Raw genomic sequence first — 121,896 nt, forward strand, 5'->3', positions numbered from 1 at the left:
TTCTGATTCATTTACTCTTAACTCATCAAAGTGGTGCTTTGCAACTGATGTTTGAGGTCCAGAATGCCGGGTGGGGTTTGAGGTCACCACGGAGAATCCCCCCTGCCTGCCCATCTGCCCCTCCAAAGCACTGCTCATAATCAAGAGGTTATATGTTATTTACCTGACGTGGTTTCAAATCATCAGAAACACGTACTTGCCCAAACGTCAAAGGCTTCAGCCCTCTGGAGAAACAATTTTGAGGTGTGATAGAGTGTGAGGCCCCGGGGGGCAGGGTGCGGGGGGCTGTGTGTGCTCAGCGGGGCCCGGCTGCTGGGGAGGCAAGGCCACACACCCTGTGCTGTCCCCTAACTCGGGGCCTGTGTGTGCGATGGCTGTCCCAAGGCACCGGGAACGGGGCTCTGCACCCCCTTTCATCTGGCACTCACACACACGACGCCACAACACTCCCATGCCCGTAGCACGCCCAGACATAAATGGGCTGCAAGACAAAGCTTTTCCCTCATGCATGCAGTCGCTTTATGATTGCTTCAAAACCAGCTCTTAACTCAATAAAGCCCTGCTCTATCAGAAAAACAACATGCTCCGTTGCTCATGCTCTTCCAAATTCTACCAACAGAAAAGTTTCTACCATCTTCTCAAGGCAAGGCTTTGTGCTTCTCTCAGTCTTTGAAAGACAATCCCAGGGACGCCTGGATGGGTCAGTGGTTGAGCATCTGCCTTCAGCTCAGGGCGTGATCCCCGGGTCCTGGGATCGAGTCCTGCATCGGGCTCCCTGCAGGGAGCCTGCTTCTCCCTCTGCCTGTGGCTCTGCCTCTCTTTCTCTGTGTCTCATGAATAAATAAATAAAATCTTTGAGAAAAAAAAAAAAAGGACGACCACAGAATGTTTTTCCTCCCACAGAACATCTTAAATTTTAGAGCTTAAATATCTCTCATAATAAGAAAATTCAGTCTATTATTTAAAAAAAAATGTTGCAGAATCTCAGTACTGGCAGGGGTCTTTAACTCATGTACCTCTAGGAGCACCTGGGTGGCTCAGTCAGCTAAGTGATAGGTAGTGACATGTGCTCATGGCCTCAGTTTGCTTTTCCATTCACCGGCCACTCAAAAACCCTTCTAGACCACCTACGTTGTGCTGGGCATCTGCTAGGCCCCGAGGCTTTCTCTGCAAGAAAGCATGCAGAGCTGCCCACGCATGCCCTGCTCCTGAAGGCTGAGCCCTCAGCCTCCTTGTCCGACGCGTCCTTGCGAACCAGCTTCATGTGTATGCTCAGCGGGACAAGTTAAGGGCTGTCTGCTTAGGCACAAACGCTTCGTGTTTTCTCCTAAAAATGGGCTCGGAAGGGGCACCTGGGTCTCCCAAGAGACACTTCAGGTGGTTGAGCATCTGACTCCTGATTCCAGCTCAGGTCATGATCTCAGGGTTGTGAGATCGAGGCTGGTATCAGGTTCCATGCTAGTGTGGAGCCTGCTTAAGATTCCCGCTCCCTCGGTCCCTCCTGCATGCGTGGGCTCTCGCTCTCTCAAAAAAAAAAAAAAAAAAAAATTCTCCCAAACTTCTTTTCCAACGTCAAACACTGACGGCATGAACATTTACATAAACCCTAGTAATCCAGATATCACAGTGCATCATCACATCTCAACCCCCTGCATGCTGAAGATTTTACTGGTGTTTTTTTTTTTTTAACTCTTAGCGTGGCTGTGGAATTCCTAGAAGGGTGAAGGCGGTAACCCATTACCAGTAACTTCGCCCTTGAGATATATTCACTTTTGTCCATTACTAGAAACAGAAAGCTGCTTTTTGAACTGACTTTTGCTAGCTTTTTCACTTCCCTTAACAACTGCATTTTACTATCATACGGTAAAGGAAACGTTTTCAGGCCACCGATTCATGTGGCAGTGAGGTCATCTGAATTTTTAGGACTTTGAACAGGAATCATATTATGAGAAGAATGAGCCTAGCCCAAACCAGACAAGCTGAGAGCTTATCTTACAAGGACATAGGCTCGCCAGTGGGTGGAGGAGATGACCATTGCTGCCTTTTTCCCCTTCTCCCCTGGAGTTGAACAGATGCGGTTAGTCACTGTGCAAGGGAGCGTGTGGAAATGCGAGTATTCATGTCTACGTGTGGTTGCCAGATCTAACCCAGCCAGGCAGTAATTTCTCTAGGAGCCCGGTGTAGGCACTAAATTTTGCACTCACCCACCAAATGGGTACACATGCCCTTTAATCTGTCTTCCTGCAGGAGGGCTCCCCTGGCACCATCCAGCCTGAACTTGGGGCCAACCTGTCCCCAGAGCCCCTTCCCGTGACTTACAGCCTGCAGCATGGGGGCTGAATAGAAAACAGCCTTCAGAAACCCAACTGGAAGGGCTGACCGGAATTCAACCTAATGCTGAGAATGGCAGGAAAGCTTCTATTATTCTACTTCATTCTATCTGCTGAGAGGCAGCGCGGCGCCTGGAGTCTGATTGAGCTTAACTCACTTCCCTGGATTTCCGAGTCTCGGCCACAGTGCCCACTAGAGCCGAATATCTCACTCCTGAGGTTCACTGCACTTCCTGATATAGGATGCACTTGCCTGTCTCCTGGTGACCTTAAACACTAATAAAGGAGTCATAATAGGACCTAGACAAGACTTGCAGGCCAACCGGAATGCAGATGATTGACGGGAGTGCTTTCAGTTATCTACTGTTTGTCCTGGCACGCTGGCGTGCTTCTTTTCATTCTGGTGGTGGGAGTGGGAGGCTTAACAATACGGCACAGCATGCTCCGCACACTGGTGAGGCTGAATGCTGAGGTGTGGCAAAAGAAACTGGAAGCCCATGGGCACCAGCTACGATGTTTGTGCTCTTTCCCCCAGTTGGCAGGAAGGAGAGCTCTGGCGCCTTGGAAGCCGTCCCCAAGCCTGACTTGTCTCCAGGTCTGGGTATGGGGTTAGAGGAGCGCATTCTCTCACTGACCCTTTGCACTGCTGGCTGCTTTGGTCATCTCTGCTTGCCTTCTCTCAAATGCTATCGAAGTGATGAGCATGTCTGCAGAAAGATCTCAATTCACCGTCCCATCCTTTCTTCTTTGGTCACTTCCTATTTCTTCTACAATGAGATAAATGTGTGATCTGATACATCATGTGGATCTGGGATGAAGATATCTACTTGAAGCACAAATCAGGACTGGGGAGATCGTTGGAGTCATCTCTCATATGTGCTGGTGGTCATAGTTCCATGTGTTTCAGCTTGGATTCTTCTTTTTTGAGAAAGGCTTTTTATACTTCCACCATTCCTCTTTCTGTCTACATCATACATTTACATTTAGGGGATGAACTCATGTCAAGGTGTAGAGACACAGGCTGCCCACTCTTTTGTTTTTGGAAAGTGTCCACGAGTAGTCTACAGGCAAAGAGTTCTTGTGAAACCTGCCCTGGAGGTTTCAGTCTGTGATCCTTGAGGATCGATGGCCTGAGTTGATCTATCACAGCCATGATCAAGAATTGTAGCCGATGGGAGCAAAAGCCAGTGGAGTCAGAGTCCTCCATCCAGGGTCAGACGACAATGACATGGTTATTCTCTGTGATAGCAGCCTCCAGCAGCGGGGGAGGGCGGCTCCTGGGTTAGCCTATCGTGAGTCTGTAACTTGCTGAGCCTTCCCGGAACATATTTATTTATAAGTTCATTCTAAGTTACTACACCTTGGAGTAACAAGCATTCAAGTTTAATATGTATTATGTGTAAGTTTGTCTTTTATTCATTTTATCATTACCTTTTTCCATTTTGCGGTGTATATGTGGATTTGGCAATCTGATGAGTAAGTTATTCTAAAAGTTCCCTTCAAGATTTTATATTTTTCCAAAGTATTTTCCTTAATACTGACATATCTATACGTATGTTGAAGAACTCCACAGATTAAAACAAGATAATCTCACTGATTGAGATTATCTCAATCAGTACCACTGAGATTTAACTAATCATATTTAACTAAAGCTTTTGAGTTCCCACTATATGCTGGGAACTGTGTTAGATTCTTTATCATCATCATCATTATCATCATCATCCCTGACATTTGTTATGTGCTTACCGCATGCTAGGCTTTGTTGAAATACTTGACATAAATTATTTCATTTAATTTTTACCATAATCCTATGAAAAGTTTTCTCTCCCTTACCAGGAATAATTTTATGGATTTATATTGTGATCCTTACCTACAGAGGATGATTCCAAGGTTCAGAAAATTTTAAGCACCTTACTTAAGGCCAAGGACCAAAAACCAAGGTTCACATAAACATGTGGAAGACCCATATCCATATATAGCATCCCATTTAGCTATATTGCATAAATCCATAGAAAACTAGTTTGGTCCTATCAGATGCTTGCCTCTTCTAGCCAGTCCATAGGGCTGGGTTGTTTCTAATATGTCTTTATGTTTATTTTTTTAAACTGCATCTCTGCATTCTTCTACTGGTCTGTTGTAGATGGATACTGACACATAGGAAAGTTAACCTGATCCAGCATGTGAATACAACATAAATGTAGAAAAGCAGATCCAACCATCAAATTTACAACATGGAGTAAACATACTCTCTCATCAACAAGAAAGTTGCCAATTCCGTGTCTACACAAATAAAAAATATAAAACCATGGTTGGTACTGCTGGAATTTACTTTAATGCATTTGCTGTGTTTGTTATTCTCACTTTGGTTATGGAAATGTTATAACACATTAGTGATCTTCCATTGAAAGGAAATTCTCCATAAAATACTCTGGAGCTAGAAACTGAAGTGAATTCTTTAAAATTATTTAAATATGTGCATGTTCAAAGGGCCTTTTCTTAAATTCATGCCCATTTCTTTAATCCTTTCTTCCAAAGACTTACTTTCCATCTTTTTAATCACCTTTGAAGACCCTCCAAGTTCTCTGTTTCTCTCAAGTGGTGAAGCTCAGAAATGGGCACAACTTCCCATCACAGAGTAAGACATGGTGGCTAAGGATTCTACATCATTCTCTTGTATTCTGAATTCCCCATATTTTGCTCAGCAAACAAAGCACCATACTCGAACATGATGCTTCTTTACCACAAAAAAATAATTTCCAGACTTTTTTTTTTAACACATAGTTTAAAATTTACAAGTGCATGGTCTGGTTTTCCTTTTGAATTAGACCATTTTTGCCTTTCGTCCTTAATCTCAAACCAAGGTTGGTTTTGTTTTTGCCTACGGGTCAGTTCAGAGGCATCTACATATTTTATGCTTGCTCTGTTCCCTTAGTCCAGACTTTCACTTTAAACATGATCCCAGAATCATAACCTGTAGAATAAATATTTCCCCAGGAGAACAACATGACCTAGTAATAATGATTATCGTAGCCCAGTCCCCAAATGTAGCTGGTGCGGATTTTCTTCATGTGGAAGTAACATTGTGCCAAACGCTATGCCACTTGTCTTTAAATCAACAAGCTTCTGGCAAATTTGGTGTCATTTGCAGATGAGAAAGCTGGGCTTGATGATTGCTTCAATCACACAACGAGCCCTGCCCCAATTCTGCTCTTTCTAGAGGGAGGGAGGCAGAGACTATAAACACACACAATTCCCACAGCTTCTCAATGCAAAGAAGACAGAGGGAGGGGCTCTTGGCTCCGTGCAGGGTTGCTCACTATTGCAGTATCAGTGACACTCACCTTTGAATCTTCAAGAGCTTGTCGTCTTCAGACCCAGAGTTTAGTCTTGTCTATCTTTAAAAAAAAATATATGCATCAGGTAGAAAGCCCTTAAGGTCTCTTGTACTTCAGAGATTATCTCAATCAGTACCACTCAGACTGTGGTGTGAGGAGCCCTTGGGGTTCCTCAACCACGCCTGAGGACAGGGGCAAGGAAAAAAGTCAAGGATAGGCTGAGACGGGAGACGGTGGGGATGGTCATGAACTCAACTAGAGCAGCCCCACTTCTGATCTGTTTACACATTGGACTTCTGAGTAAATTTTCATTTCAAGAAAGATCCATGTGCTACCAGGAATATGAAAAATATTGCTAATAATAAAAAAGATGTGAAATCCAATGGTCAAACACCTAAATTTTATAAACAGGGAAACAGGTTCAGAGAGGAAAATATGATTTGCTCAAAAGTAATATAGCAAGGGCGGGGGGAAGGCTGCATTAATGATTTGTAAGGCTTAAAAGGCTATGTTCAAATTAATCCACATTTATTAAAGGCCAACAAAGGCACTATGCCAGGCCTCCAGGGAATAAATAACAAACAAACATATAACCCGAGGTAGAAACCTCACATAAAATGCTAAAACAAAAAACACTGAAGATCATCCAAGCTAACCTACTTGTTTTAGAGTTTAGCAGTCTTCTTAAAGCCACATTTCAACTAAATGGCAGAGTCAGGACACGAATCTGACTCCTCTTACCTCAGTTACAATACATTGTCCTCTATACCACTATGCCCTGAATTTGGTTCATGAACACCTAATCTCTCGGGAGAGATTCTTGAAAAATCCAACTCAACGTTTGCATTTTAAAGATTCTGAGAAGTGAAGCAGAGAGCGTACACTTCCTTTCTGCTCATGTTTCATCGGCGAGAAAAAAGTAAAAAAAAAAAAAAAAGAGTGCTTGGATGACAGTTCCAAGAATTATTACCAAAGAATACTATTCACGTCATACATGTTTACAACCCAAAGAACACAACTGGAGAAATTCTGCACAATACCTCTCCTTCCCTAGACTTTACTAGATTTGAAACTGAACTGTGGTAGATCTTTCTTAAAAACCCACATTTCCATGGTTTACATAAAATGGAGCTTGAGAAAAATGTGATCTCAGCGACATAGTAGATCAGATGTAGTCTTTATATATACGTACTGTGTATGCATATTACAGAAGATTGTGTTTGCATGTCCGAGTGTGAATTAAGCGTACTATACAGTGTTGGGAGTGTATTGTTTGAGCTGTACTATCAATCCACATTGGTTCATATCCATCGTGAGAAAGTCAACGTGTATTTATTTTCTTCCTAAGTATAACATATGCATGTGATTCACTGGAAATGTTGAATTAATTTTAGTAACACAGGATTTGTAAGTACATTCTCACTCTACTTCCAGAGATAAAATGACTTTTTTGTGAAACGAGACTCAGTTTGTTTGTCTTATAGAACACATATATCTTGGTGCATTTTGTTTCGATCAGAATGATAAAAGTAAAAGGGAATAAATAGCAAAATTTCCCCCCGAATAACCATATAAGGTGCACCAAACCAGAACCATACTGTAAATCTTGGGAAAGAACCTGTTCTTGTAAGATTTACAGACCAATTTTTCAAGATCAAAAGTGTTTATATAGGCTCACAAAATCTTGGATCTTTTCCCAGACTAAAGCTCTAACACTTCGGAGGTTGGCCCATCACTCATATTTACAATATTTTTGACATTTCATGGGATGGACTCACGGGTCTTTGTGATAGGCAGGCATCTTCATATAAGAATGCCAGAACAATTTGCCCGGTGTGAAAGGCAGGCAGATGGCACAGGTATTTTGCATCAGGAAGGAAATGATTTGTGGGTGCCATGAGCTTGTTACACTTTGTCAGCTTGGTTAGTGGAGAAACGTCTTTGGGGACCCATTAGTACCTTGAGGGCCACGCTGCTCACCTGACAAACACTCCTTTCAAAGTGATTTGAGGCCTGTGTTTAGGTGATATTCTTTCCTGTAGTATAACATTTCCTTACAGAAAACTTTTAGAAACAGGCTTTCCAGTATGCTGATTCTCTTCATCCTTTATAATAAGACCTGCAGGGTGCCTAACCCTTGGTCGGCCTTTATAATAAGAATTTTCAACAAACGCATGTGTTTACCAAGTTGCAACATGTAAGATAAAGTAAATCCTGAGCTCTCTAGTAACATACCTCTAATGATCCATTTACCCGCTGTGATTTATTTTTGTTTTCCAAAGTCTGGCCACGGTGCTTCTAAAGGTTGCATAATTATTGTACTTTCGCTGCCAACAGCAATGATAGGATAAAGCCATAGATGCTCTTTTACCCACCAAATCAGGATTCTCTTCCAAAATCATTATTGTTACTTGTTCCCCTTTAAGAGATCCATTTCCCTGGATTATGAGGGATCCTATCTGCCATATTTATGCTTAAGGTTCTCCAATCTCGGAAGTTTTCATGTGTGGTCAGGTGTAGGAAACTCTGACAACGCTATTGCTGGAGTAGAGGTGGGGATGCTCATATTGACCAAAAAAAGGGGATTGATAAGCATGTGTTTCCACCCACCCTTTACATATAACAGGTAACAGAAACAAGAAGGGTCTCTTCATTCAATGGAGGCTCAGCACCTGCCCCCCAACTTCCTCCAACCCTAGCATCACTGTCCTTCTTCCTGAGGCATGTGTCTTTCCCCTCTGTCATCCTCAGCAGTGTCCAAGGCTTTACCCCTTTCTTTTCCTATCCTGGCCCCGCCTAATGCATTATAGGAGCTTGGTCTTTCACTTCCCAGAGTTCTGCAGCAGCGTTAGAAAGAGGCCAGTGTAGTAGGAAAATAGAAGTGAGTACCCCCCCTAGCCATAACCCCGCTGGGGTTCTCGGCCCCCAGTTGGTCGCCATGACCGTTAATGTGGTAGATGATTTACAACTTGCGGTCCTGTGACATGGGCTGGGGCTACTTGCAAGGCAGCTCCCAGGCAACCTGGGGACGGCTCTCAGCAGTGACACATTGAAGGTGGTAACCCAGAGCTACATGTCTGGGAGTCCAGCCCTAGCAGAATATGTTCTGTGAGGCAAGGCTGCCGGCCGAAGGGAATAATTACAAGGGGCTGCCCAACGGCCATGACAAGAGAAACTTAACCCAAGTGTTTTCAGGTAACTGCCTGCCCTGGGCCTGGCTGCCTTCCATGGGCCCCGCAGCACAGGGCACTGTGTGAAGGGGATGTTTTACAGCAAGTTACAGCAATGCAGCTGTTTGCACTAGAACTTAACCCAGGTATGCCAGACAGCTGTGCCAAAGCATGCTTTCCTGTTTCATTAATTCAACAACAACACCTATTAAAAAAAAAAAACAAGAAACATTTGGCCGTGACTGTTGGTTTCAGTTGCTTGTCAAGAACTGGTTATTTAACACAATTTAATAAAATGTTTCTGAGTACCAACTATGTGTCTGACACCTGGAAATAAAGAAAGTGCAGGCCATGACTCAAAGACTGGGACATCACCCCAACCCTTAGGCAACATCTTACCTAGGATGGACACACACACACACACACACACACACACACACACCAAGGTTATAATTCAATGAGGGGTACAAAATTAGAAGTAAATATGAACTAAACGGTGATACAGAAGACAGAATGGTTATTTCTGACTAGGGTAGTCAGGAATGGCTTCTCAAAGGCCATGCTTTCTGAATTGGACTTTGTAGGATAAATAGAAATTCTCCAGGCAGAAAAGATGGGGAAAAGGCCTAACCAAGGAAACATCATCCACTGAAGTATGAAAATGTGATGGGAGAGGAATGAATGGATTAGATTTATTGAGGGTAGATCTTGAGCAGATGAGTTTGGGTAAGCAGCTCCTGCTGAGAGAACTCCCGGGTGCCCAGCTCAGGATGGCACCCCAAGCAGCATTCCTGGGGAGCCATTAACCATATCATACAGGGAGTGGCACAATCAGGTTTTCTGAGATGGCAATCTGGCAGCCCCTTCAAGGAAGAGACTCAAGGAAGCTGAGAGACTATTGCAATGGTCCAGGCGAGGGGAAGTGAGGGCCTGGCCTGAGGATGCCGAAGAAGGAACCATTCTGCTGGCTGCACTCATAGACATTGTGATGGCTCACCCATTCCTTCTGCAGCCAGACTTCGAGGTGTTGGTATCCGTGATTTGTAGGTGAGTAAAGAGAACCACCATGTACTTAGAGAGGAGTGCTAACGGGAGAATACAAAATGATACAATTATGGGACATCAAAACTGGAAAAAAATCCTGAGGTCTATTCCAACTCCCTCATTTTACCTATAAGTTAGTTGGCTATTTAATAGCAAATTTGAGGCTGGCGGCCAGGTCCCCAGCCAGTGAGACACCGGCTTGTTCTGTAGGGTATTGTTACCGGTTGAATTTTATCCACAAAAATGACATGTTTATGTCTTAACTCCTAGTCCCCACAATTGTGACCTTATTTAGGAATAGAGTCCTTGTAGATATAATCGAGATGAGGTCATCAGAGTAGGCCCTCATCCAATGGGACGGGGGGGGGAGGGGCTTAGAAGAAGTAGGAGGTAGACATGTGAAGACACGGAGACATAGAGCGATTGCCACGCGAATACGGAAACTGAGATTGAAGTTACTGGACCGCAAGCCAAGAAAGGTCAGAGACCGTGGCTCCCCCCAAAAGTTAGGAACGAGCCAGGAAGATTCTACCCAGAATCTCACAGGGAGCATGACCCTGCCAGCACCTTGATTTCAGACCTTGGCCTTAACAACTATGAGAGGATAAATTTTGGTTGCGTTAAGCCGCCTGTTTGTAGCACTTTGCATGGTAGCCCTAGGAAACTAGAGCAGTTGCTGTTAAAGTTTAAATGTTTTGTGTATGCATATCTGTGTGTGTGTGTATGGCGAGGTCCCCTCTGAAATAGCTTCAAAGAAATTGCCCAATACAGAGCTACACTTAAAAAAGTAAGAAAACTCTTCCAAGCATTACACACTCCAAATCAATTTGCTTCAACGGTAAATCTCACTTTCACACAATGGGACGATTTTAGCCCCCCAAATTCAAGGACATCTCATAAAGCATTTTCATCCACTATCTCATTCCATCTTCACGTTAAGTTCTGAGAGGTAGGAACGCGAGAAAGTGATCGATTGTCCCAAAGTTACCAAGTGATGGAGCCAAAGTCAAATTACAAGACTTCCCAGTCCAAATCCTCTGCTCTTGCTTGTCTTGCTCTTGCTCCTGCTCTCTCCCTCTGGTGAGAACCGTTCAGGAGAAGCGGGGGCTACGGATAAGGAGGGTCTCTGCACCGAGATCGCTTGCACATGTACTTAAGAAGAGTCAACTTGAGATACTAGCGCAAGTGCCAGCAAGCAGTCGTTTCCAGGAAAGACCTGCTAGTGATATAAAGTGAAAATGCAAATAGTCTAACTCATCCCAATGAACATTTATATTCAGTGTTTGGGTGTAGAAAAAAAGCCTCTAAGATGACATGGTCTTGCCTCTCCTCCCTAGCTGTATCCTGAGTATCTGGGAAATAAGCTTTCCTTATAAAAACAGCGTGTATAGCCTTGAACACCAGAACCAATTCAGCTTCTTAAGCGACAAGGACAAACTGGGTCTACTCTTGTCTCCAGCATCATTCTATAATTTTCTATCTCAGTTCTCACTGTCAGATTTTTTTTTATGGTTGGTAAGAAAAAAAATCATATCTTGGACAAGGGACCCAATTCAAATTTTGATTTAGAGTTTTTGTTCACTTACTTGTTTGTTTTTGAGACACCGGATATCTTGTGTAGGCATCTGCAGGAACACACAAAATCGACCAACAATTAAACTTCTGGAAAATGGGTGTGACGTGTGGACCCCAAAACACCATTTATCAGAAACTGGTGAACAGCATTAGGTTAATTACGGCCATCATGCCTCTGGCCTTGTGTGGACGAGAGGGGGAGAAGGAAGAGGAAGGAAGCTCTTCGCTTGTATAGGTCAATAAAAGACAATGGTTTTCTAATAGCAATCCTGTGGCTCTTTATTAAATGAGCAGGACAGTGACATCTGTCTCAGCCGGGGGGGAACCGCCGGGCAGCACCTGTTGCAGTGCTGGTCTAGGAGCTCACAACGCTGAGGGTCATTCTCTCCTTGTGTTGCGTCCTGAAAGTACTTACAAGTCAAGGATAGTGACTCAAAAGTAAACCTCAGGCTTTCAATTCTCTGGCGGGGCAGAAGGCAAGTTCATGACCAATCCCCTACCCAGTCCAGAAGCGTCTGTACTGTTTGGTGTCAGGACAGAGACCAGAAACATAGCCGATGATGTGGGTGTCCGCATCTGCGCTGGGGCTGGGGCCCTGGCTGTGTGCAAGGGCTCGGTGTGCACTCTATGCCTGCAGTCACAGCTTCGAAAGGACTACCCCGTGCGCACACAGCCTCACGTAGCCCCTTCATCCACTCGCACTCTTAATAAAAGTCAGCCCGGTTTTGTTACAATATTGTCCAGGGGAACATTCGGATTCTTCAGTTATGCTGCAATGTCATGTATCCTTCATTATTTTAAAGAACAAAAGTCACAGGCTGCCTTTTTCTTTCTTTCTTTCTTTCTTTCTTTCTTTCTTTCTTTCTTTCTTTCCTTTCTTTCTTCTTTCTTCTTTTCTTTCTTTTTGCCTTCATTACAGAATTTTCATTTTAGTATTTATTATAATAGGATCTGGATTTGCCTTATAACATTTCAAGTAAAAATTGCCATTCCCCACCCCACATCCCGACATACATGCAAATGCTTATAAAGATTGTATTCAAAAGTTCTAAGGAAGGTATGAGAAGAGCTTCCTGTGGACAACTGAGACTCCACGACTAAGCCCAACAGGTTTGATGCAGATAGAGTTTTGTGGCCTCAAGAGTTAAAACCCCAGGACCCCCGCCTCCACCTCTTTCCATCTGTCCCCACTTTACAGATGAGAAACTCAGGGCCCCTAACCGACCTCAGGGCTGGGAAGAGCCGTCCTGGAACACGTGCCCACAGCTGACCCAGCAGCACCACACACAGCTTTGACTCTTCGCCCTGTTAGTTACTCTGCCCAGATTTCCAGGAGAAGGCCAAGCCTGCCTGCCGCCCCACTGCCCGGGAGCTGGGAGTGACCTCCCAGAAGCACAAAGCCACTTGGCAGGGCAGTTGCTGTGAGGTCTGGGACTCCCCCAGCACTGAAGCGGTTAACTTGTAGGAAGACCCGGAGAAAGAAAAACAGACTAAGAACTGCCTTGTGGGGAGGAGGGCTAGAAAACGAGGCTGTTGCTGTTGTTTTCATTGTGTGCACTCTAATCAGGGAGGGTAAGAACAATGATGCATGTAATGCTGATTTTGGAACGTGTCCATGCAGCTTTTCCCAGGCTAGACAGCCTTGGGAACCAGTGATAGAGTGGCACACCAGGGGCACAGCCTCAATCACCAAGCCCAGGGCAGGGCAGCCTTTTCTGTGGATAAAATATGTGAGGGATGACAAGAATCTTCCCAGCATGGGAAGTGGCAGTAACAAAAAAAAAAAAAAAAACACCCCACACACAACAGGGGAAACCTGTGAGGGTTTTGCATCTGGAAGCTCAACCAGGACCCAGGACCCGGGGACGTGATAATCGAGAGATGGGAGACTTCTCCTTCTACCCACCCCATTCCATTTTTCTTTTTTGTTTGTTTGTTTCCTTTTTTGCATTCAACTTGCCCTCCCTTTCTTCCCCACTCCCCTCCCCCAAACTCCCTCCACCACACTTTGAAGCCTAGATGAAAGCCCTGTGTTGTGGCTGCTGGCACCAAGGAGCGCAGGGGGAAGGCTGAAGTGTGCTTTAGTTTAAGATGCTGTACTTTTCTCCCAAGGAAAAGGGGGAAAATCAGCTTGAAACAATACGTTGCATTTCGCTGGAGAGCATACTTTATGTATCTAGGACTCAAACATGGTCCTAATTTTTTCAAAGCTTTTGTCTTCAAGGATAAGGGAATAGCTAAAATGTGGCATCCTCCCTCAAAGTGAATGCATATAACTGCAAGGGCTTTGGAGTGGTATTGTTTAATAAAATAAAACAAGAAAGAGGCAAAAATCAGGCACATGAGCTTTTTGGTATTGACACAACTGTAGATCGTAACTTTCTCGACTGTTGACAAAAACAGCTCCTTTATTTTGAAATAGCACATTCAAGCTATGCTGCGCTAAATAATTTTGAAGGCATGACTCCCATATATTTATTTAGTCATTAGCTTACCAGATTTAGCAAATAAAGATTCAGGACACCCAGTTAAATCTGAATTTCAGCTAAACAATGATACATTTTTTAGTATAAATATATGCCGTGCAGTGTTTGGGATTAAATTTATGCTAAGAATTTACTTGCTATTTATCTGAAATTCAAATTTAACTAGGTGTTCTATATTATATCTGACAACTGTCCTAGTCATGATCGTTCTTAGCTCAGCCTCTTAAAATTATGTTAGAATGTTTTTTAAGGGCCCTGTTACAACATGAATTTGAATTCACCAATTTGAACATAGGAATATTCAAAATATTGTTGACAAAGACTCCCTACAGTACAACCTTCCCATGGCCCTACCCTAATACCCCCTAAATACACCCACATATACACAGAACTCCTCGTTCCCCCACTCTCGCCACCCCTCCTACACACATACCCTATTGAGGTTTTAAAAAGATTTTTATGTATGTATTTTTCCATCAAAGGAAGGATTGGCTAATATGTTACTTAGATCAGTATTTATAATCAACACACTCCTAGCATGGAAAGTGCATATAGCTCCCACTTGGCCATTACTTAAAACTGCAGCTGCTTTGTCAAATAGCAATAGCTCATGAGATCTAAATGAGGCATAATTATTTTTGGTTAAAAATGTTTCCTCAATTTATCTACTTAATGCCCTGAAAGGTGGTTTTATTATTTTATGTTTACTTAGGGGAAAAAAAAAAAAAAAACATGTGCTTATAGACATAAAATCAACCCAAAGGAACTACTTGGAAAGCTCCACTGACCTGGTCCTATACGCTATGTCTACAGACACCTTGTGTCCACTTTTGCTCATGTGATCTCGTGTTCACTTGAACTTGGACAAAGTTGAAGGTCTGGTATTTTTGCCTCTCACAGCTGCTATCTCTCGACATGACCTGGGAGGTTGGTGAGCTTCCAGTACATTGGAACTGAAGAGGGGGATAAAGTAAGATTGAGGATGTGTAGAGGACAATGCTGGAAGAGAAGATTTATAAAGGTCTGAGGTCTCCATGTATGTGAAATTTAAATTGTGCATTTAGGGTTGCCTGGGTGGCTCAGTCAGTTGAGCAGCTGACTCTAGATTTCAGTTCAGGTGGTAATCTCAGGTTCTGGAATCGAGCCCTCTACTGGGCTCCATGATCAGTGGGGAGTCTACTCTGAGTCTCCACTGAGAGAGGATTCTCTCCCTCTCTCTCTCTTTCCTTCTCTCCCCCTCCCACCTGCTTGCACACATCGTACTCTCTCTCTCTCTCTCTAATAAATGGTTAAAAATAAATAAATTGTAAATTAAAAACTATTGCTTTTGGGGCACCTGGGTGGCTCAGTGTTTGAGCATGATCCTGGGATCCTGGGATTGAGTCTCACAAAGGGATGCCCCGCGGGGATCCTGCCTCTCCCTCTACCTATGTCTCGGCCTCTGTGTGTGTGTGTGTGTGTCTCTCATGAATAAATAAATAAAAATATTTAAAAAATAATAAAAGTAAATAAAACTATTGCTTTTATTTTTTTTAATTTTTATTTATTTATGATAGTCACACAGAGAGAGAGAGAGAGAGGCAGAGACATAGGCAGAGGGAGAAGCAGGCTCCATGCACTGGGAGCCCAACATGGGATTCGATCCCGGGTCTCCAGGATCACACCCTGGGCCAAAGGTAGGTGCCAAACCGCTGCACCACCCAGGGATCCCAAAACTATTGCTTTTAAACAAATACTGAAATTTGCATTTAAAACTATAGCTGGAATATTGTAGAGTTTCACCTAGAGATTCACATCTCTTTTGATAGCCATTTTCTTCCCTACCAAAACTATTTTTTGATTAGGTCAAAGGATTACTTTGTTAGAAAAGTATTTCCTTTTACTCATTTTTTTTCAGTGTAAACTCACTCTGCTTCCTAAAACACTGGCACCAGAAAATGAATTATTAGAAAATTTCCTGAATACCATTCTACTTTTCAAGAAAACAAAATTTCAATTTGAGGAGATACTTAAACCTATATAACTTTTACACAAACCTCAATAGTGCTCATGATGTGTCATCATCCAATTTTCCAAACATAGTCAAGGTGATCTCTTTGGATCTGAAAATTTCTTTATAAGAAGAAGAATGGGGGAAAAAACACAGCTATCTCCTTATCCCACTATTCATCACCCATCTGTGCTCATTCCCATCTCCACCCCTCCACTTATACAGAATGGTGAGTTTACCAAATAAATCCATGTAAATGTTTAGATGGTGAAGTAGCATGGTGACTGAAGAGTCTGGAGAACTTGGTCTAATTTCAACTCTTGATACTGATAACTCTATAAACTTGGGCAAGTCCATTCTCCATTCCCAGGCAACAGACTGAGAAATAACAGGACACCAAATTTCTTTGAAGAATAAGAATGTAAAAGCAGATGTTCAAAAATGTCCTTTTAAAAAAAAAAAAAGATTTATTTTTTAGAGAGAGAGACAGAGAGGGCACAGGGAGAGGGAGGGGCAGAGGAGAAGGGGAGAGAGAGAGAAGGGGAGAGAGAATCTCAATTAGACTCCCTTCAGAGTACAGGGCTTCACTCCAAGACCCTGAGATCATGACCTGAGCTGAAACCAAGAGTCAGATACTTAGCCGACCGAGCCACCCAGATGTCCCTCAAAAATATCTTCTTATTCTGAAATTCTGATTTTATATCAATTTCCATTAATAGGGCCTGCTTTCTCTGCTGTGTATCAGAAGTCAATGAGTGTGCCCATTAGTTTCACTTAATTGAAGATATTTTAATGGACTTAGTTGAACTTTTTTATGATAATAGCTTATTTTTGGAAAACTTACACCCCAACAGAAGACACCTTTGAACAGAATTACAAAGAAGCTCATGTAAAGAGTGAAACTGTCAGCTATTATGCCTACAAATCCTCTACTTGGGGAAATTAGAATTTGTAAATATTATATTTTGGCCACTGAATTTTCAAATAAGGCTAATGCAGGGATATAAATGAGTATTTATTTGTTCAGATGGTGTGCCCATTTGTGGGCTTCACATATTCAAGTATTATAGCTGCACTGGAGTGTAGACAAATATCCAGACAAACCAATTTTTTAAAAAATTTTTTTACAAACCAACTTTTTAAGAGAGCAAATGACACTCTCATTGCCTTCGGAAGACTAATCAAATATAAAAGGACTTGGATCAATTATAGGATTGATATGGCATATGGCAAAGGCTGTTCTTTTAAGAGAAAAAATGCAAAATATGGAGACTGGGAACCAGGAACCAATCAAGGGAGTATCTGAAAAATGAAACAAACATCCAGTTTGCTGATCAGAACCAGGACCCAAGGATTATTGTGAAGAAATCATTGAAATCATCAGTCCAGTCTAGGGAGAGTAAAATTGACAACCTGGATAAAGGGCCGGAGGAAGAAACTACAAAACAAAAGTAGGGGGACTAACCTGAGGGCATTGTTAGAGCCCTGATATCCTGTCTTCAGGGCTGCAAGCCTCCAGATCAGCTCATTTCTCCCTACAGATCTGTGGCAAATGGAATCAACCAGGTTCCTGCCCGCTCTTCCCAAATCTAGGCTTCAGCAATCTAGAGGCAGAACCACATCCACGTATGGAACCTACTGCTTCCTCTGCTCCTGTAGAGCTGCTCCTTTCCTGACGTATCATTTCAAAGGCCCTTTATAATAAGATCACTTAAAGTATCACATACCAAGTTATGGTGCGTGACTTCACTGACGCCATAACTTCAATGGGATTAAAGATTTTACTGATCTATGTATTTTGCCTAAGTATATGTTTGGGGGAAAAAAACAAGTTTTTATATAGTACATATGTTTCATTTTATGCTTGTTTTATTATTTTGTTCATTATTTTAAGAACTAACCATGTCCTTGGGCACCTGGCTGGCTCAGTTGGTGGAGCATGTGATTTTTCATCTTGGGGTTGTGAGTCCAAGCCCTGCACTGAGTGTGGAGATTAATTATGAATAACTTTTTTTTTTTTAAGAATCATGTCCTCTAAAATATAAATAGAAACCAAGAGCCTATTTATAACAGGCTCTCTCTCCAACATGAAATTTCTTACACTGAAAGCTAAAACTACTTCTCAAACATCCTTCTTTAATTGAGCTGGATTATTATTTAAGTTAGCTTTCTGTTGCCAATCATCTCTCAATATACAGAAAATGTAGTCAACATTTCACCTAAGATGGATATAAAAAGTCTATATATGAAGCCCACTTCTGTGTTGATTTCCATGTTAGAAACTTAGAACTCTGTTTTAAAGAGTGTGAACAGGGGATCCCTACAGCTTGCCCAGCCCCCACCTTTGTTAGGTAGGAGAACAGCAGAAGTAAGTTGGCCCCCCAGGAGTTTATAATAGGGTGCTTCACAGACCCTCTCCTAAAAAGGTTATTGAATACCCTCGACTACCTGACTTCAACTCAGATGAAAAAAATTCCCTTTTTCAGAGAAACTGAGAAACTGAAAGTCACTGTCCTCACTCTGACTGTAACATGGACATGCTAGATGCTTTATCTCACCCTTCTACTTTCTGGCAAGAATTGGAAAGACTTGGAGATTCTTGGGGCACACAAGCCACCAGCACAGTCCTCTTCCCCCTGTGAGGCTAACAGGTGTTGTGTCTAGACTATAATCCCAAGACACCAAGTATTTGTTCATTCATTTAACGATTATTTAACAACTACTACATGAATACATGTTGTGTGCCAGAAACCATGCCAGACGGATCCAATGGTGAGCAAAGCAAGCATGGCCCATGCCTTCAAGGAGTTTGCAATCTAGTGAGAGAGCTGGCCATTAGTCAACTGATCGTTGAAATAAATGGACAATTTAAAACTGGTAAGTGTTGTGAAGAGATGTTATAGAATGCCGTATAAGGATTTCCAAATACATGTCTCTGTCATATAGTACATAGCACAGTTTTGCAGGGGGGCATAACTTGAAAGCTGAATGCACATCATTTAGTTGAGTAAAGCTTTCCCAATACTATGCCCTTCTTGAATTTGGTAAAGATTATGTACTCACTATTTATAAACTTCTATCGCAATCCAGTAATACAATATTAATTTCTTTCATTTCTAGGTGTAAGAAGAATTACATACTATATACAGAAATTTTGTATGGTATTGATTTCTATCTAATCTGACCTTGCCATCTCCCACAAACAACGATGCCCACATTCTAATAGCTTTGTCTGCTCCAACTTCTGAAATACACTTCATTGAAAGGCTACCTTCAGCTTTAGGAACGTAGCTTTGCCTTCTTTATTTGATCTGAATGGGATGACTAATATAAATTTTCTAAATGGCCACTTTCCAATGCCTGTACATGAAATAATACACGCTTGTGAAATTTGGAAACTACTATTTTTTCAATCTATTTAAAAATTAAGTGAAAAGGGAAGAAAAAAGCTCACTCACTACAGAAGGTAAAAAATCCACAGTAACAATCTTTGGAAATCCATGTATGTAAATAAACAAAATGTTTCTCTCTTTACTGCAAAAAAAAAATAGGTGATAATAGATATCAAAATATTTGGTTCTTCAAGAGATTATAGATGCTTAAAGTTCCCAGTCTCCATTTCATATCTTTTTAAAGCTGTAAATGAATTCAAGTTACACCATTTCCCATGTGTATCATTTATTTTTTCCAAATTCTAGCACAAAGCTTTCACAACAACAACAACAACAACAACAACAACAACAACAAAAAATCATTGCTGCTGCCGGTAATAACAATAATAAACTCTGTCACTTACTGGCTGCATGACCTTGGGCAGATAACCAGTATTTCCCTCATCTGTAAAATGAGTAAATTAAGACCTCTCTTACAAAATTATGTCAAGATTAAAAACATACAAAAAGTGTCTGGAACTTACAAACGCTCTATGAATTGCCAGGGGATGATGGTGATTCTTAGAAGATTCTGATAGTTTAATTTAGTAACCAAACAACAGAAAAAAACATAGAATCCCATACGTAAATCGTATTGTGAAAACAAGAAAGCTTCAACAAAATAATCCCTTTTCATAAAGTGTGGAGAGCCTTCAATTGTGGAGTTAGCTAAGCAAAAAAAAAAAAAAGAAAAAGAAAAAAAAATTCCTCCATGAAGCTACCCTGTTCAGGTAGAATGAAAGGGCTGGGCTCTAGGAATGAGACAAGAGGAAATAGATTTAAAATTGCAACCAGAAAGATCTCTGGATGTGAGACTTCAGAGTCAGAGGATAGAACTGAGGCATCTCCTTGGGTGGTTCAGTAAGTGGAAGTTCTGGGTTTGGTTAGCTGACAGCCCACCAGAAGAGAGAAGAAGAACGAAGGAATCCATCAGGGTCCCACCGACCGGCTGAAAATCATCCATTAAGCCTAAAAATGAAATTTAGCTCAAATGTAAAGGACTAGTATTGTATGCCACTATGCTGCTTGGGGTATCATTCGCCCCGATAGAATAATATTTTCTCATAGCTTAGGGAGTGTCTGCTACCAACTTGCATATGAGTCAACCAGAGAAGAGGGCAGAGCTACTATGACAGGTTTAATATATTATTGTTACTCACTTTTCAAATGACATTTATCCCAAAGGACATCGTGCTTTGTAAGATAATTCGGTTTGGGTTGCCAATTGGTCTGAACTCCTTAAAGTTATTTTCAGAAACCGTGGTTCTGCCCTTTGGCAATATAACTGACTAACACATTCTACATTTGGTAAACAGACACAAGTTCCTTTAAAATTGTTTATTTATTCTTAAAATTATCTACAAAGACAGTCCACTGGAAATATTAAACTGGTACTCCAAGCAGATTACTAATAATTTAGAAGCAAATGCTTCCTGGTTTAACCAGTTGGGGGAAACTACCAAAATTTCATCCTCCAAAAAAACTTTAAAAAAAGTACTTCTGTTGAAAATTGTTTAACATATGCTATGCATACAGAACTCTTTAAATAGGATTAGGTCTTAACGTTAAAAGTATTCGATTCTGTGTAGCATGGTATCCAAATGTGTGACAGAGACATGTGGACTGGTCCTCACCATCATGAAATGCTTAAGAAGTATCCATCAAGCACTTGCTTGAATCTCAACTGGATGCTGTGTATTTACATATTATAATGTGTCCTGTGTTCTCAAGGAATTGCAAGTTCACAAGGAGGCATTATCAAAATTCGAAAGCATATATATATCATGTATGCCTGTAATGAACGTATGTGTGTGCCTCAAAAGTCAATACGAAGAAAACAAACAACCTAATTTTTTAAATGGGCAAAAGATTGGAATAGACATTTCACCAAAGATGTATGAGTAGCAAATAAGCAGAAGGGAAGATGCTTAACATTACTAGTCATTAGGGAAATGCAAATTAAAAACATTACCGAGGTACCACTAGGCGCCTTTTAGAAGAGCTAAAATTAAGGACACCTGGGTGGCTCAATTGGTTAAGCTTCCAACTCTTGGTTTCAGCTCGTGATCTCAGAGTCATAAGATCAAGCTCCATCTCAGGCTCCGAGATGGGCATGGAGCCTGCTTAAGATTCTTTCTCCCTCTCCCTCAGGTCCTCCCCTCATCACATGAGTGCTCTCCCTCAAAAAAAAAAAAAAATAAATAAATAAATAAATAAATAAAGTAAAAATAAAGGAACTGAGATTAGAAAAGCTGATTATACCAAGTATTAGTGAGAACGTAGAGGAACTGGAACTCGCATACAGCCGTGTTGGTGAGAATGTGAAATGTTATAATCACTTTGGAAAACAAGGGCTCTTAATAAATCCATGAGAATAAGTCTGGGAGGAATCTTGAAGGCATACAGCCACACGGTGATACAGCCCTCACCGCAAACTTCTGGGGAGAACCATTCACATTCTAGTCTGTGTTCATGGGTTGCCGCCAGAAATGCAAAAGCATAATCTGGGTGGTCTTACATGGCAAATCTTACTAAGGAAGTTGGTTTTGAGATGAAGAAAAGGATGTGGCTGGGGGTGGGGGCAGGGGCTGGTGAGAATAATATATCTGAAAACTGAGTAAGAAAGGCCATTCTTGAGGGCAAGAAATCAGTTTTGCCTACTGACTGGTGTATAAAAGCCTAGAAATGAAAAGGGGGACATGTGTGATTCACTAGGCAGGTCCCAGTGACATTTACCTAAACTAGTGATAAGGAATGGAAAAACTCAGTCAACAACACAAACCAACAGTGGGTTTTTATATAAAGAAAAATGAGGTCAAGTAAGTCAGATTGCTATAATGGGCAGTTTTTCTATTAAGGAACATTGACCGTAAGAAGGAACTGAGAGCCACAGAAAAGCAAATGGCACGAATTTGGTAGGGACAGGGAGAGGGTGAGTGCACATGGAGAGAGGGCCTGTTGCAGGTTTCTTAAAAAGTCAGGTGGCGAGGGGGACTAGGAGAAACCAAGACGGTGGAGCATCCGTCTGCTGTACGCTCACTTACTGTAAGGCGAAAGCTCACAATTAATAGGGGGTAGTAATAGCTGCTCCTTATCGATACTTCATTAAATGCAAGGCTCCCTGCTCAGTGTTAAATAGGCTTCACACATGATTTCATTTAATCTTCACAGCAATCAAATGATATAAATATTGCCCCCATTTTGTAGACGAGGACATTGGCGACTAGAGACATGAAGACCTTGCCTGTTGACACACAGCACGGAAGAGGAAGAGGTGGGGCTTTAGCTCAGGTCTTTCTTAATCTGTCATTTACCCAAAACTGGACCAAGAAGATAAAGCTCCATTCTACAAAAACAGGAAATAATATGACGACCAAATTCCTGCTAGCAAATAATGTCACCAGTTAACAGCAAACAAGGATGAGAGGGGAACAGAGAGAAGAGTAAAACATGCTCCAGGGGCAAGGGGGTTGCCCCTCTCAGTGGTTTTTTTATTCCTGGCTTGGGGGGGGGGGTCACTCCAAAGTATTAAAAGTAGCTCTGTAATTTTTTAACAAGTGGGGAACCTCTGGTTAACAGTCTCCACTGCACAACCCTGTGCTACCTCGCGGTTCTCCAGGGTCATTCCAAGGCAGCGGGGTCAGCTACCTCCCGTTTAACCCGCCCTCCAATGGATTTGCAGACCTTTCTAAATCAGAAAGCAGCTTCTTCTCTTTTCAAACTTCAAATTGCACTTTGAAATGAAGTTTGATTCTCCCAGAAATCCCGGAAATTGTGCATGGATGAGAAGGAATGACAAGAATTCAAAATTTTACACAACATTCTTACTTGCACTCTCAACTCAGATCTCACGTTAGAATCACCTGAGACAGCAGCGCCAGCGCCACGCCCTAGAGCAGTGAAATCAGAATCTGTGCGACGGCCCCGGCTTCCCCATATTTTAAAAAACACCTCCTTCCTCGGGTGTTTCTAATGTGCAGCCAGGTTTGAGCACAGAGTTTGGAGCAGACTCACATTTATCGAAATTGTAAATTTTTTTTTTTTACAGACGTTGCTTCTCACTTGCACTCTGAATCATCCCACCAAACAAAGGGATGTTCATTAAAATCTGTGTGCTGGCCTCATCTTTGTATTTGAAAACCTGGAAATACCTCGTTCTTCTGTGTCTAAATGTCTCGCTCAAGAGGAGACAAACTTCTCCCAGCTGTTGCATACAGCTTACCTAAAGGAATGGGAACTGGATCCCATTTCAAGTTCCCCGCCTTGGGTATAGGTAACAGAGACCCAGATAAGTATTGGGAGTGGGTAAGCTTTGCCAAAAGCAGGCCAAGGGACAATTTCTTAGCTGTTTTGGTTTTTACATTAGGATCTTTTATAAAAAGCTCAGAAAGGAAACAAAGACGTATAATATCTACACCCTACGTAAGGTCCAGAGTTTTTCAAGCTTCCAGAGGCAAGTCAAATCACTGGGAGGTCCTTCCACTTACAGTTGATCAGAAAGGAAAAAAAAAAAAAGAAAAAAAAATATATCAGGAAATACTTGACATCATTCAATTGTAGAAATGATTGAGGTCTTGCTTCCTCCACCTCTCACACCCCCAGGCACCCACATTGTGCTTACTCCACAGCAAGTGTCTGGGTGCAATGGGATGGGGTAACAATCAGAACATTAATTCAAACCCAGGCCCATGCACCAGTAACTATGCAGCCAGGTGCAAGTCGTTGTCCACAGTGATCTGTAGAATGGGGGAGAAAGAATACAAATGCTACCTACCTCCGGACCCCACGCCAAAGGGAGAAATAGCACATATGAAAGCATTTTATGTGGAAGCCCTATATATATAAATTGTTTTCATTATTTTTTTCATTTGCATTACATGAATTTTAGCACCCTGCCTATAGTCAGAAATGAGGCTAAACCTCTAGCTAACCTCAGACTAATTGGAACCAACCTCCAACAGCTTCCCATTGACTCGCTTCCATGGAGTGAGATGGAGTGAGATGAGATGGAGTGAGATGGAGATGGAGAGATGGAGTCCTCAGATTTGCCTCGTCACCCACCCCCCCAGGCTGGGGGAACGGTGGAAATAAAGCATAGGCCATCTTGTCTTCCACCTGGCACATTGGATTGATTCAACATTTGCAATTATTAGAAAGCATTATATCCTGGATGACAGGGGGTTCCCGACTCATTTATCAAAATCACAATATGTTCTTGCTGCTTCTTCCTTGCCTCCTGCAGGTAGACAGACACTGAGAGACTCTGGTACCCTCGGCGGTCTTTATGGATCTCTTTATTATTATTGCCATTGCTCAGGCCTGAAAGAGCAGCTTCCTACCTACTAAACGAAAATGGGAGAATTGAGACGATATAAGAGAGAAAGCACCCCTTTTGAATTAACCAGATCACGAGTTAAATGATTCTGACAAAAGCGGACTCTCCTCTGTCCTGTTCAGTCTGGTAGCCACTACCCACAAGTGGCTATGGAGCATTTGAAAAAGCGCCTAGTACAAATTGTGATGTGCTGTGTGCCAGGCTTTGAAGAGCTAGTTTCAAAAACAAAGAGTACAAAATAAATCAATAATTTTATACCTGTTAAAATGGTAATATTTTGGATTATTGGGTTAAACGAAACATATTATTAAATTAATTTCACCCTTTTCTTTTTTATTATTTTTTTTAACATGCCCACTGGAAATTTTTAAATTGCATATGTGGCTTGCATTACATTTCATCGTATGGAGCTGATTGAGATCTTCATTTTATCCTCAGGAACACCATTCATCTAGTTGCCTCTACCATGCCCACCTGGACAGATCTTGCAGTCTTAGGGACACACCATAAACAAATACAACTAAGTAGGGAAATGTGCATTATACTGTTATTGGTAGTGTGTGTTTATGTGTGTGTGTGTGTCTACAAGTAGAACCAAGAGGAGACTGCCTCAACTATCCTTGGTAGCTTGAAATAAGAGCTCCTCGATTCCTAGAGCGGTAATACCGACTCATGATCAGCAGCAGTAGCATCTGAGAGCATGTTAGCAACTCCAAGTCTCCAGCTCCACCCAGAGACCCTACTGAATCAGAAATGGTGGAAGGTGGAGACTGAAATCTGTGCTTTGACAAGCCCTCTAGGTGATTCCAATGCATCCTCAAGTTTAAGAACCATTGTCCTATACAAATTAAGGCCTGAGACAGAGGTTTCTCAGTTCTAACATGCTCTTACCAAAGCACACCAGTCTCTTCTGCTACTTAGAGCTTTTGTCAGCAGAGCACAGTATGGAGACACCAAAACATGACTTGACATGGGATCATTAACTTTCAACAGTTTAACAAATGATAGTCATATTTCTACCGAGTAAGAGGTCATTTTGATCATTTATTGGCTTTCAAAATTTTCAGTGACAGCTTTGAGTTAAAACACAGAAAGAATTGTATTAAACGTTGTAGTAGATTCTGTTGCTGACCCTCCCAAACCGCCCTCAGTGGCCAGGGCACCCATTCCCTCAGCTGCTGCCAGTGGTGAGGGAAAGGCTGACCCCTGTCCCTTCTCCAGACATTTGCCTGGGGCTGACTGGTGCCACTTCACCAGGAAACATTGGGAATTCACATCACTGCTATCACCCCCATCACCGCCATCACTACCGTCACCACAGTCACCACAGTCACCACTGTCACTACCGTCCCTGCCATCACTGCCATCACCACCTTCACCTTAGTCACCACTATCACCATCATCACTGCCATCACCGCCTTCACCACAGTCACCACCTTCACCACCCTTACCACAAACCACAGTCACCACTGTCACTACCATGACTGCCATCACTGCAGGATCCTCTCCCACAAATAGGCACAAAAACACATATACACAAAATTCTGCATGAATTTTCAAAAAATGTTGTTTGCTTTTCAAAGTAAATTCTAAATTTCAAGTAAAGAATTTCTAGATTTTAGTCATAAGACCCCATCATTGCAAGGACTGAAAATTGCTTGTATTTAGTGCTGCTAAAATAGTGCTAAAAATATTTTAAATTCCTATTCCACCCTCTATATTTGACATATGGACATTTGACCCAAAGGTGGGCTTCTCAGAACGAGAAGGCGCCATGGGCCTTCCCTGTCCTGAGAGTCTGCTCATGCAGACTCACTGAAGCTGTGAGCTAGCCACCAGGAGGCCAAGGCTGCTGGTGCACAGCCATCTCAGCCACCCAGGTCCCACACAAGGCTGACTCTAAAGCATAGAGGCCCAGAAGAGCACCATTTGGAATGAATACCACCTCCTCCCTGTCATGCCTCGTTACTACTCCAAACACAACACCTTCTAGAAGTCTCTTCTCTTCAAAGTCTCATTTCCATACTGTCCTCTGCTTCCCCTTCCCCTCCCCTATCTTCTCTCTGATCTCCAAACCTTTCCACTCTTCCCTCTGGATCCTCCACCCCAAGATAAACAAACCTCTCTATACCCTTTACCTCTTTACTGAATGCTCATTACCTTTACTCTTCTGCCTTACTAAACTGGGCTTTTCCTCCAGACACAGCTAGAACAGTCTCTCATGTTCCATGGACCAGGAGGAGGGGGTCAGTAGGAGACCTAGATTATTTTGTTTGCACAGAGAAGCATGATCCTCATTTTTTGGAATATTTCTCCTCAAGCAGATCCCAACCTTATTGTTCAAAAAGAGTATTTATCTTCATCATGTGTTTTAGGAATTTTCATTATGTACCCACTTATTGAGTAGAAGGCTTTATTTAAAAATTTTTAATCGGTAATATATATAGAACAGGTAAATTTAAAAAAAAAAAAGAACAGGTAAATTTTTAAAAATATATTTATTACTTAAGTAAACTCTACACCCACATGACACTCAAACTCATGACCCTAAGATCAAGAGTTGTGTGCTCTTCTGACAATGCCAGCCAGGTGCCCCCATAAAACAGGTAACTTTAATGCAGATGTACTAAGGCAAGTTTCCTAAAAGTAGATCCTAAGCCAGGGACTCTGTTATCCCTGACTTATTGAGGGGACATCCTCAGGAAACTCTTATAAGGGAGGGAATGAAGCAGACCTGGGAAGGAGGGTGAGCTGAAAAAGGATGTGGTCCTTGCCTGATTGTGGGCAGATGAGCTCTACCCAAGAGAGTTAAACCTCCCAAGAGAGTACTCCCACCTTGAGGTGGAGTGGACTGGGCACCTTTCAGAGTGCTGAATATACAGCAATAAGCCAAACAGACAAAAATCCTGACTCCTATGCGGCTGCCATTCTCTCTGAAGAGGCAAAAAAAACCCCAAATACATAAGACGTCAGGAGGTAACAAATGTTATGAAGAAACAGGCAGGAGAAGCTACAGAGTAGATGGACAGGGGGCATTGTTTTGGATGGAGTGGTCAGGGAGGACCTCTCAGGAGCTGATCTGTAAACTGAGACCTGAATCAAGTGGAGAACTGAATCATACAGGCATCTGGAAGGAAAGAATTGCTGTTGAATTGCAGAGGCAGAGATGCTGCTCCAGAGTCACATTTGATGTGATCAAGGGAGGACAGGGGGACTTGTGTGGCAGGAATGGGGACATAGTTGAAGATCTGGCAAGGAGGGGTACCTGGGTGGCTCAGTGGTTGCGCACTTGCTGTTGGCTCAGGTCGTGGTCCTGGGGTCCTGGGATCGAGTCCCACATTGGGCTCCCCATAGGGAGCCTGCTTCTCCCTCTGCTTGTGCCTCTGCCTCTCTGTGTCTCTCATGAATAAATAAAATCTTAAAAAAAAAAAATCTGGCAAGGAATCTGATGAGTAAGGCTACAGGTCATCGTAAGAACTTGAGCTTTATTCTGAAAACAGTACTTCAGGTCCCACCCCCTTAGGCACAGTGATTGGTCTAGGACTGGACTCTTGATACTAACTGGACCAATGATAGCCTCCCACATCATTGGCCACTGCATCAGAGCCAGCAATGGGCACCCAACTGGGCTGTGCCAGAGTTCCCTTCTGAAAATTTGGGACATCTTGGACTCCAGTCACCTGGGGCAGCTCCAACCACCCATCCTGTCTCCTCAGTTTGACTACATTTACCAATAAATTTCCCTTAGTCTGAACTAATTGGATTTGGATTTCCATCACGTTAAAGTCAGTATTCTCATAACTCCAAGTACCTCTCCAACTTTAATCCTTGTTTTCACTGGGAGGAAAATACCACCTGTTTTACACCATCCATTTGTAGTATGAACCACTTTTTCTTGTTACTGTCATCTAGAAACTTCCCAGTCATGGAAAACTGCCATGTAGTTCAAAGTGGTCCTTCTTACCCCAACTCCAACATCATCTTGAATGTGTCTTTGTGAAGATTCCCTGGCCCTCACCTCACACTTCCTTGGCTTCCTCCATTCACAATACTTCCATCTCTACCTTATTAGAACAGTTTGCATGGCCATACTCTGTTATATGTTATCCCCCAGAAGTGTTCCACTTCAGAAATTTTAAATAAACTCCAGGATCTCAAGCTTCATCTCACCTTTCCAAACAGAATATAAGTCTGGATCTGCTGCTGCCACACAGAACCACCTGCTTTAAGATAAGGCAACTCAGAAGGGGGCAGAGCCTAAAAATTCCCAAGGACACTATTTGATGTCTAACCACATAAACCAATAAAAAAAATTTTCTCAAGCCATGCTTGGCTTTTTGCCACTTGCCAATAGAGTCACTGCCAGTGATTAATTCAAGACCTTTTACTGGTGCTGGGCCAGTTGCCTCTTTCTTTCCTGAGCAAATATTACATACAAGTTTTATCACATATCAATATATATTTACTACTTACTCATATCCTTAAGATTTTTCATATCTCAAGCATGCTCATATTTCTAATTAGTGACCAATCACATTGTGTGCAACTTGAGACAATGAAAGCATATAACCTCATACATGTAGATGCATCTATTGTAAAAATGCTACTTCCTTCCTCTCTCTGCTCTCATTCCCTCTGGTCTAGGAGAAGGAGCCACTCTCCTGCATGCAAAAACTCCACCCAGACCTGACCCAATCCTCTACTCTGTCCTCCTAACCAAAATGCAAGTACAACCGCACCACTCTCTGCCAGAAATGTGTCAATGTTCTATGGATCTCACTGAAACTAAATAAATATTTATGCCCACATGAAGTTTTATCAACTAGTAAAGACACTAGTCATTCTTAAACCAAATGGAATTCTTTCTTTTCTTTCTTCCTTTTGGCCGGTTTGAATTGCTCACCTTTACTCTCCATTACAATGGTATCAAAGGCCATGTCCAGCTTTTGTACATCAAAGGCTGACAATGTTTCAGTTCCTTTTGAGTGTCAGTTATTTGTCCCTCTCTCCATGAAGTTTAATGAGCAACATCAATTTAGAAATGAAGGAATGGGTTGGCACTGTAACGGAACTCATGAATATAAGGTACGAGATTTATGTCAATATGAAATATCCGGGAATGAGAGGATCTAGTACCCGGTATGCTTGATCCTAGCCAAACACAGATTTTTCATGAAAACCCCAGAAACACTTGAAAAGTTTCCATAAAATGGATTGAAAAGGCTCTGAAGACTTCAAAGGGCTGCTTAAAGTGTTTTGATGAGTTACGTGTAAATGAACATGCAGATTAAATTTCCATCTTAAATCCACATGCTCTTAAAACATTGAGAAGAAAGTACTTGGCCAAACAAACATGCTCTGAGTTTTTCCGAACTCAAAGCTAGTTTGCAATATTCAACAAACCTAAATGTGGCAGGCCTCACCATCCCTTCATCAATCTCCCTACTAATTCAAAGCGTTGTCACTAACCACCAAGTGTCGGTAAGAAAAGGAAAGTTACTCAGGATATGAAAGTAAATGGAAGCTGTTTTTCTGCTCATCTAAAGGAAATGATGATTGTCTGAGAGCTATGGAAGTTAGTTTCTTTTTCTGGATTTTATTTAATCAATCATTGATTTAATCAAAAAGTATATTTTTGAGTCCCTACTACATGCCAAGCACCATTAGGGAATCAAAGAGTTGTACAGATCTTTCTTTGACTTTCCTAGATAGAAAAAAATATTTATTTTGGAAGCCTAAATCAGCATCACTACCTGGAAGACAGCAAACAAGTGGACACAAGCCATGGGGAAAATGGAGGCAGAGAAAACATTTACATACACATATAGTCTCTTGCCAACAGAGCAAGAAATTGATATACTGTGTTTATGTACTCATGAGGTATGGCTAAAAACCACATCCTCAACCTAGTTTCTTCCTCAGCACCTGCTAATCCTGCATGCCCTGGTTCTTAGTATCCCAGTTGCCCGGCTAGAGCATCCCAGCTTATCACTAGACTTATGGCAAGTTCAGGTTGTTAAACACTGTTGTCTGCCCCCAGTGAAGAACCACCTGGCTCAGAAATCCACCTTGTCAGTATACAGCCCAGTGATAAAACTAAGAGAAGCTTAACTTGGGTTTTTCTAGCTTAAAATAAGTTACCAGCTTCCCCTTATTGACCATGCTGATCCAGATTCCCTGTTGTCCAAACTCTACGTCCCAGGATCAATTCTGTCCAATTCATGCATGGCTGCTGCTAGTTAATATTTTAAACATTTCTGAGTCCTTCCACATTTTCCTTATGAGAAATAAAGTGTGTGGTCACCTCACTGTTCCCCAACATAGACCCATAAAAGAGAGGAGGATAGTTGAGAGACTATCCTTAAAGTCTTCAAAAGAGAAAGATTACAGGGTATAGAGCCTTTTGATTATAGGCATTATGAGAGCAAGGACCTCGCCCTCTATTTCTTTTCATGCTTCCCTATATTGCCTAATACCAAAACACACACACACACACACACACACACACACACACCAAAAAACAAAAAAACAAAAAAACAAACCATCCATTAACTAACAAAACATGGCCTCATTAAAATCAAGGCTAATCAAGGAAAGAGCTGGGTAGTGGAGCAGATTGGGGCATGGAGTCCCAGAAGGAGGACTCCTTGGTGATAAAATACAACCTTTTCATCTTCTGTTCATTTGTACTTTGTTAGTCATTCTGTGGAGGTAAGAAAGGAGAATGTTCCCCACTGGAGTGATGATACACATTTAACTCCAAATCTCTAACATTCCCTGGACAAACTGAAAACAAGCACAACAAGAGAATTAATGCAGAGGAAAAGACTATGATGTAGAAGCAACAGAGGGTTTTGGTGTAGGCTGTTGTTATCAGTTCTTTCCTCAACCACTGGTCACATGGTGATCGAGTTACCCTAAGAGATCATGGGAATGACTTGCTATGCTGGCAGCAGCCTCATGCTAGAGAGACTCTTCCCTAGATCAAGGGTTGCAAAACTGAACAGAAGAAATATGCACCAAAAAATCTCTTCCAGAATGTGGGGGCTTTATGATTTTCATTTTGAGTGATATTGCATCTTTACCACAAATTCCACGGTCATATGCTGAATTCTCAATTTTTGACCTGCTGCTGAGCTTCACAGAACAAAGACTCACCAAATAAGATTTTCCTGGTGTGTAAATTACATCTTGGGGGCCATTCAGGCACCTCTGGAAGCAACATTGACCTTTTTAGACCACCAGGACAACTATAACTGAATTACTGCTCCCGTGGAATATGTAGACTCTTCTCTTGATCTGAAGGAGCTAATTCAGTTTCTGAAGAAGCCAAATCTAGTGTTTTCTGAATATGCTAGAAGACTGGATTCAACAGCATGTGTCAGAGTGTGATGCCTGAGATTACATCGTTCATGTCAGATCATGACTGGACTGTTGGGTGGCCTGAGAATGTGATAAAGACCTGGGCCAGAGTCCATGACTTCTTTGGTAGATATATTCTTGAAAGGTCAGTCCGAACTCTCCTCTCAGATCCAATCACTTTTCTGTTAAAAGCAGTGGTTCTGAGTGGGACAAGAAGGGCATGAACAAGCAAGCAAGTGCATAAGAGCTTCAACTCTTGTGAAGTAAGGCTCCTCTCTGTGATAAAGCACCATGAGACTGTTGGCTTATGAATTGAGGGGTAGGCACTGTTTCCTGTCCTGCCTTCACTCTGCCTTGATCACAGAAATGTTGTGTGGTTAATTTGCTGGTGGACAGATTGTTAAATACGACATACGTTCTCAGCTAGATCCCGAACACAAGAAGAAAAAATGATTCATACAAATATATATTGAATTGTTTATTAAGTAACTAAAGTTTCTAGAGAAAAATTTTAATTTCATGAATACTTTTAAATCAGTGAATACCTTCAACCATCGTAACAATAAAAAAAGAATGTAAGAAACAAGAGGATTCTCTAAATGACACAATTACATTTTTGGATAAGAGATATGTTGTAAGTGCTTAATATATTCCAGAAATCATTTTAAGTCCTTCATGCTTTCAGAATCGTATCTGCTCCTCACATGGAAATGCATATTCTCAGAATAATAAAACTCGAAGGTATCCAGAGAATGTTTAACCCAATCTCTTCATTTTTAGCAGTTGGTTTCATACTATGCTATATTTGAAGGTATTTTTACTTGAAAAAAAAAGAGGAGACATTAATAACTCCACAACTTAAGCACTGCCCTGAAAAATTATATAAAGTAGGATATTAAAGCACACTTCCCCTACTCCACCACCCAGAAGCCGTTCAGGGCCTCCCCCTTATGACTGTTTCCTATGATTATCAAGGTATCTCTTCGTTCAGAGAGAAAGGGGAGACATGTTTTGTTTTGTGTTGTTTCTTATCATGTTCCACATTTTGACTTAAAAAGTGCTTTTTCAATTTGTAATAAATCATTGACATTATTTGAGACAAGCAAACAGACTTTTCATTGTTTTTAATGATTGCATGTTACAGACCATAATTTAGTCAATTGTTTCTGTATTGATGGACAGTTAAATAAATCTCTTCTACTTTTTTCTATCAGAATCTAAACTAAAATGAAGAATCTTACAAATATATATTTTTTATTTCATTTTATTTTTCTAAGCTCTGGGTTAGATGTTGAAAGGGGAGATGCTGAATCAGAGACCTCCCATTTTGCTTGCAAAAGAACTGAGGCCCCCAGCACAAGTCCACAGAGATTAGCTTGACATAAGCTGGGGGCCCCAGAAATTGAGACAGATCGGTGAACAGAAGAAATGTCAAGTGAAGAATTAGAAATCAGGGACTCACGTTTCACTCTGAGAGTAAGGCGCTTGCTTGGAGTGATGTGTGTTTCTACCAAAAAGCTTCGCCAGGAAAGAGGGACTTTGAAGATAGGGGAGTCAAGGGGGACTGCAATTCGGACCTGGAACAGGAAGAAGAAGAGAGCACTACAAGAGGTCAAGGCAGAAGGGGCCTCGCCCCACCACAGGGGATAAAGGTCACAGACAAGAACACGTTCTGAGGTGTTTCAAGATATTGCCCATTTTTTGCCCCTCTCCTTTGTCCCCAGACTTCCGATGAAGGCTGCTCCACACCAAAGCCTTGTAGCAGCAATACCTTGGGGAACAAAGCAGGAAAAGGATTGTCCCAAGTTCCAGGAGTGGCAAACACAGCAGAGGCCGGGCCTTCATTGGGGAGACGGAGGCAAGAGCAGGGAAGCAAGCTGTGCCTGGTCTGACCCGGAGCAGAAGCAACGGAGCTGTCTTAACCAAATGTACAGAGGAAGGTGGCCTGCCAAAGGGAGGCAGGGTCCAGACCCTTCTGTCTTACTGAAAACAGAGTTGTCCGTTCAGCAGACACATGCACCACAAATGCGTAGAGCCCTGTAATCTCAAATCTTTTTTTCTTTTTCAGTCAATGTACCAAGACACATTCATCTCAAAATCCAATAGCAGCTTCAGGAGGATTTTTAGTCACTCGTTCTTTGCCATATAGATCTTAAACTTTAATTGCCAAATCTCTGTGCTAGCGCCAACAATTTGCCTGCAGTACTCTCCACATCTGCAGTGCTACTCCGTGGCCCGCCCCTCACCCATGCTCAGCCCCCCTGGGCCATGCAGCCTGCCTCCCACTGGCCACGAGCCACAGCTCTCTTGCTGCTGTTGCTGGCTGTGCCAGTTGGCCAAATGCTCCTAGCAGCAGCACATACCCATTTGGCATGAGGGAAAGAAGGCAAGGACTTATTTTTCTGTCTACTGTCTCTATCCCTGTCTGATGTTGCTTGCCAGCTGTAAGTCACAAAACAAAACACATTTAGAGCCTCCAATAGCTCTCTAGACACATATTACTCAGGCAAATATTGCCCGTCAGACTTTGATATAGAGAAAGGACAGGAAGAAACTGGTGAATTCTCCAGGGAAGACCATGTTGAAACTAAGATTCTTGCAGTTAATCCTTCCATATGTTCTTGCTCACAACTGTTGCAATCAGTAATTACACCATCCCTTTGGGTTCAGCCAAAAAAAAAAAAAAAAAAAAATGCAGGGAGTATTGATTCCAAAGCCTCACCCCCACCTCCCGCCCCACTACCACCACCAAAAAAAAAGTTTGATTTTCTGATACTATGACTGTCTTTATTAGAGCTGGATATTAGGAAGAACAGCTCAGTCTCTTGCTCGTCCTTTCTACATGAAGAGTTGGATTTCGGGTGCGGTACTGTGCACCTCCTCTTTGAGGATCATTAAACATAGTGGAGCAGGATATCTGGACTGCACACTACAAGTTGTGGGTTACTGGGCAATGACTTGCAGCCAGGAAAATAACATTGTTGTGAAATGAGAGGGCTCTGAGGAGGCAATATGGCACAATGGAACGTGGATGGATTCTCTTCTCTTAAGCATCAGGGTCTTTATTACATGCGAGGAATCACACCTCCTAATGTAATCCTCCTAGAGGATTAAATAGGCAATGTATGCAACATGAGTAGTAAAATACCTGACCCATGAAGGTTGCTCGGGATTGTGGTTGTTCATGGCTTTGGCCCGTGAGACTCTGAGATGTGTGACAGCTTACCACATTCTCATCATTCTCTCTTACCAGGACCCATTATACTATGACTATTTGATAAATGTTTATGAAATTACCGACATGGGCTGTGGTTTCAAGTAAGAAATAAATCATAGAAGGAAAGGGATGTGTCTGACACTTATTGTGTATCTTCTATGCACCAGCACAGTGCTGGGGGCTTTCTGTATTGTCTTCATTTGGGTTCCTTGGAAACAGAGTTTGAGATGGAGAGTTGCATGCAGAAGATTTACTGGGGAGTGTTTTCGGCAGATAGACCTACGGGGAAGAGAGAAGCTGACCCACAATGAAGTAATAGCTGAGACTTGAGCTTAACGTCTGGGAAACTTTGGAGCTAAAATGCCTTCAGAGTCATCCCAAATGGAGGCAAGGGGCTAGATTTCGATGTCCACTTAAGCCAGTCATTGACCAGAGATCACCCTCTGTGAGGGAATATAACCTTGGGTGAAGCAGTTCCATGCTGCCAGGGCAACTACTTGGGAGTTGGAGAGTAAGGGATTTCAAAGTTCACAACTGCATTTACGCAGATATACTCAGCCCACATCTCAGGATCCCATTCCTCTCCTAGTTAGGCCCTGACATTGGCTTAGGAGCACTGCCAGGATGTGGTGCTTCTCCAAAGCACCATGGCTCCTACGATTAAGCTCTGAATTTGGTCCTCCTCTCTGTCTGCCCTTCAACTGCAAGAGATTAATTTCCCTAAATGCTGCCAAAGAGGCCCTCTAATTTTCACATTCTGCCTTGAATTGGTAATTAATCACCCTAAGCCTGTCATTATCCCTCTTTGATGAATCAATGGTGCTCAGCAGCAGTCATCTAATTCCAAAGTCCCTAGACTTCCAGCATAATTCACTATACCAGCCAGTATATCTCCTCCCAACACATCTCAATTCAGTTTACCATTAACGAAAGTTTTAATAGTTATACCAGTACAACATTGTAGGGAATATATACATATATATATTCCACCTACAAATAGTAATGGGACCCTCTTGCCATTCAGCCAATAAGCAATTCTTCTCTTAGAGTCTATTTCTTATAACCATTCCTGGTACCAACCGTCTTCAACTGAATTCCCTGGAAACACACTCTGAAAATGAAATGTTGCAAGCAGAAGATTTTTTGAGGAACGTTCTTTAAATAGACACCTATCAGGGAGTGAAAAGGGAAGGACTGGACAGAGAAAAGTCTGTCAATGTGAGGTTACATGGGCTTCAGCAGATTCTAGTGTGAGCACTAAATCTGGGCTTTCAGAGTTGTCCCAAAATGAAGCAACGGGGGCAGGCCTACAGGTACCTAGAGAAGTCAACCACTGGTTGCAAGTTGTGCTTTGAAAGGAGAGGTAACCTTGGGTGAGATGATTCTCTACTGCTGAGAACAAATCCCAGGGAGGAGGGCAGCTTGGAGCCATTAGTAGTTATTATTACGATGAGCTGGGGTTCAGTGCATCAGCCTTGAAGAGGGGATCTTGACAGACTATTCAGTACACATATTTTATCTATACTACAACCATGTGCAATCCAGGGTTTCAATTCTGATTGCTTTCCCTGACTCCAGAAGGACAGTCTTTTTTCCATGAGTTACAAAGAAATTAAGCCTTTGCCCGTGTCAGATGAGCTAGTGAGTGACAGAGATAGCATCAGGCAGGCAAGTCAGGTGGTCATTATGAATATCAAGGAAATGGTGGAGTCACAGTCTTCAGTTGAAGGGTCTGAGCCAAGTACAAGAAGTCTCTAGAAGAGCTTCAGCATTTGGAGTCCAAAAGTCTTAATGAAACTCATTGTCAGAGCCTCAATGGAAGGCCTCTTACACTATTTCTCAGACACCTGCAAGAGGGCTTCCACTGGCTCTAAAGGGTCTCTGTCTAGAACTGTCCATTGCCCAACTTTTGACAATATTAGGTTGCCTCATAGCCTGCAGGGGACCAAGTGAGAGTGTCAGATATCTAGGAATCTCCATTCTCAGATCCCATCTTGTCTTCTCCTCATTTTCCCAGCCTTGGGCAGACATCACAGTCACTCTCAAAGTCAGTGACATCATCACAGCTCTTACTCTAGGAAATTATGTTTGCATAATCTCTTTCTCCTTCACTATTGTCTACTGAGATATCCTTAGGAGAAGATCCCAACAACATTGTCACAACTACTACCAGCTACTCCTTCAAAGCATGTGAAAATGCAAATTAGTCCCAGAGTTTGCCAGAGATCAAGTTAGTGGCCAAGCTACACTTCCAAATCATCGTGGTCAGTTTACTGAGTTGGTGCTAATGAAACTCAGAACCACTGATTTTGTTGCACTATGGGCCAGTTAGCCTTCTTCTCACTCACTGTAGGACACACTTCCAAATCCAGGCAGCTCGGTCCCAGATGCAGACTGGGTCATGGGGGAATAGACCAGGCATGCCAATGGACCACAAGGGAAGATCACAGCCCAAAACTCACTCTCCGGATAGCAGGTCAACAATATTAAACTCCATCAGGAAATAAAATCACTGGGAGTGACTAAGAACACTTAATAGTTATTTTTGAAATTAATGGACGAACTTCTTAAATGGCCTAATTGTTCTGTGCATTTCACATGTCTGTCTGTGGCTTGTCTGTTTCCGTGCTGAATCAGATATTGATGCTGAGCAGAGTTTTCCCTCCACCTCATCTCATCCACTGGCAAAAACATATCATGTCTCAGCACACCAGGGGATACCCGGTGACCTGCTGGGGAGCGTGAGCTGGAGCGGTTCCTATGACAGCATGTGCCACTTTGCCTTAATAAAAATCACCAAACTGAAAACAGATGACAGCCACAGATGCTGAGAAACTGAAACATATAAACAGTCTCTTTTACTTGGTATAGTTTTTTTCTCATTCAGTTGCCTTTTTTTTTTTTTTTTTTTGACCAATTGGTGTGTGTGTGCTGCCCGTGTGTTAATGAAGACTGTGGGAGGCTCTTGGCCCAGTGCTGTGCACAAGGCTGTAGCCTGAAGAAAAAGCTCCCTGGGACACTGACCAGACTTGATTAAATGGCAGGGTGGTCTGCTCTAGAAGAATCCACTTCACACAGGGGGTCTCCTTTGATTATTTCCACTTTTGTCATCAGAAAGAAACATGGGAATCCGGCCTATTTTCCTGAATCTTCCTGTGTTGTGTCTTATACTCTCTTTTCCTTTTAGGTCACCCTATCAGTCAACAATATTTATTAAAACCTTGTTGTAGACAGGACATCAGCATTAGATTCCACAAAATACAAAGAAGTAAGCAAAACAATACCAACCTTTAAGGAGCTTATATACTAGTACAGGAGAAACCACACACAAGCATGAAGCAACTTGACATTTTGTGAAAGCAGCAGCATACCCCAGTGTAAAATGTCACTATAAATTGGAAAGCAATAAAACACAGGCAAAAACAAGTTAAGCAACATTTATGTAAACAGTCCTCCTAGAAGAGTTAAGTTTTGAAGAAAACATTGCTAACGCCTCTAGGTACTATAACCCAATTTGCAAATAATTCAAATTATAAAGTTGCTTTGATTCTACCCTCAAGTTTCCTTTTGGATTATTTTTCAAACTTGTTTTCCTACCACCACCACCAGGCCATAAAGTATTTTGATCCGGTAACTATTTTAACGGCACTTCCTGTGTATAGCCATTTCTTCCACTACGTCTTTTTAATGTACAATTGTCAGATTTTCTTTGTAAAATGCAATGACTAAATAATTAGCCTGCTTAAAAACCAATAGTGGCTCCACATTGCTTCTCAAAAGAGAGTAGACGGACCACACTTACAGAATCCAGGTATAATCTGCATTTAAGTCAGCATCTAACAGCTAAGCAGTATTGGATGCTACTATTACATTATTGTCATTATTATTTAGGTAAATGTTTATTAAATGGTATGTACTTCTTTTCATAGAGTTAGTGTCATCTTTTACAGAGAACTGAGTTCGAATTAAGATAATCCCCTCAAACCATGGATCCAAATGAAGTAGAAGTAAACAAAATTTAGAATCATTAGCCTAATGTCCGGAGTGAGAAAAAAAGTAAGGTATACTGTTCAAATCCAGATGTACCACCCTTTACCCAGATTCCCACCACCTGGATAGTACACTGATGAGGCAACAACCGGGAAAGATCTTAGGCTACAAATAACTGATACCTAAATTAACATTATATTTCATAACTTCTCCAGCAGAGCAAGTGACATCATCTTCTTTTCACCATGGAAATTTTTTCTCACTTGAGTTTTTCAGGGATAGAAGTGAATCCTACCAAAAATTTCTATGATCACATGAACTAACCAAATCAGAAAAGTGGATAAGGTAAGATTAGAGTCAGAAATTTGTTTGGAAAGTATAATTCACAGAAAACTAAAATAACGAAAACAATACAGTATGGGTTAATAAGTAGACAATCAGATTAACGAAGCAAAATAAATGAAGTTAAAAATTAGATTTAAATTAACCGTGAGAATTTAGTATGTATGACGTGTAAACTAAGGATGAAAAGACTGTGCTGAGATGACTAGGGTGCCACCTTGGAGAAAAGAAATTAGCTACTTTCTTATTGCACCTCTAATTCCAAAACAAAATTCAGATAAATACAAGATTTAAATGTATTTTTCATTTTTTTAAAGATTTTATTTATTTATTCATGAGAGACACACACAGAGAGAGGCAGAGACACAGGCAGAGGGAGAAGCAGGCTTCATGCAGGAAGCCCAATGTGGGACTCGATCCCAGGACCCCGGGATCACATCCTGAACCAAAGGCAGACACTCACCTGCTGAGCCACCCAGGCATACCTAAATGTATTTTTTATTTATTTATTTTTATTCTTTAAAATATTTTATTTATTTATTCATGGCAGACACAGAGAGAGAAAGAGGCAGAGACACAGGCAGAGGGAGAAGCAGGCACCACGCAGGGAGCTCAACGTGGGACTCGATCCCGGGTCTCCAGGATCACACCCTGGGCCAAAGGTGGCACTAAACCACTGGGCCACTGGGGCTGCCCAAATGTATTTTTTAAATGAAGCAACACAAGTCCAAAAAGAGATGTGCAAAAAAATATTTTATAAAATAGAATGGAAGAGTAGTTGTCTTGGAAAACTGTTGTTAGTTCCTCCAAAAGTTAAGTGTAGATACCATATGCCCTTAGGAATATTTCCAAAAAATTTGAAAAAATGTATTCACACAAAAACATTTATGTGCGTGAATGTTTATAGCAGATATCATACATGATGGGTAAAAAGTGGAAAATACCCCAGTGTCTATCAACTGACAAGTATATAAACAAAATGTGGTCTATCCATACAGTGGAATTTTATTTGGTCATAAAAAGTAATGAAGCACTGATACATACTGCACCGTGGATAAACCTTGAAAACAGTATGTTAAGTGAAAGGAGCCAGACACAAAAGGCATGTATTGTATGATGCTGTTTACCTGAAATGTCCAGAATAGGCAAATCCATGGAGACAAAGAATAGATCAGCAGTTGCCAGGGGTTGGGAGGAGGAATGAGTGATGATTGTTAATAGGTAGGGGTTTCTTTTTTGGATGATGTAGGTGGTCTCAGATTAGATAGCAGTGATGGTTGCATAACCTTGTGAATTCAGTAAAAGCCACTGAACCGTACATTCTTCAAAATAAAATAAAATAAAATAAAATAAAATAAAATAGATAGATAAAAGAGAAGATCTCAAGGGAAATCAAAAACATACGTTCAACTGGTAAAAATAAAGATGTAACATATCCAAATGTGAGGGTCACAGCGAAAACAGTGCTGAGAAGGCATTGATAGCTCTAAATGGTGACATTAGAGAAGAGAAAAAGTCTTTAGTCAATAATCTAAGCTCCTACATAAAGAATCTAGACAAGGAGGACAATATAAATCCAAAGCAGGCAGAAGGAATGAACTAATAAAGGTAAGAGCATAAATCAAAGAAATTAAAAATAGAAAAAAAAAAGAGAAAAGCAGCTAAACAGAAAGCTAGTTCTTAGAAAAGAACAACAAAAGTAACAAAGCATTAGCAAGGCTGACCACGAAAAAGAGAGAAGGCACAAATTACCAATGTGAGGAATGAAACAGAAAATATCACTACAGACCCTGCAGACATTAAAAAGATAAGAGGATACGATGAACAACTCTACATACAAAGCTGAAGACTTAGATGGAATGAGCTAATTCCCTGAAAAACAAACTTCTTCAATTCACCCAATATCAAATAGGTAATTTGAATAGCTTTATAACTATTAAGAAATTCATTTTGTAATTTTAAAACCCTTAAAAAAAAAAGAAATCTCCAGGCTTAGATGGTTTCACTACATTTCTACCAAAAGTTTAAAGAAAAATCAACACCAATTCTACACAATCTCTTAGAGAGAATAGAAGACAAGAAAAATATTTTCCAATTTGTTTATAAAGCTAGTATTCCCCTGATACCAAAACCAGACAAAGACAGGATAAAAAAAGAACTATGGATCACTATCTCTCAAAAAATATAGACACAAAATCCTTAATATATTATAGAGTAGAATTTAACAATATCTAAAAATAATTGTACACTATGAGCAAATGGATTTATTCCAGAGATGTAAGCAAGGCTTTCTCAAGATTTGAAAATCAATGTGATCCTCTATAGGAAAAAAAATCACAGGATCATATTTATTGGTGGCAAAAGAGCAGTTGACAAAATTTAACACCTACTCATGGCGAAAATTCTTAGAAAACTAGGAATAGACCTTCCTAAACATAATAAAGAACATCTACACAACCTACCACTAATATTGTACTAAGGGGGGAAATACTGAATCTTTTTCCACTTAAACAAAACAAGGATATCCACTCTTACTCAACAAGGTCTTAGAAGTTCTAATGACTAAATAAGCCAAGAAAAGTAAATGAAAGGCATACAGATTGGAAAGGAAGAAATGAAACTGTCCCTACTTGCAGAGGACATGATTTTCTGTAAACAAAGACACAAAAAATAAAAAACCAATCCTAAAACTAATAAGGATATAACATAAACATATAGAAATTAATTGTATTGCATGTACTAGCAATGAACACATGGACGATGAAGTTAAAAACTTAACACTACTTATAATCACTCACTAAAATGAGATATTTAAGAATAAACCCAAATTCAACAAAATATGTACAGAACTTATATGTTCTGTAAGAGTTTATATGTTTCTGTAAGAAAGCCGGGGGTGGAAGGAGACAAAAGATCCAAATAAAAAGAAAGACATGCGTTCATGGATTAGAAAACTCAACGTAGTAATGGTGTCAGTTCTCCCAAAATTAATCCGAAGGTTTACCAATTTCTATCAGAAGCCAGACAAGCATTTTTTGTAAATATAAACAAGATTGTTCTAAATTGTAAATGGGAAGGCAAAGGAACTAGAATAACTAAAAACACCTTTTTAAAGGAAGAATGGGGAATCAGTCTACCTAATTTGAAGATGGTTATTTAGCTAATCAAGACAGTGTGATCTTGGTGGAGTGAAAGACACATAGATCAATGGAACGGAATAGACGATCTGGAAATAGCTTGCACAAATATATCCAACTAATTTCTTATAACGGTTCAAAAGCAATTCAACAGAGGAAGGATTGGGGTGTTTTTTTGTGTTTTTGATTTCAACAAATGGTGGTGGAGTGATTGGACATCCACAGGCAAAAACATGAACCTCACCCCACATCTCACACCTCATGCAGAAATGTACAAAAAATGGATCACAGACTTAAATTTAAAACATAAAACATTTTTGAAAAACACAGGAGAAAATCTTTGGTACCTTGAAAGGTTATCTAAAGAGTTCTTAAATTTGACACAAAAAGCAAGGTTCTTAAAAGTAAAAATTAATAAATCAAACTTCATCAAAATTTAACACTTTTTCTCCATGAAATACTCTGTTAAGAGGACAAAAATAGTTACAGGCTAGGTGAAAAAGATTTGCAACCTGCATATCAAAGGACTGGCATATAAAAGTAAAGAGCTCTCACAAATCAACATGACAAGCACCCTATAGGCAGAGTAACAAACAAATGAAAACCTGGGGGAAATTTTGACAAGGCGTATAAATGACAAACTGCCTACTTAATTATTAAATTTCCTTTAGTTCCTTGCTAAAAGAATCCCAATTGTGTTTGGGGTAGCCATGTGTTTCCCCAGGCTTCTGTGCATCTAGGAATGAACGTGAGACAGTCTGGCCAATAAACCAAAGTCTCTTGGAAGCCTTCCTCTTGTAAAAAGACAGTCTAACCAAGAAAAGTTCCTTCTACTCTCTACCTCCCGGGAACTTGTTCTCAATGCCTAGAGGAGTATAGCCATATGCTGTGATGTGAGGACAAAGATCACCTGCTGAAATATAACAATGATGTCACCGGTTGAGTTGATTTTCCTAGGTCTGTAGAAGAGAAAGAGACTAAGATGCTATTTTCATAATCCGGTTGGGTTATCTGGGCACTAGGAAGCTTAGGAAAATTATCCATTAAAATGTGATGAAATGCAGGTACCCCCACCTGCACCCCCATCCCCACCCCAGGTGGCTCAGTCGGTTGAGCAATCAACTCTTGATTACAGCTTGGATCATGATCTTGGGGTCCGAGGACTGGGGTCCGAGGATTGGGGTCCGAGGATTGAGCTCCATGCTCAGCAGGGAGTCTGCTGGGATTCTCTCTCTCTCCATCACCTGCTGCCCCTCCCTCTGCTCTCTCTCTTTTTCTCTCTAATATAAATAAAATATTTTTAAAATACGTGGTGAAATGCAACAACCAGGCAGAAAAGCCATTCTAACTGTACAGTGGACAGAAGGAGGATAGGCTCTGCTCAAAAGCAGAACAGAGCCATCCGAGAGCAAAGTACACGTTGATCTAGAAAATTGACACCTCAACTCTGACTCTTCCCTGCAAGCCTCATCAAGTCATCTGATTCACAAATACTTGACTTCGTTTCTTTCTTGACTAATAAAATTGATGTATTTCTACACTCCGTTACGAGTAATTTAGCCTGATCACAGTCACTTAGAAAGTCTGCAGTTCTGTCAAAAGAAACATTTTTATCTGCATTATTTTCTGTTGTATTCAAATGTTTATCTTGACTTTGGAATCATAGCAAATCTCTTTCACACATCAGCTGAATTCCAAAGAGTAACTTCTGGAGAAAGATACTAAGTATGTTTTTTTATTTTTTACTTCATTGTAATTAATGTCATAACATTAAATCCCTCCTTTAATTTATTTAATAATAATAATTTAATTATATGATTTTACAAGTATGTTATTATTATTGTAAAATGAAACCAAAGCTGTTTATATGGTCATATATATCCTATATTGATAGTATCAATGGGTTTCTAGTATCTTTGGGACCTGAGGTAATATGTAGAGAAATATAATTTACACTGAAAAATTCATTTTATAGTCAACTCTTCAGAAGGCCAAAAGATACAAAGAGAGATACACCTTGTAAATGAAAATAAATCTGCACCATTACTGTGAACTATCAATTATTTTAATAATCTACGTAAATGGAAAATTCTATACGTCACCTCAAAAAACTAGATACAGAGGTGCCCAACTGGCTCTGACAGTAGAGCATTGGACTCTTGATTTCAGGGTTGTGAGTTTGAGCTCCACATTGGGTGTAGAGATTACTTAAATAAATAAATAAAATCTTTATTTTTTTTTTAAATCTTTAAAAAATAACTAGATATGAACCTAGTAGTCAGTCCATAATCCCTTAGCTGAAATCCACATCACCAGATACATTTCAAGCTTCTCAATTTTGGGATTTTACAAAGGTAATACTGCACACCAGCTACATGTTACATACCAAGACAGCAGTATCTGGCACCATTCGTTTAATCAAACACATTAATATTTCTACAGCAAAAAACACAAATATTCACACAAAGGGAAGTAAACAAAACTATAAATAGATGTACATCAGTCCAAGTGAGGTTTTCTACCAAGTTGGTTGAGGTCAGCTCAAGTTTTGCCATTCAATAAGGTTTAAAAAAATAACTTTCCAAGGTTTTCATATTTCAGAGTTGTATCTAAGAGATTACAGATCTAGTATATTGTCATTAAAGACAATTTCGTCTTGAGACGCCAAATAATTAATTTACTAAGCAAGTGTGTATTGTAGCATCTTTGCGATTCGAAGGAGTTCTTTTTTGTTGGCTTGATTTGGGGGTTCTTCAACAAGAGATTACTATATACTTCATTTTAAACAGTAAATGTGTTAGGCCAATTAAATCATACTTTCTGTGTGCTTATCAGGCTGGCTACGTAAAGTAACATTATCAAAAAATTACTTGTTCCAGAATTGATTTGTTTTGTTAAGAAGGGATGTTCACAGATCAGATTCTTGAATTGGGTCTATCTGTTTGGTAAAAATCAGCAATAAGCAGACCAAAGTTTGCATCTGTGGCACTAACAAGGAACTATAATGTAGGCATGGTTTATAAACTCTCTGTTTTGAGGGGGAAGAGCAATCACACAGACACACAGACACATACACACCCACACGCACACCTCCAGTCTCAAGTTCTGAGAGTAACTACTGTAACTATAGGTACCTCTCATGAGAGCTTCTGACTCTTCTGACGTAATTGAGTTTTTTAATTCCCCTTTTTTCTCTAGGGTTGTGATAACATGCACCTCATTTTATTTGTGTTAACATTGTATTAATAGCTTATAATCATTGTAGATATGTATTATAAATATTTCACATTCTGGCATTTAAAACACAATGTTTTTTCAGATAGAATGACTCAGGGCTGAAATGCCAGCGTGAGCTAAAAATATGAATCCAAAGACTTTCTCATCTTTTAGAGTAAAGGTTGTTAAACAATTTAGGGGACTGGCCTTTTTTTCACCATGAAATTCTCAGAAATTATTCTTTATGTTTTTGAAAAATTATCCCATATATAAATATATCAAATTTCTAACAATGTCATTACTACTTAAAAATCTGAAATTTTTAATGGAATTATAGAAAACACAAGTCAGAGCTAGAAGGGGCTCTGGAGATCAAGGCCCCATGGTAAAGGAGAGAACTGCAGCCAGTGAGAGTGGTGAACTTTCTTGAGGCCCCTTGGTCAGTCCAAGACCAAGCTGAGATCACCAATACCAGGACTAGTGCTCTTCAACCCACCAATCTCATCCTCTATTGCCTTAGGTGTGTTTATCTTGTATCTCCATCAGAACCACAAGCAACCTGATCAGAGGAACCATGCATTATTTTTCTCTTTCATTTCTCCTATGAAAGGGACAGCAATCATCATTCCCCCTCAAAACCTGAAATTATCACTAATTAATCTTTCACTATGATTTTAACTTACAACACCCAAGACTCTGCTGTAATTTTTCCAGACATTTGGATGTATTTTCAAAGAATTCCAACCCTAAGACTGCCAGCTGCATGTCCCTATGCACAATGACATTAAAATAAGAACTCAATACACAACAACAAGTGGCGGGGCTTATGTCAAATAGAAATTATTGTTTTTTTTTTTTTCTCACAATATATGTTCCTGAAGGTGAGAAGATCAGACAATTAGACCACTTTGGGGAAGCCCTCTCCATGAAGCCTCAAATGTGGGTTGACATGTGCTTAAGAAGCTTTGCTGTGGCAAAAGGGGGTGGAGCATAGAGAGGCTCCTTTGCCTCTACCCAGTAAAAATTGCACAGTTAACTTCAACTTAAGTGAAGAAAGTGGCTTGTTTTCAGAGCTGTTATCACAACATTGCATTCTACAGGAGACGAAGCACTAGAATGATTCAAGCTTTCCAACTCAATCATCTACAAAATAAGGAAAATCCCTGTAACTGACTTAAGAGGATCATGATGTCATCATTAAGAATTCACTGGGCCTTGAAGTGCCAGAAACTTAACACATTCTGCATCCTTCTCCCATACTCCATTCTCAAATTAAGCTTAATGTTGAACACCAGAATATACTACTGTATGCCAGTCAACAGGGAAGCAAATCTTTAACAATGACCACATGAGGGGAGAATGGGGGATACCTTCCAGATTGAAACATTTGTCCTAAAAATATCTCACCATTTTAGGTGAAGAGTTTTTTGGTTACTTTTGAATTTTTTTTTATTTTGATACAATTTTAAATGTAAAGAAAAGCTATAAGAATAAGTAGGACAAGGAACACTCACATATCCTTTACCCAGATACACTAAATGCTTAAATTGTTTCTATTTTTTTTCCATTTGTTGTCTCTCTCCCTCTCCTGTCTCTTTCTCTTTCTTTTTCTCAACCATTTGAGAATAAGTTGAAGACATCATGTCTTTTTACTCCTAAACTCTTCAGTGTGTATTTCCCAAGAGCAAGGACATGCTCTTATATAACTCTAGTACCCTTAATAAAATCAGGAAATGTAATATGGATACCATGTATTAACTAACTGTAATTACATTTTTATTTATTTTTTTAAAGATTTTATTTATTTATGAGAGACACACACACAGAGAGAAAGAGGAAGGCAGAGACACAGGCAGAGGGAGAAGCAGGCTCCATGCAGGGAGCCTGATGTGGGACTTGATCCTGGGACTCCAGGATCATGCCCTGGGCCGAAAGGGGCAGGCGCTAAACCACTGAACCACCCAGGGATCCCTGTAATTACATTTTTAAAAATAAAATATAAATCTATCTTTTCTTGAAATCTGCTAATTTTTAAAATACTGAGGTTTTGAATGTAATCTTTCAGCTCATTGGTCCTTAACATAAGGCAGTCATTTTTCTAAACAGCAGGCCTAACAAGTTGTAATTTAAATAGGACCTAGAAGTTAGCACATGTGCAGACTCATACATAACTGTACACTCAGAATGCGACCACTACAGATAATTATTAACAGACCCCATAATCATGGGAAAAGTTGTATAATAGTGTATGGATCATGGGACCCCCGGGTGGCTCAGTGGTTGAGCGTCTGCCTTCCGCTCAAGGCATGATCCCAGGGTCCTGGGATTGAGTCCTGCATCAGGCTCCCTCCAGGGAACCTGCTTCTCCCTCTGCCTGTGTCTCTGCCTCTCTCTATGTGTCTTTCATGAATAAATATATGAAATCTTTTAAGAAAAATAGTGTATGGGTCAAATCTTGTTAGCTCCCTGAAGATCTCTTAGCATAATGACATACTTGACTTTCCTGTCACATTTTTAAGAGTGCACAAAATTGAATAAAAAGGGTAGAAGCTAAGTAATAATGGGGGAAGATATTAAAAAAATGATTTATACCAGGGAGAGCTGAATACCAACTAAGAGGAAAAACTTCAATCTAGAAACTCAAATTCCAGCTTCCACTGGCTTCAGATTTTGGTTCACCCACTGCTATGTTTATTCATTATAATTACGCAGTTATCTGAGGTGACCTGTATATCAAATATTTTATCCACCAAATTATTACTTAAAATACATCTAGAATTAGGCATAAACATAAACCTAGCAGCAATATTTTAATTTATATTCTGCTTTATTTCAAAAAGAATTTGTGAATACTTAAATAAATAAAATACAACAAGAAAAGATAATCTTTAAAATTATTGGATTAGTCAGACAAGAATGAGAAATAAAAGGTATCCAAATTGGCAAGGAAGATGTAAAACATTCACTATTTGCAGATGACATGATACTATATATAGAAAATCCTAAAAGCTCCACCAAAAACTACTGGAACTGATAAATGAATGAATTCAGTAAGATCACAGGATACAAAATCAACTTGGAGAAATCTGTTGCATTTTTATACACTAGTAATGAGGCAGCAAGAAGAGAAATTAAGAAAACAGTCCCGTTTATAATTACACCAAAAATAATAAAATACCTAGGAATAAATTTAACCAAGGGGGTGAAAGGCCTATTACTCTGAAAACTATAAAACATTAATGAAACAAATTCAAGACAACACAAACAAATGGAAATGGCAAATTCTTATGCTCATGGAGCAGAAGAATAAATATTGTTAAAATGTTAAAATATTCATTTCACCCAAAGTAATCTACAGATTTAATGCAATGCCTATTAAATACCAACAGCATTTTTCATAGAAATAGAACAAAAAATAATCTTCAAATTTTTATAGAACCACAAAATACCCCAAGTATCCAAAACAATCTTTAAAAAGAAGAGTAAAACTAGAAGTATCACAATTCCAGATTTCAAAGCTGGTTTATATTACAAAGCTATAGTAATCTAAACAGTGTGGTACTAGCACAAAACTAGATCAGTGAAACAGAATAAAGAGCCCAGAATAAAACCCATGATTATATGGTCAATAAAGCTTCAACAAAGAAGGCAAGAATATATGATGGGAAAAAAATAATCTCTTCAAAAAATTGTGTGGGGAAAAATTGGACAGCAATATGCAAAAGAGTAAAACTGGGCCACTTTCTTACACCATACACAAAAATAAACTTAAAATTGATTAATGACCTCAATATGAGACCTGAAGTTGTACAAACCCTAAAAGAGAGCAAAGGCAGTAATTTCTCTGACGTTGTTGGCCATAGCAACAATTTTCTAATATGTCTGTTGAGGCAAGAAAAACAAAATAAAAGAATAATCTATTGGTACTACATTAAAATAAAAAATCTACACAGCAAAGAAGACAATGAAACTAAAAGGCAACGTACTGAGTGGAAGAAGATATTTGCAAATGACATATCTAATAAAGGTCAGTATCCAAAATATATGAAGAATGTACACAACTCAATACCAAAAACCCCAAATAATCCAATTAAACAATTGGAGAAGGACAAACATTATATGGTCTCATTCATTTGGGGAATATAAAAAATAGTGAAAGGGAATAAAGGGGAAAGGAGAAAAAAAGAGTGTGAAATATCAGAAAGCGAGACAGAACATGAGAGACTCCTAATTCTGGGAAACGAACAAGAGGTGGTGGAAAGGGAGGTGGCAGGGGGTGAGGGTGACTGGGTGATGGGCACTGAGGGGGGCACTTGATGGGATGAGCACTGGGTGTTATGCTATATGTTGGCAAATTGAACTCCAATGAAAAAAGAAAATAAATAAAATAAATAAATAAAAATAATAATCCAATTAAAAAGTGGGGAGAAGATATGAACAGACATTTTTCCAAAGAAGATATCCAGATGGCCAAGAGATACATGAAAAGATACTTACCCATCATCAGGGAAATACACATCACAACCACAATGATTATGACCTCACACCTGTCAGAATGGCTAAAATCAAAAACACAAGAAACAACAAATGTTGGCAAGAATGTGGAGAAAAAAGAACCCTCATGCTCAGTTGGTGGGAATGCAAACTGGTGCAACCACTATGGAAAATAGTATGGGAAAAAAAAGGAAAATAGTATGGACATTCCTCAAAAAATTAAAAATAGAATTACCACATAATCCAGTCTTTCCACTGTTTACCCAAAGAATATGAAAACACTAATTCAAAAAGATATATGCACTCTATGTTTATTGCACCATTATTTATAGTAGCCAAATTATGGAAGCAGCCCAAGTGTCCATTGACAGATGGATACAGAAGATGTCATATATGTGCAAATATATATACATGTGTGTGCGTGTGTGTGTGTAATGGACTATAACTCAGCCATAAAACAGAATGAAAGTTGCTATTTGGTACAACATGGATGGATCTAGAGAGCATAATGTTAAGTGAAATACGTCAGTCAGAGATAGACAAATACCATAGGACTTCATTCATATGTGGAATTTAAGAAAAAAAAAAAAACAAAGAAAAAAAAGACAAACCAAAATACAGACTCTTAACTATAGAAAACATACTGATGGTCAGCAGAGAAAGATAAGTGGGGGTTGAGTGAAATAGGTGAAGGGGATCAGGGATACGCTTATGTTGATTAGGACTGAGTAATGCACAGCATTGTTGGACCAAACATTGCACACCTAAAACTAATATAACATTGTGTGTTAACTATACTGGAATTAAAAAAAAAAATTTAAAGAAAGAAAGGGAGGATATGAAGGCCAAAAAAATTATTGGATTAGAAAAAATGTGACAAGTTAAGATAATATTTCAAAGTAAAGTGAGGATGCCACTGAAAGCTCCCTTCTCGTGTAGTAGGTACTCAATAATTACTGATTGACAATAAAAGCAAAAATGTATTGAGCGCTATTCATGTACTAGATCTTGTCTCTAAGGCAAAAATGCATTACTTCATTTAATCCTTCCTCTCACCTCTGAAATGAGTTCTGTTATCCCCATTATGCAGTTGCTTAAACTGAGTTTCAAAAAAGCTATTTCGCTGATAATGGCAAAGCTAGGCTGCAAACCCACATAGGCTCCTGGAATTTTAACCATCGCACCACACAGTCTCCAAAATTAACTTTCCAGAATTCCTGCTCATGAATCACTTGGTAGAGGACACAGAGAGGAATCCATCTCCGCATCACCTCGGCTCTGTCAATTGAATGAAAGGATAAATGAACGTGGTAGGCCATACAGTTTGTCCTAAGATTTCTAACACCCAAAACACACCAAAAAAAGGAAACAAATTTAATTCTATGTTCTGAAAGACACTGTGACCTTCAGAAAAAAAAAAAATTCTTCAGAGAAATATAAATAGATACATGGTTTGCAGGTGCACACAGGACCAGAACACAAAATGAAAAGCTTAACAATGGAAACACCAAGTGCATATAGAATTATAACTAATCATATATTTTTCTTTAATTGTGGAGAATATTAAACAAATATTAAAATAAAACAAAATAATGAACCCATCACCCCACTCAACCATTATCAAATCATGGCAAATCTTGTTTCCTTCTTCTTTTTTTAATTTTTTTAGGTAAAAAGTAGGTATTTATTTAGAAGAAAGAAATTACATCAAATTTCAGATTTTTAAAAACTGACAAAACTAAACAAATAGTATTGTGCTTCAATTAACAGCCAGACACAGCTATGTAACAATTTTTACTAACCTATTTTTTCCTTTACTTTTTCTTTTTCAAAAGTCTATTTATTTATTTCTATCCAATTGATATAAATTGATATAGTGTATTAATTCCAGAAGTAGAGGTCAGTGACTCATCAGTGTTATATAACACCCAGTGCTCATTACATCACATACACTCCTTAATGCCCGTCACCCAGTTACCCGACGTCCCCCCACCGCCATCCCCTCCAGCAACCTTCATTTTGTTTCCTATGATTAAGAGTCTCTTGAGGTTTGTCTCCCTCTATGATTTCGTTTTGTTTTATTTTTCCCTCCTTCCCCTATGATCCTCTGTTTTGTTTCTTAAATTCCACATATGAGTGAGATCATATGATAATTGTCTTTCTCTGATCGACTTATTTTGCTTAGCATAATATGCTCTAGTTCCATCCACATCATTGCAAATGGCAAGATTTAATTTTGATGACTGAATAGTATATATATATGATATATATCATATCATATCATCATATCATATCATCATATCATATATATATCACATATTTTTTTATCCATCCATCTGTCAATGGACATCTGACTCCTTTCACAGTTTGGGTATTGTGGACATTGCTGCTATAAACACTGGGGTTCAGGTGCTCCCTCAGATTACTACATCTGTATCTTTGGGGTAAATCCCCAGTAGTACAATTGCTGGGTCATAGGGTAGCCCTATTTTCAACTTTCTGAGGAACCTCCACAGTGTTTTCCAGAGTGGCTGCGCCAGCTTGCATTCCCACCGGCAGTGTAAGAGGGCTCCCCTTTCTCCACATCCTCTCCAACATCTGCCATTTCCTGACTTGTTAATTTTTGCTATTCTGACAGGTGTGAGGTGGTTTCTCATTATGATTTTGATTTGTATTTCCCTGATGCCAAGTGATGTGGAGCATTTTCTCATGTGTCTGTTGGCCATTCATATGTCTTCTTTGGAGAAATGTCTGTTCATGTCTTCTGCCCATTTCTTGATTGGATTGTGTGTTCTTTGGGTATTGAGTTTGATAAGTTCTTTATAGATTTTGGATACTAGCCCTTTACCCAATAAGATATTTGCAAATATTTTCTCCCATTCTGCTGACTGACTTTGGTTTTGTCGACTATTTTCTTCACTGTGCAAAAGCTTTTTTCTTGATGAAGTTCATTTTTGTCTATGGCAAATCTTGTTTCTTCTGGACCCACCACATCCTCTCAATTCCACCTGCACTATAAGATTTGAAGCCAATCCTAGACACAACATTTCATTCATTAGTATTTCACTATATATCTCTTAAGATAAGCTCTGTATTTTTTTAACACAATCACGGTAAAATGACCACATCCAAAAACTTAATAATAGGGGTGCCTGGGTGGCTCAGCTGGTTAAGTGTCAGCATTCGGCCCAGGTCATGATCTCAGGGTACTGGGATCGAGCCCCATGTCAGGTTGCCTGCTCAGCAAGGAGTCTGTTTCTCCATCTCCCTCTGCCTCTATGCCTGCTTATGCTCTGTCTCTCAAATAAATAAATAAATAAATAAATAAATAAATAAATAAATAAAATCTTTTTTTAAATAAAATTTAAAAATAGAAAATAATAATAATTCTTTAATACCTGCTCAATGTTTAAATTCTCAATCATCTCTTCAATCTCATAATTTTCAAAAATTGTTTGTTTGAATCAGAATCCAGATAAGGTCCATACATTGCAATTTATAACCACTTTTTTATTTTATTTTTTTATTTTTTTAAAATATTTTATTTATTTATTCATGAGAGACACACAGACAGAGAGGCAGAGACATAGGCAGAGAGGGAAGCAGGCTCACCACGAGGAGTCCGATGAGGAGCTCAGTCCCAGGACCCCAAGATCACGACCCAATTCGAAGGCAGAGGCCCAACCACTGAGCCACCCAGGCGTCCCTATAACCACTTCTTTTTAACACAGAGAATGATTTGATTTCACTGCAATATATAATGGAAGCTGTGTTAGTCCAGGAGTAAGAAGTCATGTGGTAAAAGAGATGTGGGTCAGGTCCATTTTCATCTGCTTAACCTTGAACAAGTCACGTTCCCTCTGTCTATAAAAATGAAGGAGGTGGCAAGATGATTCTCAGACAATTTTCAGAGTCTCCGTCAATGAGATAATGACTGGTCAAAGTATTCTATTATGGATGAGGGGCTTCACGATCAAAAAGCTAAATGGATCACAGATTTAAATTTACAATAGAAAAATCAATTATTGGATGTAAGTCATCAGGTCATTCATAAATAACATCTCAAGAATCTTTAAGCAATATCCTTCACACTACTTGGAGCCCTGCAGTTTGCTTCTCTTGAGTGACTACTCTCACCCATTAGTTCAACAGGCTCAATTCTGTACCACTCAATTCTAATCAGAACCAAATTTTAAAAGCCTATGATGGTTATTATTCAATATATAAATAATGTTTGGTTTCAGCTTAAAATCATGTTTTTTTTCTCTGAAGCTAAACCATTCATCTGGTAAAGGTGGACTGGAGAGGAAAGGGTGAGAGGAATACTCACTGAATTGTTATTATTATCATTTATTATTATTTAGAAGGTTGTCTTGTCTTGTTTAATCCCCAGGAAGTTTAGCTAAAACATGGCAGGAGTTGGAACCCAACATCACTGCTCCAAAACCTGTGCTCTATTCTTGTTTAGAAAATAGGAATATTAGTCTCAACTTCAGAACAATGTGATGAGGATTAAATGGGAAAAAAAAAAAAAGAGAAACTTTTTTAAGTGCCTTCAAAATCATCAAGTGCTATGTTCACAAAGGGCAGAGTACAGTGGTCTCCTAAGGAATATTTTATTTGTAACTTTTAAAATGTGCAGACCCAACATTAGCATAGAGGACAGGCCTGGTTGCTTCTGTAGGCTCTCAACTAGCATCCCCCAAAATACATGAAGACATTCTTAAATTCCAATTCCATCTCCCACACACCTCTCCATCCACATGCAACTATCCTGAGCCATATTTGTCTTCTCTGGACTTTCCTCAGGACTGTCCATGCTGTATAGGGAAAGAGGAGCCACATCGACTGTTCCACACAGCCAGCTAAGCGTATAGCAGGACACAGTCGGGAAGTGCTTTCCAAGACATTCGATTGCATTAAAATCATCACCCTTCTATTTCCCTATAAATTGAATTTCCTACACAAACGGCAAGCAAGCTGCCATAAAATCTCAATCTCCCATCTGGCAAACTCAGCATTATGCATGGATTTCTATACCATAAGTGAAGGGTATTGTCAGATTTGAACCTTCCCCAGAGAAACTGGGACACCGAGCACAATTGGAGGCAGGAGCAGCACATGCCGACCTGGGGTGTTCATTCTAAATGGATGACACATGAACTTCAAAGAGCATTTTACAATGCACTGCATAAAGGAATTCAAGTCAGGGGTGGCTGGAATTGAAAGACAAAACAAACATTTCCATTTGCTAGGTAGGGAGTGAACCAATTGCAGGGAGCCCCCCTTGTTAAATTCAGGGCCTGGAGTAAAAAGTGTAGTGAACATGCAGAGCTCATTACTGTGCTTCCTAGTAAACTGGACAAAAAGCATATTTCTGAAATGATGTTTATGACCATATCGTGTATTCTCTTAAGAGGCTGAACAGCTGCTGTCTAACCACTGTCCTAATGGAAAGCAAATTTAGGACTTTGGAAGCTTTTGGTCCTGTAGAGGATTGGGGGTCTGGCAGGGAGAGAGGGTTTCCTTCCTCTGTCTCTCTCTTCCACTCTCTCTTGTCTGTCTTGATTCCTCTGTTCTTTCTTTCTTCCTTCCTTCCTTCCTTCCTTCCTTCCTCCCTTCCTTCCTTCCTTCCTCCCTCCCTTCTTCTTTCTTTTCTTTTCTTTTCTTTTTTCTTTTCTTTTTTCTCTTTCTTTCTTTTTCTTTCTTTCTTTCTTTCTTTCTTTCTTTCTTTCTTTCTTTCTTTCTTTCTTTCTTTCTTTTCCTTCCTTCCTTCCTTCCTTCCTTCCTTCCTTCCTTCCTTCCTTTCTTCCTTCCTTCCTTCTGTTCCTTTGCAAAGATTTTTATAGTGGATTGTTGACTGGATTATTTAACCAAATTGGTGTATAAGCCTCCATTACACCAAATATAAAAGAAACAAGAGTCTATGGATAGATGCAGAATTTTACTTTGCTCAAATAACTAAATCACTAATTGCTGCATTGCACTGTCCTCAAGAAGAACGGTGTTACCATCCTAAGAGAAAGGAAAGGGAATTCAATTTACTTTTATAAAACTTCCTAAAACTCACTGAACATTGAGTTTTCAGGCCCACGAGGGATCATCAATAAGTAAAGCATTAAAACTCATTTTTTCATTTCATTTAATACAGAGAGATATTTTGGCACTGCAGTCTGTCAAATTTTCAATATTAACCAAAAAACAACCTGCTCAGAGTATGCAACAAAGATTCAGCAAAAATAACCAATAATAGACACACATGAAGTCCAAAATGTCACAACACACAGCAGAACCCTGGTCAGGCGACAGGTGTGGTAGCCTAATGACACTGGGCTGCCTTAGGGAAGTGGCATAAACCCTTTGACAAAATGACAGGCAAAGAGTAAAGAGTGCTCAGTTCCTCTTCCAGTGACATGGTGCCACAGGGTCAACATCAGGAGAGGTGGCAACCCAGGAAACAATTCTGTGTTTATTGAAAACACAGAATTTCAACTCTATCTACATACAGCTGGAAAAATATTAAAATTCTTTTAAAAATTTTTTAAAAGAAATACTAATGTACCAACACATAGAAAACAGCAAGGCTCGAGTTTCGGTCTTTACTCCCAGGATTAAACTTGCAGTTCTTAAGTACTGAACCTATAAACTTTAAAGATGATGAAAAGGCAAAGAAACAGAGACAGGAATATATGAACCTAGTATTCCCAAAAGAAGGCTCTCAGGGAAAATCAGCATTTTAACCCAGAATAATCCTTCACATTACTACAGATGAGTATGATGGCTACCATCAAAGTGAGAGTGTGTTTGGGACTAATTGGTGTCATACACTTTCAGGGAAACTGATTGAGCCTCCCCACACCATGGAACTTTTAGATTCATCCCATTTCCTGATTTCTGATGATTGGTTCTCATCAACCAACTGTAAAGATTTGGATCATCCCAATTACATTTTGCAGTTACAAGGGACTGAGCACATCTGCAGCACAGCAGTGAGCATTGTAGACCTCAAAGGAAAGCCATCCACATGAGATCCATGATGTGTATTTCCAATGTCAAATGCAATTAATTTTTAAATGGATACTTGGATTTTAGGAGCAGTCACCCAGAGCTTTCCCTGGTGATTGCCTGAGTGATGATTTCAGCTCTGCTCATCAAGGGCAGCTGTCCCTTCCATCCATCACTCCCAGAACAACCTGACGCTCATCCCAATCTGCTCAGCCCATATGGACAAGGGTATCAAATCTATGTTTGTTCATGATCATCTCCCAAAATACGTCACTGAGTGGGAAAAACAGTGTTTGTGAGAAACAGTCTCCTTACTTTACACCACGTTTAACATTTTCTTAATTGGTCTTTGAAATGTGCAAACTTTGAGTAGAATAGATATCAGAGCACAGGGTTATCCTTCTCTATCTCCTCTGTTCGTTTGCGTAACACTAGCGGCATTTCATTAAGTAGAAGTCTCATTTAGGTTGATGCAAAATAATCCATTTTCTGCTATCATTATTTCATCATGCTGAAACTCAGAAATGGCTTAGTTCCATTTCTCTGCCCCCACAGAGGTTATCATTTCATTCACATGTGAGCTGTTTTAGATCGCAGATATTACAGGGAAGTGGTTTTCCCTAGAAGTCGTTATGAATGGTTTATTGTCCTTTTGGGACCATGTAGTCAAGATCAGAGCAGGAGTCTAAGCAGGATCGAGATACATTCGAGTATGTGTGGCCAAGTGGTGGGAAAGGACTCTCTGAAACCATTTGCCCCTGGCCTGAGGGGCCTCCTGGGGAGCAACCAGAGGCAGGCACCCTGGCTGGGGGGGGGATGGTTCTGACACATCTGTTACTCTCTTACAGTTTCCCTGCCAACCCAATACCCACCCTCCCCAACCCTGAAAGCAAGAGGGTTATAAGTAGAAAGGAGGAGAGTTCTTTCTCTAAAAACTCTGTGAAACCTTGGATGACAGAAAGGGTAGCTTTAAGACTCCTCAAACCACATATAACACAGCAGTCTTCCCCAGCCCCAGAAGTCACTTCTCAGCTGGGCACTTTAGGGATTCAGAGCCCAGGATGACACTAAGCAGAGCAGGGGTGGGACCTGGAAAAAGCTGGGACAGAGATTACGGTAAATTCATGTGCAACACCCCCAGGATGCCACCAAGCATTAGAGGGAGAAGGAGGAGTTGTGCATCAGCAAGGGAAGAACACAGCCAGCAAAACTCCGAGCTGTGATGTTACGACAACCCATCCATAACCACAGGCGAGGAAGCTGGAAAAGACGAGCTTACACTGGTTGATACCCTGCCTCTCTGGACAATCAGAAGTTCTGACTGGGGAAATGAGTAACAGAAAAAAATATATATATGCTAATTTGGAAGGTTAAATTCCAATTTGGAATTGGAAGTCAGCCAATTTGGAAGGTTACAATTCAGGTTTAAGAATCAAAACAACCACAGGAAACTAATGATGACCCTACCACATTTATCCAGAACTCAGTGCCGCCAAATGGTGAGTGGTGGGTGGATCGGCTACAGGTTTTCAAGGTGCTTGGTAGAAAAGGTTAGATAGACAAATATAAATATGAATGAATGGATCATGTAGCAAACTTATGCTCCAGGTGAGCTTATGATTAGATTCTGGTTCTTAGAGGTGTTCGATGTTCATCTTTTAATTTATCTGTTGGCTCTCAACACCCCCCCCCCAAAAAAAAAACTCCAATTGTACTGGGCAGGCCTACAGTGTCCCTGTGAGTAGCTTCTAGGACTCTCCTACCCCAAGCTATGAGGGAGAAAGTGCAGGTCCAGATAGGAAGCAATTCTATTTGAAACCCCTAGCCTAAAATTAAGCACTTTAGGTATGTGGCTGGTGCTGAATTTCAGATATAAATTTAAAATAGGAAAAAAATCATAAAAACAACACCCAGAAGGAAATGGTATGGAGTTTACAACTCAATCACCAAAAGAAAAGAGAACTAATCTGGATTACATAGCCCTCTTCAAGCATTGTGTACAAATGACAATATTAGGATAAGAGGGAGAGTAGCTCATGATATTTAATTTCATTGCTTTTAGCATGTGAATTTAATTCGGCGCTAACACGTACTGAGTGCTCCGTAAAATCCCCACATTAGTCTGTGGCTGCTCAAGATTGTTGAGAGATTTATGCTGGAGAAGAAAAAGGGATTTTTATGCAGTGAAAATCGTTGTGAGGGAACAAAATAGTTATGAGTTATCTTCTGGTGATATTAAAGATAAATATCTACCTGTCTACGGAATGAATCTATTTGGAAATAGGGGAAATCTACCAAATAACCTCTCGACTAACCTGTTACGTTCTACGAATTTTTAAGTTTCTGAATAAATTATAATTATGGTAACCTAAAACTTCAGATTTGCCTAACACACCTGGTGTTCTATGGTAACTTCTAACCCTTCATCAATGGAAGGAAAGCGGATTCTGGAATGGAGAAGCAATCTTGTTACAGGCAAGAATAGAAGCAGCACACTAGCCATGAAGGCGGAGGGCCCGGATTAGCACCCTGACTGTGCCATCTACCAACCAGGGGACTGTAGGCAAATTATTATTATATATTATTATATATATATATTATATATCCATTATATGCTTGTATATAAGGTTTAATATGTTAAATGTCACATAATAGATATGTATAGTCATGTTCTATATAATTTAAAACTCTCCAAGTCTCATTTCTTTCACATGTAAAACACATATTGATAACCATCTCTCAAGAGATTATTCTAAAAATTAAATAGGTCCTAGGACATTAGCTTCCAGCACCTAGATCTATGTCTGGCACATATTATGCGTTTAATAAATGTTCATTATTGAATAAATGATCCAATATATACATTGCCATAATCCCTAAGCAAAAGAAAGTGGAAATTGTCGTAACCTCCTGTGTCAACTGCACTTCTGTAAACATGACGCTTTACCCAAGGATCTTGCAAGAATGTGTAATGGGCGAGCTTCGTGCTGTAGCTAGAGTCATAATCCTTGTTATTCCTACCATAGGGATCATTCGGGGAGTCTGACTTTGGGCCAGGCACTGTGCTAAGTGCTTCCCATGCTTGCCTCATTTCATCCTCACGATCACACTGGGACACAAGCAGAACTCTTCCTCTCATTTTACAGATGGGAGACAAGAGCTAAAGGAGCCTAAGGATCTTTTGCAAAGTCTCACAGCTAATTAGTGGCAGAGCTCAGAAGGAGAATGCAGACGTCTATGTCCGGAGCTCATGCTCATTGGAAAGAGCAAGAGTTTGAAGCAAAGAAGACTAGGTTTTGATGACCAGCGCTCCCTCTTCTGAATGTGGAAATACTGATATCAACTTCACTTCTCTCAGCCTAAATAGTCATATCCAAGAAAAATAAATCTTACATCACCAGTTATGGTGATGACCGAATAAATTACTGTGATTTACTTCCCTATGAACTTTGTGAATGTAGCACCATGTCCTACATAATACTTAAATCCCAAGTACTGCACGTATAGCAGATTCTTAGGAAATTCTGTTAGGTAAACAGGATTTAACAGGAATTTATTTTTTATTTTTTTTTAACAGGAATTTAGTAAGAAATTCTGTTAGATGAATAGAATTTCTGTTTGATAAATTGGTATCCTTGCTTTGTAACTATAAATCACTTTACAAATTCCAATTATCATCATTATCAGCAACTTTACCATGTATTGACCAAGACCCTCCAGACTGTAGAATCTGAGTGATTCTCAGACTCTTCCAATGAACCTCTTCTCCTCTTCAATACAAAGGTGACTTTGAACACCGCTGCCGGTAAAATCCTGATCTAGGCCTTAAAACAGGAGACAAGTAGCTGGTCACCCTAATTACCAACAGATGATTTCAGAAATGAACCTTTTTTCTTCAAGGAAGCAGTTGAAAAATCATTATAAAAACATTCAAAATGTGGTCAACAGCAGGGACCCAGCGTGAGGCTTGAAGCAAACAGTGGAATCTTTAGAAGCCTACTTTGTGTTCCCAAGGTCAGGGGAGCAGACACAAAGCATATTGCAGCATTTAGCCACCCCAGGAGCCAGAAGCACTCCTTCAGCTATTGGGCTTGGCAGGAAAAGGGATTATAATTAAAAAAAAAAAAAAGAAAGAAAGAAAGAAAGAAAGAAACAAGGAAAGTGATATTGCCCGTAATATAAATATCACCCCCACTATAGGCTATATCAGATACAACATCTCACCTACATAAAATAACCTATTTGCAAAACATAATTTGTCAAATATCCCCTATTCTGAGATAAGCACATGAAACTAGGGCTAAATGTAGCCCGAGGCAGGGTGCCCCAAGAGGTGTGGGTCACCTACCTTGATGCTGCAGTAAGTGCGTCGCTGGGCTTCAGTTTCTTAGAGCATGTAGCAGATATTCCAAGGGTTTGCTTGGCAAAATCTAGAAAAGACCCAGCACCTCCCCACTCTGTTTATGTGAATAAATATGCCAAACAAGACAAAGACTGAAAAACACATCGGAAGGAGTTTACATGAGAAGTAATTTGGCATATGGTTTCACTTATAAATCCATCAGTATCAGTCAATTCTTTCACTTAAAAATATCTTCCATGATAGGATTCTGAACACAAAATAGGATAGACTAGAGGGAAAAAGATTTATCTGGGTGAGAAGTTTCTTCTGACCTGGATGACGTGCTACTTTGAAAACAAAAATAAAAGGACACTGCATTTCTAAATTCTTTCATGGAAATAACTACGGCATACGTCAGTGCGTGTGTGTGTGCATGCACGTGTGCAAGCATAGGCAGCACGTATATGGGTAAGGAGAATATCAGCCTAGGAATTAGGTCCCTGAAGCTCTGTTCCTGGCTCTACGTCAGTCCCTTTCAACTTCTTCATTCAAGATCACTGTCACACCATTCAAATTGGACATGAATCATGTTCCAAGCATTCCCACGTAGGCTACCTCACTTAATCCCCTCATTATTACCCCCATTTTGTAGATGAAAAACAAAAAGCAAAACCTGATCCACAAGAAGCCTAGTGCTAGATGCAGAGAAGAGCATAGGATGTGAAGTGAGAAGACAGCGCCCATCACCATCCCACCCTACACAGCTGTTTGGTCTCTAGTTTAACTTCTTCTATGAAAAATGCATCCTGGCACACTATAAATACTCTGTGAATAAGGGCTCTGCTTCCTTCTGTCCTCTGCTCAAGGGCATGAAACTCTTGAGTGTCAAGGCTAAAATTCAAATTCAGATCTGTTGATTTAAATGTCAACAAATAATCTTTCTTCTGTGGAGGGGGTGACAAGGTTTGCCCTAGACAGGAAAGTGACTCAGAGTTAGCCAAGAACAGAGAATGGGGAGGGCTCAGAGGCAGGGAACCAGCAAAGAATTGTGAGGCAATCCCTGGGCTGTCCTGTCCACCTCCAGTGAGTCATGGTTTAACAGCCTATGAGACACTGTTTGCAAATTACATCATTTTTAACATCTCCTTTTTTGCTGAATATGAAATTATATCTGATTTGAATATGGAGCAGCAGGATTTTGCAAAGACTCAGACTAAGGAGAACTGTTGCTCTAAAACATATTCAAAACACAAATTATGCGTATTATTTGACAGAGACCTTAACTCCCCATTCCATCTCTGGAAATGGTAAAATAAACTCAATCCCTGCAAATAACAGAAAAAAAGTATCAGCCATATAAGGTACACCACATTTAGGCAGCCACTGTTAACGTTTTGGTGTATTTATGCAGCCATGTGGAAAACAGTAGAAGAGTCCTCAAAAAGTTAAAAATAGAACTACCCTATGATCCAGGAATCACACTACTGGGTATTTACCCAAAGAATACAAAAACAAAAACTTAAAGGATACATGCCCCCCTATGTTTACGGCAGCATTATTTATAATAGCTGAGTTATAGAAGCAGCCCACATGTCCATGGATTGATGAGTGGATAAAGAATATTCGATATATTCCATTTTATACATAATGGAATATTACTCGTCCATAAAAAAGAAAGAAACCTTGCCATTTGCAATGACATGGATGGAACTAGAGAGTATAAGTCTAAGCAAAATATATCAGTCAGGGAAAGACAAATATCATGTGATTTCACCTATATGTGGAATTTAAATCACAAAACAAACAAGCAAAGGAAAAAAGAGAAAGGGGCAAAGCAAGAAACAGATTCATAATTATAGAGAACAAACTAGTTACCAGAGGGGACGGGGTGGGGGAAGGGTTAAAGAGGTGATGGGATGGGGAAGGGGGGCTCCTGGGTGGTTCAGTTCCTTAAGCATTGGACTCTTGGTTTCAGCTCAGGTCATGATCTCAGGGGTGGTCATGATCTCCACACTAGGCATGGAGCTTGCTTCCAAATCTCTCCCCACCCTTGCACATGCTGTCTTTCTCAAAAAAAAAAAAAAAAAAGAAAAAGAAAAAAATATATATATATAATCTAAAAATAAAAGTTGATGGGAATTAAGGGATGTACTTGTCATGATGAGCACCAACTGATGTATGGAATTGTTGAATCACTGCATCGTACACCTGAAACTAATATGACACTGTATGTTAACTAACTGGAATTAAAATCAAAACCAAAGAAAATCATTTTGATGCATTTACTCTTTTTTGATGCATTCATATATTTCATACTTGCATAGAGCAAGTAGCATATATATAAATATGAAACTGGGATCCCACTATAGAGCCTTGTACTCTTCTAAACGAACTTAAATTGCTTCTTAATGAAATTTTCCAGATTTCGATCCCCTATTGTTGGATGTGTTGGTTATTTCCAATTTCTTTATCATTATAATCAATGTTGCGATGAGCACCTTTACACATAAATTTGTCAAAGCCTTTCTCAACTTTCAAGAAGATGTTGTAGGTACATTTAGGGCATGTTATGAGTGTCTACTGTGTGCCAAATAGCAAAATCTTACAAGATAATCGGTGACTAATAGTCCTTTTTACAGATGTGAAAACTGAGGATTAAGGAATTTGCCCAAGTTCACACAGAAATAATAGAGCCAGGAGTCGCCAGGCCTGCCATGACTAACATTCTCTCTCCTCAAAAGGAGATTTTTCTCCACATCAGATGTGGTGTGGAGGACCTGTCCAGTTAGAGAGTCCACCTGGGATGACCTGGGAAGACTCGGGAATGTGGAGTTGTCCTTGGTTGCTCTGAGCTCAGGGCTCATCAGCATGCAGCAGCCTCGCCTGTCAGATGCACCAAATAGACCCGAGTCCCCCTGCTGACAGGAAGGACGTTTACTTCGAGATTCCTGACAACACACAACCTAATAAAGCCACACTGCAGGTGATGCTGCAGGCTCTTCCCCTAACAGTGACCTTTCATCTTGTGGCTTAAGAACACGTATCTTTCTTCACTAAATTTATTTTCCTCCCGTTTGTGCACACTCTTGAATTTGCCAGATATGCCGCGGAGTTGACCAGCAACAGTTAAGCCCAGTGGGGAAACACACAAGAGCTCAATAATTAGTTTTTTTTGGGGGGGGGGGGGCACGTAAGAGTTTCCAAATTTACAAATTTACAAAAATGTCTAAAGAAACAAAATTTTTAACACCCCACTTTCTTATGAAAATTAGACTTCCGTGTTCACGTAACGAGGAAGGGTGCAGACAAAAATGGTAGAGCGGATCCCAGAAAGTGACCTTGCAGTCTCCAGAACTGAGGACAGGATGCGTAAACGGGAGTGAACAACATGGAAGTGGTTTTAATAGGGGTGGTCGTGAAAGGGGGAAGCGGCCTGCAGCCACCGGGGCGGAGGCTTGGTAGGATGGCAGGGCCTGGCGGTAACGGGATACACTGAAGAAGGAAAACTCAAGATGAGTATCAGAGAAGACTTCCTGGCGGTGAGCTCTGCTGGATGAGAGAATGCCCTCCCCAGAGAAGGGCGGGAAGCTCCCTCACTGGGGACCCTGGAAAGCAGACAGAGCAAAACAGCAATGGCCATGCTGATGGAAGAAAGTCTGCAGACTTCCAGAGGATGGACCGGATAACCTGCAAGGCCTTTTCTATCTGGAGTTACTTTGATTACAGTAATATAATCCTTCAGGGATGTAGGAGAGGTGGTAGGGGGTGGGGTGCTTTCAATTTTTGAGTGAACTTAATTCCGATGGAAGGTGCTAGACTGACATCCTGAGACAAAAGCTCTCTATTCCTCCATACAACATTGACAGAGATATGTTTCCCCACCGGGCTTTACCAAATGTGTCCCCAGTCCAGGCATTAAAGGAGAAGGAAAGCTGTGTCCTTTTACCCCTTGACTCCTGGCTTCTCCTCATAGCTTCACAACCACAAAGGGGTTATTAGTTTTAGACATTGGCCCTTAGACCGAACACCCTGCCTCTTCCGTCCCCCCTCTCACAACTGAAATGCTACATTTTGAAGGCACCACGTAGAATTTCCTAATGTATCCATCTGGGAAGCATTAAAATCAGCAAACCACTTTCAACGGATGGTGTGTGGCAGTGGCCTTAGTCCCCCTTTGTCGCTCTCCTTCATGGACGGATGTAAGGAGGACGGATGGGTAGACAGACGGACTGTGGTATAACTCCTACACGCCCTCTCTGTCTCAGTCTTGAACAGGAAGGAGTTTTCAACCTAGCATTCTATGCCCTCTCCATTCTTCTTTGTCTTCCATCTCCTTCCACACCTTTCCTTCCAAAGAATAGTTTTTGTCCTTCCCTTAAATTTGTTTGGAGCATACCGGAATGAAAGGGGTCAGTTAGGAAAAGCTGGAGTATAGACCTTTGCCCAGTTAATTCAGATCTCTCGTACTGTCTCGTGCAGCTCTCCTGAATTCCTGGTTTCTTATATTCTTTACCTGAATTTTTGCAGAAGTAACTGCAACGTGCTGGCAAAGTTCTGAGCGTAATCCAAACAGTGACATTCATCTGACACCCAGCTCTTTGATTTTTCTCTGCAAAGAATGTGTAACTTTGGGTGTTTTGCCTTCTGTATCTCTCTCTTGCCTGAGCCAGACATCACTGGCTTATCCATGTAGTTACCCAGCTCCGTATTATACGAAGCCTTGGTGTCCCTATGTCCCAATGTAGATATTTTACCTGCTTTTCTAGAAGGGTATGAGAGCAGAATGCCTGCTGCCTTTTCCACTATGTTGAGCTGTGCAGACCTGACCAGCCATGCCTCCCATCCAGGGGGATGCAAAATCTTCGACTCAAGCAAGTGTAAGAGGTGTGATTGAGCCTACCCTGGGTCTCCTTCTGATCTCAAGGACACTAAGCATAAAGGGGAAATCCAGTTTGGACGGCTCCCCCTACCCCCGCCATTTTGCATGGTGATTGTTAACAAAATCCCCTGCATGTTCTGACAATAAGCATATTCAATTACTAATTTCCTATAGAAAGTTTCTCTTACACTTCAATGAACTTGGCTGAAAACAAGGCCTGACATGTGGCCCCACAAGGGTTCATATGGCGCCTTAGCTGGTGCTTGCCCACAGAGGTTGGAACTTGTTTTTCCCCCTCTATGTTTAAGTAATCAAACGAACATCTACTCAATGAGACAGAGAGAGGCTGAATTTGTCAGGAAGTAGTTGTTACCTTTGATTTCCTGCTCCTTCATTGCAGACAAAAGCCTGCTATATAGTTACCTCCAATTGGCGTATGGTGTACATTGCAGACCACAATGTAGGTGAGTAATGAATCCTATGAGAATCTGAGTGACCTGACCCAAGACCCCACTCACAAGTGGGCAGACAACCTGGAGCCTGTAAACACATTGTTTTTAAGTTAGCAAAAGGCAATTTTAAAAAAATAAAATCACAGAAAAAAAGAGAACACAATTCCTCCAACGAGAGGAATGATTATTTTCATGGCTAATAAGAGGAGAGCGATTCAACGCATACCATGCCCAAGGGCAAGGCATGGTCGGATATAAGAAATGCAGTAAAATAATTACCTCCTTGTATCCACCTACTGCCACAAGGTCTCCTGCTTCAGAACTTGTGTATCTCCACACCTAAACCAGCTAGCAAGAGATAGTTTCCTTGAAAAAGTACCTGACGTAAACCTGTAATATAGTAGAGCCGTGATAACCTCTCCATAACCCCTGGAATAAATGTATCGCTCTATCTGCAGACACTCAGCACATTGACTCCCTTGTACTTCCAGCACCGCAGCTGAGTTATCACTAGGTGGGTCCTTCAAACCTTAAACAGGAGTGCAGTCTGCCAAGAGTGCCTCTCCTGAACCCCAGGACCACAGCCCTCCCAGGATGAAGCTGAGCTAGCCCAGTCGGTGCGCTGTCGGCAAGCGAGCTCTCACACATGGAGCAGGGGGCCTGAGGCCTTGCACGTCTCTGTCTAGCCCACGGCACGGCTAAGGTGGCATCCTGGGTCTTTTACACAGGGACCAGGTTCTTGGCCAAAAGGACCTGATGCCTTTCTTTGTGCTCAATTATTTTCATATGGCTTTTATTTTCATTTTAACTCCCTTAAGAGGAGACCTCCCATTCAGCTGGGTCTCCTACATAGTAAAGAAGTGCTTATTCTGAACAAATAAAGTAAGTCATAGGCTCATAAAGAGTTTTTCTATTGCCCCAGAGCCCCTTCATACCCATATACTGAACCCACATCAATATAACCCCATTCCAATATAACTTGGAACGCCAGGGCCGATTCTGGATGTGAAGGAGCTACGTTCTCTCAAAGCCTTCTTGATTTGAACTCTGACTAAGGGGATCCAGGAAATCTTATCTTCCCAAGCTTCCCAAGATACCACCTGCTCCATGTCTTAATTTGAATTTTTTTCCCATGAAACCCTAAGCATAACAAGAAGATCATGGTCAGAATGTTCATGGCTGGCAAACCAACAGTCCACTTGTCCTCTCCCATTATAGCCCAAACGTAACCATATTCAAATTCCCACCCATAGTTTTTCTACATTATTTCACAGAAATAGCTTTTAAAACTTCTTTTATTTTATGAAAATAGCTTTCCATTTTTTTTCCTAGGACACTTGAAGCATGAACACACACACACACACACACACACACACACACAGTCTTCCTTTTAAAGTCATTCTTCCTTAAAACAACCATTACATTTATGGTCATAGTTTTGTGGAGAGAGCTTGGCTGGGTGGTCCATCTCCGATCCCCTTGGCATCCTCATGGGGTTGCTGGGAATCAAGCCTCCCCTTCTCTGATGATATTTCACTCAAATGTCTGCTGCCTCAGTTCTCCTTGGTCTCTTTCCACACGGTGTCTCCAGGACCACTCCATGCGCCTTGGACTTTTCATGAATGATGGTCTTGAGATGTGCTTCTTATAGAGCAGCTTAGAGTTGCAGGAAAGATCATTCCAGATATCCCAAATGTAAGCTGCTAAGGCTTCTTATGACTGAGTCTCAGAAATCCCAGAATATCACTTGTACCATAGTCCATTAATCTAGCAAGTCACAAAGACCAAACCAATATCAAGGGGATGGGAGAAATAGTTTTCAGCTCCTAATAGGAGAATTCACTGGGAAGGGGAGACATCAATTGGCCATCTTGGATATGAATCACCCACACTTTCTCCATTGGTGTCACATTTCTCCACAAAGGAGTGAGAGCAATGCTTCTTGTGCCTCAGTTTCTTACAAAGTTTTATTTTTAAAAGCTCTTTCTCTCTTTTTTTTTACATGTAGCTCCACCTATTCATAATGGAAACCCATGAGAAGCTGGACTTGATTTTTTGTATATGAGTGACAAACACTATATTTTACTTGGAAACTCTTCCCTACTGATAATGTGTTCTAGAACCAAGTTGTCTATAGAGCTTGTTTTTACCCAAAATGACAAGTGCTCATCCAGGATGCTCCTCAGTTGCCTCAGGCTTCTGGAAGGTCCATTTTCCAGGTGACCTTTGCCAGGTCACTGAACCCGCCTAGACAGTATGGATCCCAAATGGCTACTACAGCCTGGGCTCAAGCTGAGACCCCTGCTACACAAGTTAGCCCAGCCTACATTCTGGCACATAAGAGACGCCCAGCAAGTGTTAGTTCCCATCCTCTTTCCTTCACTGACTATGCACTAAGACCTGTGCTAAACATTGAATTATGACTCTCACACACAGATGATAAAAGTGAGACTCATCAAAGTGAAGAGGTCCACCATGTTCTTATAACCAGAATGTACTGGAATCGAACCTCAAACCCAGTTCAGCTCCACCATCAAAGTGCGTTGACTCCTTGAATTCAAAGGTATAGAATAGCAGAATCTTCAAGGGAAAGGAATTTATCAGTAAGAAAAATGGGATACTGGGGTTGGCAGAGACAGGCGTTGAAATAGAGGTGGTGTGCTATAAAATCACACTACCCCTCACCAGTCTGGCTGGGAGCCAGACTTATATTCCCCAGAAATATCATTCCAGAGGACTGACTCCTGCAGAGGGTGTTCTTTCTGTTTGCAGAGGAAAATATCAGTGACTCTGGTAGATAATTTTTAGCCTCGTGCGGCCCACTCTAGCTCCCTTTTCATCCCTGACATCCTGCTTACAGTTCATGGAATGCAGAATTCCATCTAGCCCTGTTCTGAGACCGCCCCCCAGGGACGTCACTGCTGTGTATCAGTTACTAGGTGTGGGTTTCCTTTTGCACCAGCTTGTCTGCCTTCCCAGGGATGAAATGAAGATTTCCCCGAGGAGCAAACCCAACATCATTGCCTCTTGCCTGGTCAGCTTCCCTGGAACGCCAGTGGCAGACTCTGCTTCCAGCAACAACAGGCTGCGTATCCATAACAAAGGCGGCAGGACGCTGTGATCTGGCTGTCTCCAGCTCTGTCATTTAGCCAGGATGGTTTCCGAGCCTTGCCCCAGAGACCTAAGCCTCTGGTCTTTGGTGGCCCTACCCCGGGTGTACACTTATGAGTCAGCAGACAAGATGAGCCTAGGTTCCCCTCTCCTGGACTCCCCAGGTCCCTGCCACCCATGCTGATTAAAGGTTACTTCCTTTACTGAGATAGCCAGAGGACATCTGCGAGGAGGGTAAGTGACCTTGGACCACGACCCTATAGATAGATCACTTTTGAGAGAAAAGTTTATAAACACTGTCCAGAATCACAGCATTCTTATACTGTCCTGGAGCAAGAACTAAACAAGTGCTTTCAATTCTGTGACGATTTCATTTTAAATTATAAAATAAAGAATACTGTACTCATTTAGATACATGGTACTGATTAATATGTACATGTTGAAATTCCGGAGAGAAGTCTGAGAATTTGGCCCTTGAATTAATTATTCCTTTCTAGAGAAATATACCCAGTAGGATCCAGTATAATAACAATAAAAATAGCTCTAACTATGCAGACAACAATATGGATCAGAAAAAATAATAATAAAGAAAAAAGAATAATAAAGACAATTTAAGTAAGTTTGTGAATGATGTTATTGAATTAGTGATAATCTTTTTAAGGGTGGTAATGGTGTTATTAAAGAAAATACTCTTACTCTTGGGAGAAAGCATGCTGAATGAAGCATTAAAAGGTGAAATGTCATAATATTGATAGCTTACTTTCAGTAAGGTTAGCAAAAAGCAGAGAGAAAGAGAAGGTATAGCAAGTTGTTAACAGATATTCATTGCACTATTCTTTCAATTTTTTATGGGTTTTAAATGTTTCAAAGTAATATATATATTTACTTTTATGTGTAAATACGTATTTACATATATTATATATTTATATATCCCATAATACTTAATGGTTAAATGTGGATTTATATGGATTTATAATAATCTAACAAATTCTTGATTTTCATGATTTATTCCAGTTTTTAACTAATAAGAACAAGCTCCGAAAACAACTCTTGTAGTTGCTTGCACATACTCTTAATTACTTATTTTGTATAAATTACTAGAAGCAATTGTTCGGGATCCCTGGGTGGCGCAGCGGTTTGGCGCCTGCCTTTGGCCCAGGGCGTGATCCTGGAGACCCGGGATCGAATCCCACATCGGGCTCCCGGTGCATGGAGCCTGCTTCTCCCTCTGCCTGTCTCTGCCTCTCTCTCCTTCTCTCTCTGTGACTATCATAAATAAATAAAAATTAAAAAAAAAAAAAAAGATAGAAGCAATTGTTCAAGTTTATTGACATTTTAAAAGTCTTGGTACTATCGGTGACAGTACAATTATTTGATTTAGCTCTAAAATTTTTCTGTGGCTGTTAAGCCCCAGGCCCTACTAATTCTCTTTAAAATGATTTCATTTGTCAAATGATAAGACTTCTAATGCTGGCATTCTATTTCCTAGGCTATTTATTAAAATCAGTGCTCTCAGTCCTTGACAGCATCTAGTAACTTTTTGTGCATAAGCATGGACATCGCAGTCTCTACCCAAAATTGCTTTAGTTGTCTCCTTAAGTCACCTACAGAACTTGGGGTTGTCACATTCCATGTGCTGTCCATCTGCTTTAATAATATCTACCTGAATTATTTGCAGCCACATATCTGCAGTCACTGTTTTCAACACATGCGGTGCTACCTTGGCTCTACCAGAAGCTAAACTCACGCAGTGTGTGCCACAATCACTGACACTAGGTGAGACACCTCCCTGGAGGAGATAGTCTGAGTCCTGTTATAGAAATATCACAGCCTTGACCGCCGTCCCAAGGATTCACTACTTAACACTCATTATGTGATACACACATCACTAAAATAACACTTATTAAGCAGCCCTAAACCGCACCTTAGCCAGTCTCCAAGCTGTTCCCAGGAAGGTTTAGTCTATTGAATAAGCCACACTTACTGTTACAACACATCAGATGTGGCTGATTCACTTGTGCCCTCACTCTCTCTCTGTCTCTGTCTCTCTCTCCCCCAGCTCCCTCTCTCCCCCCACCATACACATTTTCCCCACACTCAAGCATGTGGAGAATATTTTCCAGGACCTCACTTTGGCCAAGTGACCAAAAAGGAAAGGAAAGTCAAGAAAAATAGACATAATCCTTTTATGTAGTATATTTTCTGCCACCAGAAGTGAAATAGTTGACCCAAGAACCCAAGCAAATGCTGTTTTAGCTGGATCCCTTTCAAGTAATAATGATCAACAAATCTTCAAATAACTAGAATAAAAGTTACCATTTATGGAAGCGCAGAGATCAACTCATGCCCACTTCATGCTTCTCACAAGTTGCAGGATCAATATTTTCTGTTACTGGTTCTACTGTGGTACCCAAGCCCAGATCACGTTGACTAATAACATAGAGTTCATCCAAAGAAAATAGATAATGAATTCTATTCAAACTTTTAATCCCCTTCCAGAGCAATTATTTTTCTTAGGCGCTCATGGGAATAGTTCCAATGCCTCTTTGTGGTGGCTTGGCTGCTCCCCTCATGCTAAAAACACATGGGCCCTGGTTCTTCCATTGACTCATATGGTTCAACACATTTATTTCCTAGATATGGAGCCATGATGGAACATTCCTTATGGTGAGGCAGTGTGTAGGGAGCCCACAGGAAATGTGGATCCCGGCAGGGCGTGCAGGGGGCCTGGATCACCCACACAGGCTGTGTAACCTCAGGCAAAGCTCATAACCTCTCAGAACCACAGATCCTACATTTACGCTCTGGCCGCCATAATTCAAATCTACAAAGCTCCTACATGCAGGAGGTGGAAAACTACAAAAATTCTACAATGTTGATTATTTTGACAGACATTATATAAAAGAAAATAGTACATTCAGATGGTTTTCTGGTCTATTTTTAAGAAAAAATTAGCTAACCTAAGACCCAAGAAGGGCCTTATTTGAGGTTACCATTAAGTGATAAGTAAGAAAGGAAAATTTTAGGCTACAGAAAACTGGTTGAAAATGTTATCAATAAAAAATAATTTTTAATACATGTGCTATTTTTTTTACATGTGCTATTATCTTCTTATATGAAACCAAAAGATAAGCACGTCAATAATCTTTCAAAGCCTCAGAGGTACATTTATTTGACTTCTTAGGTCAGTGTTCAGTGGGAGACCATATTCTGGATCCTTCTGTCAGAGACTATACATTACCTGGCTGTGCCCAAGGTCTGGAGTCCAGCCACAGCAAGAATGGCCTCCAGCCATTCCATATAGAAGCTGCGTGACTTTGGGCACTTACTTTACCACTCTGAACTTGTTTCGTTTTTTTAATCTACACAATAGGGATATAAATCTCTTTTTTTGTGCATCATGTGGCTGATTTTTATTCAGAACTGATATTCTCTCCCCAGTTTGGAATAACTCTTAAGGACTACTCCAGCTTCAGAACTCCCAGTAGGAGGAGCCAAGGCTTTTACCATGAAAGCACAATTCCTATCTTCTCTGCCTAATCTTGCTTTCCTTCTCTCTCAAATGGGTTGTTCCCAAGGGCACTTCCCAACACACCAAGTGGACATAAATCTCAGCACTTCAGAATCTGTCTCCAGGGAACCCAAACTATAACACCCTTGTTCCACAAATAAAGAGAAAATATCTTTACCATAGAGGCTCATGATGCTAGCTATACCTCTTAGAGGTCATCACAACCAGGATAAACAACGAGAAACCCTTGGTGGTTGAGTTTCTAGCTCCTTCAACACCTTCTGCTAAGCGGTCTATCTAGAGTAACTGAGGTAGATATGACATCGTCTGCTGTCAACAGGTCCTCACTCCTGGAAGCAATTTCAGTGTTTACTCTTTTCTTTAGATTTGCCTCCCCGTCCTAGATCATTGATTCTCGCTTTACCTTCCAAATACGCAAACCACCCATGTGACCTATCTTGGTGTGGCCTCAAAATTGAGTCACTGTCAATCTTCTGCAATCATATGCCTGGCTGTGGCAACACTTGCTCTGACTTTACTTCTCATGCAAGCTCTGTATGCCATAATCAGCCCCATTTCATTATTGTCTCAATCCTCGATCAAAGATCAGGGAGCTACCCAACACCGGGAACAGAAAGACTTCAAGACTGATTTCAGACTTCAACTGGCTCAGGAACAAGTGCCTCAAACACGAAGTATGAAAGTCATTTTTTAAAGAATGCCAAAGAACTCCCTAGTGGCGTATAAATCCCTCTATCTGGAATCGGCGCCTTTAGAACTATATTTAACGCATGGTATTAACTCCCCCCATTTTACCACTAGTTTATGTCTAGTCTCTTTGGAATCTGGTTCTATCAGCGACAAGAAAACTATGGAAATGTCTCGGAGGTGTTGCTACTATTCACCTTTACCACTGCTTCTGCATTCCTAAAGATTCCAAGTGCCTCAGTCCATGAGGTGATAGCAGATGGTGACCAGCTAGACACCCTCTGCTAGAGCTGCTAACTGTGCTCAGGGTTTTCCAGAGAAAAGTGAAAGTCAAGTGTAAAGATGAAGCGCCCCCTTGACAGTGCTCACCTTGGAGAATAGAACCTTAGAAGCCCATGTGCTGCCAACTGAGCTCTCAACTTGTGGGATTCAATAATGACACAGACAGGACACTAGTAGATGCAACTTGTTTTTAAAAGGCATTAGAATATATAGACTTATAAATAAATGTCACTATGGTCTGATCTTCATCCTGGAAGTGCTTTTGTGAACACTAACTTATTTTTCCTTCTGTTCTTGCCCCGCCAAAAGGGAGTTGTCCTGCTGAACTCACTTCATGACTGAGTCAGATCCATCCAAGAAACAATATTTTGAACAATGTCGTGGCGGTTATAAATGTCTTATTGTATGTTTTCCCTCATAACTCTAAACAAAGAAATTCCAACGTTTCTAGCTTGACTTCTTTTTTCTTTTTTTTTTTTACTTGAATTAGTCCCTCCCTCTCCCTCCCTCTCTACCTCTCTCTCTCTTATTCTCTCTCAACAAATTTCTTAGGAGGTCAAGATTTTTTTTTTTTTAATCATTTCTGGTAGGTAACAAAAGAAACCTAAGTGTACTTGAGTGAATAAGATGTAAATGTATATGTTGTATGCATATCATGGCACCTTTTCAACTAAAGTAAATATTTTCTGTCTCTTTAATATTTCTTGTTTCCCTAATTTGCCAGTGTTACATGATAGGAACCCATCAGACACAGAACAACTGCTTGAGTATAGTTTGAATAGGACTAAGGAGCCATTATTACTGTGTTTAAGATCACCCCGGATCAAGAATCAAAACTAACATATGATTAATGAAGCTAAGGGAGGCTTAATAAGATACATTTCTATCAGTCATAGGTTTAAACTGTGTCTGACTCTCCTAAATTTAGATAAAGCCTAACTAAAAATGAACATTCCTGAATGTTTCAATTACATTTTGCTTCTAGTTTGGCCAGAAATGGTTGTAAAACTTTTCTTTGATTCCTCTCCAAATCCTCTGTATATAATTCATCAAGTATTCAAAATTAAATAAATATTATATAGTCCTGATTCTGATAAATGTGAATTGATTGCATTTACAAGATTACATTTCTTATTCCTGCTAATATAATGTTACATCAATAGTTTTGAGTAATGTACATTCTCTTGTTGATCGGGATTTTGTGCCTTTCATTATTTTTAATTAGGAACAAACTAGAGAGAAAAACTTTGAAATAATCTTTGTCCTCCCAACCACTCCTATAATTACATGTTTATAATTATAGGAAAATATTCTTAGAAACCAACTTGGGTCAATCTTGGGGAGTTCTAGAAACATTTCACAACTTTTTGAAATGGAAATAATAATTAATTTACAGTAAATGTTTGTTTCTTCATGCCTGAGTTTCAAGTATCTCTCTGAGGGCAGAGCTACAGAAAAACAAGGTTTAAGAAATTTTAAATAGCTCAATTTTAAAAAATATCATTAATAGCTAAAATTCGGTGTTTAATTCTGCATCTGGGTTATAAGCTACCATAGGGGTGCCTAAGAGAGGCAACATGGTATACCAGAAGGAGCAACGGCACAGGAGTCAGGGACATGTGCACATGACGAGGGACCCCGGCCATGAACAAGTTATGAAAGCCAGCTAAGTCACTTAACTACTCTGAACTTGCTTTCCAGAGGCCTCCTCCTGCTTCACCATTCTGCAACTCCCTATTTGCTTGACCAACCGTACTGAGTGCCTAGTACCGGCAAATTTGCTTTGAAGGGATGATCTGTTACATTGCCCTGTTCCATATGATGCTGACACCAAACATTACACTACACTTCTCACATCATCTCCTTGAATCCTCTATTTTGAGGGACAGACCAAGCATCACCAAGCTCAGTTTTGAGTGAGTAAAGCGAGCAACACAACAACTAAGTGACTCATCCAGCACCAACACAACTAGTTCAAGAATTCAGGTCTTCAGAGCCCAACAAAATGACCTCTTTACTCGAGCATGCTTTGCATAAATAAAAGTACCTGGCTGTATTACTGCCCTCTTGTTTCTTTCCCGTAAGAGCTTGCATCAGCTGTCCACGTGTTTTAGGAAAGCTGCTGACAGTTATTTGCACAGGACTTGAAATCTGGGCTGTGGCTTGATCCCAGCCTCTCCTCCAACATCCTAGGTGACCTTGAGCTAGTGATCCACCCATGAAATAAAGATCTACACCCCTGAGGATACTCTTGGCGTTAGGCTGTGTTACTGCCTGGGTATGTTATGAGGGAAAATGTTTGTGGAGTCATTGAACTCATGAGGGAAGGGGAATAAAAACAATAAGCTTTATAAATAGGCTCCCACCAAAGTTTTTTCAAAAGAAAAAGTGAGGTTTCCAATCCCTGCTTTCTCAAGGCCATTTTTGACTAATGTCTCTTGGTTGTCAAGGATACAGTAAGGTCATTAAGACCGTCATCATGCTTATTTCCATATTATATTCCCTAAATGGCAGAGCTGGTGTCAGATTCCTGGAGATGTTGTACGGAAGAGAATAATAGGAGACTTGCAAATGCTTATGGAGGCACTAAAATATTCTGTGTGCTTTTCATACATTGAAAATTTCAAAAAGTCCAACTTTTGCTATTGCAAAAGATTTCAACAGGAAAATTCTCTAGAATCTAAATTCAAGCTAAGATTTATTTCCCAGAACTCAACTCCTACTTTCAGCTTATTTCAATCATATTCTTTTTATGCCCCCTTCTTCAACCCCAATGGGGAAACTGATCAAACGCATTCTACACATACCACTGAGCCCACAGATTCAGCCTCCCAGCTGCAGTACTAACCTCACAAATTCACAGACCATCTCCAGTTTCCAAAAGTGGAACAGCCTTCTGGACTAGAGGAATACCCTAGACACACCCACTATTCTCGGCTTGCCTGACTTTCATATCTCTGTCTTATAATCACTGACACCATTTTTCTGTTGAATCAGACTATTGGATAAAAAGGATTTCTGTTTAATAGAAAGAGCTTCCCTTTCGTGCTCTTCTATCTCCCGTGCCTCTGTACCACAATTTCATCTCCATAGTCAACACTGCTTTACATCAGTGGCCTGATTTCTCTCTTACGGCCCCCAGAGTCACAAGGCGGTAGGACATCATCAGGTTTTCAGCTGGAAAATAAACTGGCTTTATGTAGCCTGTGTGAGAAGAGTTTGGCAGATGAAAATTCAGAAATGCTGCCAATGAGGCAAATGTTTAATCTTGGAGAAAGCTCTTCACACGAACGCAGTTGACGTAGAGGAAAGGAAACCACAAAACAACAGGGCAATAACATTAAAGACTGGTTTACACACACCAAAAGAAGAGGAAATTCAGAGCCGACTTCCACATCCCTTCTTATAATTTATCACAACAGGATGAAATATGCAGCTGGTGTTTCCTCTATGAGACTGGAAAAAGAGCAGAAATTTCAAAATCAGATAAACACAAATGGAGTAAAATGTCTGGTTATTCTTTGCACCTTGATAGTTATCTTCCATTTAAGGTTCTCATAATACTTTTACAACAGTTAGTCTTCCCATTTCATAGCTGGGAAAAGTAAGATCCAGGCCAATAAAGTAATTCCTTCAAACACACTGAAAAGCAGAGACACAAAGTTAAATTGTAACAATTTTTTTTCATAAGTTGTTATAAAATTCCTTTTCTGGAGAGGATGCTTTCCTCAAAAAGAAATTAGGCTTTTGTTCTAAGTATTCAATCCATCAAATATGTCTATAAAATAGATTATTGCAACAACAATACATGTTTTAAACCAAATTTTATTTCATATGCAATACTTTGAAAATTATCTGATGACACTTCTTTCCCTTGACCACTTTACCTTCTAATTCCAAAGAATCAGTACATTTACAAGGCATAATCATATCTATATTCTGAGATTGATTTTTTATTCCTTTTAGTCAGACAAAAAAAATCATCAAATGTTGCCCTAAGTCCCTTATACAGAAAAATAGCTTAAGTAGTTCAGAGAAAATTCATATCTATTTAAACAAGGTATTACATGTATGTACATGTTGGGAATTGCATTTGATTTATTCTAATAATGTTTAAATTTCTACCTTGATAAATTGTGAGAGAGTTTCCTCCATCTACCCCAAGATCCTCTCTGTCCGTTTCTCTATTAAATGTGTCATCACCAGAACCTGAATTTTTTGAAACAGTGCATCAAAAATTATACCCAGAGAAACTACACTGAAGTCAGAGTTTCTGAGATCCAAGTCTGGCTTGGAGAGAGATTTATCCAGACTGGCTACATGCAGCATAGCTAGAAGAGAATTTTGAAGCAATCAAAGAGGGAGCCAAGAGCCTGGCCATGAGACTGTGCCAAGTCTAATCTGAAGGGACAAACGAGACCTCTGAAGAGGAGAATGTGAAATAAAGTCAAAAGGCAAGAGGAAGGGGCACCTGGGTGGTTCAGTCCCATTAAGCATCTGCTTTCCATTCAAGTCATGATCCCAAGATCCTGGGATGGAGCTCTGAGTTAGCCTCCCTGCTCATTGGGAAGCCTACTTCCCCCTTTCCCTCTGCTCCTCCCCACACCTGTGCTCATGTGATCGTGCTCACCCTCCCTCTCTCTCTCCCTCTCTCTCAAATACATAAATAAAAACCTTTAAAAAGAAAAGGCAAGAGAAAGAGGACAAAAACCCTTCATTTGGAACAGGGCAAGCCAACGAAGAAGGGAACATGAGGGTGAGAATATTGAAAAGATGTTGTCGTTCCCATTTTGGTGCAGCCAGGTGACTGAATGTGGCACATGCACACACAAACAAATACACACACACACACACACACACACACACACACGGCAAACAAACAAACAAACAAAAATAAATAAAAACCAGTCATTTGCCTTAAACAACAAATCAGTCCAAACACTCCTGAAAGAAAGTCAGATAAAGGTCAATAAATGTTCACATGGAAAAAAACTTTTTTAAAAAAAGATTTTATTTATTCATGAGAGACAGAGAGGCAGAGAAAGGGAGAAGCAGGCTCCATGTGGGGAGCCTGATGCGGGGCTCCATCTTGGGACCCTGGAATCACGACCTGAGCCAAAGGCAAATGCTCGACCACTGAGCCACTCCAGTGACCCGAAAAAAAAAAAAAAAAAAAAAACACTTTTTAAATTACTGCTGATTCTCCATGCAGAATAAAAGTATAATAAAGACCTTTTTAAAATAAGAAAACCATGAGCTCACCACCAGCAGACATGCATCAAAGGAATTCTGAAGAATGTTCAAAGGGCAAAAGGAAAGTGGTCCCAAATGGAAGATGAAGATACAAATAGGAATAAAGACCATTACAAAATGAGAGGTTGATTAAATGATTATTGACTGTATAAAAGAAGCAGAAGGGTGGGAGAGTTAAACTCAACCCTCAGAAAAACATGGGATGCAGGGAACAGGATAAAATCAAGGGAACTCTCAAGAAGGATGATGAAGAAACATTCTCAGGATGGTAGTAGCTACACTGGAGGGAGAGAGCAGTTAGTTTGGAACAATGTGATACAGGCCCCCGTTGAGGGCTTTGTCATGTATTTCCTTTTCATCATGAGTTGAGAATGCCCAGCAGAGCCAGCCCAGACTTTTATCTGAGTAAGTTATGGCTTTCCATTCCATGTGCCACAGCCTAAATCTGCTCGAGACACTCAGTTCACTTCCCAGAAATGTTCTGCTTCGATTTGCTCCTGAGAGCTAGAGGTAAGCTTAGAAGCACAGCAGCAATGGTTAGCATAGAAGCAAAAAAGAAAGAGCAACTTACTCCCTCACTAAATATTTTTTTCTATTAAACATCCAGAGCCTAGTTCGTAACACAGTCCTGCTTACTGGCCCAATTCCAAAATGCTAGCCCAGTGTTTTCCAGGATCCACTCAAAATCTTGCCCAAAGACTTCTCCAGATGGAAGAAGTTTACAAACTCTCAGGGAAGCTAAAGCCATATTATGATAATACAGTTCTGTTCACTCTCCTTTTCCCAGAATCATCTATCTCAATATGGTAATATTATCCTTTCCCTACACAGCTAGGTTCGTGCTTGCTACCATTTTCCACTAGTAAGCAGTATATTGTGTAGGGATACCATATATAACTGGTAAATCCATAAAGAAGCATAAGAGAATAACAATTTTTAAAAAGCAGTATAATGGTTACCTCCGGGAAGCAGGGAAATGATATAGCTGGGGAGGGGATCATAAAGTCTTTTAATGTCCTGGCAATAGTTTTATTTCTTGATCTGGGTGATGAATAGTCATGCTCATTTTAATATAAATCTTTACATTGCTCCTATCAATTCTGTACACAGCCAAAAATAAAGGAAGAAAAGTCATGTGGGTCTGTATACCTCCGTTTCCCTCTCATCAACCCAAACTCACAGTACCCAGTATTTCCCCACCCTTCTCTGGAACTCTGCCACCACGGTGGTCTAAATCACCCCCATCTCCTGCCTGGAATATGAAAGTTTCCTAATTTGTCTCTCTGCTTCTACCCCTGGCCCTCTACATTTGTGTTTTTCACACAAAAGCCTGAGTGATCTTTTTAAAGCCTGAGTCGGATCTTGTCACTGCTACCGGAAACCTCCAGAGCTCCTACTCAACTCATAGAAAATCATGGGCTGCAAGGCCCTAAATGACCTGACTCTCTGTTTTCACCTCTTCCATCTCCAGTCACACTGGCTTCCTTGTCACTCCTGAATGAACTCAGTACAAAAGCTGTTTTTTTTTTCTGTTTTTTTTTTTTTAATTTAAATTCAATTTGCCAACATATAGTATAACAGCATATAGCTCATCCCATCAAGTGCCCTCCTCAACGCCCGACATGCAGTTACCCCATCCTCCCACCGACCTTCCCTTCTGCAACCCTTTTTCCCAGAGTTAGGGGTCTTTCATGGTTTGTCTTCCTCTCTAATTTTTCCCCACTCAGTTTCCTCCCCTTCCTTCTGGTCCCTTTCACTATTTCTTATATTCCACGTAAATATAAGTATATTACGTAAATTATAAGTAATTATAAGTAAAACCATATAATTGTCTTTCTCCTATTGACTTATTTCACTCAGCATAATACCCTCCAGTTCCATCTACATCAATGTAAATGGTAGATATTCATCTTTCCTGATGGCTGAGGAATATTCCATTGCATATATAAACCACATCTTCTTTACCCATTCATCTGCCGAAGGACATCGTGGCTCCTTCCAGTTTGGCTATTGTGGACATTGCTGCTGTGAACATTGGGGTGCGCGTGGGTCCTGTCGTTTCACTGCATCTGTATCATTGGTAGTGCAATTGCTGGGTCATAGGGTAGCTCTATTTTTTAAAAAGCTGGCTTTTTCATCTCAAGATATCCAAATAGCTTACTTTTCTCTTTATTCAAATAGACATCTGATCCATCCCTTCTTGTCAGGGAGGCTTTCCCTAACCATGTATTCTTTTTAAATATTATTCCCCTGACTTGCTTTTTCTTCTTAGAACTAATTAATAGGGGAACCATGTATTTATTTGCTTGTTTCTTTAATATCTTCCTTTCATAACTAGAATGTAAGCTCCATAAGACCAGAAATTTAATCAGTTTTTTTCACTGTTGAATGATGTCTGGTAACACAGGAGTCTCTTCAATATTTGTTGAACAAATGAAGGATATTCCTTTATTTATCCACCTTTAATCTCAGCCACATTTTCCAACAAGTCCTAATTTTACTTTCTTTTTTTTCTTTATTCTTTCTTTCATGCTTTTTTTAAAATTGATCAGAGACCTTGATTATGGTCCTCATCATTCATCAAGCAGCCTATACAAATCATTTTCTTTTCCTCTGCCTCAAACAGCAGCGATAGCATCCAAGCCTGAAAAGGAAGACACAACTAGTGGAAGACCTTGTAGAGAAAAGCTAACAGGTGAGATCTCTACTTATCCCAGCTTAGGTGAAGGTAGAACAGGAAAAGTACATAAGTACAATATTCCAATGTTCTTCAAAGCTGAGGCCTGCAGGGCAGTAGCTAGCTAAAGGATGCAGGTGAAGGCTCACAAAACTGTCCAACTCAGCCATCAACCCAAAGTCCCTTCCAGAAACGCAAATTCATCCACAGCTTCTATTGCATTATCCAAACCTCTCCTCTGGAGGGTTTTCCTCGTTGCTTGTTGAACACAGCAGCAAGCACCTTTTGCAATGGTCTCTGAGGTTTGTGCCAGAGTGAAGATGGCTTTCTGTCCCTTAAGGATCACATCGGGGTCCGCCCAGCCAAGGCCTTCACTCCTGACAGAGGCAGCTTCCAGCTACATGCCTGGGCACACCCATCCCTTGGGACTTGGAGCTGCAGTGCTGCCGCCTTCCCCGTGGGCCCTCCTCCTCCCAAGGCCTCCCACTTCCAGACCACTGCCATCTGGCTGGAGTGTGCTGCATGGGGCTGCCCTTTATTGGACTTTCTTATTGTCCACTCAGGTTCTTAACAAATGATCACTGGAAGCCGACTGATGGCATGTCAAATAAATCACTTGGGCTAAAATTACAAGTTCACAAAAGCAAGAGACTATAAAGATACTGGTGAGCTTTGAAAAACCCAGATCTGGATTATGTGCTTAAGAATCAAAATAAACAGAGCATAACAAATATAATTGGAGAAAATAAATACAACTATGAGTCATGCATGAAATGTGTAACTGACTTTAGTTTAAATCCACACCTCTAAGGAAAGGGGTCATTTAAATTACAGACTAGGAAAAGGCATACCCTCCAATGTACTCAGCCAATAACTGTATTCAAGTGACTCTGAAAATAAACAGGAAGAAGGAGAGGAAGGGTGTTTAAGATTTAAATTGCAACAAATTTTAATGCATTTTATGGATATTATAGACTATTGAAAACAAAGTTAATTTTTTTAAAGATTTTATTTTATTTATTCATGAGAGACAGACAGAGAGAGAGAGAGAGAGAGAGAGAGACAGGCAGAGGGAGAAACAGGCTCCCTGCAGGGTGCCCGACCTGGAACTCGATCCCAAGACTCCAGGACCACGCCCTGGGCCGAAGGCGGGCGCTAAATGGCTGAGCCACCCAGGGATCCAACAAAGTTAATTTTAAGAAAGGACTTGCATTCATATTGGGAAAAAACTCAAAGTTAATGCTACTCCAAAATTTATTGCTAGATCTGTTTTCTTTATTTCTGTCTTTTTCCCCCAGTAGAAAAGTTCATCCCTAAATTTGAATTAGTTGGCTTCTGCTAGACCAAAGATGTTACTTCTTATGTTCTATTGAAGTCAGACAAGCAACCAAAAATGATACCATTTACTCATGTCAACAGGTGACAACAGGTGACAACTTTTTTTAAGATTCAAATATTTCTTAACAAAATACAACTGGATTGCAAGAGCCAATTAAAACCTTTACTTTTCCATTACACTCCATCATTTTGCCATAGGTTAGTTTTCCATTACATTCCATTATTACTTTCCCATTACATTCCATTATTTTGACATAGGTTAGTCTGAACTTTGTCTTTTCGTTAGTGTTTTTAAAAATCAGATTTTCCCATTCAGAACATAAAATTCATTACCATCATTTAGCCATATTTCTTCCCCCATGACATTTCTGTATAGGATTTTTTTTTAATATTGACATATGAAATTTTCTGTTTTAGGAAAACTAGACAAATAATTTTTCACCTATGCTTTTATACTGAAGATAATTTTTAGGGTTAGTAATAAGGTAATATACATATACCTTTTTAAAAACAGCTCCAGGCTACTACTGGGCTCTAGTAGAGATGAGCGTCTGATTGTGAGTCAACAGACTTTAATTCTAATCCTGCCTCTAGCAATAAAACTAGTAGCTCTATCACTTTGGAAAGTCATTTAGTCTTTGTGTATCTCAGTTTTTTCTCATCTGTAAGAGGGCTAGATAAGGACTAAGATAGGCATCATCTTTAAAATTACATGAGTCTATATATAGTTGTTTTGTCTGCCATGGTTTGATGCATTCCTAATCTGAATCTGTACAATTATAAATATATATGCCCCTAACAACAAAGCCCAAAATATATGGAGCAAAAACTATCAGTACTGAAGGAAGAAATTCAGCAATAATAGTTGTAGGTTTAATTATTCCACTTTCAAAAAAGGATAGAACAACTAGACAGAGGATCAATAAGGAAATAGAAGGCTTAAATAATATTTTGGACCAACTAGACATAACGTATCTAGAAAACACTCTATCTAATGATAGAACATACATTCTTCTCAAGTGCAGAAGGAACATTCTCCAGAATGGACCATGTATTAAGTCATAAAGCAAGTCTCAATAAATGTAAAGGGTTGCAATTATACAAATATGTTCTCTGGCCATAAGGAAGTAAATTAGAAATAACAACAAAAGGAAATTTGGCAGATTTACAAATATGTTGGAATTATAAGTATGTGGCAATTATAGCATACTCTCAATCCTTTTCAAAACCTTAGCTGCCCTTTTTTGAAGAAATTGACAAGCTAAAACTCATAATAGCCAAACAATCTTGAAAAAGTATAACAAAGTTGGAGGACTCATACTTTCCAATTACAAAGTTATGAGCTCACCACACACTATAGTAATGAAGACTTTATGGTATTGATATAAGGATAAACATATAGATCAATAGAATAGAGGAAAGAGCCCAGAGATGAACCTAATATTTATGCTCAACTGATTTTGACAAGGGTGCCAGGATCATGGGGGAAAGAAAAGGCTTTCGAACAAATGGTACTGGACAACTGGATATCCACACTTAAAAGAATGAAGTTGGATTCCTATCTCACACCACATACAAAAATTAATTCAGAATGGATCAAAGGCCCAAATGGAAGAACTAAAATCATTAAAATCTTAAAAGAAAATAGGGGACTAAGTCTTCATGTCTTTGGGTTAAACAATGGTTTCCTAGATATGACACCAAAAGCACAAGTAACCAAAGAAAGAAATAGACAAACTGGATTTCATCAAAATTTAGAAATTTTTCCTTCAAAAAATACTATCAAAAAGTGAAAAGATAAACAACAAGATGGGAGGAAATGTTTACAAATCATATATCTGAAAGTGTTCCATTTTCTAAAATATATAAATAACTCTCACCACTCAATAATACAAGACAACCCAACTAATAAATGAGAATGGATTTGAATAGACAATTCTCCAAAGAATACACACAAATGACCAATAAGCACATGAAAGTTTGCTCAATATCTTTAGTCATCAGATAAATGTAAATAAAAACCACTGAGATAGTACTTCACAACCACCAGATGGTTATAATCAAAAGACAGATAATAACAAATGTTGATGATGTGGAGAAATTGGAACTCAAGCACTGGTGGTGGGAATGTAAAAGTCACTTTAGAAAACTATTTTGCAGTTCCTCAACAAGTCAAACAAAGAGGTGTCATATGACCCTACAACTCTATACCTATGCACATATACCCAAGAGAACTGAAAACATGTTCATACAAAAACACATACATGGATGTTCACTACAGCATTACTTACAATAACCAAAAAGTGAAAACAACACAAATGCCCATCAACTAGTGGAAGGTTAAACAAAATATGATACATCCATAGAATAGATATGTTACTCAGTCATAAAAAGGAATGAAGTACTATTATAAGCTACAACATGGGTAAACCTTGAAAGAAGCCAGTCACAAAAGTCATAGATTGTATAATTCCATTTAGATGAAATGTCCAGAACAGGCAAATCTGTGGTGGTGCTTAGTAGGTAGTGGTTGCTGAGGGCTGAGTGAGGACAGAAAATGCGGGATGACTGCTAATAGATATGGGATGTCTTTTGAGAAGAATGAAAATGTCCTGGAATCAGATAGTAGTAATAGTTGTACAACCTTCTGAATATACTTGGAACTACTAAACTGTACACCTTGAAAAGGGGAATTTCACGATACATAAAATAAACTTCAGTTTAAAAAAAATCCAGAGCTGCAGAGTAACATGTTGTATAAAATCCACTATATTCTGGGGTGTACTCTGCTGTGTTACATGCAGAGTGGCGGTAAAGCAAAAGAGGATAGAGTGGCGGAGGTATATTGCTAGAAAATGAACAACATGAATATTTTTTCCTCCCAGCAGAAAAGTTTTCATACACCCATGGTAAGGAGGTTAGTGACTATATCCAGAACTGATGTAGACCAGAAAATGAAGTGTCTAGTACTTAGATATGCTTTTTTGTAGTTTTAAGACCAAGAAATGCAAGGAGTTTCAATTCCTAGATCATACTTTTTATTGAGCAAACAAATGTCATGGAATAGTTATATTTAACTTAAAATCTGTGCCCCTCCTCACTCAGGTCCTTCAGCCAAAGATGTGCTGTGGTATTTTCCCCTGTCCTAGTTACCATGTCTTTTTAAGCTGAGAAAAAAGCATGTCACCTAAAAAGAGAAAGTTTAAAAAGACTTTATATTTGAAAAGTCTCTGCTTTGATTTAAAAAAAATAAAACTTCCAATAGCTTTGTACTTTTTACTATAAAGAAAATACATACCATTTCAGGTTAGTAGTTACCTCCAGAAAGAAAGGGAGAGAGAAACAAGGGGCGGGGGACAGGGGTTGAGGTGTGGCGCTGTATCTTCAACATTGTGCTAAAGCAAAGTATTTGCATTTGTTTAATTTTAGTGACAGACACATGGGCATCTGTTATTTTAGCTTTTGAGCTTTTCAATATTTTTGAAATATTTTTAAAATAGTATAAAATTAAAACATTTAAAAACTTTAAATTATTTGATATTAAAACATGATATATTCATTACTAATATTTTCTCATCATGAACACACTTTATGCTTTTTTTAAAAATATTTCATTTAAATTCAATTTGCCAACATATAGTAAGATACACAGTGCTCATCTCATCGTGTGTCTTCCTCAGTGCCTGTCACCCAGTCACCCCATCCCCCCACCCACCTCCCCTTCTGCAACCCTTTATTTGTTTCCCAGAGTTAGGAGTCTCTCATGGTTTGTCTTCCTCTCTAATTTTTCCCCACTCAGTTTCTCTCCTTCCCTTATGGTCCCTACCACTGTTTCTTGATTTCACACATAAGTGAAACCATAAGATAATCGTCTTTCTCTGATTGACTTCTTTCACTCAGTGTAATACCCTCCAGTTTCATCCACATGAATGGTAGGTATTCATCTAAATGGTAGGTATTCATCCTTTTTGATGGCTGAGTAACATCCCATTGTATACATAGACCATATCTTCTTTATCCATCCGTCTGTCGAAGGAGATCATGGCTCCTTCCACAGTTTGGGTATTGTGGACATCGCTGCTGTGAACATTGGAGTGCAGGTGTCCCAGTGTTTCACTGCATCTGTATCTTTGGGGTAAATACCCAGTAGTGCAATTGCTGGGTCATAGGGTAGCTCTATTTTTACTTCTTGAGGAACCTCCACACAGTTTTCCAGAGTGGCTGCACCAGTTCACATTCCCACCAACAGTGCAAGAGGGTTCCCCTTTCTCCACATCCTCTCCAACATCTGTTGTTTCCTGTCTTGTTAATTTTCACCATTCTCACTGGGGTGAGGTGGTATCTCATTGTGGTTTTGATTTGTATTTCCCTGATGGCACATGATGTGGAACATTTTTTCATGTGCTCGTTGGCCATGTGCAGGTCTTCTATGGAGAAAGTCTGTTCATGTCTTCTGCCCATTTCATGACTGGATTATTTGTTTCTTGGGTGTTGAGTTTGATAAGTTCTTTATAGATGTTGGATACTAGCCCTTTATCTGATATGTCATTTGCAAATATCTTCTCCCTTTCTGTAGGTTGTCTTTTACATTTTACGCTTTTAAAATTAAATTAAAATTTTAATTTTATTTTTTTCATCATGAAAGTGTAATTTTTAATACCCATCACCTGTTTCTCACATCCCCCTACCCACCTCCCTTCTGGCAACCATCAGTTTGTTCTCTATAGTTAAGAGTCCATTTCTTGGTTTCTCTCTCTCTCTCTTTTCCCCCTTTCATTATGTTTTTTTTCTTAAATTCCACATATGAGTAAAAGCACATGGTATTTGTCTTTCACTGACTAATTTATTTCACTTAGCATCATTATCTAGCTCTATCCATGTTGTTCCAATAGCGAGATGTCATTCTTTTTTATGGGTGAATAATATTTATATACTTATAAATATAATATGTATATATGAGTTTATATGAAATGTCTGTTCATGTCTTCTGCCCACTTTTTAATTCGATTATTTATTTTTTTGGATATTGAGTTGCATTAGTTCTTTGTATATTTTGGATACTAACCCTTTATTGGATATGACATTTGCAAATAGTATTTCTCATTTAGCAGATTGCGTTTTTGTTTTGTTGATCATTTTCTTCATTCTACAGAAACTTTTTATTTTGACATAATATTATGAAAACCTATATACCAACAAATTGGACAACTTAGAAGAAATGGATAAATTCCTAGAAAGATATAACCTACCAAAACTAAAGCAGGAAGAAATAGAAAATTTGAACAGACCCACTACCAGCCATGAAATTGAATCAGTAAACAAAAAAATCCCAAAAAACAAAAGTCCAGAACCAGATGGCTTCTACCAACCAGGCTAATTCTACCAAACACTGAAAGAAGAGTTAATACTCATTCTTCTCAAACTATTCCAAAAAACACAAGAAGAAGGAAAACTTCCAAATTCATTCTATGAGGCCAGTATCACCCTGATACCAAAACTAGATAAAGACACCACAAAAAAAGAGAACTACATGCCAATATTTCTCATGAATATAGATGCAAAAATTCTCAACAAAATATTAGCAAACTGAACCCAACAATATATTTTAAAAACCATGCACCATGATCAAGTGTGATTTATTCCCAGGATGCAAGAGTTGCTCAATATTCACAAAATAATTAACATGATACATCACATCAATAAAGAAAAGAATAAAAAATTACATAATCATTGCAATAGACACAGAAAAAGCATTTGACAAAGTACGAAAACATTCATGATAAAAATCAACTGCAAGTAGGTCTAGAGGGAATATACCTCAACCTAATAAAGATCATATATGAAAAACCCACAGCTAACATCATACTCAATGGTGAAAATTGAGAGCTTCTCCCCTAAGGTCAGGAACAAGACAAGGATGTCTACTTTCACTGCTATTACAAAACATAGTACTAGAAGTCCTAGCCATAGCAATTGGACAACATAAAGAAATATAAGGCATCCACATTAGTAAGGAAGAAGTAAAACTCTCACTACATGCAAATGACATGATACTATATATAGAAAACCCTAAAGCCTCCACCAAAATACTACTAGAATGAATGATAAATGAATTCAGTAAATTCATAGGACACAAAATCAATGTACAAAATCAATCTGTGGCATTCCTATACTCTAATAATGAAGCAGTAAAATGTGAAATCAAGAAAACAATACCATTTACAATTGCACCAAAACCAATAAAATATCTAGTAATAAACTTAATCAAAGAGGTGAGACCTGTGATCTGAAAACAGTGAAAGAAATTCAAGACGATGCAAAGAAACAGAAAGACATTCCATGCTCTTAAGTTAGAAGAACAAATATTTTTTAACTGTCTGTACTACCCAAAGTAATCTATAGATTTAATGCAATCCCTATTTTAATACCAACAGCATTTTCCACAGAACTAGAATAATCCTAAAATGCGAATGGAACCACAAAAGACCTCAATTAGCCAAAACCATTTTATAGAAAAATAAAACAAAACAAAAATCACAACTGCAGACTTCAAGTTATATTACAAAGCAGTAATGGTACAGGCATAAAAATAGACATACAGACCAATGGAATAGAACCAAAAACCCAGAAATAAACTCACAATTATAGGTCAGTTAATCTTCAACAAAGGAGGAATGAATATCCGACAGGAAAGGATAGTCTCTTCAATGAAAGGTGTTGGGAGAACTGAACGGCCACATGCAAAAGAATGAAACTGGACCACTTGCCTCTGCCATATACAAAAAATAAACTCAAAATGGATTAAAGATCAAAATGTGAGACCTGAAACCATAAAGATCCTTGAAGAGACCACGCGAAGTATCTCGCTGCCAACAGCCATAGCAACATTCTTCTAGATACGTCACCTGAGGCAAGGGAAATGAAAATAAAAAATAAACTATTGGGAAGGCTTTATTTTATTTTAAAAAATGTTCTTAGTGTAATTAGTAATTACTAAGTATGACTATAAGCAGGCAGACAGTCCTTCAAAATACATTCAATGAGTCATGAAACATTTTTTCAGGACCTACCACGGCACCATGTGCCAAGTGCTACGAAACAAAACGTTCATGAGACAGAGATAAATAAGACGATGTCTGTGTCCTCAAGAAGCTCTTGGCCTCGTGGCTAATTCAGACCAGTAAGTGAATCATCCCAATATAATTTAGTAATGGCTATGAGAGATAAATGCACAGGAAGGGAGTAAAAAAACAAAATAGGTCACATGTACTCCTTGATTTTCCCTGATGAGTGAACACTGGATACACGAACCATGTGGGGAAGGGAAGGAGAAGACAGCAAAAAAGTTTATTTTATCTAGCATAGGGACACAACCCACTGAAGGTAGGCCACAAGACGTATAATTTTTCCCTCTGTAATTTTTAATACTTAATTTTATACAGTTATTTCCTTCAAAATCACTTACCCAACCATGACCTTTCTGCATGCGTGCACTTGGGAGACTTTTGTGGCTAACATGTATTTTTTACCACATGGAAGTCATTGTGCCTAGACTACTTCATTAAGTCTTCATAACGTCTCTGGGAGATGGGTGCTGTTATCATTCCCATTTTACGGAGGAGACGAATAACTAGGATACTTAGAGAAACTAGAAAATTTGTCTGAGTTTGCAATTCCAATTAAGCAGAGCCTTTTAACCATCTGTTCATGCTACATCAATGTCAGTTATATAAGGGGGAAATAAAGGATCCATAGAACCCTCTGTTAGGACAGAGAATATTTTCATCATGATGTTTGAGATTCCAACCAATTTTTAAGATGAAAAAAGTCCTTGAAATTATTTGGCTTATATCTTAGTAACAGAGTGCTTGTATGTTTAATCTTTAACTCTGCAAAGTGTGCAAAGAGAAACCAATCTAATAGCATTCGTTTTCCATGATCGAACAACTGGATTTGGTTCTGGTCGATTAAAAGGGCCTGCCCAGGACTCTCAACAGGATGGTGATTGATGTTAAGAGAGAGTCTTTATTGAGACCTACTGGCTGCTTTAAAAAGAAAACCCACAAGGATCCCATTCCTTAGTGCTGTTTGGACTAGGGGGACACAGTGCCATTGGCAACCAGCAGGGTGTTAGGGGAAAAACAAAAAGAAAGGCGTGTATTGTTTAATAGAGATCAGCTGCTCAAGAGACACTTATCAGAACAGCTTTGTTCCCAAGGCTGGGAAGATCTGCCACAGACTCACCAAACAACAAGAAAGACAAGCAGCATCGCACAGATGAAAAACACATCAGAAACTACCCGGGAGCCCAAGAGCCTCGGGAGATGGCTCCAGAGCCGAGGAGGAGTGCAGAAAGGATGATTGTCCGCACAGCTCTCCAACGTTGCCTGATGCCAGACTCCTGGGACAAGGGGGGCTGAAGCTTCGGGGCTGCCAAAAGACACAGAGCTGTTGCCATTTAATGAGGCCTGAAAGAAAGGGCTGCGTGGCTGTATTTTTACTGTTTTAATGGGTTTTAGCTCAGGTCTGGGCTAAGTGGGCTCCCGCCTTTCTCAGTGACCCAACCACCCAACGGACGGCTTGCTCACCCATGGGGACCCTTCCCATCCCATCGAGTGTGAGAACAAATTTGGTTGATTCTCCTCCACAGGGATCTTGGCAATCACACAGCAGGTTGTGCCTCCCACAGGAAAGCATTTCCTTGTATTCCAGTGACCTTTGCTTCGACCCCTTGCTTCCACCTCTGCTTGCCTTCCTCAGACGCTGTGTTACATGTGACATTGCTTTGTGGGCTCGGGAGACATCCTTTATTTGACTGAGGTTGTGGGTCACTCTGATGCCAGTGACAGTCCTCAAAGAGGCCAGGCCAAGGCTGAGGGGGCCTCCAACTCCCTGCCAATTCACTTCATTGGAAACAGTGCATAAAGCGGAAATCCTAACTGGGTGTCCTGGCTTTGAAGCTTACTTCGTTTCTCTCTTTTCCCGTTCATGAGAATACAAATTACGCAGAAGGCTAATTTGGCTGGTTTCAGAAGGCAACATTCAAATGGTAAAGTAGCCAAACAAGGTGACCTACCTATTCACAGGGACAATTCCACAACTATAAAAAGCACAAAAGCGCTCTGTCTAAAAATGCATTTGGCATTGTAAGTTAAAAAGTTGAACTAAATATTTACTTTCCATTCTCTATTTAAAATGTTGAAACCTACACTGACCTAACTAGGGTCAGAATTCTAGGTTCTTCATTTGTATGGTAAGGCCACAGTTCAGAAAAATGACACTTTGTATATTGAACAATCTCAGAGAAAATAAGCCCCCAAGTTTGGGGTTTCTTATAAAGACAGCTCTTCTGTAATGGCTTAGGATTCCATGTGGTTGTGATATTTCCAGAATGAAGGACTAAGTCAATCCTGATGAAATTTTGAAAGATGCCACCACGTCTAAATGTTTCAAAGCCAACACTTCAACTGCTAAATCATTCCCTCTGTTTTAAAGGAGTGATTATTTGATTGGCCGGGGATGGAGAGAAACCCTTCACCAGTAATGCAGATGGGCACATCATCTCCATGATTACATATGAAAGAGGATCGGATCTGGGGAAAACCCCGTGATTCACTCAGACACACAAATCATCCAAAGGAGGGGGTTACCTCATTTTCTCTTGAACTCTAGTAGGAAATTTCCCATGCCATAATTGTATTTGTTATAGTGCAATGATCAAAGTCAATAAATTCCTCCATCCATCCCCAGTCAGGGAAACCATATGGCTTTACTAGGAGAGTCCCATGTAAGGCCGGTTTGTCATATACATGATTGAATACCCATGGGGAAAAGGAACTCTGAATAGAGCAAAAGCATTTAAGACCAAAAGCATGAACTCCGAGAGACACACGGATACATACTCTACTTCTTAAGATCTAAAGTGGCAGGTCTATAAAGAAAACATACTGCAATATTGATCATGAAAAAAAAAAAAGAGGACAGATTCCTGAAAACAATAGGTGATTTCACTCCACAGCTGTGCACATAGAACCACTGAGGTCTAGGCCAGAAGTCAGCGGTTCTAGAAGGCAAGTGTGTCCATTCTGAAATCTATTGATTATCAGACAGTCTTACTTTCCGGTGGTCCCTTTGGTTACAAGGAAACTGTTATCATTTAGTAAAAAAAAAAAAAAAAAAAACCAAGGAGGTAGCATTTTCTTCTTTTTCAGATTGGGTGAAGACTATTAGAAAACTTGGTAATTCCTAGAACTGGTACAGACACAAAGAAATAGATACTGTTGGAGTAAGAGTTTGGAAATGCCATTTGACCATATTCAGCAAAAATTTTAATTTGCCAAAAAAGATAAATAAAATCAAAACAAAATTTTAATTTTCCTGAACAATGGCCCCACAATTACGTGGCTAGGAATTCATCTTCCAGAACAGGCACAAGATACAAAACATGTGCCCATGAAAGTCCATTGTAGCCTTTTTTATTTTAGCGTTATCAGTAAAGAAATCTGAATAGCTAACAGTCAGAAATGACTAAATGAATTTAGAGTAATCCATTCAATAGAAGAGTAAGAAGAAATAATAAGATAAATCTATTTCAGTGTCCAAGACTTTTTTAAAAAGTCATAGAATATGAGTCTTCATGGAATGAAACGAAGGGAGAAGAGAAGAGAAGAGAAGAGAAGAGAAGAGAAGAGAAGAGAAGAGAAGAGAAGAGAAGAGAAGAGAAGAGAAGAGAAACATATTTAGGAATACGCCCCAGGAAGTAGTAATTTGAAGAAAGAACTTTTACTTTTTCATCTTAGACCCTTTTGTTCTATGTGATATTTTTTCTTTTCAATAAGCATGTAAACATATAATTTTTTTAAACTAACAAAACAGATTAACTGCAGCTCAAATTTTTCTTTTCCCTAATGAAATATTACTAAAGTACAATTTATATATAATAAAATTCACTTACTTTAAGTGAATAATTCAAAGAGTTATGACAAAGTATACAGTCTTGTAACCACCATCATAATCATGATACAGGATATTTCCATCACTCCTAAAACTTGTTCCTACCCCTTTGCTACTAATTCCATAACCCTATCCCTGGGTCCTGGCAACCACCGATCTGTGTTCTATCACTAAGCTTCACTTTTTCTCAAATTTCATATAAATATATAACAAAATCATAAAGCAAAATCATATAAAATTTTGCACCTGGCTTTTTTTACTTAGCATAATGCTTTTAAGATTCATCTATGTTGTTGTATGTATGAGTAGTCTGCTCCTTTTTACTGGTGAGTAATACTTCATTCTGCGGATACACCACAATTTGTAAATCTATTCACCGACTGATAGACATTTGGGTTCATTCGATTGTTGACTATTACAAATAAAGCTATTCTGAGTATTCAAGTACAGATCTTTCTGTGGACATTTGTTTTCATTTTTCCTTGATAAGTACCTAGGAGTGGAATTACTGTGAAATATGTTTTTCATTGATTTTTCTCTATTTTCCTCTTTTTTTCTTTCATTTATTTCTGCTTTAATCTTTATTATTTCCTTCCTCTGCTTACTCTGTGTTTAATTTTCTCATCTTTTTCTAGTTTCTTAAGGTGGAAGCTTAGATCATGGATTTGAGAACTTTCTCCCATCCATAATAGAAATTAATGCCTTAAGTTTCCATTTAAGCACTGTCTTCACTGCATCCCACATGTGTTGGTATACTGTGTCTTTATTTTATTATTTTTTTTTTTAGTTCAAAATAATTTCTAGCTTTCTTTGTAATTTTTTCCTTGACCATATTTTGTTTATTTTTAATTGTGTTGTTTAATTTCCAAATATGAAGATCCCCAAATAGATATCCTTCTTGTATTGATTTCTAATTTAAAGCCATTATGATGACAGAACATACTTTGTATAATTTCAATGTTTTTTTTTAATTTACTGAGATTTGGTTTATGGCTCAGAATATGGTCTACCTTGGTGAATATTCCACATGCACTTGAAAGGAATATTTACTCTGCTATTGTTGAGGGAATTGTTCTATAAGTATCAGGTCAATGTGGCTGATAGTGTTGTTTAGTCTTTTCCTCGCTAATTTTTCAGTCTACCAAAAAAAAGAACTATTAAAATCTCCAACTATAATTGTGAGTTTGTTTTGTTCCCTTTAATTTCTATCAGATTCACTTCCTATATTTTGAAATTCCTTTATCACATGCATTAACACTTAAGCTTGTCAAGTCCTCTTGATGGACTTACCTCTTCATTATTAAGAAATGTCCCTGTTTATCCTGATATATTACTTATTCTGAAATTTACTTTGATACTAATATAGCAACTCCAACTTTCTTTTGATGAGTGTTTGCATAGAGTAGCTTCTTATTTCCTTTTATGTTTATATCATCTGTGTTTCTCTCTCTTATATATACATTTATAAAGATCCTACTTACGTATTTGAGAAAGAGAGAGAGACTGAGAGCACAAGCAGAAGGAGAGGCTGACTTCACACTGAGCAGAGCCCAATGCGGGGCTCGATCCCACGACCCTGGGAGCATGACCTGAGCCAAGATCAAGAGTTATGCTTAGCCGACTGAGCCACCCAGGCACCCCATCTGTATCTTTATATTTAAAGTAGGTTTCTTATAAAGGCCATATAGTTGAGTCTTACTTTTTTTAATCCAAGATGACAATATTTGACTTTTAATTGGAATATTTAGACATACACTGTATAATATGGTAGACATTGGCCATATGTGGCTACTGAGCACTTGAAATCTAGCTACCGTAAATTGACATGAGCTTTAAGTATAAAATACACACAAGATAGAAGAATCTTATATGAAAACAAAATAGAGAATATCTTAATATTTATCTAATTACATATTGAAATGACAATGTTTTAGATATTTGGGGTTAAATAAGTTATTAAAATCAAATTCACCTGTTTTTATTCTTTATGTGACTAACAGAAAAATTTGAATTATATATGTGGTTCATATTATGTTTCTGTTTAACAAAGCCAGTTTAGGGATGCATGGGTGGCTCAGCAGTTGAGTGTCTGCCTTCAGCTTAGGGTATGATCCTAGGTCCAGGATTGAGTCCCTCATGGGGCTCCCTGCGAGGAGACGGCTTCTCCCTCTGCCTATGTCTCTGCCTCTCTCTCTCTCTCTCTCTCTGTCTTTCACGAATAAATAGAATCTTTAAAAAAAGAAAAAAGCTAGTTTAAACAATTTACATTTAATATCATTGTCAAGCTTTGGATTTAAAGATACTACATGAAATTTTTAAGACTTAATTTCTTAGGTTCACAGCAAATATGAGGAGAAGGTTCAGAGACTTCCCGTACATCCCCTGTCTCCACACCTGCGTGCATAGCCTCCTCCATTATCACCATTACTCGCTAGAATGGTACATTTGTTCCAGCCAATGAACTTACACGGACACATCATAATCACCCAAAGCTTACCCGAGGGCTCAGTCTTGCTATTATACATACTACAGGTTTGAACAGTAATAGAACATGTATCCATCATGATGGTATCATATAGAATATTTGCACTGCCCTAAAAATCCTCTGTGCTCTGTATACTCATCTCTGCTTGACACTATGCCCTGGAAACCACCGAGCATTTTACTGTCTCCATAGTTTTGCTTTTTCCAGAATGGCATAGAGTTGGAATCATACATTACGTAGCCTTTTCAGATTGGCTTCTTTCACTTCATAATTTGCATTTAAGGTTCCTCCATGTCTTTTCATGACTTAGTAGCTCATGCCTTTTCAGAGCTGAATAATATCATGGTTCCAAGTTTGGGCAAACATAAATAAGGCTGCTTTATACATCATGTGCAGAGCTTTGTGCAGACATGAGTTTTCAACTTCTCTGGGTAATCAAGAAGAGCGTGATTGCTGGATCACACATTAATACTATGCTTGGTCTTTTTTTTTTTTTTAAAAAAGATATTATTTATTTATTCATGATAGTCACAGTGAGAGAGAAAGAGAGAGAGGCAGAGGGAGAAGCAGGCTCAATGCAGGGAGCCCGACGTGGGATTCGATCCCGGGTCTCCAGGATCACGCCCTGGGCCAAAGGCAGGCTCCAAACTGCTGCACCACCCAGGGATTCCAATGCTTGGTCTTTTAAGAAACTATAAAACTGTCTTCCAAAGTGGTGCTACTATTTTGTGTTCTCATCAGCAATAAATGAGAAGTTCCTGTTGTTTCATAATCTCTCCAGCATTTGCTGTTTTCAACGTTGCAGATTTTTATCCTTCTAATAGGTCTAGTGTAGTATCTTTTTGTTTTAATTTGCATTTCCACAATGCCATAAGTTGTGGAACATCTTTTCATGTGCCTGTTTGACATCAGTCTATCTTTTTTTGGTCTATTAAAGTCTTTGGGGCATTTTTTAATCTGGCTGTTAATTTTCCTTCCATTGGATTTTAAAGATTCTTTGTGTATTTGGGATAATAGTGCTTCATCAGATGTGTGGTTTTGCAAGTATTTTTTTCCCAATCTGTGACCTGTCTTCTTGTTTTCTTGACATTGTCACAGAGCAGAACCTTTTAGTTTTAATGAAGTCCAACTTCTCAGTGATTTCTTTTGCCAACTTGTCAATTGTTTCTTTTGTGGGTCATGCTTTTGGTGTTATATATAAAACAGTTACCTAGGTTTTCTCCTATGTTATATTTTAGGAGTTTTATGGTTTCTTGTTTTACGTGTAGGTCTACAATCAATCCATTTTGAGTTAATTTTTGTGAAGGGTATAAGGTGTGTTTAACTGATTTTTTTCTGAATATAGAGATTCAATTGTTCTAGCACCCTTTGCTGAAAAGATTGTCTTTGCTCCATTGTATTTTCTTTGCTCCTCTGTTGAAAATCAGTTAACTATACTTATACTTATGTGGATCTATCTCTGGGCTTTCTATGTTTTGTGTCTTTGAGTTATTCGTCTATTCTTTTGCTAATCCCTCACTGTCTTGATTACTCTGGCTTTATATTAAGTCTTAAAGTTTGGTAGCATCAGTCCTCCAATTTTGTTCTTTTCTATCAATATTGTTTTGGCTATTTTGTGTCTTTTTCCTTCCCACCTAAACTTTAGAAGCATTTGTCAATAACCACAAAATAATTTGCTGGGGTTTTGATTGGGATTCGATGGAACCTATAGATCAGATTAAGAGGAATTGATACCTTGACAATATTGAGCCATGTCCTATCCACAACATGGAATATCTCTCCATTTATTTAGTTTTTCTTTGATTGATTCATCAGTTTTGTAATTTTCTCATATAGATCTTGTTCATATTTCGTTATTATTTATAACACATTTGTTATACTATTTTTTATGCCTAAATTTCATTTTGGTGGGTGCTAAGGTAAATGCTATTATGTTTTTAATTTCAAATTTCATTTGTTAATTGGTGCTACATGGGAAAATAATTAACTTTTGTATATTAACCTTGTATCCTGCAACTTTCTTGTAATTACTTACAGTTTTGGGAGTGTTTTTGTCCATTCTTTGAATTTTCAACATGGATGACATAGTATGTCAACAAAGTTTTATTTCTTCTTTCCTAATCTGTATACATTTTTTGTTTCCTTTTATTTCTTTATTACATTAGTCAGGATATCCTACAATGTTGCAAGAGGTAGGAAGGAGACATAATTCTTGTACCTGATCTTAGTGAGAAAGCTTCTAGTTTCTCACCATTAAGTATGATATCAGCTATAGCTTTTTTGCAGATATTCTTTATCATGCTGAGAAAGTCTCCTTCTATTCCTAATTTACTAAGAGTTTTTACCATGAATGGGTTACTATATTAATATTTCTTTCCTTTCCATCCCATCTGTTTTTTATTCTTTTTTCTTTGTCTTTAACTGCTTCCTTTTGGATTCATTGAAGATTATTTTACTTTATTTTATCTCCATTATTGGCTTAATAATTATACTTCTTTGTTTTGCTTTTTTTTAGTGGCCCCTCTAGAATTTGCAGCATACATCTTTAGTTTATCACAATCTACCTTCAAATAATATTAATTGCTTCTTGCATATTATAAGAACTCACAACAGTGTACTTCTATTTACCTTTTCTCATCCATTGTACTTTTGCTATACTTTTTACTTCTATATGTTACAAATTTCATAATACATTGTTAATTTTTTTTTGTTTAAACAGATAGTTATCTTTTTTAAATGTCCATATCCTTTTTTTTCCCAGTATAATTCTACTTCCAGAAAGCTATCCTAAAGATTTAATAGACATGCCTTCCAAGGAGATTCAATGGAACAGTAGTTAATAAAATGCAATTATGACAAAATAAATGATCTATAGGAAGGGAATTGTTAAATGATTGTATTTCCTTACAATGGACTATTAGAGAGCTCTTAATTTACATTTAAAGACATTTAAGGATACAGAAAATGGTCAGGTTTTTTTTTAAGTAAAAAGATAGCAGATATCTGAAGATTCTATGTCATTGAAACTGTACATGAGAGACAGGGACTGAGAGAGAGAAATGTAGAGATAGAGATACAGAGATAGAATGATGCAAGAATACCACCAAATGCTTATCAATAACAGGTTAGGTAATTCTAATTGTTTTTCCTACTCAAATTTTACTATTAAAGAAATATGGGTTTCATTGGAGATGCAGATTACAAAATATCCAAAATTGCTACAGAACTTAAATCTATTGAGTAATTTTTTTCTGTGCAAAATTTACTTTCTAAATTGTTGTTTCCAGGTTTGTTTGTTTAGTTCTTACAAGCTCTGAGATAGATATTTGCATAAATATCCTACTAGGCATAAGAGATAATGAACCTTGGGATGCCTGGGTGGCTCAGTGGTTGAGCACCTGCCTTCTGCTTAGGGCGTGATCCCAGGTCCAGGGATCCAGTCCCACATTCGGGCTCCCTGTGGGGAGCCTGCTTCTCCCTCTGCCTGTGTCTCTGCCTCTCTCTGTGTGTCTCTCATGAATAAATAAATAAAATCTTTAAAAAAGTAAAGTAGAATATATAACCAGTTTCCTACTCTACAAAGATCTGTAATTTGGAAACAATAGGAATACAAAATACAGCTAAAATCAACATTATCTGAATATACTTTACTTTTTGAGGATTCAAAATTTTAAGTTGCCTTCCGGTCATCTTTCTAAGAATCAATTGTCATATATTATAGTTTAGTAGAATGACATTGAAGTATATAAACCTCTGAGAGATAATATTACATCTTTTCTTCACTCCACATCTCACTATCATCCTGGATGAAGCCAATATGTACAGACAACTGCTGCAACTCTCTTTTCACAATTCTTTGAAGTTCTGATTATTTTATGCTTGCTTGTCAGATCCAAATTTTGTGCTTCTCTGCTTCTCTCTGCCTTCTGGTTAGGTTTAACCAATAGAAGGTCCTGGAAAGAAGTCCAAGGGTGGGAGGAGACAGTGATCCCATCTGCACACATTCTTTTTCAGCCAAGGTTTTTGCAAGAGCTGCATTCATCTAGGTATGGCCAGAGCTCCTAAAAGCAATCCCTGTCCCATGGCTACAAAACCAGCCAGATTCTGTTAACAGCACTCCCTCTCCTTGGTTCTCCAGGTCTAAGGATGAAAATGCCTTAGTTCTCTGTCCCTGCTGGTTCCTGAATGTATTGCCATTCCTCTTTGCATTTTTTGTTTTGCCTGCTCACATCTCTATAAATGATTCCTTTATTAAACTCTCTTTAATTAATCTTTAGTGGGACATTCACTTCCTGCTGGGTTCTCCACAACTTCAGGCCACACTATTAATTCTCCACCTCTGAAATCATAAATTCAACATCCCAATCTCTGACTACAACTTCCCATTCTTTCATTTGTCTACTTACATGACTTTTAATCTGTTCTTTCTCCAATCTCAAGCCTCATCCCTCCCACTCCTGCTTCTCCCAATCTTTAAGCCTCTTTTCTGTTCCTCTGCCCCCAGTTTAGTCTAGATTCAATAGCCCTTCATGTCACTGACTATGATGACATCTCTTTCAATGGTTCTCTCCACTGAGTCTGACTCCAGCCTGGTGGTCAAGTTTTTTAAATACTCTGGGTCTTTCTTTGTCTATAGAATGAAGAGTTGGATAATGCAGTCTTGAAGTAGGATAACCATTGCCCAACTGGGTTAGCTTTGAGCATGAAAGGGAGAGCTATTAATTAGTACACCAGGACAAGACAGTTGCAGGGAAACTGGACATGTGACTATCTATCTCTATTGCCTCTTCCAGCTGTCAAATGCCATGATTATGTTACAAACATTAAAATCAGAAAATAGATCTGGTTTTTTTTTTTCTAAAGTCATAGGCTTGTCTTACAATATGTGTGCTTAGTGAGCACCACAAAACATTTGGAAAAAATTTAAGATAAGGATAAGAAATCAAAAGTATAGAGGTGAGGGCTTTGAAGTGTGAAGACAGTACGAGAAGAAAAGATCCACAAATAAATGTTTCTTTCCAAATCTCAGACTCATCTGACAGTTGCCCTCAAAGAAAGGCCCTGTTTTGTTTTGTTTTATTTTGTTTTTTTCTAAAAAGCAAGCGGAAACAATCCACAGAATAATCTACCCATTTGGGTATAAATGGAAAATCTAATGCCCTCTTGCCTTCTTGTCTCCTCTCTTCCATTTTCAGTTTTCAGTTTCAACCTCCACAGAAGCTGATGCTGTGCCCTGTGCGCTGCCTCCTATCCCACAACAAAAAGACTCCTCAGACTGAATAGGCATGGTCGCCATGGCAGCTGGGGGTCATAAACTCTTGAGCTGTGGGTCTTGGCACAATTCCATGCATTATCTGCATCCTGGTGCAAATCAGTCCCTTTATCTAATTAGTAGCCTTACAAATAGCCACCTGCCCCAGAGCTTAACCATTAAAGATGCAATATTGGCTGAATAGCTTGAGACAAGGGGTGAGGATAACAGAAAACTGAAAGCTGATCTTAGCGAGGCCCTGTCTCTCCTGGCTACAGACACCTGCAAGCTCCAGCCCACCCACATAGCAGGAGTTCAAAGGAGTCCGAGAACAAATCACTTCTGTCTTCCTTTCACAGCTCACCTTGAGTGTCTCCTCATCTACTAGCCTCCCAGAAGCTCGGCTTGGTGACCTCTGCCTACGGGACCTGCATGACCATTTCTGCTCAGGTGCCCGCTGGTCCCTGCCTCAGAGCTTCTTAACTGAAACATCCTGCCTTGTCTCTTATCTCCATAACTTGACCAACTGCCCTGGCCTGCTGTAGTCTACACCCTGATCCTGATATTTCAGAACTATCTCCTGATTTACTTGAAAGACTGGATCCTTTCTAACTTGTTCAAATGCTGAAACTTTCCTGTGCCAATGAGATCTTACCCTAGGCTCATGTTACATGGATGTTTGTCAGGTTCATATTTTTATTCCAGTAAAAAATTCTAAGTACAAAAAACAAAATTCTTATTTTTATTCAACATTCACTAAACAGAAGAGGTATCCTCCTATAGTTATTCTATAGATAATGATGAATCTAGACTTTTAAAAAGTTTGAAAGGAATGCATTCTGAAAGTGTACGTTGTGGCAAATCTGACTTTTGCATCCTGGGCTGAATTTCAGAAATGATACAAAGTGCTGGGGATGGAAGGATGGCAGAGGAATCCAACTACAGTTTCACAGCTGGATGTTGTGGTGCCACATTTGAGTGACTCCAATGCAGTATATCCATTATGAGCTTCTGGGATTGAAACATACTGAAAAATCATCCAATATTCTTCTTTATTACAGGGAATATATTTATTCCATATGTGCCGAGCAAGTACATGTCTCATTGTAATTTTATTGTCATGTAATGATTTCAAAATTTCTTGCTTTTTATTATTATACTATGTGTTTATTTATCCAATAAATTAAAAAAATCATTTCCTAAAGTAGGAAATGATTATCCTCACTGTGCTGGTAATGGTCATGTATGAAAATTACAGATAAAAATTTAGAGGCAAAAGATGTTTACTAAGTCTTTTCATCTATGCTTTTGTGAGTGCAGGCTGTGATTTCTTTTGTTTTACTATCAGATTAGCGACTCCAGTTTGAAATAATATCGAGCAACAAGGTTTCTCATGCTTCCTTAGACATGCTAGTCCAGAGGCTAGCACATCTGATACAGGCTTCTTAATATTCAGAGATATTCTGTTTTCCTGAAGTTTTTATTATTCTTATTTGTTAATTTATATATTTTTTAAACACAATATCTTCAAGGGCTCTGAAAAGAAGTCAGAGTTTAAAGTCTATGCAAGCAAAAACGAAGCCAGGCCTACATTCCCTCCCTGTCCACTGTGACTCCCCAGACCATTCCAGGAACAACCAGATTAAATAGTTGTGCTCTGAACCAAAGCCGTAAGGCCATTATTTAGGTTTCCTTCGAAAAAGAAACTACAAACTTAAAAACGTGAGCTATCTTTGTGAAAATTCCCACTTTTCTTCTCTAGCCCTCCTATGCTAGGGTTGCCAACCAATTACCACCATATTCAACATTTGAAATATAGTTAGCATTTGAAATATTCCTATGTGCATTTACCTCTTTGACCACTTATAATTATTATATGCTGTCAACTGTAATTATACTAAACAATGGCATTCAGAGATTAAGGAGGTGAGGTCTTCCTGGTACATATTTGCCTGTTTAATGTCTAATTTCTCTCCAGATGTTGAACTCCATGAGGACAGGAACAGCTCATTTCTTTATCACCTCTCTGTCCCTATGAATGGTTGATTATAAGAAGGAGAAAGTATGCAATTGTCTCTTTATGGTTTAGGAACTATAAAGAATAGTAAGTTAAAATTTTATGACTTTTGGGAATTACAAAGTAGCATTTATATTACCAACAGTCTCTTAATATCATCAATAATGAGCAAAAAAACCAGTATTTGGACTTCAAATAGCAATGGAAAAGATACGTTTGCTGAACCTATGACTCAAAAAATAAAGAAATAAAATAAAGAAAATAGAAATTTCCCAAACAACCATTACACTGAAAGGATATCCAATTTGGAATTTGTCGAGTTACTCAAAGGAAGGCATGTTCACCTAAAATGCATTGTTCAGAAACACATGAGATAATGTGTAATTTCTCACTCCTGTGGTCTTTAGGAGATAGCCTTTGACTTAAAGATAGCCTTCCCAGCTTGAAAATTTTATCATTATGATTAGCAAATACAGAATCATTTGTTTTTCTCTCCAGACTGTCTTGTCCTCCTCAGTAAATCCCATAGAGGACACAGTAGAGAAGTCAGGAATGCAAAGGAGGTCTGTGGTTTGGAAATGGCCCAAGACAAACTAAATTTTCCTAAATATGCATTAAACTGCCAACAAAGAGCACCATGACCTAGAGCTTGAACAAAAGGAAAACCCATAGCTTTATGAAGTCACTGGTTCTGTGAGCTGTATTAGGGAAAGGGCAGGGATCATTCACATGACTAAAATGTCCCTCTAAGTCCCAGGAAAACTTCCTCATGAATAGAAAACTGGAATTATTCCCCCTTTCCATCCCAGATTAAGTGTGCATTCCCCTGAGCAGCTCATACTTGAGAGCACTTGCTGGACCTACAGATCCCCACATTTGCTGTGAGACTTGCAATCTAGAGTCCTGCCCTCATCCTAAAGGAAGGTCCCAGGAAACTGACATTCAAGATCTGGGATTGCAAGATGCTTAGGACCAGAAGGTAAGCAATTGGCCCCAATTTTTCCTGAAACATCACCTTATAGAGCTATCTCAGCTAATGGTCTGGGTAGGAACCCTGGGTAGAAGTATGTACACAAAAGAGAAGGAAGGATGGTAACAAAGGTAACCACCTGCTCAAGATTCTCCCCTATTTTGAGGTCACTAATTGGGAAAAATAGACAGTTGGCAAGAACCACCTATCCTTACATGTTTATTAAGTCTTTATAGAGTAAGTCTCTGGTGACTGTATTGATCCCTGTGTTCGTACCCAAGGAACATGAAACGTAAGATGGCATTAGTGATACAGAAAGTAAAGAATAGACAAAAGCATAGAGGTAAAACAACTTAAATCACCAAGGTTTGTGTCTACTTAACCAGCTGCATGAATATGAGCAACTTAATTAACTTCTCTGAGAATAATTTCCTCATCTTCTAAATGAGGCAGATGAGGCCAAAAGTTTCTATTACTTCTAGGTTTACAATTATAGGATTCCCTGTCCCTAGTAGTGAATGTCTGTAAATGCTATATGTAAGCAGAAAGCACGTGATGTGCGATATTCAATAGTAGTAAAAGGGGGATCATGATTGATGTGTGTCAGTGAAAGTTTGCTGCTGCTCTTTTCCAGTCATCCTGGAGAAGTTTACTTCCTAAACATATGTTGTAACCAAGAAAATAAAACTTAAGGATGTAGTAAAAGCATTAAGGACATTTTTCCTAGAAAGGAACAAAAATCTCTGTAGCAGGAGGTGGGGAAAAAGGACAGAAGTAAACTCAGAAGAAGCAGAGAGCTAGAGAGTTTGGAAGTAGGATGTGAGGATCTAAACAAATTTGAGAAGATTTGTCACGGTCAAAACAAAGGACAGAAAAGATGATTCAAGCCCACCTTGACGGATATTCAGAGAAGGCCGATGGTGGTAAGCATAAATCTAATGATGATGAAGAGGGCAGTAACAATAGCTGCCATTTACTGAGCACTTACTAAGTGTTAGAACTCCTTGATAGAAAATTTAGAAATATCATGTGTGGTATCTAGAATTCTCTGCAAAGGACAATTGTAATATTTACCATATAGATAAACAAAGGCTCAGAAAAAGTGACTTCCCAAGGGCAACGCCAGGTCTACCTGCATTGTTTTCAACAATCATTACTGTTTGTTTGCCCATGAACAGAAAAAAAGCCCTTTTGGGCTTTTGGCAAATCTAGGATTTCGGGCGATTAAAATTATTAAGAAAGAGGCGCTCCTGAAGCCGCCACCTCTGCAGGAGGCCGCAGTGGGACCCTAGCAGGAATCATGTTTCGCAACCAGTATAACAATGACAATGACGTCACTGTTTGGAGCCCTCAGGGCAGGATTCATCAAATTGAATATCAATGGAAGCTGTCAAACAAGGTTCAGCCACAGTTGGTCTGAAATCAAAAACCCATACAGTGTTGGTTGCATTGAAGAGAGCACAGTCAGAGCTTGCAGCTCATCAGAAGAAAATTCTCCATGTTGATAACCATATTGGTATTTCAGTGGTGGGACTTACTGCTGATGCTAGACTGTTAGGTAATTTTATGCACCAGGAGTGTTTGATTTCAGATTTGTATTTGACAGACCTCTTTCTGTGTCTCGTCTTGTATCTCTAATTGGAAGCAAGACCCAGATACCAACACAATGGTATAGCCGGAGACCATATGGTGTTGGACTGCTTATTGCTGGTTATGATGATATGGGCCCTCACATTTTCCAAACCTGTCCATCTGCCAACTATTTTGACTGTAGAGCCATGTCCATTGGAGCCCGTTCTCAATCAGCTCGTACTTACTTGGAGAGACATATGTCTGGGTTTATGGAGTGCAATTTGAATGAACTGGTTAAACATGGTCTGCATGCCTTACGAGAGACACTTCCTGCAGAACAGGACCTAACTACAGAGAATGTTTCCATTGGAATTGTTGGTAAAGACTTGGAGTTTACCATTTATGATGATGATGATGTATCTCCGTTCCTGGAAGGTCTTGAAGAAAGACCACAGAGAAGGGCACAGCCTGCTCAACCTGATGATGAACCTGCAGAAAAGGCTGATGAACCAATGGAGCATTAAGTCACAAACCAGTCTATATGTGTATTATCAAATATGTAAGAATGCAGGAGCCCTTACGGATGACAGTAATCTATACTTTGAACCAAAAGATGCAGCGTGGTCTTTTGGTATGTTTTAGGAATCGGTCCAGATGTGTTTTTCCCAAGTAACTTGTCTGAACCATATAATGGTGTGCATCTTTCTTTGAGAGGGTCTATATAATCATTTTCTAGAAAGTATAGTTATCTGTACTAATGTTTTTATATGAAGAACATAGTGTCTTTGTGGTTTTAAAGACAACTGTGAAATAAAATTGTTTCACCTGCCTGTGTAAATAAATAAATAAATAAATAAATAAATAAATAAATAAAATTAATAAAATTAATAAAATTAAATTAAATTAAAAATTATTAAGAAAGAGTAGTCAGAGTTAACCATTGATAGATCTGATGGAACTATTTCTCCTTAAACAAAGGGACTGTGTCTTCTCTATCTTCTTGTTCCCTGCACTTAGCCTATGGCCAAGCACCCTGTGGAAGATGCGGAGATGTGCCACCCAGATGCCTCTTCATGGAAAGGCTTGCTGCCCAGCCACAAGGAATGCAGTCAGACTCGAGCTGTGGGTTCCATCTAGGTTGGCCTCCACTGTAGATAGTGATTGCTTCCTTGAGATCATGCTCTTTTCTGGAAGCCTGAATCTTGTACCCAAGCAACCAAGGGGAGTGATGTAGGAGGACAAAGGCCAGAAGCCAATCTGGGACATGCTGATGGGCAGTTCTGACTCCAGAGCTCCATGCGAAATGGATTGAAATTCTGTCAACCCTGCTTTGCAATTTGACTTCTCCCTTGCTCCAATTCTGTGTCCACCTGCTTCTTTTCATAGATGTAGATCCCTAATAAATATCTCGTACTCCAGTTCCATCTCTGCAGCTGCTTCTAGAGAACATAACCTGGAATACACCTATTATATACTCAGTGACAACTGGATGGGGATGACTAAAGTGATATGAGTTAAGGAGCATTTTTAAAGATTCTTTTCCCCCAAAAAAATGTTAATTTCATTAGCTGGTAACTGAGATTCTACAAATAGATGTTATTCCTTTGTCTATCAACCCAGTTATGGAATGAATAAGTCACAGGGACACTAGGTATAGTCAATGGTGCTGTAATAGTGTTGTATGATGACAGATGGTATCCATCTGTGGTGAGCATAGCATAAGGTAAAGATTTGTGGAATCACTATGTTGTACACCTGAAACTAATATAAAATTGTGTGTCAACTATAGTTTAATTAAAAAAAAAAAAGCATCAAGAATGAAGTACCTGGATACAATCCTCATTCTACCAGCTACCTAGCTGTGCATCCTTGGACAAATCACTTAGCCTTTCTGTGCCCCGGTTTTTTGTATCTACAAAAGGGAAATAATAAATGTAACTACCTCAAAAGGTTGTGAGGATTAAATAAGTTAAAATACTGAACTATTTTCATGAGGAGATGACATAAAGTAGAGCCCTCAATAACTATTAGCTATTTCTGGTACTAAGTCCATACGTTTGCTTTTGAGCAGGCCCAGTCATACCCAGACATTAAATATTAAGTTGAAGAAAATTAAGAAGATAAGAAAAAGTGAATAAAATAGGATTATAGAAGTATGACTAATAATACAGTCATATTTATGTAATATTTTTCTATTACATTCACCTTCAACCCTGGGACATGGGTTTCTACAATCTCTTGCATGTATCTTCATGCCTTAAATTCCACATTGCTTTCTAACTATCTGTTCCTGTGTCTATTACCCCTCTCACCTCAACATTGTAAGATACTTAAGGGTGAACTATTCCATCTTGTTCATCCTTATATCCCCATTCCATCCACCCATTCATTTCTCCATCCATTAAACAAATATTGTGTGCATTTCATCGGTGGGTTCTTTTGGAAATAAAACAATAAACCAAGTTCCTGTTCTCTTGGGCTGTGTGTGCTGGCAATATACATAGCAATAATAAAACAAATATTCAGCACATTGTCCAATGAAAGGTATTATAATGAATTACCCAGTGCTGAGCTCAGAGTAGGTTTTCCGTAAATAATTGTTGAATTAAATGCAAAAAAAAGGGACGCCTGGGTGGCTCAGCAGTTGAGCATCTACCTTTGGCTCAGGGTGTGATCCTTGGATCGGGGATTGAGTCCCGCCTCAGGCTCCCCATGAGGAGCCTCCTTCTCCCTCTGCTTATGTCTCTGCCTCTCTCTCTGTGTCTCTCCTAAATAAATGAATAAAATGTCAAAAAAATGCAAAAGAAAAAAAAGAGCCAAAGGCAAATAAAAGACATTTTCATTGTTCTTTCTACTCAATTCAGAATGGAAGAGCTGTATAGGACACAGATGGCTGGGACAAGGGATTCTTATTTTGTCTTCTGCCCCTCAGCCAGTCAGAGGTTGAGCAAAGTAAAGCCCACACAGAAGAGCAAGGGAACCATGGCAGTCATTTAAAGGTGAACATTATTTTCCTATTTATGCTACCTTGGTTCTGCTTGCATGTGAATTTTTACTCTCACATGTTTTTCAACTCCTTTAGTTGATAGAAAGATACTATTATACCTGAAAAATAGAAGCTTAAGCTTTTCAGTGAGTATTGATGATTATTATCATTATCACTATCATCATCATTACTACAACAGACGAACAGTCCCATTGTCACTGCTGTGGTCCTCCAGTCCTACTTCTCCTTTGTATATGACTATTCTGAGTATTTCTTTAAGATGAAATGAAAATCCACATCCACTTTCATATGCAGTGATTTGCCATCTCAACCTCTCATTGGTCAACTGAAGGAAGACATCCCCTATAATTGATAGCTAAATAGCATTCAGTTGCTTCAAGGTACTTTCAATCTCTTCTTAGAAATACCTTGATCTAGGGGATCCCTGGGTGGCTCAGTGGTTTAGCACCAGCCTTCGGCCCAGGGCCTGATCCTGGAGACCCGGGATCGAGTCCCATGTCAGGCTCCCTGCATGGAGCCTGCTTCTGCCTCTGCCTGTATCTCTGCCTCTCTCTCACTGTGTCTCTCATGAATAAATAAATAAAATCTTAAAAAAAAAAAAAAAAAGAAAAAGAAATACCTTGATCTGTAGAGGCTTCTCACTTCTCCCTTAATGTCTATCCTCTAAGCATGGCCTTAAAATCTGAAGACAGTTTTTCAAAACACAGTGCATGTGTCTCTATTCAAAAAAAAATCTTACAGATTTCACATTAGATTGTCTTATACAAAGCAGTTTTTTTATATGTATATGCAAAGTAGATGAAATTGGAGAAAGAAATATCACTCTGAAAGACTTTGTGCACCCCCATAACTGCTTTGTTTTCCCTGTTAGGATGGTGGCTGGCTATGCTTTTTTGCCATCTTATTCAATCCTGTCCAACTCCCTAAATCCATCCTCTACCATGACCATACTACTATACCTTGCAATTTCCTATCCACCCAATATTCCTTTTTTTGTCAGTGCACCTTTTTACCCCCCCCCTTCTGATGCCAGCTTTTGAAAGGAGAAAAAATTATTTCTTAACTCTATACTCTTACTTAAGATAGCTTCCCTCTTCTCCTTGTTCTCACCCACTCACCACATCTCCAGCTCACCTCTAACCTCCACACCTCCCCAGCAATTTCATCACTACTTTGGCCTGAGTCAGAGGAATGATTCACAGAATCATAAAATTCAGGGTGGAAGAGACCTTAAAGGTCAGTTAATTCAACCACCCAACTAAGTGGAAAAACCAGCTCTCATTTTCATTCTTTCTTCCCTGATTTTCCAAACTCAATTGCAAACATAAGAACAGTGTCTCTAGTTGTTACAGAATTTCCTGATTTGTATTTTCCTTCTCTCTGGGATAGCTTGGGTAGAGTCCTATCAATACTTCTACTGGGTAACAATGAGTTACAGATGAGGAAACATGTAATCCTCTAAACACTGAATTGGCCACTCTCAAAAAGTATTTAAAGGTAAGCATATTTATTTCACTTACTCCATTTATTCCACGAGACAACTGAATATTATTCACGGAAGATAAAAATAGATAATTCATCAAAAAAGATATAAAATGGCCCATAAACATATTAAAATATAATAACCTCATTCACGTAAATAGATGTCAATTAAGACTATAATGAGATAATATTTATCATATGGTAAAAATTTAAAACAGGCATTCTCATACCTTGTTAATGGGTATGTACAAAACCTTTATGGACAGGGATGTGTGATATCTAACAAAATTACATATGCATCTGCCTTTTGATCTAGCAAGCCCACTTATAAGAAATTACCCTGAAAATAATACCCCCCAAATAAAAATATATCTGTACAACACAATTTAGATTATTCGTTGCTGTATTATTTACAATCTCTAAATATTGGAAACAACCTACATGCCCATTTATAGGAGAGCAGTTGAATAAACTCTAGTGCATTGACACAATGGAGTACAATGCAACTGTAACAAGGAATAAATTCTATGAACCAATACAGAGTGTTCTCCAGGATGTACTGTTAAGTAAAAAAAGAAAAATATACCTATATTAAGTTATTTTTTGTGTAAGAAAACAGAAAATTAGAAGATATACATGTGTCTACTTATTTGTGCATAAAGAAACATAAGCAGGATGAAATAGAAACCAGTAAGACTATTGAAATGAATAAAACAAATGTGGGAAGTCATACCACTTTTTATAGAGTTCTGACTTGTGGAAACATGTGAGTGCCTCATGTAGTCAAGAAAGCAAGGAAGAGAGGAAAAAAACTTAAAAAAATTAAATATAAACAGAAACAAATGTACTAAATTGGAGGGAGGAGGGAGAAGGAACTCAAGAAGTTTTAAGTGGAATACTAGGCTATATCCCTTCAAGCCAAAGACAAAAAGTGTTAACAGGTATTGAAGTTCAGTGAGTAGAGCTTTTTTTTTTTTCTCATAGACATATATATCAGCAATTCTGAAACTACTTTCTGCATATTCTAGGATTAAGCAAATAAGTCAGTATATTAAGGTCAATGGGAGCCAGTGTTCTCACTGACCAAGAAGAGAGTTACAAATGTGGAAAGGAGGAAGGTCTGAATGATCCCTGTGGCTTTCCCAGCTCTGTCAACCAAGAAGTCTAGAAACAATTATACTCATTTTCTATTTACAAAACAAAACAAGTTTGAGACAGGAAAGATACAACCTGAGTGGCAGAAAATAAGAATTATAGGGATATATCAAAAGGACAAAGAAACCAGCTTGAAGGACTTCTCGCTAGTCCAATCTTGGAAATTTGAACAGCAAAATGATAATGACAGTAATTTATAGCCTATTGAATAAAATAAGAATCATGAGTCCATAATGATATACACACATACGTAGAAAGAGAAAGCTCTTCTTTACAAAAGCAACTAGTAAATATAGAATAAATGATGTACAGGGAAAGTCACTGTTCAGCAACTGTCATTGAAATAATTGCTTCGGGCAAGAATCCTCAATGGGTGGCAAACTAGTATGAGGATAGTTGAAGTCACCAGACATCTATATCATCTCAAAGTTGCTCCCCCAAGTTATTTGTAAATTGCAATGAAAAAAAGTAGTAACTTTTTAGTGCAGAATGATGCACTGAGAAGGATACAGCAACTCTCCTAGGTTTTTCCTGCTGAAAATATATAACCTGAATCTAATCATGATTAGGCAAACTCAAATTAAGGAACATTTTATAATATAACTGGCTGTGCACTTCAAAAATGTCAGTGTCATAAGATATGAAGCAAGACTAAAGAACTATTCTAGATTAAAGGAGACTAAACAATGCAATGTGAGATCCAGCAGCTTTTTTTTGTTGCTTTGTGGTTGGTTGGTTGGTTGGTTGGTTGGTTGGTTTCTATAAAGAGAAGTACTTGGACAATTTGAAAAGTTTGTCTGTATATCACAAAATAAGTTATATCAATGTTAATTTCATGATTTTGATGATTATATTTGTTAGGCAAAAGAATGGCCTTGATTTTAGGGTGCTCACTTGAAATATTTAGGGGTAAGTAGTATCATATCTGCAACTCTCAATTTTTTATCTTTTTGAAAACCTTCTAGGTGAAGAGTATCTTTTGGAATCTTCTGGCAACTTTTCTATAAGTTTGAAAGTATGATAAAATAAAAACATACAAGGAAAAAAACTACTACCCTTATATGGTTGATCTCTCTAATACCTATTGGGCACTTATTGTATGCTCTCTCCTCCACTTCATTTTGTGTTCCATTCTGTAGGATCTCCCACCCACTCATCCTGGTAACAAAATTGAGAGTTTGTGTGGAGTGGGCAGTCTTTGAGTCTCCTAACTCTCAGATGTGAAAAACAGATATATTTCCATTTTTGCTTAACATTTACCAACTCCATCCTTTACACACAGCAATAGTGGTACATATGCTGCTCTCATTATGTCATCTACCAAAGGTGGCTGCAAGAATATGATGTGGGACATTTGGACCAATTCCAGCCCTTTGCTATAAATCTGTTCTAAAGAATACTTGAAAACCTATATAGTAGGTACAAAGAAGCCTAGGGAAAACTAAAATAGGTACATTTGTACTTTTTAAAAGTATCTATACACTTGAAAACGAGTTTGTGTGTACTGTACTTAAGTTAGGCAAATGTGTGTGACGCATGTATTCATTCATTCAGAAGGCCCTTATGGAAAAGCTAGTACTTGCCAGGTTTTATGGATACATTCTATAGATTCCAAAGCTAAAGGAAACTGTTCCTCTTCTGGAGTAGTACTTTTGGGAAGGAACAATGTGATAAGTGCTGTAATTGAATGATATACTATGCATTCTTGGAACACAAAAGAGAGAACTCACCTCACAATAGTTGATGTTAAAACACAGAAGCCAAAGTCAAAATGCCATAAAAGATACTTGAGACACCCAGCTGCCTTTGCCAGGCCGACATCCTAAATCTTGTCTGTGGTATTCCTGACCAGTGATCATGGAAAGGGCTATAGTATCATCCCTGTGCCTTAGAACTGACTCCAAGACAGGAGCCCGGAAAAGGTGAGACACTGAAACAGGGACAGAGTTGACCCGAACATCCAATCCCTTAGCCTTCCTCCTCTACCCATCCAGAAGGCCTCTACTTTCAATCTTTAAAATATAGACTTGCCACATAACATTTCATTTAATAAAAAAGTGGGGCACCTGCATGGTTCAGTGGGTTAAGCATCTGCCTTTGGCTATGGTCATGATCCTGGGGAGTCTGCTTCTCCCTCTCCCTCTGCCTCTACTCCCACCCCCCAGCTTGGCTTTCACTCTCTTAAATAAACAAATAACTTTTAAAAAATAAAAATGGTGGTAAAAAATCCAAATAAGCATGAATTTTAACACATAATTTCTTACATTGATGTGAGTGTGTGTGTGTACAAACGTGCGTTTCCAACTGGAATGTAATCCTCTTGACACCTGGCATGGAAGTACACAAAAAGATTGTCCAAAGAGGCTGTGTAACAATAGTTGGTTTATGTAAAAGGATGATTACTCCTGCAACATTCCTAAGAGTGAAAATCTGATACAACTTAAACATCCAGCCAATGGTTAGATAAATGTTACCTGAGCCATGTTATGAAAGGATTTTTTACAGAGGTAGATTTATATGTGCTCATATAGAAGACTGTTACAAATATATTGTCAAGCATGCATACAATTTTGTTAGCATTGCAATGCTAATGAAGTACAAATCTTGACTTACAACCTTAGATGTGCAAGACATGTAACTTTAAAAAACAGTGAAGTTATTTTCTGCTTTAACCTTACTTTTATCTGCTCATAGAAAACTAATTCCTGACATTGCATTTAAGTTCCAGGAAGGCTTATTTGGGCCAAGTTGAGGGTGAAAAAAGATGGCTCATCCCTGGTTTTGTCCTCTATCAGCACCAGCATGCCAGGATCCTTTCTTACCCTGTCTAGCCATCCACCTTAGGATCATGCCAATCATTTCTGTATCTTCCTCTTCCTGAGCCTGGCTCTCCAGTTACTCCCATGCCCTTCCCAAGAGTCATTCCATACGTGCTAGGCTGTAGGAAACTCTGAAAGACCATCTAAAGTCCAGTGAGTCTTATGCACACATGCAAGAAGTGTGTATTGGAGATGGCCTAAAGCCACAGGGAAAATGGTGGAAAGTTCACCTTTGCCATTCCCAGAAAGTGGTTTATGGCTTTGTTCTTCTGTTAAGCTCCCAGTTAGGCTTCGTACTATATTTTGTGTGGGTTTTTTAAATCCTGAATCTTGGCTAGACTCCTTAGGCTTAACCTATCGGCCTTAAAACAAACAAACAAAAAAAACAAAACAAATGAGAAACAAAAAGAAAACCCAAAACCTATGCCTCAAAAATATTGGGCAGTTACACTTCCTGTCACTTCCTCATTACTATCTATAGTAATCAGTCATGAACTCTTACTTGGAATAAACATGATGAGTACCTCTCCACTCAACGCCATTCATAAAATCATAGGTAACTATGCTAAAAATCAACAGTAGAAGAAATACCAAGAAGACACCATCCCAGCATTAGGAAATATTCCTATTAGTGGGGCTCCTGGGTGGCTCAGTCAGTTAAGTGTCTAACTCTTGATTTCAGCTCAGGTCATGATCTCAGGGTTGTGAGATCAAGCCCTGTGTCCAGCTCTGTGCTGGGCATGGACGCTGCTTAAGATTCTCTCTTTCTCCCCTTTCTAAAAAAAATAAAGAAAATAAAGAAATATTCCTGTTAGTGAAGCAAACCAAAATGTTCTTTCTTTCAGCTAAAGAATTGCATGCCAAAAACTAACTTGCACAGACTAACACAAAGTATTTATTATAAATTTTTATGTAATAATTTTGACTTTTTTATTAGTAGCTGATATTGAAATATTTAAAAAGTAAGTTGGACTTCTCTTAGATTAAGTTCCATTATAAATGTTCTCAAATATTAGTTATTAATGAACAGAATAAATGAAACACTGCATTCCCATAAAAAATGCTAGCTACCCTCTTGACATTTCTTTTGCTTCTGGGGCCTTGTCACTCCCCCTGCCTGAGAATCTACCTAGAACGCAGGCACAAAGTGTATACCCTCAAATTCCCTAAGCCTGCTTTTGTCCTGTCTCTTCACTACCAGGTCCATGTGTGTTGGGGAGGCAGGATAGAAGACCTTCTTTCTCAGGAACCCACAGGAAAGATGTCTCATATAGTTATGTAGTTTGAACACTGTAGAGAGATACTTACTTGGGCATGAATAGAGCTGAAATCTAGAAAGGCAAGACCCTTGATATGGGACCAAGGCCGCTGGAAGGAGGAGGGGCTTTTGTCTTTGTACGAAGGTGTAATCAGCTGCCTAAGCCACTGCCCCTAGGAAGGATCTGCTCAACAAGGCACCTTATTGTCATTCATTGACCAAAACATGGCCTTTTTCTAATTTTCAGAGAAAAGCAGTGTAAGTGGCCAGAGGTCCTTTCTTCTTAAATCTCTCTTTTCTTGGGAGAAGTGAAATCTTTTTTATCTAGTTTTGAAAGCGCTAAGGATTCTTCTGACGTCTCATATATTCTTCCAAAGCTCTTTCTATTCCCTGTGTCTTTCTATTTCCTCAAGGACTAGAAACTCAAAAATTAGAGACTCAGTTGTTGTCGTCCTTTTTTTAATGTATTCAGTTGGGTTATCTTTTCCCTGAGGCAGCGAGCGCAGAATGTGCTAGCTGATGGAATGGGTGAAAGGCCACGAACATCAGGAAATGCAGTGGAAAGAAAACTCCTCAGTTAATATGTCAAAATGTCATCTGCCATTGTGTGCGCATAGACTAGTTCTGTAAGGCTACACACTTGTCTAAACTGTTAGCCATAATTCCTCTCAGGAGTGAAATTTGGAGATGAGATCTGTATTTTTTTTTTGCTATATAAATCTCCACGTTTGAAGTGTTTTTACAGGAGCTTATGGGACTTCTGCACATTTTTTTGAAAGACAAACTTTTTTAAAACTGGAGGAAAAATGCTTCAATGTACTTTCAATAATGGTATTGGAATGACAACTTGTTTGTTCTTGCTTCTCATGAGGCTTTTGTGGTACATGCCCCTCTCTGTGTCAGAGTTAAACTATTTTTAAGCTCTTGCATACTGGCTGTAATTCTCACAGTAATGTGAATCACAGAAATGGCAGTAGTCATTGATGGAAATAATCCAGACTAAAATGTACATAATTTGCATAAATTAGTATGATTTACTTCGCAAGTAAGACACACAAAGGGTCCCACACTAGAATGCCTATTTCCCATTTCCTTTTGCAGATGAGGAAGGGCCAACACTTAACAGATAACGGGAGTAAGTCCCAAAGGGTGGCCCAAAGGAACAGAGTTGGGAGACCTGCAGCCAAAGCTTCAGTTGTCTTGATTCCAGTCCAGTGCTATTTCTATTGGGCTTTCTCTCTTTGGGCTGCTTGTTTCCTTTAGTGATACAGAGAGAATGGTGAACAGAGGCAGACTTACAGGAATGAGGTTTAACCTTCAAGCACCAAGTTTGCATGGGCCCTTTCTGAGGTCCTGGCGCAGGAGGGGCACAGCATTAGATTCACATGGACACATGATTTTGTAAAATGTGCAAAGTAATATATTTTTAACAGCAATTGGTTAAGACCACTGTCTCTTTCCTCTCCAGGCTCCCCTCTTAGTAGGTGGCACTTGGTAGCCTTGTACCCTTTGAGGATATGAGTTACAGAGCAGGTGATTCAGTTGGGGATACACAGAATTTCAGTACATGGTCACTTATATGGTTCACAGTTACTTCCATGAACGTTATTGCAGCTAGCTCTCCCAGCATGCAACAGATGCTAAGAATACCTTCCTGCCTACTGTGTTAACTCTCCTGGTCTCTCAACACCATGGTGAAGAGCCAGAGGTTGATTCTTACATAGCTCGACAGCATGTGGTGGTGGAGGATGGAATTATGGAGCCAGAAGCTAATCTGTAGTAAATTCTTCCAATCATCAAGTGCATAAAATTTTAACAGAGGGTTTGGTTCCCATCAAGATCTAATCAAAACAGATGCTTTCTCCTCTGAGGAATATATGTGAGGATGTAGTATAACAATTATTAAAGCTCCAGTTTTTTCAGAGTTTATGATAGCTGTGTGAAACATAGTATTTCAGAATTGCAGGTTTGAAGGGAAGAAACTTGTAACTATATTAAAAATAAAGCAGGTCTGTAACAGTTCAACAGGAGGACAGAGGTTACCCCAGTTGACAACAGTTGACTGCAACTTACATGTCATTACTAATAATGATGGTGTTAACATTTTATGAACTATAAAAAATTTTAAATATTCAATCAGCACTAGATCAAATTGTCTTTCTGTTCTGTCTACAGAATATAACATTGATATTTAATAAAGCAATAAAAAATAAGCAGACTGTACAACCAAAACAATATTTTAAGTATTATAGAGGTGTGGCGGACAGCTAAGTAATTTAAAATAGCTCTTTCTGGGGCTTTTTTTTTTTTTTTTTTTTTTTAGTTTTTATTTATTTAAGTAATTTCTACACCCTACATGGGGCTTGAACTCACAACCCCAAGATCGAGTCACATGTTCTGACTGAACCAGCCAGGCACACTTATTCTTTTTAGATGTTTGTTTGGTATTTGTGGCTTTGTGAGCTTTTATAAATGTATAATCTGTGCAATCTTTTTCTATCTAATTTCATATTCTTTTTTTTGAAAGAGGGCCCCTGTGTGTATGCTTCAAAGAGCTATTAAATTCAGATTCACGGAGTTTATAGTGGGCAGCATAGTTTTAGATTTTCTTTTGATGCTTGCCTCTAGCAGCTTCCCTAATCACTGCATTTTACTGAGTTCCCGTCCCACTTCTCTCTACTTCTTCTCTCTCTCATCCTTGAAGGTAACATGCACAGAAGCCTTCCCAAGATACCTAGTTAGAACTAATTGTTCTTTGTTTCAATTTTCATAGCAGCCATTATTTAATCTGTCATCATACTTATCAGAATCTGTACTGGATTATTTTATCCATCAAGTATAACTTAAGGACCAATTATATGCTGGGTTCTGTGCCAAATCTCAGTACCTCTCTTAGACCAGGACTTGCCCAGGCCCCTGTATTTTAGAAGGCCCTCCAGCCCCTCCCCTCCAAATGGGCTAAGGGTCTGCGAGGCAAAAGAGGCGTGCTTATCCAGAATCCTGGTCTCCTTTCCTAGATCATGTCTTGGGTTTGTAGGACTCCAGAATTCCTAGCTTAAACCAAAATCCTACTTCCGTGAGGGTGTCTTCCACTGGCCCTTCCTCCAGAGGGCTAACTTACCTGTGGGATACTCACTCTAATGGCCAAGGAGCAGCTGCTATTGCAGTGGGGGAAAGAATGCACAGAGCCTGGGTATAAAGCTGGTGTGTCCACACACATGCATGTCCATCCCACAAAGGTAGGAGCTGTAATGGGAAAAGAAAGGAGCAAACTAGTAGTCCCATTTGTATTCATGTCCTGGACCCTACAGATGTCAGTTATGGCCTGCTAAGACTGAGGTTGAACGTCTATGTCTTGTTTGTATCCCAGAGATTCTTAAACTTTCTCTGTCTCTGTAAGTTTTTTCATAACATAAGTAGGACACAAGAAATGTCTAACCGTTCCACTTATTAAGTAATTAGGTCCAAACAACCTACTAGTAATAATTGACCTAGTGTCTGACAGACGTCATATTATTTCCCCCCAAAATGTAAAGTATCCTGTAGCTACCTGTGAATTTGGTACAGATACCTGGGGTACCTCAATGCATACTTTGAGAATCACGGGTTCAGCCACTAGATTATGGGCTTCTTTGTCAAAGATATTATATCTCACTCATTATGGTAAATTGTATCTTTCAAAGATGACCACATTCTCAGTCCCACCGCTTTTCCAGAAACTTACCACTCCCTCAATGAGATACAAAATCTAATTCTCTTCTCCTTGAATTTGGAAGGACTGGGAACGCACTCTTAATCAACAGAATGCAGAAGCAAAGACACAGCATGACTTGAAGGGCTAGGTCATAAAAGGTGATTAGCTTCTACCTTGTTAGCCAGAACATTCGCTCTGAGCTGCCGTGTAAGCAATTCAACTGTCTTGAGGCCATCGTGCTGAAGGAAGTCTAACCTAGCCACTTGGAGACACCCCATGGATACGTCCTGAAGCTCCTTGAAGGAAGATAAAGTCCTCAGTTCCTCCAGCTCCCTGCTCTCCCAGCACTGACCTCTACCTTAGGGCAACTACAAGAGATATGCAATGCCATAATTACCCATCCGAGGCCTTCCTGAATTCCTGACCCACAGAATCTGTGAGCATAATAAAATAACTGCTATTATTTTAAGCCATGAATTTGGGGTGATTTCTTAGGCAGCAATGGTAATCGGAAAACTTTTTTTTGGCCTTAACAGCATAGTTTTTTGAGTACCTTGGAGGTTCAGTAAATGCTCATCAAATTGAATACAAAAAAGAAAAATTTTTAAATATTGATTAATCTAAATTCCAATGATGATTGAAAAGAACAAATTATAGATGTAGATGTTGAAAAAATATGGGAACTTTGGTTAGATTATACTGATGCCAGGGCAAACAATGGATATCAGGGTTTGAGTTTTTTTCAGAGTTTTCATAAATTCCTTAGATGAGTCTGTTTCCTTGCCTTTTGTTTTTGTCCCCTCAAAGGGCAGGGAAAGAATTCTAAACACTCATTTGCAAACTTGCTATAACATGAGGTCACCATAGGGGTTGTACATGCTGAATTTTCCATTCTAGTTAATTGAGGATTTTAATTAGTCAATTCAGACTAAGCAAGGTACTACTATAATTGGTGGATGCCAAAGGCAGCCATCTGTTCCCTTTGTGAATATTAATACTATGTCATGTAGAGTCTAGCACGGAGAAGAATTTGTCCAGTAGGAATTTTCTTAACATTAGCAAAAGGTGAATGCTTCAGAAATAAAAAAGGAAGAACTAGGAGAGCAAACAGGCTAAAATAAGGGGGGAAAAAAAGAAAAGAAAAAGCCTGGGGAGAAAGGAAACAGTCCAATTATTTGCTACGTTAGGAGAATCAACTGAATTTAACCTGAGACATCTGTT

General features: G+C 39.3%; 2 long non-coding RNA genes and 3 pseudogenes across 2 annotated transcripts; 3 read left to right on the forward strand and 2 right to left on the reverse strand.

The window, feature by feature from the left end:
- Nucleotides 1-11,707: 11,707 nt before the first annotated feature.
- On the reverse strand, nt 11,708-12,996 carry LOC144285985 (uncharacterized). Its single transcript, XR_013354127.1, has 2 exons — nt 12,680-12,996; nt 11,708-12,362 (listed from the first exon to the last, which is right to left on the reverse strand). It is a non-coding gene; the product is annotated as an uncharacterized LOC144285985 (long non-coding RNA).
- Nucleotides 12,997-58,770: 45,774 nt separating this feature from the next.
- Nucleotides 58,771-109,722, forward strand: LOC144316446 (uncharacterized). Its single transcript, XR_013382399.1, has 2 exons — nt 58,771-58,958; nt 108,278-109,722. It is a non-coding gene; the product is annotated as an uncharacterized LOC144316446 (long non-coding RNA).
- On the reverse strand, nt 81,608-83,198 carry LOC144294912 (DNA polymerase epsilon subunit 4 pseudogene; annotated as a pseudogene).
- LOC144286012 (proteasome subunit alpha type-1 pseudogene) lies at nt 105,926-108,114 on the forward strand (annotated as a pseudogene).
- A 6,215-nt stretch (nt 109,723-115,937) lies between the features above and the next one.
- On the forward strand, nt 115,938-116,594 carry LOC144286075 (phosphatidylinositol N-acetylglucosaminyltransferase subunit P-like; annotated as a pseudogene).
- Nucleotides 116,595-121,896: the final 5,302 nt, after the last annotated feature.

Source organism: Canis aureus, chromosome 1 (assembly GCF_053574225.1).
Source record: "Canis aureus isolate CA01 chromosome 1, VMU_Caureus_v.1.0, whole genome shotgun sequence".
Lineage (NCBI taxonomy): Eukaryota > Metazoa > Chordata > Mammalia > Carnivora > Canidae > Canis > Canis aureus.